The 130,988-nt window shown below is 41.6% G+C and overlaps 2 protein-coding genes and 1 non-coding gene across 9 annotated transcripts in view; 1 reads left to right on the forward strand and 2 right to left on the reverse strand.

The window, feature by feature from the left end:
- Positions 1-4,234: 4,234 nt before the first annotated feature.
- psmb7 (proteasome 20S subunit beta 7) lies at positions 4,235-64,771 on the forward strand. Its single transcript, XM_078226507.1, has 8 exons — positions 4,235-4,349; positions 6,556-6,649; positions 10,765-10,862; positions 12,982-13,122; positions 19,090-19,205; positions 38,560-38,618; positions 59,384-59,535; positions 64,517-64,771. The coding sequence occupies exons 1-8, from the start codon at positions 4,288-4,290 to the stop codon at positions 64,626-64,628; spliced, it is 834 nt and encodes a 277-aa protein (XP_078082633.1). The 5' UTR covers positions 4,235-4,287; the 3' UTR covers positions 64,629-64,771.
- Positions 64,772-75,174: 10,403 nt separating this feature from the next.
- Positions 75,175-130,988, reverse strand: part of LOC144502502 (serine/threonine-protein kinase Nek6-like) — a 288,580-nt gene continuing 232,766 nt past the window's right edge. For all 7 annotated transcript variants that reach the window (XM_078226514.1, XM_078226509.1, XM_078226508.1 and 4 more), the window contains exons 8-10: positions 126,113-126,207; positions 93,429-93,542; positions 75,175-78,165 (exon numbers count right to left, since the gene is read on the reverse strand). In XM_078226514.1, the coding sequence (XP_078082640.1) occupies positions 78,055-78,165; positions 93,429-93,542; positions 126,113-126,207 (320 nt within the window). In that variant the 3' untranslated portion in view covers positions 75,175-78,054. The remainder of the gene's footprint in view (positions 78,166-93,428; positions 93,543-126,112; positions 126,208-130,988) is intronic.
- Positions 95,249-95,319, reverse strand: trnag-gcc (transfer RNA glycine (anticodon GCC)). The gene has a single exon. It is a non-coding gene; the product is annotated as a tRNA-Gly (tRNA).

The following is a 130,988-nucleotide window of genomic DNA, read 5'->3' on the forward strand; positions in this document are numbered from 1 at the left end:
CTGCATGCTTCCACTACATACAAGATACATTTGTGATCTTTGAATCTGCAGTCAAGCATAAGGATTTCTTTACACATCTTACTTAATACTCTCCATTGTGTGCTCAAATTCACTTTTAAGATGGAGCAGTCTAACAAGCTCTCTTTCCTTGACATACTAAATGATAAATCCACTAATGGACTTTTCATTACTGTCTATCACAAGGTTAACTTCACGGTCAATATATATATTGGGATTTGTAATGGCTCAGGAAGCCCGATGGGAAAGGAACACAGTTTATTACAGATTGCTCATAGTAAAACCACTACTGTGGTGTACACATTAGTCCCCACCTGGAACTGCATTTCTGATAAAAGGTTCAGATAATGAGCTCCAGCTGCCTGCTACCAGGGGAACTCATACTCAGCGAGCCCCACAGTGGTTATTACACCACCCCCTTCCCAAGTCTGAGGATTCCCCCTTGCTCCCATTACAATGGGGCCTCCTCCGTCTCTTTGCCTTTGGTCTCATCTCCATCACTTGTATGGGGTCAGGGGGCTGTGTAAAGAACAGGTGACTGCCTATTCCGCGAAGAGCATCGAAGAGCCACTACAGGTGGCCCATCTTCGGTCAACCTCTGACTGGATGTCCGCTGCCCGTGTCTCCATGTCTGAGCGAGAATCATCATCCAGATGATTGGCTCTTGAGTTAAGAGGGTGGAGTTTTCCATCCACCAGCTGGTGTGAAGGACGCTGATGGTGGCACGTCCGTAGAAACAATTTTAATTGGTAATGGGTTGAACGGTTATGGGGAGAAGGCAGGAAACTGGGGATGAGGAGCATATCGGCCATGATCGAATGACGGAGAAGACTCAATGGGCCGAATGGCCTAATTTTGCTCCGATATCTTATGAACTTATTTGCCCCGACGGAGGATTCATTGTGACCAAGGTGATCTAAATGCTTCTTTGAGGCCTTCTCCCCGGTAAGACACCAGTCCTGTTTTCTTGAGAATAACTCCCAGAATCCAAGGAGAAGCATCGTCAGAGCTCCTCAGGTGCCCGGATAGCCTCCTGAAGCAAGTGCACATATCGTTTAGGTATTTGGATGGGGTTGTAAAATATCTATAGGGTTGCTATACAATTTTAGGATTCAGCTGCTAGAACATTTACAACTTGCCCGCCCCAAGCTCACTCTCCCAACTCTGTGCTCGCACACTTCCCGACCATTTCCACTCCACCCCTCCCTCTCCTCCTCTCCTGTCATCTCCCTGTCCCAAACTCTCCCTCTCATCTACATCTCCACTCCTCCTCCTCTCACCCACCCTCTTCCCTTCCTTCCTCTAAGTCCCTCCCATCCACCCCTCCCTACTCCCTGTCCCCACCCCTTCCAATATTCCCTCCTCCTCCCTTCACCAGTCTCCTCTCCCGCCACCCCATCCAGTACACCCCTCCACCTCACCCTCACTGGTCCATTTCACACCCCCTCCTAACCCCTCTCCACCCATCCCGTTCCCCCACCAAGCCCTATACCCACACTCTTCTTTTCCTCTCATTGCCCCCCCATCGATATCTCACCACTCTCTCCCCCCCTCTCCAACTTGCCCCCTCCCACTCTCTGTCCTTTCCAACTCCCACCCTTCCCTCCTCCTCATCCCCTATCTCCACTCTCCCCATATCTCCTCCCACTCCCGATCTCCCACATGTATCTCCATATGTACCCCACAAGAAGGTTAAGGCTCATGGGATACAAGGAGAAGTGGCTAGATGGGTGGAGAACTGGCTTGGCCATAGGAGACAGAGGGTAGTGGTCGAAGGGTCTTTTTCCGGCTGGAGGTCTGTGACCAGTGGTGTTCCGCAGGGCTCTGTACTGGGACCTCTGCTATTTGTGATATATATAAATGATTTGGAAGAAGGTGTAACTGGTGTAATCAGCAAGTTTGCGGATGACACGAAGATGGCTGGACTTGCGGATAGCGAAGAGCATTGTCGGGCAATACAGCAGGATATAGATAGGCTGGAAAATTGGACGGAGAGGTGGCAGATGGAGTTTAATCCGGATAAATGCGAAGTGATGCATTTTGGAAGAAATAATGTAGGGAGGAGTTATACAATAAATGGCAGAGTCATCAGGAGTATAGAAACACAGAGGGACCTAGGTGTGCAAGTCCACAAATCCTTGAAGGTGGCAACACAGGTGGAGAAGGTGGTGAAGAAGGCATATGGTATGCTTGCCTTTATAGGACGGGATATAGAGTATAAAAGCTGGAGTCTGATGATGCAGCTGTATAGAACGCTGGTTAGGCCACATTTGGAGTACTGCGTCCAGTTCTGGTCGCCGCACTACCAGAAGGATGTGGAGGTGTTAGAGAGAGTGCAGAGAAGGTTTACCAGGATGTTGCCTGGTATGGAGGGTCTTAGCTATGAGGAGAGATTGGGTAGACTGGGGTTGTTCTCCTTGGAAAGACGGAGAATGAGGGGAGATCTAATAGAGATGTACAAGATTATGAAGGGTATAGATAGGGTGAACAGTGGGAAGCTTTTTCCCAGGTCGGAGGTGACGATCACGAGAGGTCACGGGCTCAAGGTGAGAGGGGCGAAGTATAACTCAGATATCAGAGGGACGTTTTTTACACAGAGGGTGGTGGGGGCCTGGAATGCGCTGCCAAGTAGGGTAGTGGAGGCAGGCACGCTGACATCGTTTAAGACTTAACTGGATAGTCACATGAGCAGCCTGGGAATGGAGGGATACAAACGATTGGTCTAGTTGGACCAAGGAGCGGCACAGGCTTGGAGGGCCGAAGGGCCTGTTTCCTGTGCTGTACTGTTCTTTGTACCCCTCCCCATATTCCCCCCCCCCGCCTCCCTGTCCACGTCTCTCCTCTCTATCTTCCCCTCCTCCCCTTCCCCTCATCCTGACCCTCCATTTATCACCCCCTATCTCCCCCATTTCTCCCTCTCTACATCTCCCCTACCTACCCACCCCTCCCCCCTCTACCCCCATCCGATTTCCCCCATCACTGGATTCCCCATCATCTGACCCCCCTCCCACCATCTGATTCCCCCCTCCCCCATCTGATCCCCCCTCCCCCATCCTATCCCCCTCTCTCTCCTATCCCCCCCTCTCTCTCTCCTATCCCCCCCTCTCTCTCCTATCCCCCCCTCTCTCTCTCCTATCCCCCCCCCTCTCTCTCCTATCCCCCTCTCTCTCTCTCCTATCCCCCCCTCTCTCTCCTATCCCCCCTCTCTCTCTCCTATCCCCCCCCTCTCTCTCCTATCCCCCCCTCTCTCTCTCCTATCCCCGTCTCTCTCTACTATCCCCGTCTCTCTCTCCTATCCCCGTCTCTCTCTCCTATCCCCGTCTCTCTCTCTCCTATCCCCGTCTCTCTCTCTCCTATCCCCGTCTCTCTCTCCTATCCCCGTCTCTCTCTCTCTCCTATCCCCCCTCTCTCTCTCTCCTATCCCCCCCTCTCTCTCTCTCCTATCCCCCCCTTCTCTCTCTCCTATCCCCCCCTCTCTCTCTCTCCTATCCCCCCCTCTCTCTCTCTCCTATCCCCCTCTCTCTCTCTCCTGTCCCTCTCTCTCTCCTGTCCCCCTCTCTCTCCTGTCCCCCTCTCTCTCCTGTCCCCCTCTCTCTCCTGTCCCCCTCTCTCTCCTGTCCCCCTCTCTCTCTTTCCTGTCCCTCTCTCTCCTCGATCCCATTCTCTCTCTCTCCTCTATCCCTCTCTCTCTCCTCTATCCCTCTCTCTCTCCTCTATCCCTCTCTCTCTCCTCTATCCCTCTCTCCTCTATCCCTCTCTCCTCTATCCCTCTCCCTCTCTCCTCTATCCCTCTCCCTCTCTCCTCTATCCCTCTCCCTCTCTCCTCTATCCCTCTCCCTCTCTCCTCTATCCCTCTCCCTCTCTCCTCTATCCCTCTCCCTCTCTCCACTATCCCTCTCCCTCTCTCCACTATCCCTCTCCCTCTCTCCTCTATCCCTCTCCCTCTCTCCTCTATCCCTCTCTCCTCTATCCCTCTCCCTCTCTCCTCTATCCCTCTCTCCTCTATCCCTCTCCCTCTCTCCACTATCCCTCTCCCTCTCTCCTCTATCCCTCTCCCTCTCTCCTCTATCCCTCTCCCTCTCTCCTCTATCCCTTTCCCTCTCTCCTCTATCCCTCTCTCTCTCCCTCTCCTCTATCCCCCTCTCTCTCTCCTCTATCCCTCTCTCTCTCTCTCTCCTCTATCCCTATCCCCTCTCTCTCCCCCGGAAGCAGTGCCCCTCTGTCTGCCGGGTGGAGAGGATCCAGTTCCGGGCTCTCTCTCTCTCTAAGATGGCGTCTCTGAGACTCTGCCAGGAGCCAGTTGGTGGTTTCAGTTTCGACAATTGTCGGAGGTGAGTGCGGCTCTGAATAGCGGGCTTCCCGCTGCTGTCTGTTTGTAATATTGTCTCGGAAAATACCCTCCAGCCGCTTTTACTGAAAGATTTCGTTTTTTGAGGCCTTTAGACACCGTGTGAAGGCGAGGATGACTTGCACATTGCCCTGATGTGGATGACTCATGTTTCACATTCATATACATTTTTTCTTTTAAAAGTTAATATTTTTACACAAAAATCAAATATTTTACTGAATTCGTTTAGCTGCAGTACATTAATTGCATAGAAGCGTTCAAACTAAACGAAATAGCATTTAACTTTGTTTTCATCGGTTACGGAATAGAGATTAAACATATTATTAATTTCAATCTTTTACTTATTTCATTTGGAATATTCGTTAACAAACCGTTTTATTATGTATGTCCAATCTAATATCTTAAATAAATGAACTTAATTTAAAGTGTCAAACGTTTCCTGATAATGCTTCTCACGTATAGATCTATCAATGATCCCAGCTTTCTTCTTTTTAATTGTTTTTCCCAGCAACTTATTTGGTCTAATTGCCAATGGCTTATAATAACTTAAAATAGAAATTCATTCGTTAACTCTTTGGTAATTAAAATTTATTTTATGGTGATCCAAAGGTAAATATTACATGTTAAATCATCACAAACTGACATACTTGTCCATAATTGGACATAGTGGTTTAATATTTTAGCTATTCAAGTTATGTCCTCCCCACCCCCCCCCCCCCAAGAAATTTTCAAGTTTAACAGTAGTTTTCAAATAGCTTGACTGATGAATAAAAAATTAAAGCACAGATGCTGCATATCAGAAACAAAAACAAAACTACTTGGAAATCTCAGTAGGTCAGTCCGGCAAACAGACAGGTTAATCTGTCAACAGAGTTGACAGGCATGACACTTCTCGTTTTGGTTAGATGCCGAATTTTGTCTGGGATGTGCAGATGCCTGAGTAGTTGATTGAAGCTGAGATTAGCTCAACATTAAAGAGTAGGTGTGATTGATAGGAAGGAAATAAGAATAAAATGTTAAAGGAGCATACGCACATCGACTCCTGCTCACACAGGTTAAACACTAACCCGGCCTGATTGGATCAAAGGGCTGTTTCTATATTACAATTCTGTGTAGATTGATTATTTTCTTATAAAATAACTGAAAACAATGCCATGAGAGATCTTCTATTTAAAATCTTTCGGATTTCAAAGTAAAAATACTCAACTCATTAATTAAAACAAATTTCTTTGTTTGCCTTTTCTCTTCCTACTGTTGAGTGGCTGCCCAGCTACTGGATGCTCTCCAATCCGTCACACATTTGACCAATATTTACATGCGAGCTTGTCAAGTGCTGAATGCATCATAGTTGAGTTTAATCCAGTTCGCAGCCATTGCCCAGAATTGGATCACTGCATAATGATCAGCAAGAGGGACCATGGAATCTGTAATCCATTCGACCCATTGAGTCTGCACTGACTCTCTGAAAGAGCATCTTACCCAGATTCACCCCTCTGCCCCATCATCGTAACCCGGGCAGTTTAGCATAGCCAATTCACCTAACCTGCACATCTTTGGACTGAGAGGGGAAACTGGAACACCTGAAGGAAACCCATGCAGACATGGGGAGAATATGCACACTCCACACAGACGGTCACCCAAGGCAGGAATCGAACCCAGGTCCCTGGTTCTGTGAGGCAGCAGTGCTGCTAACCACTGTGCCACTCTGGCCCTAGTTAATTTTTCTCCCCTTTGATGCAGGTCACTAAGGACAACTGTAATCTTAATTTGTTACCAGCTAACTCGACACAGAACAGGGATTGAATATGGGATCTTATATTCCCAAGTGGATAATTAGGGCAGTGAGGGAAATACTCAATATTGTTAAGCAGATGGATGCCATCGACAGTTCTGCAGTAATATTCAAATTATTGGTTTCATGTACCTTAAATATTATTAGAAGCCCTATATATTTTTTCTTCCACCAACTTACTTTCTTTCAACTAATACATAATTGGTCGCAGTTAAAACGTCCAATAGATCCTTATCCAAACCTATAATGAAGAAGTTGTCTTGCATCACATAGTCTTGACTTTAGTTGCGCGTGGTATGTGTAGAAAGTCCAGTTTGTTGATTTTAAATATGGTTTCATATGATGGTATTTATAACCTTTTAAGAATCCTCAGTGATGTGTGTTTTGTTTGCTATAGGAATGCATTTCTTGAAGCTGAACTTACTAAGCAAGGTTTCAAAGTTCTTCAAGCAAGAAAAACTGGCACCACTATTGCTGGGATTGTATTCAAGGTATTATGTTTTAGCTAATTTCTTTGGTATATCACAGGAATCATGAAGCTAAGAAAAAAATGGCTCTTTGAGCACCACTTTATTTATCTAAGATTGTTTGAATGATGCACTTGATCTTGGCATTGCAGTATTGACTATAAACAAACTACTTGTATTAAACTACAACTTTTTTATCAGAAAAAAGAAACCCAAGTAACTTTATGACTTTAAAATTGCAGAGCTCAGCTGTCGCACACAAACTGCCGGTGTTTAAAACTACACAAGAAAAGTGGTGTGACTGGTCAGAAATAATTGGGCCATTCTACTCATTCTAATTTTTGCTGCCATTGATTTATTTTATCTGAGAGCTACCTGATTTTACATCTCTAACACAAAGATCATTTTCACATCAGTAATTAATATGAAATTTGTAAGAGTTTTGAACAGGGGAAAATCAATCGCTGATAGTCTAGAAATTAATTTATAGTGTAATGTTATCATAAATAATACATTTGTATGATTTTTAAAGATTTTAAGTGCTGTACTTGTGATTATTTTGTTGGGCCATGAATGCCATTGTGAGATACTGTGCACATCTGGCAACCTTAGCATGTTTGTCATGGAATTAAGGGCTTGCTATTTCTCCCCTGACAGTATATGATGTTTACTGATTGAGTTTAGTGTATGTTCTTCTTATGCAACCAGAAGCTGTTCTTAAACCAGGAAATGGCCATTTGCCTCTGAAATAAATGCACATCTCTTTAACGATCGTATTTTAATTATCACATGAATGCTGTGAAGGCAAAGAGCATGTTGATGCCAATCAAATTTAGTCTGACTGCATTGGTGCAAGACCAATATTGTACTTGGGTTTGTGTCATGTTCCCATTTCTTGTATCAAGAAAAAACTCTGCATGCTGTAGTACATTAACATCAAGATTAGCATACAATTCCTTAAAAACATTGAACTTACCTTTAAACTCTTTAGCGAAGTGTTGTACTTAAAAGCAAACTACTTGGCTCATTTAAAGCACAGTTTGATAGCTTTCTGACCGAATAGTACCACTGAGAAATTCATAAACTAAGATTCCTAAGCAGGCTAGTTTGTCATTTCTGCTGATTGAAATCACTCAACAAATTTAGACAGCCATATGAACGGAGTGGGAATGGAGGGATACAAAAGAATGGTCTAGTTTAGACAGCCATATGAACGAAGTGGGAATGGAGGGATACAAAAGAATGGTCTAGTTTGGACCAGGGAGCGGCGCGGGCTTGGAGGGCCGAAGGGCCTGTTCCTGTGCTGTATTGTTCTTTGTTCTTTTAGTCCTCTTATGAGATGTTTTTTGAGAAACACAATCAACTAAAAATCACATTTCTGTGGGTTTTTTTTTACCTGTATAGTCAGGTAGGATTAAATTAGGCTGGAGACCATCGGTTAATTGGATCATGTTGATTAACCTTCCAGATATTGCGCCATTAGTTATTTATAACTGCATAATTTTGTAGGGGGATTCAAAAGCCACATTTTGGACTTTCTTTGTGATGGCGATTTAGTGTAACAATGCAGTTCGTGGCATTAACCCCCTTGCCAGCACATCCTGATGGTCAGAGAATGCCGCAAGTGGACCTGAAAAAGGAGTAAGAAATTAACTGGCATTCTTTAATTTCAGTTTTAAACATAAATTTAAAAGTTGCTTCTGCACCTTTCTTTCTTTTGAAGTATTTCTTGGAATGATACATTTAAACGAAGCTGATTTTGAAGGAATGGGACACAAACTGACCATGGTAAATTTGCTTGAATCAGAGAGACAAATAAAGTAATTTGTCTGGTGGGAGGGGCCCACAACAAGAGGGCATAAATCTTAAAATTAGATCCATGCCACTCAGAAGTAAGATCGGGAGACATCTGTCCCCCAGAAGATCATGAATCTTTAATTAATTGATACTTGCAAGACTTGGCAGTGATAGCTTTTTATTAGGTATCTGGGATTTGGAACAAAGGTGGGTAAATGCGGTTGAGGTACAGATCAGCTGTGTTCTAATTGAATAGGAGAATCGGGTCAAGTGGCTGAATAGGTTATTGCTGGTGCTAGAATCACCTTAATTTGGTAAGAATGAGCTTTCATTCCCCCCCCCCCCCAAAAGAATATCTGCGTTTAAGTTATCATGGTGACTTAGCTATTCTTTATCTGCTTTTAGATGCACGGTACATAAATGTTTCAAACCCTGACTTTTCGTTAGAATGCATTTCAGCAATAAGGCAATGGCCCAACATTTCCATGAGACTTGCGCTATTGTAATGAGCTATCTACATTGTGGGGCACATTTTACAGCACAAAAGGATCAAGAAATTGTGGTTTAAATGATTAATTTCCTGGGAATTTTGCACTGCTCACCAAAACAGTGAACAATATATTATAATGGCACTGCTCCCCTTAAAATCAGTGGTGATCACAAATTTGCTATGAAGGTTGCTTTTTCACTGCTACCATTTTAAGGGCCCTTAAATAACATTGCTTTTGGATTCGTTATATTTGTTAAAACAACAGTTTTGATTTGATTTATTATTATTGTCACATGTATTAGTATACAGTGAAAAGTATTGTTTCTTGCGCGCTATACAGACAGTTCATAGAGAAGGAAAGGAGTGCAGAATGTAGTGTTACAGTCATGGCAAGGGTGTAGAGAAAGATCAACTTAGGCAAACGGTTGGTCCCACTGATTTCTTTCACTCGCTCAAAGTCCATTCAAATATACAACAGATGAGGTGGAGGAAAATCTTTAAACTTTTTACGTTGTTCAACTTCTTCTCAATGTTTCACTTTAATGCAAGAATGATCTCGTTATTAGAGCACTCCCACTAAATTTAGATCAGTTTGAACAAGTTTTTTTTCTGTCACTTTTTAAATAAGATTTTATTTCCAGGTGATGGGATTGAGTTAAGAGTTCAAAAGTTGCATTTTCTGACTCGGATGGTGACATTTACACTTACAGAATCCCTACAGTGCAGAAGGAGACCATTCAACCCACCGAGTCCACACCAACTCTCCAACAGAGTATCTCGCCCCTCGGCCCTACCCCATAACCCCACGCATTTACCTCATCAATCCCCCTAACCTACACATCTTGGGACACTAACGAGCAATTTAGCATAGCCAATCCACCTAACCTGCACATCTTTGGACTGTGGGAGGAAACTGGAGCACCCGGAGGAAATCCACACAGACATGGGGAAAATTTTGTTTGTCTTGTGCCAATTTGCACATAGCTTGGGTAATAATCCAAATATTATGACTGTTGAGACTCTGCCTAGTTTCTCCTACTGATTGTGCAGAACCTTCTTCCTCATCCTTCCTATGTTGTTGAGACCGACATGGACCATGGTCACTGGATCCCCTTCCCACTGTAAGTTCCTCTCCAAACCCGGTTGCCTGGACTCTCACTCTTTGCTGCGGAGAATCCCCCTTACTATACTGTCTCCTACTACCACTACATTCCCTTGTGCTCCACCCACTTGAATAGCTTCCTGCACCATAGTGCCATGGTCAGCTTATCCACCCTGCCACCGAGAAGTCAGGACTTAAAATTGGTTACTTTCCTACATAGCAATACAAATAAACCACATTAATGTTCTCAATGGTGAAGCGCCCAGGCGTCATAGTTTAAGGACACAAGGTAAACCTTTTAGGACTGAATTGGGGAGAAATTTCTTCACCCAGAGAGTGGTAAGCCTGTGGAATTTGCTACCACAGAAAGCAGTTGAGGTCAAAACATTGTATGTTTTCAAGAAGGAGGTAGATATGGCTCTCAGAGTGAAGGGGGTCAAAGGATATGGGGTGAAGGCGGGATCAGGCTATTGGGTTTGATGATCAGCCATGATCATAATGAATGGCACAGCAGGCTTGAAGGGCCAAATGTCCTCCTCCTGCTACTATTTTCTATGTTTTTAAGCTGAATATGATTCATACCTTTCAAAGTCTTAAAATACCTCAGAAATTTGCTTTGTAGAAAGTAGTTTCATTACGCTCTGGTTAAATAATTAATTTAAGTAAAATAACTTTGATGTATGCTTTTAGAATATCCTGTTATGTTCAAACAAACAATCTCAATTCTTTTTTTTTTACAATTTCTTTAAGGATGGAGTAATCCTGGGTGCTGATACAAGAGCAACTGAAGGCATGATTGTTGCTGATAAAAACTGCTCCAAGATTCACTACATTGCTCCTAATATTTAGTAAGTTATAAATAGAACCGTTGAAATATCATAGAAACCCTACAGTGCAGAAGGAGGCCATTCGGCCCATCGAGTCTGCACCGACCACAATCCCACCCAGGCCCTACCCCCACATATTTTACCCGCTAATCCCGCTAACCTACGCATCTCAGGACTCTAAGGGGCAATTTTTAACCTGGCCAATCAACCTAACCCGCACATCTTTGGACTGTGGGAGGAAACTGGAGCACCCGGAGGAAACCCACGCAGACACGAGGAGAATGTGCAAACTCCACACAGACAGTGACCCGAGCCAGGAATCGAACCCGGAACCCTGGAGCTGTGAAGCAGCAGTGCTAACCACTGTGCTACCGTGCCGCGAACTATTATGGTGCACAGAATGAGGCCATTCAGCCCATCATATCTGTACTGGCTGAAAAATAAATAACGAGCTGCATATTCTAATCCCACCTTCCAGTACCTTGTCTGTAGCCTTGCAGGTTGCAGGTGCATACCTATGTACCTTTTAAATTTTGTCTCCACCACCAAACCAGACGGTGAATTCCAGACACCCATCACCCACTGGATGAAGAAGTATATCCCTCGTGTTCCCTCTAATCCTTCCACCAGGCAGCAAATTCCAGATAGGCCCCTTGTGTTCCTTCTAATCCTTCTACCAATCACTTTGTGCCCCGTGGTAATTGACCTCCACCGGGGGAAACGGATCTTTCCTGTTTGCTCTGTCTACGCTCCTCATAATCTTGTACACCTCAATTAAGTCACCCCTCGGCCTCCTTTGTTTGAAGGAAAATAGACCTAGCTATCCAATCTCTCCTCATAGCTGTAAGTTCAAGCCTTGGCAACATTCTTGTAAATCTCCTCCGTAGTCTCTCCAGCGCAATTATGTCCTTCCTGTAATGTGGCGACCAGAACTGTAGTTCCAACTATTGCTAACCGGCGTTTTATACAGTTCCAGCATTACATCCCTACTTTTGGATGTCCAACAAAGAAAAGCATTCCATATGCTTTTTCTACCACCACCTGTCCTGTCACCTTCAGGGACCTGTCGACATGCTCTCCAAATCTGATAGCACATATAAAAAATTTTTGGTTTCTGTGATTGTTTCACTGTGTGTATTAAAAGTGATACATGTTAAAAGCCTAATTACTAGTAGGTCCTTACGGCTAGAATTTAAGTTGGTTATCACACAGACTGAATTCGTCAGAAAGCTGATGAGGAACCTTCCCAAATGATGTTACCTTTGCAAATGTTAAAATCTTACATATAACCAAGAGAGAAAGCATCAGATCTGATGTCAAAGCAGAAAATACTGTTTGAGCAAATACAGAGCAGGGAATTGACTCCTGTGGAAAGGAAATAGAGGTTGTGATTATGGAACCTTTCTAGGTTATGATGAAGCGTCATAAACCTGAAACATCAGTTTCTTTTTCCAGATGTTGACTCATCAGGGAAACAACAACTCAACATAAGACACTATTATTTAACTAAGATAAAGTCAGAATGTATGACTTAATGGAACTGAATTGTCCAATTATCCATCAGCCTTTAACCCTGCTTCACTTAGTTTTGACTCCTTACATGCGACTTTGAGGGGTCGGCTGGCAGTGTTCTTCTTTGAGTCAGAAGGCTAATGCTTCAAGTCCCAGTCCAGAGATTTGTGGACATAATCCAGTTTGATACTTCAGTGGAGTTGCATTCTTGGATGTGTTGCCTTTTTGATGTGACATTATACAGAGGCCTTATCTCAGATGAGAGCAAAAGACTCCATGGCACCATTTGAAGAAGACTAGAGGAGTTATCCTGTGTATCATGGTCCAGTTTTTGTCACTGAAGCAGGGTCTCTCATCTTTATTTTTCTGCAAATGTAATTTCTGTCCATTTTTCTTTACTGTCTTGCTGGGTTTTTTTCGTTCTTTCTCTTACCTGTCCATCTACTAGGTGGCTTAATGTGGTGAAATTTTGAAGTCCTCGCTCACTATTGATACTGTTCATTATGTATAAAATAAATAATTAACTGACTGGGCAGTGCCACAAGCAATTATTAGTAGTGCTTAAAATCATAGTGTTTTATTTCAATTGAGAATTCCAACTGGCTGCGATTTCTGTAATCCCGTTTAGTTGCTGTGGTGCTGGTACTGCTGCAGACACGGAGATGACCACTCAACTGATCTCATCCAATCTGGAGCTACATGCTTTATCCACTGGACGCCTTGCACGTGTAGCTACTGCAAATCGCATGCTGAAGCAAATGCTTTTCAGGTAAATAAAACTTGGTGCAATTGCAATTAATGTTTAAATTGCCCAATTTTCTCGTAACTTACAATTCGGCTTTCTAACAGGCTGAGGATTTCTGTAATTCCATTGGGATTTATGTGGCATTCACCTTAAACTGCTGTTGCTAATTGGCAGTCTCCACTTCAGCAGCAATGTGATAAGTATGTGAGCTGCTGCCTCTGGAGGCTCCGGCACCTCACTAATGGTGGTTTTCATGATACTTGCAGAAGCGATGGCTACCCTGCCGGCAATACAGATGTTGCTGCTGGAGGGACACTTAGCCCTGTTGTCTGCTGGCCAATAGACTGAGAGGCTTTGATTGCCCATGTAGACCAGAATGTGTTTTTGTGATCATTAGCCTTCGCGTGTTATAACCCATAAAACCTTGCTGTGGAATCCACTGTGCGTTAGAGACGGGATGGTTTACGCAATGAAATCCTGAGGTAATGTCGCAGACTTGTTTCTTCTTGTAGTTCTGTAATACAAAGATGCCACTAGACAAAAATTGGCTTTTGGAATCATGTCAAAAGTATAAACTTTACAGGTGTGTTTGTAACCTTGTTTTTCCGAATCTGCTCCAGATAAGCACCTATAACTTTTTAACTGTCAGTCTAGATCCTATGAACTTGATCAGTTATACATTCATTGTAGGTAGCAGTACAAAGCAAACAATAGGGAATTGGAAGCTCATTTTGCACATCTGACTTTTCTGGGAATTCCTACCCCAGTTAATACTGCAGCCAATATACATTCAATTTCTGGCAGCCAACGGAGGGTATTTCAACAGTTGCTGGGGGAGTCTGACCCAGTTGTCTGTCTTGTACATGGTGATTATTGGGTGTGAGGGTTATAAGGGAACCATTCGTCCTAAGAGCAGGCTATACGTACCATTCCCGTTGTACCATTGCCACTTCGATGGGGCTGCACCTCATCACTGATGTGCAGGAGAATGGACTGGAGAAGTTCAGCTATGTGATTGAAGTCCTGGTTAAAAAGCAAAATAGTGCAGATGCCGGAAGTCTGAAATAGAAATACAAGGGGCAGGAATTTCCGGTTGCACTCACCCCAAAACTGGAGAATTCCACCTGAGGTCAATAGAGCTTCTTTACATGGTCCACCCCCTGCTGGCTACGATTCCCGTGGCGGGTGGGATGGGAAAATTCTCCCCAAGATGTTAGAAGTACTCAGCGTGTCTGCTAGCATCTGTGGAGAGTAAACAAAGTTAATGTTCAGATCATGACCTTTCATCAGAACCAGGTCATAAGCTGAACTATTAACTCTTTTTCTCTCTCCACCGATGCTGCCATACCTGCTGAGTATTTCCAGCATTTTCTGTTTTTTTAAATCCCCTATTCATGTGGTTCACCAGTCTTTGCAAAGTAACACGGCTGTTTGAGCATAGAATGCTGTCAGTTTTTAGAGCTTTTATCAAAGTTGAAAGAACTGGTGGAATAGATTCTTGATGTGAAGGTCTGGCTACAGCAAGCAACTCTCTTTTGAAGACTCTGAAATCAGCATCCCTGTCCTTGGCCAAATACCTCCTGGGCTGTTATTGCCTTTAGCCCCTACTCCTGTTCATGTGTGCTGAAATGTTCAACTGATGCTATGCTATGAAAACCATCTATAGTTACAAATTCTATGCTGGTGCTTTGGAGGAAATAAACTGAATATTTGACACTGTACATAACAAGAGACTGATCTAAAAGTATCCATTTTCCAGCTCCAGTCGAGACAAATGTCCACCTCTTACTCTTTAGAATTTACTTTGTTTCGACATTATTTTGCTCCAAATTGTGCTGCTTTTCATTTCTCTGCCTCCAAAGAACCATAAGAATACAGAGCAGGAGTAGGCCACTTAGCCCCTTGAGTCTGCTCCGTTATTCAACAAGGTCATGGCTGATCTGATTGTAACCTCAACCCCACATTTCTGCCTACCCTTCTATGTCTGCCTTAAAAATATTCAAATATTCTGTTCCACAGCTTTTTGAGGAAGCGAGTTCCAGAGTCTAATGAACTTGTGAGGGGAAAAATTCTTCTCATCTCTGATTCTCCAACAAGAGGAAACATCCTCTCCACATCCATCCTGTCAATACCCCTCAGGATCGTAATGGTTTCCAGCCAGTTGCTTCTTATTCTTCTGAGCTCTAGTGGATACAACCTAACCTCTCCAACCTTTCCCCATAAGACAACCCACTCGTTCCTGGTATTATTCTAGTAAACCTTCTCTGAGCTGCTTCTAATGCATTTATATCTTTAAAGAAGGAGAATGATACTGTACACAATCCTCCAGCTGTGGTCTCCATCAGTGCCTAGAACTTATCTGCCCACCCTTTTTCAATTTCTGTATTGCAAACTTCACCACCAATGATTTATATGAACAAGAAAGGTCCCAGCATTGATCCCTGGGGTTAATACCCTCGCCGTATGATTTGAACAAACACATTTTGCTTTCTGTCCCTCATCTAACCCTGTACCCACATGGCTGCAATTGCTTAAATACCATATACCTTAATAGTCTCTTGGTATTTTATCAACCAACTTCTGAAAAATTATACATTCAGCATTATTGTATCTGAAGAGTCTTTGCCTTCCTCTAAAGATCCAATTAAATTAGCCAAGCGTGGCCTGCCCTTTACAAACTAATGCTAACTATACCTGAATAATCTGCTTTTGGAAGTGTTAATGAACTTTGTCCTATAACTGAGAACAGATTAATTGGCCTATAATTTATTTGTCTTCTATTTTTTTCTTGAGCAGTGCTGAAACAGTTGCTACCCTCCTAGTCCTTTGGCATAAAAACCATTTCTTAAAACTATCCAACCAAACTTCCTTTATTATTCTGGGATATGTGCCAGGTGGGCTTGGTAAATTTCCATTTCTTTCATTTATTCTTGCGAAGTAAGCAAAATGGAAGATCGCATTTATTTTCATTGCTGGTCTGTATTCGTTCAGAGAAGGTGATGATGAACCTTTTTCAGCATACAGAACCAATGTCTTTTGGGGAAGGGAGCCTCAACCCCGGTCTGCTTTGGCTGCTCATGCCTCCAGCTCCACGTTACAAAGTTGACCCCTGATGCCTCCTTTCGCCTAAAAAGCCATTCAGCTGAAAAAAATAAATTTATTTTGCCTCAACATCTCTTTGGTAGGAGCATCATTTTGAATATTTATCGACAGGTTTTGACCAATATTCCCCCTAAACTGCACAGCTGTGCAATAACTGGAAATTCTCATGCAGACTACGCGCAAGTAGACCCCTTTAAGGTATTGCACACGGACAGCCGTGCAAACAAATTTAAAAGGCTTGTGCACTTAAATGAACAGCCAAGTACAACAAAATAAGTTAGAGGGGATGTTGGTAGTGATCCATACTCTTACACTCCAGCTTTCATTTTTCTCTGTAAAAAGTAACACAAAACACATCTCGATTGTTCTCTCAGTCTGAAGTGGTAGATAGTCTACATGGCCTCTAAGTGATGACCTCCTTTTGTTTCTTATGCACTTTTTAAAAAACAGCTTGGTATTTCCCTTTTATATTAACCACCAATTTGTTTTCATATACTCATTTTAACATATCTAATCTTACTTTGATTATACTTTTAACATCAATATTCCCTTTAAGCTACCCAAAAGACAGGTCATGCACAAGTTGGCCCTTTAAATTACTGTATATAGCCGAAAATTTAAACAAATTACCAGTGCTCTCAAAACTATTGAAAGGAATGTTATTTAACATCTTCATATTCTCATCATTTTCTTCCTCTGTTATTCTCCCATATCAATTAATTTATTTTTTAAAATTATCTCATTTTGCTGTAAACCACTTACTCCTGTCTTTTTAATGCCCCTTTTGCTCTTTGTCAGATTACAGTGCATCTTGTATTGAAACCGTGGGACACTAAGGGGCAATTTAGCATGGCCAATCCACCTAACCTGCACATCCTTGGAATATGGGAGGAAACAGGAGCCCATGCAGACATAGGGAGAACGTGCAAACTCCACACAGTCACCTAAAGCTGGGATCGAACCTGGGTCCCTGGAGCTGTGAGGCAGCAATGCTAACCACTGTGCCATCGTCCTACTTCAATTTTCAGTGTAAATCTAACTTAAGTTACAGATACAAGCCCAGTTGCTCTGCCTTTGCATTACTTAATTGTCCTGCATGGCTTCCCCTTTTTAATTTTCACCCCGTTGGTGCTGCTAACAGGGCCAGTGATTAATGCCCATCACTAGTTGTCCAGATGAGGACCATTTTCTTGAATTGCTGCAGGAACCAATTGTTGTAGTGATTCGATACAACTGAGTGACTTGCTGGGCCACGTCAGAGGGCAGCTGTGAGTCAACATTGGTGTAGGATTAGAATCAGATACAAGTCCAAACATGTAAAGTTGACTGGTTTCCTTCCCTAATTAGGGACCAGTTGGGTTTTTACAACAATCCAACATCTTCATGGCCACTTTTTTCTCAAAACTGACATTTATTTTCAGATTGTTTAAAAACTGAATTAAAATTCTCAAGTGGTCCTGGTGAGATTTGAACTCACCAGTTTTTTGGATGATCGAATCTCTGGATTATTAGTCCAGTAGCATTGCCACTAAATTAGCATTATCCCTCTAAATCTGATTTGACTTTACTTCCGTTATCAGTTACACAGCATGCAAATTAGTAAACAGCTCTGGATGCATTCAAAGAGCCCTTTCCTATTTTGACCACAATTTTCTTTTAGCCCAGGGGCTATAATCACCAAGGGCTTTAACCATTATAACTATTACTGCTACATACCTATCTAAATTGTCTACAACTTCCACTGTTAAATAGTCTATAATGTGTTTGCTTAAAATTTCTTAGACCCTGAGAATCACCATCAATTAAAATGTTATATGACTGAAATTTTGTCTTTAATCAACAAGTGCATCCATTCAAAATTCTTGTTTTATCTTCGTCTTTTTCTTTCCTTTAACATCATGGAGCTGATCCACTATTTTCTGATCCAATTCAGTCTGCTCATCTATTCAAATTTATTTTTTGGCTCAAAGGCATTGATAAATTGAACAAACTAAGTAGCAAAATAGGAACTTAGTATTTAAAATCTCTAACATCGATTAATTCAAATGAAGCAGGTTTGAATTCAAAACTGGAAATACTCACTTGAAAGGCAACATCTGCAGATAGAAAAATTAGGTAACATTTCTGAAATGTTAACTCTATTTCTTTCTTCAGAGATGCTGTGTGACCTGCTGAGTGTTTTCAGCATCTTTAGTTTCAGATTTCCCGCAACCTATGGCATTTTGCTTTTTAATTAAGAGCAGACTGAACTTAACTAATGTGTCACTTTTAATTTGTGTTTAGATGAGGGGAAACATATATTGGGTTTGTAAGTTCAACTGCACCACATTAAACCAAAAATGTCTAATTTCGATAGTGTAGCAGGCTACGATCAATGTATGGAATATATTGCATGATAATATTTGATTTCAGTAGGGGAGCCAGGAAGGAATAAGTATTCTAACTCCCTGTGTTAATTCTGATAAATAACTAAACTGATGATAAATTGCACATATGAATCATCACTGTTGTGGGTGTGAGGTATAGGTTGAAGATTTTGATCTTTTCGAGTTCCTGATCTTGGATGAAACAGCAAATGTAGGGCGTTTCCCCTACAACTGGGGAAAGCTCAAAATCTGTGCATCTTCTAGAAGGACTTCAGCAGAGTGCCATTGAAAATTTGTGAATTATTTCCTTGTCTTTCTTTCTTAAGTATTATGTGTACAGAAAACAATTGAAAATCGTATCAGTGTTGCTTTTGTATTTTCATCCACGTTATTTAGAGCCTTTTTCTACATGTATATGATATATTATCAGCAGATATGTTAGGTCAAATTGAAATCATCAACTGTCCTCCATGCATGTATCTCTACTAACAAGCAAATAATATGTTCCTCTTTCCTGAACTAGATATCAAGGATACATTGGTGCAGCACTCGTACTTGGTGGAGTAGACTGTACTGGCCCCCATTTGTACAGTATTTATCCACATGGGTCAACTGACACATTACCCTATGTAACTATGGGTGAGTGATTTTTTTTATTTACAATCGCTCAACATTCTTTGCTTGAAGAAATGAAAAGGGAATAGAAAATTACACAGGGTTAAGGTCCATTAACATTTTAGAATGATCAATTGAATATTGTTTTACGAACGCACTATTTTTGAATCAGCACTGTCCATTGGATGCATTGATTTTGAAATGCAGGCATTGGTTTTAATTTTACAGAATTCTGTAGATTTTAGAAAGATCCCTGCAGATGGGAAGGTAACAAATGTAACCCCACATGTCAAGAGAGGATCAAGAGATAAAATAGGGACCTATACAGCAGTTGACCTGACACCAATGGAAGATCCCAGAATCTATTATTAGGAACGGAGTAACAGGGTGCTTGGAAAACACATTGCAATTGGGTGGAGTCAAATTTGATTTATAATATGGAAATCGCACTAGACAAATCTGATTATAGATTTTTTGGAGAGTTTAATTAGCAGCGTAGATAAGGGGAAGCCAGTCATTGTAGCGTATTTGGATATTGAAAAAACATCTGGTACTACATGAGTTTATGACACGAAATTAGGATTCATGGGAGAGAGATAATATCTTAGCTTGGAGTGAGAATTGGTCTGGGGATGAAACCGAAAGTAGGGATAAATGGGTAATTTTTGGCTTTGCAGGCTGTAACTAGTGGGGTATCATAAGGATCAGTGCTATATGGAAGTTGTATCGAACACTTGGGTGAGCAGCCAGAGTATAATGTATCCAAGTTTGCTAGATGGGGAAGTAAACTGTGAGGAGGGCACGGAAGAAGTCTCCAAGGTTAAGAGTTTGGGCTAGAACATGGCCATTTAACTACAACAGAGAAATGTGAAATTATCCATTTTGATAGGAAAATTTGAAGAACAATTTTTCTTTGAAGATTAGTGACTGGGAAATGTTTCCTCTGGATACCCTTTTACACAAATCAAGAAAGTTAACATGCGGGCACAGCAATCAATTGAGCAAGCAAGTGGCATGTTAAATTTATTACAGAGGGATTGGCGTGTATGCGTAAAGAAGTATTATGACAATTGTACAGAATCTTACTGAGACCACACCTGGAGGACTGGTCTCTTGACCTGAAGAAGGAAATATATTCGCCTTGGAGGGAGTCACCAGACTGCTTCCTGGAATGAGGGAATTTTCCTTTAAGGAGATTGAATAGACCAGGCATTTATTCCCAAGAATTTAGAAAATGAGAAGTGATTTTGTAAGGGGCTAGATAGGGTAAATCCTGGGAGGTTGATTCCCCCTTGCTGGAAAGAGTGGAACTGGGATCACAGTTTTGAAATATGATTGGCCACTTAGGAACTGAGATAAGGAAATATTCCTTTATTGAAAGGGTTGTGAATTTGCATGTACAGTTCAGTTTCTCCACAAAATTGCACCCCGCCAATGCAAGAATGTCAGATCATCAAACTCCCTTGAAGAATACATAAACTTGTAGTGTATCATAATTGGTGTTTTTAACACTGAAGCAAGTTGAGCCTTATGTAGCATTATTTATTTATTAGCTGTACCACTGTGAATTTTGCAGTCCTCTTACAGCTTACAACCATTGCTAATAAAATGTACAGAATCTAACTGCACATCCCAGGTTTACATAAATAAAATAGTACATGCAGCCGGGTAATACAAGCCCCAAACCTAAATTATTTTCTGCTTTGCTTTTAAGCCTGGTGTTGCATTTTTAAAATTTAATTCAAATAGTGGTAGAATGCTTTAGAAGCCAGTAGGTGGTGCCATTGCATTAAAATTGAGCTCCGGATTGTGCATTAAGAAGCTTCTTAAAAATCTGAAGGCTTTATATAAAATAATTGATTTGAAAGTTGTGTGTACAACTGTTATAATGTAATTTGCTGTGCAGAGGTTTTAGTTGCCTCTTAAGATGCATTGTATCTTCAAATTCTATTCAGACACAGCCACAGAATTTTATTATGTAAAATGTATTGCTCTCTCGTATTTTAAATAGGTCAGATATGATGGTAATTGAGAATGCTGTCAGCTGCTTTCTACAATCTATTGTTGACTGACCCTCTTTTTTAAAAAAAACTATTTTATTTGCTCTTGACGTAACATACTTAAGTGGGGAAGGCCTGTGCTGGATGGGGAGGGGGGCAGTATACAGATTCATCTTTGTATTTGCATATGCGCTTTTGAAAAGATTTTAAATCCTCAACCAGCATGATTCCTCGTTGTCCATGTACAATACTACTCCTGAGCTGCTGGCCTTTTGCTGCTCCCGTTGTCAATCTCATGAGAGTTTCTGTCAAACAGTGACATAGCTGTTTTTCAGGCTGTGAATTTGTTTTCTAAATTCTTACACTGTTTCATTAAAAATGTTCAACGTATAACCAAGTCTGGCATTAACAAAGGCAATTGCAGAATGGAACATTCTATTTAATGCTTTGTTTTCTATTCTTAATGGTTAAGAACATCCGCTGGTGAAAAATTACTTTTTTTTCCCCCAGAGAGATTTCCTTTTGGAAAGCAGATGTAGTATACTCACGCCAGTGACTGGTATTTTAACTAAGTGTGCCACTGTATATTGAGATTGGTTTAATTTTCAAACTGGATGAAATAAAATTCTGCTTTTATACAGTGAATAAATAGTACAGAGAAGCTATTGCATACCAGGCTCTTCTTAACCTTGTGCCTTCTCAGCCTGTCAACGTTTGCTAATCCTGCTATTTTTAAACAATTAAGTTGCATGTTATAATATCAGTTGTATCAAATTTACTATTACTCTATAGGACGGTTGTGCCAGAAGCTTTTAAAAAGTATATTTTGGATTACTTCTTAAAGTAATGGGCAGTGCAAACCTATCTTTGAAGTTGTACAAGCATTCATTTTTGAACAAATGCAATTCACTTCCCTTTCACATACTGAAAAGATTTATTTGCTTTTGCATCCCTCTTTCTTGAGTGCTGCTCGATCGTTTACATCCCCATCTTTTATTAAATCTAATTTTTTCGTGAGCTGAAAATCCTCTGCCATTAAGCCAGATTCTTGCCACTAGATAGCTGTGTAATTGTTATGTTTCCATCCAATTAGGCTGCATTACATGACATCAAATCAGTTGGTATAGTATTGATTTGGCAATATCTTTTTTTTACATATCACTGAGATGTGAAGTTGGAGAGAGCTCTGGCTTTTACATGCTCGTTCATAGCTCAACTTTCAGATGGAACAATTTAAATTTATTGGGCAAAATTTTCCATTTTTTTTCCTAAGTGCTGGCCCAGGTGAGAGACCTGGTGTGCAGCCCGTTAGCTGCATAGCCAGCTTTTCTCTCCATATTTTCCAATACTTAGTTAACAAAAAATACTGGGGGTGCAACTTAGGTCATCATGCTGGCAGGGCGGGACCTGAGAGAGCTAGCAACTTTTAAAGAAAAGGCCCTCCTATGGATATACCCCCCACCCTCCCAACCACCCCCACCCCTTGGGGAACCCCACATAGACCATGGATCTCCCCAACTGAAGCCCCACTCCCTGGCACTGTCTGCTGGGGGCTGTGCAAGATACTGCCTGGGCATATCCTTCCTACCCTGGAGGCCATACATAGCTGTGTATCCCTGGCGGTTCCCTTTGCCTGGTTTACATCGCTCCAGACCTGTTGTAAACCTCGCCAGCGTGACATCACATCGGCGAGGGGGACATGATACAGTGGGGAAGCCCACTAATTATATTTAAATGAGGTTCCCAACTTTCCTGGGCGGGAACCTCGTTGTGTCACGAGCTGGGAGGGGCTAATTACTTGCTAAACCAGGATCAACATTGTATTGCAGCTACAGGCCATGTTGTATCATACAAAAGCTATACGTACATTTGAGATGATTAATTTTAGGGATTTGTCACTGCTGCATGCTAAAGTTGGTTTGGAGTTGTCACAGTAGTGACTTTTCATGATAGCAGTAACCCGTAACTATGCAGTAATGCTCACTGTGCCATAGCTATAGTGTTTGTTGTGGTGCCATCCAAAGGGAAGGATGATGTTTTTTTTAATTCATTAGTCGCTGGCTGGCCAGCATTTATTGCCCATCCCTAGTTGCCCTTTAGAAGGTGGTGGTGAGCTGCCTTCTTGAGTCGCTGCAGTCCATGTTCTGTGGGTTGACCCACAACGATGTTAGAGAAGGAATTCCAGGATTTTGACTCGGTGATTGCGAAGGAACAGCGATATATTTCCAAATCAGGATGGTGAGTGGCTTGGACGGGAACTTGCAGGTGGTGATGTTCCCATTTATCTGCTGCCCTTGTCCTTCTAGATGGAAGTGGTTGTGGGTTTGGAAGGTGCTGTCTAAGGATCTTTGGTGAATTGCTGCAGTGCATCTTGTAGATAGTACACACTGCTGCTACTGAGTGTCGGTGGTGGGGGGATTGAATGTTAGCAGATGTGGTGCCAATCAAGTGGGCTGCTTTGTCCTGGATGGTTTCAAGCTTCTTGAGTCTTGTTGGAGCTGCACCCATCCAGGCAAGTGGGGAGTATTCCATCACACTCCTGACGTGTGCCTTGTAGATGGTGGATAAGCTCTGGGGAGTCAGGCGGTGAGTTACTCGCCACAGTATTCCTAGCCTCTGACCTGCTCTTGTAGCCACTGTGTTTATGTGGTGAGTCCAGTTGAGTTTCTGGTCAATAGTAATCCCAAGGATGTTGACAGTGGGGGATTCAGTGATGGTTACACCATTGAATGTCAAGGGGCGGTGGTTAGAGTGTCTTTTATTGGTGATGGTCATTGCCTGGCATTTGTGTGGCACAAATGTTACTTGTACAACAATAACAGATTATAGTTCGACCTGTAGGAAATATTTACCTCACAACTTCCATCATGAAGAAATTGTTCACTTTTTTCACTATTTTCTGGATGAAAAATGATAGCAATGTTGACTAAGTTTCCAAGACACCTCAGGATACCTGAGAAACTTGAGATGCCGCATTAGTCACGGATAATTTCTGGGTACCCTAAGCAACTGCCTAAGACAGCACGTGTGGCCCCTTGCTATGCTTTAGAATGCCTCTGAGAAGTTAGACTGCCTCCAGCAGCGCAGGTCTCAGGCATGGTTGGCTCAAGTTTTCCTGGCAGAGGTGCAACCTCGGAACTCTCAGCCACCAAATAGTAAGTTTTCATTCATATGGAGCCAGAAGGAGAGAAGAACCCCTCCTGGCTCCACAGCATTCCTCATAGCTGCTGCTGGCCATATTGGATCTCTTAGAAAAATATTCTCTTCAGATGTCGATAACTTTGTTTCATTATGTGCTCGTCATTATCTCTCCCTTCTTTCCATCCCTTTAAAACATTTGTTTCTTTCAAAATTTTTCATTATTTTATTAAATTCAGAAATGACTGCCTTTCTCTTAAATGTCTTTGTTAGTGTTTGTGCAAAATCTATGGTTTAAATGTAATTTTAAAAATAGCTTTCACAAATGTGCTTAATTTTTCTAAACTATTGTCTTTTGTAGTTTGCAGTTGTTCTGAAATATGCAAAGAACACTCTGCTTTTATATACAAAACAGTCTCCCACAATTACAAACCCAGGAACTCGCAATCCTTCCCTAAACCAATTTCAAAGATTTGTTGAATTGATGCTGATGCAGTAAGGTTGCTGGAGGGAAGGATCTGCTGAAAAAAAACTTGGGAGGGGTGGTGATGTGGTGAATGGGCAAAAAGAACAGGCAAGAAACTTCAGAATCAAAACCATATAAAATAAATATAAAACACAGTGATGATCATTTCTCAATTTAGTTTAGTTTATTTATTTAATGTCACAAGTAGGCTTACATTAACACTGCAATGAAGTTAATGTGAAAATCCCCTAGTCGCCACACTCCGGTGTCTGTTCAGGTACACCGAGGGAGAATTTAGCATGGCCAGTGCACCTAACCAACACGTCTTTCAGACTGTGGGAGGAAACCCACGCAGACACGGGGAGAACGTGCAGTCTCCGCACAGACAGTGACCCAAGCCGGGAATCGAACCCGGGTTCCGGGTGTTGTGAGGCAGCAGTGCTAACCACTGTGCCATCATGTCAGCAGATTCTAATGATTACACAAGAATTAGGACAGCAAAAAGTAACCATCAGTTTGTAATAGAGTGGAAGTATGTCTATTTGAAATCATTTCAAATTGTGCTTACTCTCTTCAGCTCACCAATATTAAGAAGAAAATTCCAACCAAGTGCCTTCATTTTTTTTGTTGAGAATAGAGGACAGCAGAAAAATCTACTCCGTTATTAAAAACCTGTTCCTCTTCAGTTTTATAAATAAAATGTATATTTATCAAAATAGTCACTCTTGTGAAAATATCAATGAAATCAAGTTTTTGTTTTGAGATGCTAATATTCCTAAATTGAACTTGAGGAGGAAGTAAAAGATGTAACTTTGGTGTAGAAAATGCCCTTTGCCATTGAGGGTTAAATAGGAGAAGGTATAGGTTATTCGGCCCATCAAGCCTGCTCTGCCATTCAGTTAGACTGTGGCTGATCTACCTCAACATCACTTTTGTGTGCAATTGTTATATTAGTCTCCAGAAATCTTATTAATTTCTCTCTTGGACATGCTCAATGACCGAGCTTCCACAGTCCTCTAGGGTAGAGAATTCCAAAAATTCACCACTTTGAGTGAAGAATCACTGCTCGTCTCAATTCTAAATGGCCTGCACCCTATTCTGAGACTGTGTCGACTGGTTCTAGACGCACCAGTTATCTACATCCACCCTGTTGTGCCCTGCAAGAATTTTGAAAGTTTCAATGAGATCACCTCTCACTCTTCGAAACTCTAGAGAATACTGGCCCAGTTTCCTCAGTCTCTCCTCATGAGACAATCCTGGAATCCCAGGGATTAGTCTGATGAACCTTCATGGCAAGTATATTCTTTCTTTGGTAAGGAGACCAAAACCGCATGGAACATTCCAGGTGCAGTCTCACCAAGACTGTGTACAATTGCAACCAGACATCTTTATTCATGTCCCCAAATCCCCTTGCAATGAAGACGAACATACCATTTGCCTTCCTAATTGCTTGCTGCGCCTGCATGCTAGCTTTTAAGTGACTCATGAACAAGGACACCCAAGTCCCTTTGGACATCAACCCTTCACCATTTAAGAAATTTTCTGCAGTTCTGTTTATTCTACCAAAGTGGATAACTTAACACCATCAGATTATATGGCATCTGCCATGTCCTTGCCCATTCACAAGTCTTCTTGAAGCCTCCTTGCATCTTCCTCACAACTTGCATTCCCAATTTTGTGTCCTCAGCAAATTTGGAAACATTACATTTGGTCCCCAAGTCCAAATCGTTCATATCAGTTGTGAACAGCTGTGGCCCCAGCACTGATCCTTGCGGTACCTCACTAGTCATAGCTTGCCATCTTGAGAATGACCGATTTTATTCTTTCTGTTTGTTAACCAATTCACAATCCATACCAGTATATCACTCCCAGTCCCATGTGTGCTAACTTTGTTTATTAACCTCCTGTAAGGGACCTTATTGAAGGCCTTGTGAAAATCCAAATAAACCACATCCAGTGGTTCCCCTTTATCTCTGCTAAAGTAACATCCTCAAACAAAGGTTGCCTTTCATGAATCCATGTTGACTCTGCCCAATTATACCATTGTTTTCCAAGTGTCTAGTTATCACATCCTTTATAATAGATTCTCATATTTTCCCGACCACTGACACCAAACCAGGACATCTGTAGTTCTCAGTTTTCTCTCTTCCTCACTTCGTAAATATTGCGGTTACATTTGCTGTTTTCAAGACTGCAGGAACCGTTCCCGAATCTATAGAATTTTGAAAGATAACCACCAATGTATCCAATATCTTTATAGCCACCTGTGTCAAGAGTCTTGAGATGTAGCTCATGAGGTCCAGGGGATTTATCTACCTTCAATCCAATTAATTTTTCGAGTACAACCACTCCCAGTTTCATTCAGTTCACAAGCCTCTTGGCTCCCTAGTCTTTCTGGGAGACTTTCTGTATCTTTGAAGACAAATACAAAGCAATTGAGAGGCATGGACAGAGTGGATAGTCAGAAGCTTTTTCCCAGGGTGGAAAAAGTCAATTACTAGGGGGCACAGGTTTAAGGTGCGAGGGGCAAGGTTTAAAGGAGATGTACGAGGCAGATTTTTTACACAGAGGGTGGTGGGTGCCTGGAACCCGTTGCCGGGGGAGGTAATGGAAGCGGATACGGTACTGACTCTTAAGGGGCGTCTTGATAAATACATAAATAGGATGGGAATAGAGGATATGGTCCCCGGAAGGGTAGGGGGTTTTGGATAAGTCGGGCAGCATGGTTGGTGCAGGCTTAGAGGGCCGAAGTGCCTGTTCTGTGCTGTAATTTTCTTTGTTCTTTGTTCAATTGTTTGCTTTCTGTGCTATTTTCTAATATCCATTATAAATTCTCTTTCCCCAGCCTGTAATGGACTCACATTTGCCCCTGCTATTTTTATTTTCCTTTCCATATGCCTGAAGAAGCTTTTATGGCCTGCCTTTGTTTCTCGCTAGCTTGCATTTATATTCTCTTTCCTCTTTATCAGGTTCTTGGTCCTCCTTTGCTGGATTCTAAGTTGTTCCCAATCTTTGGGCTTACCATTTTTTCAAGCAACCTTATAATCCGTTTCTTTTGATCTAATGCCATCTTTAATTTGTTTTGATAGCCACTGTTGAATCACATTTCCTGTTGGGTTTTTGTGCCTTAGAGAAATGTATATTTATTGTATACCATGTAATTTTTAAAAAATGTTAGCCATCGCCTGTCTACCATCTAATTTTTTTAGTGTATTTTTCCAATCCACCATAACCAGCTATCAAGACATAAACTTTCAGAACACTCTGAATACAAGTTGCCCAGAATTTAACTCCCTTCATAAACCTCCGCTCATTCAAACCTCTGCTATACATATCCCAGCCCATAAAGACCATTTCACTCAGCACTCCCATCCTTGCTGATTTATACTGGATCCTTTTCATTCCCTAATAAAAACACCTTATTGAATGAACTTTTGTCATCTCCCCCAACCTTTCCATTTTTGGCTCCATGTTCATTCTCCTCAACTGGGAATGTTTTACCAAGTTAAAGACATGATGTAAGTGCATTACTTTTCTGCCATCTGATCAGAGTACATTTGCCACAAAGTGCATAAAAGCAAAAAGGTTTATTTTAACCCTCCTACTGTAATTGCTGTTAGCCTGGTATTCATTAATACCAGGCTACATTAATGGCCCATTTACTTAAGGGTAACATCTATTAATTGAAAGCAATCAGTAACGTAAATTAGAGGGAGTTGGAATGTTCAAATGAATTTTTGATTCTCTAACTCATTCTCTAACCCAATTAGATACTTATTCATAAGACTTAATTTTAATTTTTTTGTGCAGTTTTCACACATGGATGTAGTCAGGACTTGCAAAAGTACCAGAATGAATAGCAACCTTAAATACAATTCTGGGTGTTTAAAAGATTAGGGAAATGCAACAAATTCACTAGTAAGTTTGTTCAGTTAGTTTAGTTGGTTTACTCCAAAGCAATGGTTTACTGTATTAAGTATTTAATATCTGGTGCAGTTTCAATGCAATTTGTAAACCCATATTGACAAGTTTTGTTTTGATATTTTGTGAGTTTGATATCTGCTTTTTGTGGGTGGGGGGGGGGAGGTTTTGTGCATTATGTTTCTCTAAAATGCAATATATATAACTCAATTCTACTAAATAGGTATTGTGAAACATTCTGGAATTTTCTATTTAGTGTAAGGCTTGCTTGAAAAATAACTGAAATTGGTTATGTTTTCATTCTAGTTTTCCATTCTGAATCTGTGAAAATGCATCTCACAATTATTTGGGGACTTTCTCCTACTGGATTGAATATAGTACCTCGCTTAAAGTTGTTTGTCTATTGCAAAAAAAAACTACATTAGAAATTGAGACCCAAGCCACTCGAAAGATTAAAAATGCTCTGCTTACTCAGGAGTGAAATCATCAAATTAAACTGTTTGTGCTGACAAAAGACAAATTTGGTTTTCAGCAAACGGTGCAAGATAGTTTGATTGCTCGGCTTGTCCAGGGATGCTCTTGGCAGACACTTGTAATGAAATGTGGAGCGTTTGCATAAAATTAAAGTGTTGCAGGCGATCAGCAGTTCAGCTATAGGAAGGCAAGAAGAGATCTTCCTCAATCTCTTGCGAATAAACTTACTCCCCTGACACTGAAGTTGTTTCATATTCATAAATCAGCTTTTTGTGCATTGGCAATGTCGGCCTACGGAGCAAGCATTACCACCTAGAGACTAGGCCTCTCAGCCAGGAACCAGGGTGAAAAATGATCACAATTGATGGGGCTGCGGAGTGCACCAAATTTTTACACAGAACAAGCAGCAAATTGAATAACAATGAGTAAGTGTGAATAAGCACTCTGTCACACCATTCTGACACTGATGGATGAGAAGGTCCTAAATGTTGTACTTTCGCCGCTGCACAGATCCTGTACTGTGGCAGGCTTCAGAATAAGGAACAGGCTGAAGTGGCAAATGGGGCCTTGGGTACTTAAAATGGACTGCTGTGTAGCATTACAGCAGGGTTAGGAGAATGCCACAAAAGGCATTTAGGAAAAATGAGAAATCCTGTTTAAAGGAACTAATTATAATGTTCTTGAAAAGGTGACAGCGTTTCAAACAGCGAGACTCGTATAACCTCAAGACCTTCTGTTACGGTTTAAATTTAATACATGAACTTGCAGGTGTATAGAAAAATAGAATTCTTCAAGTCATCTTGAAGGTCTACTTATGAGGCTAGCTTGTACATTTTAAAAAGCTAAATGTCTTAAATATTCAAAAAGCAATGGGTCTTTAAAGGTCAAACTTCAGAATGTTGGCTTGCACCAGAACTTGTGTCACTGATCAGGCATGTCAGTTCTGTCATACTCATTCAAACACTACACCACTTTTAACAACTAATGTATCTTTGGTGCTTGGTTCGTCCATCACACACAAAATCCCTTGTGCTGCCATGTTTTACAAAACTAACTTTATGCCCATCAGTGTTTAGCTTGGGATGAAAGAATAAAGGAGTACTTGCCCATATTATATTATATATTACTAATTGTTACAGTAAATTGTAAGGCATTCAGTATATTTTTATACAAAAAAAACAAATGTAAAATTTTAAGCTTTCCAAACTTGTTTGAATGCTGTCATTTTTATTTTTACATTTGGGGCAGGGGCAGTGCACTTTATCATGGAATAAAGTATTAGGTTGTGAGTTTGTGACCCCCAGCTTCTGTACTGAAATCCTGGTCTCCATTGTGCTGCTTTGGAGAGGAACCAAGTGGAAACCTGTTGGCCCTTCATAGGGGAGGGGTATTTGAGAAAGTGTTATCCCAAGTCCCTGTTGTGCAATTCCTGATGTCTAGTTTGAAAGTAGCAATAACCCAGGGTTGAAAGTAGGTTGCTTTCTTGGCCAGCGATGCTGCCTGATGTGGAAAGAGGTATAAAACAGAAAATGGATTCAGGATTACCAGTTGACCCTTGGAAAGGAAATATTGACACAAAATGCATTAAAACTAAGGAAAATGGAGTTCTGAGAGAGTATGGCATACTAAGGCTGAAGAAAATTTAAATGCATAATCAGACTATAATAAGAGGATGTTTGTGATTCACAATATCACTAATTGTTTTAACATGAAGCTGGTAGGGAGAGCCCATTTTGAAAAGAGGAAGTGCCATTTAAAATGGACAGTAGTCTTCTATGCATTGAGTATAGCCATATTACCTGCACGCAAAAGTCATATGCGGTAATCTTTACTACCACCAGACTTTTCTTCCTGAACATAACTGCAATAGTAGAATTTTCCTACATTGTGCAATGGGTCCAGAACCTGTCCTCCTTTCTATCCAAAAATTGTCACGTTTCAGTATATTGTGAACTTTCAGTCAATACGTTAAATTTTTGAACACAGAATATGAAATTGGTCACTGCAAATCGGGTGCACTTTGGCATTTTGAGCTCCAGACAGTCCTTAGTCGCAAGCAAATTCCTAATTAAATATGGACGTTAACAGTCATCTGGGAAATTCACACATCCCTTTGTTTAAAATAAAATTGTAGTATTCCAGAAGGCTTGACTTCACTATGAAAAAAAGAAACATCAAAACTCAGTGGCCATGATTATTAGCTTCTTAGAGTGCTTATTAGAGAATCCCGTGGCAGCCGATTCACGGGGTTTGCGCAAGTGTTCGCGCCCAGCTTGCGTTTCACAGCGCCGGGTTTCCGGTGGCGTCTGCTCCATGCCGGATCGGCAGGGAGACACACAGACCATTTAAATGGTCAGTTCAATATTATTTGTATGTGATAAGCGGGCCTGGGACTGAAGTCTCCGGGCCCACTAGCGTCTCCCACCCTGCCAGAGTAGTTCACTCCAATGGGGATTACAGTAGCCCCCCACTTTGGGGAGCTAGCGGCCCGGCCCTGCTGGAGTGAAGGGGGGGCAATTGGGGCACCCCGGGCAGGCGGATGGGGTTGGTGCCACCTGGTCATTGGCATCCTGGCAATGCCAGCCTGTGCCCTGACACTGCCCAGGGGGCAAAGTGCCAATGCCCAGGGGGCATCTTGGACATGGGAATGGTCGGGGGCTGGACATGGGAATGATCGATGGGCCAGCAATCGGAGCGGAGAGCCTGCATTGCAGGGGTCATGTGACTGGCCAGCAATCGAGCTGGCCAGCAATTGCGAGGTCATCAATGTGGGGCCACTGCGCATGTGCCGATCTCAGCACTAATAGATCAGTGTATGCACACTAGCCCGCTCAGCGCATTGATTTCAGCCTCTCCAGCGGGAATAGGCCCTGCTCCCTGAAATCTAATGATATTCATGTTGGTGGCCTCTGCAGTGCACAGAGTGTGGGAGATTCTTCTCTGAACTCCCACTGAAAAAAACCAACGTGAATTACTCGACACTTAGAATTTTTTGGGGAGAATTCTGCCCAATGTGTATTAACCAAAAGTGAGTTTTAATGTGTCAAATGACAACATCCGCAGGATGTGTAACCAACCCACTGCCCCTTTTTGGGGAAAAAAGGACTTTGAGCTTCTACAATTCACCTGGTGGGAATGCCTGATTTTAAAACAAGGGTAAGAAGCTATTCTGCAGAAACGGAACCATCAAGGCAGTATTCAAGATAATATTTGAATAGATACTTGTATACCGAATCTTACTGCTGGGAAAGACAGTGTACATACTTGGACACTCAGTTTATGGAAAAATGAGATTCCAGCAGCTTGTGTCGTATGATTGTGGGGGTGGGGGGAGAGAGAATAGAATTAGTGAAATTTTTGGGGGCGATAGAGGAAATCTGAATGCTGAACTAAAATTATTTAAGAAGGGATTTGTATTATTGCACAGAACTGAAAAGGTTAACATTTAGAACAAATAATTCTCTTATTTAGTTCTAGTAATGTTATCTAGACACGTGTTCTTTGCTTCTTATGTTTCAGGAGAATCCAAGAGTTGATAATGTAGTAAATTCTTTTTAAACTGACTCAATTTTATACATTATTATTTATCACCTTACTTTCGATATCAGTTAGCCAAATTCCGATTTTTGCTTTGCGTTCTGCAACATAATTCTTTCATACTTTTCACACAGAAACTTACTGCTCAAACAGTGGCTGCAACTGATCTGATTGCTTTTCTTGCCTTTTTCATAGTTGCCTGTTAGTCTTATGGCTTGCAAAGTGAGCAACTTTCCCAAATTGGCCAGATATTATTGGTGGCCAAGCTGATGTCATTTAGGAGCAGGGAAGGACAATACGAAAATGAGAATTTTCCCAAAATTTAAGGGTTTGGTTCTGGTCAGCCCTTATCTTAAAATGTTCCTTTAGGAGCGAAAATTTAAATTGCTGACTGTTTCTACAAACAACTATGCATCACTTTAAATACCTATCTTCATAAATTGCAGTCAGGTTGAAGATTTATAGTTATTTTCAGGAAAATGTGTCAGTTCATTCTAAGAGTTCAACCAAGCTTTTCAGAAATTAAAATTATCTTTAATTTTTAGAAAGCATACATCTTATAAACTGAATTTTAAAAATGTAAACTGTTCTCTGGAGGTTGCAGTTTTTTCCAAGTAACCTATCCTATGTAAGGCCCTATTATGTGTGTGTGCAGCCATCACAATATTTCCTCATAAATGTGGAAGAATAACTGGGTGGAGGAATAGTGTAATGCTTTTTAAATAATGCAAGTGTTTTATTTCTTCAGTGTGATTGAGGAGCTTACTTATCAATACATGAATGTGGCAAATTATAATTAATATGAATATGAAATGCAATATATGTTGCTGATGCAGAATTTGCATTTGTGTAACACCTTATTGCCATTCTAGGATGTCAAAGCACACTGCTATCGATGGATTACTTTTTGAAGTGCCATTCATGTTATGCAGGTAAACATGGCGACCAATTTATACACAGCAAAGCGCCACAAACAGCAGATGAGCGAATGAGTAAATAAGCTGTTTTTGGTGATGTTGGTTGACACTGGAAAAAACTTCCTTTTTGAATAATCCCCTGGTATAGTCACTACTGATGTGGTGGTGATTCTTATGGAGTCAAAGTAGCCTAGATCATGGTCGATGAAAGGTCACAGATCTGAAACTTAACTCTGTTTCTCTCTCCATAGATCCAGTTAGACCTGCTAAGTATTTCTAGCATTTATTTCGGACTTCCAGTACTTTGCAATAGATTGTTTTTATTGTAATCTAGGTCCTGCTTTTTTTGTAAAACAAAGTCTAGTCTGAGCTAAGTCGAGGTAGAAATCAACCTGTTACCACATTAATCACTAAAAGGACTTCAGAGAGTTATTGGATCTGTGCTTGCTCGCTGGCCCGGTGCGTGACTTTACCTGAGTACAACTGTCAATTATGAATGGCTGCCCAAGGATGTCAGTGTCCTGGAGGTTTTGGAATTGAATAAGATGGGTAGTTTCATTGTTCAAATTCTTTAGAAGAGATCAAGCTGCCAGGTAGACCCACCAGCATACAAGGGCAGCAGTCCAACTATGTATATCCAAGACTTCAGAACTACACATGTCTCTGCCTTGTCCTGAGGTGTAAGTATAGCTAAACTGTGGTGGAAATTCCCCTAACCTTGCCCTAACTAATCTTAACCCAATTTGTGGACTCGAGGCAACAACAAAGAATTGAAAAATAATCAAATGCTGACAAAAGTTTATTTGCAAAATCTTTATTATTCATGTAGGGTGCTAGCTTTTAGAAAAGAAAAGTCTTTTGTGGCTGTAATGTAGACCTACTGCCTAGAAGCAACAATAAAGGTTGTTTCACCAGCTATAGATTATTTGTTTTAGGTAGAGATTCACAACAATAGATTTTTGCTTCAGGTAAATGTAACCTGAACAAGATGCTGCTGCAGTAACATTATAGTACCCATTTTTAAAAGTCAGTTTTTAAATATGATCAGTTAAATCATAACTAATTATGTAGTTATTAGTTGTTAATAACCAATTATTAGTTAAACTAATGTATAATTAGTTAAACTATAACTGAGTGATCACAGCAGGCCACAATTTGCTGTTTTGGTTAAATTTTCTTTAATGTCAGTTATCAGAAACAAATTTTCTAAAATTGTACAAGATTTTCTCACAAATAGATGAGTGCATGGAACCTAATTAACCTGACAAGCCTTTTCATCCACTGTACATATGAGTATATAATTTATGGAAAGATATCGGTGACTTAAATATTTTATAATCAGATTATTTGACATTTCATTATTAGGATTACTTGTATTTTAGTTACCAAATTGTTCCTAAAAACTTCTTAAATTTCAATGATTTTTCCAAAAGTGGTTTGCAGAACTTGCAAAATTAGTTTTTAAGACTGTCTCCATGATATTGATCTAGTAGCTTTCTGTGCCATGTTACTGTTTCTATTGTTAAAATGTTGTCTCAGAAACTGTTAGCACTGTTTTAATTCTAGTTATTAATATTCACTCTATACATAATCGCATACATTATCGGGGAAGAGGCATTGGTTGTGGTAGTGCCAAATCAAGTGAGACTGGATGTACCACACAGAAGAAGAAGAACCTTGCATTTATATAGTGCATTATCACATCTTCTGGATATCTTGAAGTTCCTTACAACTAGTAACTGTTTTAAGAAATGCAGTCACTGTTTTATGTAGGCCAATGTGGCAACCAGTGTGCACAAAGCAAGATCCCAAAAAGAAAATGGATAAATGACCATCTAATCTTTCCCTGCTGATGTTGGTTGTGGGAGGAGTGTTGGCAATAACAATGAGAAATTGTCCTGTTGTTCTTCAGATAATGCTGTGACACCTTTTTAAGTCTATCTGGACAGGAAGGCGTTTAACATCTCATCTGGAAGATGGCAGTGCAGCACTTCACTCAACACGTTACTGAGTTTTAAACCTAGAATATTTGCTCAAGTTCATAACGGGTTTGAATCCGTGACTCTTTGAATCGGGCAAGTGTTTTGCAACTGAGCTAAGCTGATACCTGCTTTCCTTTATTTCATTCCAGTGGATATGCACGCAGAAAATTAAGCTGTTTTGATACATGCTTTAAATCTCCAGTAGACAGTCATTGCTTTATTATATAACCCTTTTGGTTACCTACAGCTTTAAGCAATAGATTTTGTTACAGAAAATTGCTACATTCTAATCGTACGAACCTAGTGATATTTTATCCCAGGGATATCTGTCAGGTTGAATATGACTATTCAGCACACTGATCAATTTATTTCTTGTAAATCTGGTGCTTCTAGGCATTGTATTTGATCTATAATCAGACTGCTTAAATGTTGCTGATGAGAAAGTCAGTATTTTTTCTCAACACCATAACTGTCAAGTTGTATTATGCCATTACATATTCACCAGAATTGATAAAGTCAGCAGGACATCTCATTCAAAAGCCTTTAATCGCTACCTCTTTTCAATTCAAATCCATTGCGGAGGTCGACCAGTGTTCACAAATCACTTTAAATGGGAAGTGCTGTTCCTTGTGCAGGCCTGCTAAATGAGAAGTAGTATGCAGAGTTACTTAAAACAGTAATAAATGCCAAAAAGTTATTTTAATTGGATTGAAAAATAGGCACCAAATGCATTTTTCAGCAGAAATAGAAGTTTCTAAACCATTTAGTAACTATATAGCAGATGGGATGATGTGTTTTGAAGCCCCATGCTTTGCTCTGTGTGGCACAAATTGTTAACATTTCTCATTTTCAAAATGATGCTGAATCGCTTTTAATGCCTAATATAGGAGCTGTTATATATTTGCTGTATGGGAGGAATAGGAGTTGGTAAGTTTACACCACATGCAGTTGCAGTCCCATCTCATTGGATATTCATTGACCATTTGAAATTGACAGATAATCTATTTTTACACAATTTTAACATTTTCTAATCAATATTTTTAAAGAGTTTAGTAATTTCTTCTGTATGGCTGCCCAGATGGAGGTGACAGTGGTTTAGCTTATGAAAATTACCGGATGTTGATGGACAGATGTCAGTGAAAGAGATCTTTAGTTTATGGGAAAGTAGAACATTTTAGAATCTGTTCTGTTTAGCAAAGCACAACATACAGCACGTCATTTGTCCAGCGAACTGTCTTAACTTCAAATCTCTGTAACATCACTCAATTTCATCCCACCTTGGCTCGTCTTCTGTTGAAACCTTCGTTCATGCCGTTGTCACCTTGAGACTTGACTATTCCAATGCACTCACTCCTGGCTAGTCTCCCACAGACTACCCTCTGTAAACTTGGAGGTCTTTCATAACTCTGCTGCCCACACCTTAACTCAGTAAATCCCATTTCCCGATCACCCATGTGTTTATGTTAAAGGTGCTATATAAATATAAGTTGTTTTGAAAACAAAGTTGCTATATCCAGAGGTTGTTTTCTCTATATATTAAGAGACAGTTTGGTACTCTGAAGACAATATGTTTATAGTCTGGTTTAGACATGCACGTACTGTACATTTCTGCACAATTTGATCTCCAGCTGATCAGATATGTTGCTTCGCTGCTGTTTCAGCCTCAGTGATTGCATACACTGACTTTCTTGGGGCGTTTTAGTGGGAAGCCACTCCATGCTCAAAAGGGCGAATCCAGGCTGCCCCTTAATAAATGGTCAATAACTGCATGATGGGTTTCCTGGTAATGAAAGGAATAAGACATTGTTTTATGATACGATCATATGAATTTCAACACACAAAGAATGCGCATTTAAACAGTGTCTTTTCATGTCCTCAGATGTTCCAAAGCATTTCATAGACTTTTAATTGCTTTAAGTGTAAATCATTGTTACATAGGCAAATGTGACCACCACTTTCAACACAACATGTTCCTGCAAACGTGATGAATGATGAGATATATCTGTATTTGATGATGTTGGCCTAGGGAGAAATGTTGTCCAACATCATGGATGGACATGGAATTTTTAAAACATATATCTGGATTGGTGGTGCAACACAGTTTAACATCTCACCCAAAAGACAACAACACCATTGTAGAATTTCTCCGGTACTTCAACTGTACATCAGCCCTGACTATTTGACCTATTTCTGGAAAGGCTCCAAGCCAGTAGTGTTTTGATTCCGTGATGAGAGTAATTCCAAATAAAGCAAGCTGACCCTTGGATATTTCAGCAGTCATTCTTTTGCCACCTCTGGTTGAACATCAGAGTTATTTTATTCCTGACCTGCATTTTCTTTCGCAAATGTTTAATTTGCTCCTGAATTCTGGAATTGATCTAAGCTTTAATAGCTGTTGATAGTAATATATTCCATATTTTAATCTTTTGTCTAAAAAAAAATCCTTCCAACACTCTTTTGCACTCTTTTGCACCCTGTACTATTGCGAGATTTTATGCCTGAAAGGGCTAGTTTGTCATCATTGAAGCGTGTTCCCACCTACCTGCAGTCTGATTTTATTTTCAAGATTGCATGTGGTATGCTAACCAACACAACAGCCTTGCTGCTGCATCTGCTTCTGCAACTGGCTGGACAGCAAATAGAAGGACTGGACCTAATTTGATTTGGAAGTCAATTTCCAAATCAAATTGAAAAAATGTAGATAGTTACAAAAATTTGAGATTGCATTATTATTAGATCAGCAGGGGAGCAGGAAAGGAAAACAAGTTGTTGTCCATCTGTCTTCAATCCATCCAACCTGTGTACCAATGGTCTTTAAAACTGTGAAGTTAACTACAGTACGTGTAGCTGTAACTAATAATGTGCTTAAATATTTTCACACTTTTATATTTGTAAAGCTTAACATAATATTTGCGATTTTTAATACTTTTAATTCTTAAACAGGTTCTGGATCTTTGGCCGCAATGGCAGTATTTGAAGATCGATACAAGGCTGACATGGAGGTGAGTGTGTGACCACTGTAAATAATAGCTGATGAGTTCGCATTTTTATTGATCCTTAATTCAGGAAGAAAGAAGAATCTAAATGCAATTTTCATTTTCTAAAATTTCTGTTCCCAAAAAGGTGAATGTATATGGTTTGAAAATCAGACTTTAAACACAACTTGTAAAGGAGACCAGTCTGGTTTCAATGCCATTAAGTCTGAGTGTGAATACAGTATCAGATTTTTTTTTCATCTTTCCTAGCTCACATCTGATGAAATTATTACCTTGGATGTGAATAAATGTTTCTTGTCTACTGTGCATTATGTGATTTTAGGTTTGATATTGATTAAAGAGCTTACTAAAATGCACATTTTGAACATAGAAGCCTTAAAAACGTAAAGTTTATATTGTAGAGAAAAGTGAAAGTTAATTTTTTAAAAAGATACATTTTGTGGGATGATAAAATTACTTATTCTACAATAAAGGAAGGTAGGCAAAGAACACCACAATTACTTCAGATGCTATACAAGGATTTATATAATAACCAAGCAAGTTCTGAAAGCAACAAGGAATGTTCTGGTTCTTGAAAAGCATGTTCTAAATTATGAAGGGATCATATTTTTGAATGAAAATAAGATCGGAATGGAACATGATCTGCGTCATTGACTGATGCAGGACTTATAAGTGTAACTTCAGGTTTCAGAACTGCAGGGCATGAGTATTGGAAAATCTCAAGTGAAACTTGAGAAAGTGCTCTTTTTCGTACAAAGTGTTTGCTACCTTCTGAAACAGTTGCATAAATGGTTTACCCCTGTACTGTTCCCTAATAAAGTAGGAAGAAAGAGATTTTTCCTCAGTGTCGACTTTATTTTATATTGGACAGAATATGCTTCCAAAAATATTGAAGAGGCATCAATTTGTCTTAGATTTGTCAAGACCTGAAAGTGACTGCACTTTTTGAAGCAGCAAATTAGGTAACTCCAGTTGGGGAAATGACCCTAGCTCGGAGACAGCAAAGTTCAGTGTACTGATATACTAAAGGAAAATAGCACTTTCGTAAGGAACTTCATGGAGGGAGTTTCAACCCCAAAAAATGGGTGGTTTGGGTTGGGTGGGCGGCTAAGGCATTAAAAATAAGAAGTCTAACCTCAGTCCACCATTTCCAGGTGTAAGGGGTGGGGGAAGATGGGGGCAGGTTGATGGATTGTGACCAATCCAGTCCCAGGCGGCAGATAATCAACTTAAATAAAAAGAGGCTGCATGTCACCAGCCCCTTCTCACTTCACTCCTCCATGCCCCAGGCCCCATCTTCTGTCCATCCCTGGATCCCTCTTCTAATCCAGAATGCCCCCAAGCCCACTTCACAACCCTGCTCACCACTGACTTACTTTTGCCGGTCTTCAGCCTCCATGCAAGAGTCCGTTCTCCTGCTCCCCCTCCCTTGTGCCATATAGTTAAACAAGGAAAATGGCTGACCAGCATAAAGCCAGCAAGTGCACACCACCTTTAAACAATGTTGAACTGGGTATCACAAGATTCTCATATTCCACTCACTTTTTGTATTGGAGATAGGACTTTATTAATATTGATGTGTATTCATGGCATGTAGCTATATTGCAGGAATGAACTTGTAACAAAATGGCATAATGCTCGACATGCTGCAAACACGATGGGGGGGATTCTCCCACCCCCACGGCCCATAACTGGCCTCCTGAACATGATGTGGCGATGCCGGCGTTGGACTGGGGTAAACATCCTGAACATGCCCAGGCCCAGCCACAGCCCTCCCCTTCCTGGCCCGCCTTGATCTCCGGCCCCATCCCCCACACCCCACCACAAGTAGTCCTACCCCACCCCACCCCCCCAACCCCGATGGCCAGCCCCGATCGCTGGCCTCCCTCCCCCACTGTTCCCAACTGCAGAGTGACAGCAGCAGGACCCCCTGTCCCCTTGGCACTGCCCTATGCCCGGTGCGCAATGCCAGGATGTGCCCTGGGCTTTGGCACTTTGCCTCTTGGGCAGTGCTAGGGGCCCAGGCTGGCACTGCCATGGGGGCAATGCCCGGGGGGGCACTCCCCCGGTGCCCAACCCTCTGGGGGACCTTGACTGCACCCCCCCCTCCCCTCTGCCTTCACTCCAGCAGGGTCAGGGCGCCAGCTCTCCACTTGTGGGAAGCTGTAGTAAACCCCGCTGGAGTGAATCAATCCTGGTCGGGGGCAGGGAAGACGCTAGCAGGCCTGGAGATTTCAGTCACGGGCCCACTAATGAGGATCTGATGGCGCCGTAAATCCAGCACTGGGAGACGTGTGGAGGTCGTGGCCCCAGCCGGGAGCCCGCAAAATGGCCTCTGCTCGAGTCTCTGGCCCGCAGTGCTGAAAAAGCAGCGCAGCGGGATGGGAGAATCGCACCCCACATCTCAACCTGTCCCGTTGGGAGACTAAACTTTTGAATCGCACCTAATTAAGTCATTCTGCCCACCACGTTAAAGTTTATTTATTAGTGTCACAAGTAGGCTTACATTAACACTGCAATGAAGTTACTGTGAAAATCCCCTAGTCGCCAGACCTCGGTGCCTGTTTGGGTACACTGAGGGAGAATTTAGCATGGCCAATGCACCTAACCAGCATGTCTCTCGGACTGTGGGAGGAAACTGGAGCATCTGGAGGAAACCCACACAGACATGGATAGAAAGTGCAGACTCCGCACAGACAGGGACCCAAGCCGGGAATTGAACCTGGATCCCTGGCGCTGTGGGACAGTAGTGTGAATCATTGTGCGATCGTGCCGCCTATAGGCTTCTTGCCTTTGTAGACTTCGCAAAATACCCCCTTCCATTCTCTGCTTACTGGAGAAGTTTTGGATCGACAGTACATATTCAAACTGGAAAATGTTGCAGAAGATTTTGTGAATTATGCAATACTGCAGTGCTATAGACATCAATATTGAGATAGTGTAGTGGCTCCATTGAACCTGCCAGGTGTAATGAACTTCTATTATAGCTGTTATGCAGAAAAGGGATTTACAAAGCGGCAAGTTGAAGAGGATCAAGAGTTTTTGAAGGGGTGGGGGGGGGGAGGAGGTGGATCAAAAGGATTGGGGAGTTTCTGATTGTAGACAATTGAACAATGCAGGTAAACTAGATCCTGCAGATAAATGAAAAGGTACTCTTTTCCTCAAGTCCCTTCCTCCCCTTAGCTGCTGGCTTTCCTGAAGCTTGAGAAACCCTGTCTGCCAGGGTTAGATTAATTCTGAGTTATACAGCCTCATTATGGTTAAATTACCACCCTATCTCCTGCAAGCAGGTTGGTTGCCTGGCCCCATCCTGCCTACTTTAAAATTGGAAGTAGGTAGATTGGGATCCAGTTTCAGATTTTTAACAATTTTGTATCGCACCTCTTTTTGAGAATTAAAATTCACTTATAGTTTCTCTTTATCCTTTCGAATCCTTCCATCATCTGAAGCCTGTGATTTAGATGAGCATGTACTCAAAGCTGGCATTGTCTCTTAACTCCTAATCAATTCCCTGTCCCAAGCCAATGGATGCTCCCAATTCCATGCACACTCATTTTTGTTAGTAGTTTTGTTGCAGCCTTGTCAAATGGGGAGAGCCCTGTGGAATCAGAGTTTGGGAACAGTATAGCTGAGTGGTGGCACACAGTAAGGCTTCCTTGGTTTGCAGATGGAACAGGTAGTGACATGTTGCAGTACCCAACGTTTAATTAAATGTAAGGGCACCGAAGTATATATGTGTTGTCCTTTGCGGAGAACAAACATCAGCCAAAACATTTTTTACAGCTGCTAATGTCAGATAACAGTTGCTAATGTTTATTTAGTTAAAGGAAGGACCAAAGATGATAAGGATAAATATAGATCACCAAATGTGCTGCAGGATATTCTTCCCAGTCCTCCAGGAAACATGAAAGTGTTGTATGTGAAATGCAAGGGCATAGGGTTTAGTGATAGGGATTTGAATGCTAGAGGAATATCCTGGAGATTTTGCTTGATTTGCTTTCAGGTCAGGGAAAAAAAGTGTAATTGGTTGGAAATTGGACTTTTGTTCCCATGGGAGATTAAAATGAGTACTGTGCGAAATTTGTATATGGTTTGTTAGAAGGAGTGAACTAGATGGCCTTTTCTAGTTGCATGTTTCCTTAGTTTATAAATCTTAACCTTTCGATTACTGGTGATTTCCGTTTAGGTGCCACTCCCTGCTGAACCATTTTAATATGCACCATAATGTTACTAAATCATATATAATTTAATAGGTTATATTGTAATGAGACATCAAAATAAAGGTCCTGAACTGAATTCTTTGTATAATGCATGTTATTAGCTTTGGCTTTCGAACGATGGTCACAATTTAGTTGTAGGTTTTGCATCAGCTGTATTCTTTTTCAGTTTGAAATGGCAACGTATCTGGTTTGACCAGTCAGTCATTAAGGAAAGAGAATTCTTTTTAAAATGTTTTTCTGTAGGCACTGCAATACATGGCTGGCACATTACCTAAACATTGTTTGTTATTCACTAACAAAAAATATATATTTTAACCTGCATTTTTGTTTTGTTCTTGGAATGTGGGCAAGACCATGTATTGCCCATTCCTAATTGCAGTTGAGAAGGTGATGGTAAGCCACCTTCTTGAACATCTGCAGTCTATTTGACTTTTCTGTAGCAGTTTGAGACAGCAGATTGGCTTGCCTGTCCATATCAAAGGGAAGTTAAGAGTCAACCATGTTGTCAAGGGTCTGCATTCGCATATAAGCCAGAACTAGGTAAGAGCAGCAGATTTACTTCACTAAACGACTTCAGTGAACCAGATGGGGTTTTTTTTTTACCACAATCGATGATAATTATCTGGTCACCATTACTGATACCAGTTTTATATTCTAGATTTGTCATTAATTGAACTTAAATTCCACCAGCTGTTGTGGAATTTGAAGTGGAGATGCCGGCGTTGGACTGGGGTAAACACAGTGAGAAGTCTCACAACACCAGGTTAAAGTCCAGCAGGTTTATTTGGTAGCAAAAGCCATTAGCTTTCGGAGCACTGCTCCTTCGTCAGGTAAGTGGGAGTTCTGTTCACAAACAGGGCATATAAAGACACAAACTCAATTTACAAAATAATGATTGGAATGCGAGTCTTTACAGGTAATCAAGTCTTAAAGGTACAGACAATGTGTACCTTCTCTCTCCACTCTCTCCACTCACATTGTGTGTGCCTTTAAGACTTGATTACCTGTAAAGACTCGCATTCCAACCATTATTTTGTAAATTGAGTTTGTGTCTTTATATGCCCTGTTTGTGAACAGAACTCCCACTTAGCTGATGAAGGAGCAGCGCTCTGAAAGCTAATGGCTTCTTACCGTGGAATTTGAACCCATGTCCCCAGAGCATTAGCCTGGGCCTCTGGATTACTTGACAAGTGAAATTGTCACTGCACCGCTATCTCCCAGCTATACTCTGTATAATCCTGAATACGAATAGAGAGGTTTTGTTTTAGTGTAGTTGGAACAAATAAATCCATAGAATCCTGACAGTGCAGAAGGAGGCCATTCAGTCCATCGTGTTGGCACTGACTCTCTCAAAGAGCATCTGACAGCAAACTATTATCTTAGGTTTTTCATGCATCCCCTTGGAACATGTTCCTCCTATTGATGGCCAAGGACACCTTCTTCTTCTGAATCCTCACTAAGGACAAGTCCACAGCCATTTACACTCACACTCACTCACACCAGGAGGTTGAGCACGGGTCTACCATCTTGATCACCACCATCCAACTCAGATCCCCCGGGGCATTCTGAACCCTCCAAGATCCATGAGTGCTACCCCAAACCAGAGCCCTGCTAGTATACTGATCACCCACCCCACCACCACCCAGAGAGCGGTCACTGGCCCTGTGAAAGGAAAAGGACTGAGACCGAGAAGCTGCCCAGTAATCCACATCCAAGAGGAAATTTAGCACAGGGAATTTGGTCATTTTAAGGCGTGAAGCAAATTAATGTAAGTGAGTATAGAGGAAATCAATCTTTTAAAAAAATGCTATTATCATGGGGATATGTTCTGTAGCTGTATTTGAGAGCAAATGGGAAAAACAAAACTTAAGTCTCTTTGGTTCTTTGCCACATCACAGAGAATGGAGAAGATTTATTTACATTGTCTTTTGTTTGTTTCATATTTATATTATGCATAGGAGTCAAATATCTTGGGTTGGGAACCCATGTCCTTGTACATTTAAATGGGATAACTTGCTCAATATAAATTGTTTCGATTTAAGTAGTGGTGTCCAAGAACGTATCTTTTAAAAATGGGATATCCTTGTATTAATTTAATAATTGGACGCACTGTGATGAATTATAAGAATATAGAGCAACATGTATCAGTCAATCAATCTCAAAAGTGGGAAGTCTAAGTTGCAACCTTAGTGGCTATTCATTTTTTTATATTACCCATCTTTACATTATGCTGAAAATATTCTGGAATTATATATCTGGGTGAGTTGATTCCAGGCAATTCTGGTGAAGGATGAACGTATTTGACTGTACACAGTTCAAGAGGACATTTCAAGTGTGAAAAACTTTGGGAAGGAGGAGAAGGAAAGAAACAAATCTTAAGAACATTCAAAAGTAACAGGAGTAGCCCAAATGTCCACTTAAACCTGTTATACCATTGAAAAAGATCATAGCTGAACTTTCACATCAATTTCACTTTCCTGTCCTCTCCCCATATCCCTTGATTCCAAAGTTAGTAATGTGAAGCCTGAATATGTTTTTGGCTAAGCATCTACAGTCCACAGGGATGGAGTACTCCCAAGATTCACAAGCCGAGAAGAAATTTCTCTTTGGTTCAAGCCTAAATGGCTGATCCCTTATCCTGAGACCACACTTACAGCCAGGAGAAACAGTTTTTCAGCATCTACCTCATCTAGACAAGAATTTTATACTTTTCAATGAGATCACCTCTCATTCTTCTAAACTGCAGATAATATAGGCCCTGCTACTTGATCTCTGTTCCTGGGATAGACCTTCTCCCATCCTAGAAGTCAATCTAATGCACCCCTTCCAGGGCGAAGTATTCCCTTTTTTAGGTAAGGAGACAAAAACTGTACATGGTCCTCCAAGTGTAGTTTCACCAAACCCTATATAATTGCAGTAAGATTTCCTTACTCTTATACTCCAGTCCCAATGTAATAAAGGCTAACATGCCACTTGCTTTCATAATTGGTGTAATTGTATGTTAACCTGCATGTATATAAGGACACCCAAATCCCTCTGAATAAAACATTTAAATGTTCTGTATTTTCAAGGGAAGAATGTACAAGACAAACAAATTATTTTCCATTTACTTGGAAGAACTCAGTATCTGGATGTAAGCTTAGTAAATGTGAAGGTACAAGATAGGTATCGCCAAGACTTTCTAGCCCTACTGCGGTGGGTCTCCCCGTGGCGGATGCAGTGATCCATTTAAATCCCTTTTCCATTGACTTCACTGGGACCGGAAGATCCCATCAGCGGGACTGGAAGATCCCACCATTGGGAAGGGCTGGAAAATCCTGCCCTCCGCATTTGTGTAAAATCAGTGTATCTTGGGTGGCAACACATAACACATTGAAAAGATAAACTATTCTAATTAACATGTTGAGTTCCAACACATGAAGAGCTAAATCCTGACTAATATTCCATATTTTAAAACCATCAAAGTCCATGTAAAAGTTTACATTTCTAAAACTGTTTTTGTCATTTGAGTAACTTGTTTCTTGGCCATCAACTAGTCCCTTTCTGTATGGACTGGTAAGTTGACCTTCCTAACAGCACAAAAGAGTTTGAACGTTCCTCGTTCGTGAAATGGCTGATGTTCCAAGTTCTAGCTTGCTGCTTTCTGATTCAAATTGAATTTCATTTAAAAATGGCATGTGTCTGGGAGAGATAAAAGAAGTTTTGTTGTCCATCCATTTTATTTAACTTGCACTTTTTCTTTCCATTTTTCGCCCATACTGAGTACTGAGACAGGGAGTGCCAGCTTACAATTCTTACATTGGGTATCACAGCTGAATTAGATGTCTACCAACACATCATGTCATTTGAAATGTTTTTCCCCTGCTTCCATCTTGAACATTGCAGTCAATTGCAATGCCCCTAACTGAACGGAGAGGAGACATTTTTGATCTCTTAGATTCAGTTCCACCTTGAAGCAATGTACAAATTCTCTGAGCCTTTGGGGAGTTCTATTCTTTTCCTAACCAGCTACAAATAATTCACTGGCTTTGGCTTTCTCCCCTTGTTCTATTGAACAGAGAGAAACCTGTTTTCTGAGCATCCAGCATTAGGGTGGGAAATTTACAAAATTGATTACTTCATATGCATTATTCCAGTTAGAGATTGGGCTTCTTAAATTTAAGAAATGAGAAAACATGTTGTGTTTAAACATACCTTTGTTTCTCATTGTTGCAAGATTTTAATGGAAGTAACTAATGAATTCTAAAGAAACATGGCCTGTGTACCTCTTTTACTTTAGTTTTAAATGTGCCATGTGCTGTTATTTTAACAATACTCTCCTTTGTACTACTTGTCAAATGCCTTATGAGGACGAGAGTGAATAAAGGGTATGTATACAACAGCATAAAATTTAAAAGCAAATGTCCTGCCACCCTTGGTTTCAACTTGTAAATTAGTGTTTGTGAAGTAATTAGGACAGTTTAATTAAGGCAGCAGTTGAAATCCATTGGAAATGAAGATACCGGCTGCACTAAATCATTGTTAAAAGTAATCAATGAATGAATAAAATGTAAGCAAAATTAAAGTCAGACTTTTCAAAAGAGCTGGCCTGCTTTTTCATTCTCCTGTGTTGTCATGTAGTGGAGTCCCATGAGAAGCTCACCACGGCAGACACTGAGCAGTATTTATAAATCCATGACAGGCAATAATGGCAACTTGAAATATTCTTTTGCATGAATCTTGAGCACTACTCAAAACTGCAGCCATATCAGATTTGCGATGGCAGCTGTTGAGCCCTACAGTCACATTTCTAGGCTTTGAAGGCACTCCAACTTAAAGAACAGAGGCTGGAGGCTTACCCGGTTTCTGTGGGTTGCTAGCACTTGGACTCGCTGCTTTTGAAGATGTGCCACCACCAGTTCTGCCAGTGCCCGAGGCAAGGTAGTACCAGCAGGACCTGTTTTGTGCACAGCCTCTGAGTTGTAGTCTTCAGATGTAAGCAGCAAATGCTTTGTCAATGCCAGTTGCTTGATTGTCTGGTCCCTTGTTGCACAGCTGAGAGATAAGCTCTACCCAAGACCCTTCAGAGATGAGTGGTGAGATGGATGGTGATGTGCACAAGTGCCACTTCTGCAGCCTGATTTATGGTATCATATTTTATACTGATGCAAGTACTGGCCTCTAGAGGGACACTTATAGATTGCTGAAGATCTGAGCAGTTTCAGCCCTGATGGGCCCATAGGCTTCAGAATTGTGATGCCAAGCACCAAACAACTACTATAGAACGATATTAATTTGTCATTTGGGCAGCTATGGATCTACCTTCAACAACTAAATCAGCTAAGCTCATGCAGTACTTACAATGCAGTGCTTTTGCAAACTAGAATATGCATATTATTGTGCTTGGATGGCATTTCAGAATTTTCTACTTTGATTTTAAAACTAACTATGAGAAAGCAGGCATAAATAGGAATGAAACGCCTACAATATTGTCCCTTGTCAAAATGACCACTGTTCTTGTTTCTTTTTATCTTTTGCTTTGTTTTTAGTGTGTATACACAACAATGCTTAATGCACCAAGAAAATAACATAGAACCAGTAACATTTCAGCGCTTCATTTTACATTTTCAATTGTTTATACAAGGTTTTCTTTACATAATATTCTATTATACCTTTCTGGATATTTCTCAATTTGCTTCTTTTTGGTAGCCTTCTGACTTTTTTAAACCTCTTGTTTTTGCAATTCTTCATTGCTTTATTTTCTCTCTGTCAGGCCTGATGCCCTGATGTTGAAATCATTCTAGTATCCTTCTCTGCCACCTTCCATACCTCTCTGGTTCTTGCCGTTATGGCATGAACTGAACCATCTTTTTTCGTGCTCTGAAATCAGAGAATTCTAACTTCAGGAGGCTAGGATGGTCACATCACTCGTTAGGAGAACAGGAGTGATTAGATCCAGGCTGGCGCATCTCTCACAAATGAAATGTAATTTTTTCATAAGCCCACCCCAATAGAGTTTGAGAGCTCTGAATCTGACCTGTATGTAAGTGACTCCCTAGTTTTTATATTTTTAGCAACTGCATGTGTGGGTGAAAGAGCAAAGTTAAAGTCAGCCAGGATTCCTGCTATAGATTGCAATCTATGTGACCCCACCAGAAAGTGCAAGTTTGTGGCTGCAAGGTGAACAGGATCAGGCTTGGATGTAAAGGTTAGGTAGCTGATCACTGTTTAGTAACTGTGAGCACTGCTTTAGGTACAGTAATATGAGTTTCCTTCTTGGCTGAATCTGATGCTTGCACAGATCTGATCTTCTCCTGCACCATGTCATTTACCTTTATGGCCTCAGTGAGATTGTCAAGGACTTAAATGATGTATGTCTGTTTTTTCCTTGTGTATTTGTGCTTCCTGGAAACTATTTGAGATTTCCCATCTAGTGTATAGACCCCTCAATAATCACCTGAATTGAAGTTTAGGGTTGACTTCCAGTCCCAAAAGCTAAGTATCGACAATGGCTAAGCAGCCAGCTATCAGTAACTCCAGCATGATAAGTTGTGTAGTAGCAAACTAACCAGGTGCTGGAATTTACTTAATACAAGATAGAACTGCAAATAGATCTTTAAATGTCTCTTCACATTGATAAAACTGAAGTCAATCAAGGGACTAATTCCAGAGTCAGATATTTAATTAACAATAAAATGCAGGTTTGCTACCAAGCTAGAAGTTTAATTTAAGTAACGCTGATGAAAGTGGCCGCATAATTTTAAGAATCAACGTATTGCTCTCCTATCGGTGTTGATGCTCAGAAATATTAGAATATAGTAATTATTATTTCTGGTATCCTAAGCAAGTAGCAAAGCTTGGACAAAAAGATGCGTTTTTATGGATGACGGTGAAAGAGACACCTATGGGCAAAGGGAATAAATATTTTCCATTGTCCTTGAAATTTCCAACATATAGATTCCATAGGAAGAATAAATATGATTTGTACACTTGGTCAGTTTTAACATGATTTGCGAGTCGAACACTAATTTTGAACAAAAGTTAGAAGTGGAGGCAATGCAAATACCTATTTTTAAGAGCTAAATGGCTTTCTTTAAAGGGTGTATCGAAGTGTTCCCTTTCACTCTGGCACTTTCCAGTAGTTACAGTCGCTAATTTGTTTTTTTGCCCTAAAAATAACACATTTGATTTGAAAGACAGGATGCTTGGAGGCAGCAGAAATTCCTCAAGACCATAGCAAAATATAGCGAGCACTGACTGTCATGGGCCAATTATATTGAATTGTATTGCATTTTATATAGCAAACGAGAGCTGGTTGAATGCATCACATCATTCGGCTCCCATTTACCACAATAATAGCACATACTCCAGAGCTCAGTGCCACCAGAGGTTGTTTCAATTCTTGCTTTCCTATCACTAAACAGTGGCAGAAAATGCAACATTAGCAACAGCGATGATACATAGTCACCAGGAATGAGACTGTCCTCAGCCACACACACACACACACACACACACACCCTCCTCTTTCCACACTTTTATTAACTTGTTATGGTTGCAAAGTGCCAGTTCCATTACAATGGAAAGTTGGCTGAAGTGGCATGCGTTTTTTCAAATTCTTGAGAGAAGGCATTGAAAAACAATTTTGCTGTTAACATGGTGGAAATTAACTGAAAACTTTTTATCCTCTGAATTACACACACTTTAATCAATCTCATTTAGATCACATCTGTCAGATGGAAAATGGGAGAGTAATGACAGGCTGCATATGAATTCAGTGTTTGTAACTGACAGTGATCCAAACAGCCTGTGTGTGCCTGCCATAGGGCTCAGGTGTGGAAGTCCACAGGCTACTACCACCAGCTGACATTTTGAGTTTTAATGACTCCATAGAAAGGTGACCGCTTGCTGTGAGGTTTGCTTACCAGATCAAGACAGCAGGCAATGGAGATAAAGCAAGACTATTAGTGTCGTGGTGAATACTCTGACAAAGCAGTTTAAAAAAAAGTCTTGAGGCTCTTGGACTATCGTGTCATTATTTCAGTAGCTCTACACTCTGTCCTGACTGTTCGGACAATTACACTGCATAACCTGGAGGAAACAAAATTGCCATTTTGTAAAAAGAATTCTGAATATATTAATTGTCCTTTCCCATAGGAGTACTTACAAAACCCATATTTTATTGAATTATGCAACGTGCAGCCAGATTACAGAATGCATTATGTATATTTTAGTTTATTTTCAACTAGCTTTGTTTTGTGTTGTAAAGAATTTATGTCAAAATATTGACATTGTATTTTTTAGTATCCTGGCATAAGCTATCTTCTTTATTTCTATTCTAGATGGACGTTAATGGTGGCTTTGCGAATTAATCATGTTAAATTCCTATTGATAATGTTTGTGACCAAATCAGTGTTTTTTGAAACATATACTGCTGATGAATTCATTTAAACTTGAATTACTGATCAAACCTATCTTGAAAGTAACCTAAGGCTCTAGGGGTGGCAGATGTTAAATTTGCATTGAAAGTAACATACTTAATGTAAGAACAATGAAATCAATGGGGAAAAAGCACTTTGTTTGAATTCACAATCATAGTATTTGATTTTTTTTCCCTAATAACTAAAACTAACAATGAAAACCATTTGCTTAAAACTTTCAGGGATAAGACTTTATAAAGAAACCCAGAAATAATTGTATTTAAATTTTAATCACTGCTTATAAATTTTGCTTTTTATTATAAGGGTAAATGATTTGAAAAATAGATATCCAAATTTCTGTAACACGAATAACATCGTTTAGGTGCTACAAAATGGTCAGAAGAGGAAGTATTAGAAATTGCTTGAACAGTTTATACATACATCGTGACTAAAGAACTCCTTAGTCTTGCTACTTAAATACATAATAAAAATTTTAAATTCACAAGCATATAAATATTAAAATCATCTTTTCCAATAAACTAAATTTCAAAGTACTTAGTTAAACATAAAATTGCTGAAGGATTGCCAATCGTAAAACATAATATTGAGTTTCTGAGCATAATATTGAGCTTTTGAGTCATTTTCATTAAATGCATTGGATAGCTATCAAAAATTAGCAGTAACATTATACCCTCCCATGGTTAGGATAATTTAAACTGTGTATACATTACGTTTCAGCTTGCATAAAAACTTGTTACTCCATTGTAAAAATATAACTTGGCATTAACTATAGTTTGTATTAACAATTGAGGATTGCCTGCTTCTCATCCTGCAGTTTAAACTGCTTAACAGCTGAATGCAAATAATACCCAATTATCTTGTAGATTAAATAATATTGAATAGAAAATCATGTTATAGATTATATTGAGCGCACAAAACATATTAAAGATGTACTCTCGTTTCTTGAGCACAAAAATCAAAGCTGACGTTTGTATGCAGTATTGAGGGAGTGCTGCATTGTTTGAGTTGCCTCTGTTGGACGAGACATCAAATTGAGGCCCGAATGGCCCCTCTTGTGTAAAACATCCCATGGCACTATTTCAAAGAACAGAGGTGTTATCTCCAGTTGGTCCCTCAATCAGCATCATCATTACATTGCTGTTTGCGGGCATGTACTGTGCACAAATTAGCTGGCGAGTTTCCTGCATTGCGACAGTGACCACAGTTCAAAGTACTTTATTGGCTATAAAGTCCTTTGAGACAAATGCAGTCATGGATGCTGCTACAGAAATGTAAGTGTTTTTTGTTATAGTTTAAATTTAAAAATTAGCTCAAATTACTGTTAAACCTTTATTTGTCTTAAATGAAAACATTTTTAATAGCCAGCTTGGAGCTTATCAAGAATCTTTACCTTAAAGACAAAAATACTTTCTTTAAAGTTTATTTATTAGTGTCACAAGTAGGCTTACATTAACACTGCAATGAAGTTACTGTGAAAATCCCCTAAATGAAAATATGTTGATAAGTACAGAGTAGCAGTAGCAATAGAAATGTTATTCTACACTTATTTTCTTCCAACGAAGATGTTTCTAAGTTTCAAACATTTGTGTTTTCGTACGGAAGATGTGGTGGTAAAATTCACTGCTCGTTGATGGTTGCTTAAAGTTCCAGATGCTTCAAATTGGTTGTTATATGTGTACACAAATTTATTGCTTCCAAGTTCAGAATTCCTGACAACAGTAGGCTATTTTAAGGTCTAGACTCTTCCCTCGATAAGCTCCAATTCCTGTTGGTGTGCAATTCTTCAGATAATGAGCACAGATGCAATATACAGCTGTCAGAAATTAATTTGTATAATCTCAGATTGTATACCAGTAACCGAACCTACATGAAGTTCAGTACTGCAGCAATATATAAATCACTTTCTAAAATGACAATGCTTAGAGTGCCTCCTTGTATTAAATGCAGCAGATTGGCAATGTTATAAATATTTTATCAAACACAGTTGTTGATTAGCAGTACATGCTGAGATTTTTATTTATTTCACACAGTGTTAAATCCTTTGGTACCTTCTGAAAGTGGCCATTAGTGGTCAATTTAATGACTTTTGGTGTTGCTTAAGCTTGCTGTGCACTGTGATACAGCTGAGGTGACCGTTACATGTCTGGTGTAGACCTTTTCACACTTTGTGCAAGTGCTGCTCATTTGTCATCTGGCAGTAAATCGAGCTGCACATAAGAGCCCAGGGACACATTCTGTGATGGTCTGATGGAGGTGAACAGATAGTGCTGTAAAGGCTGCTTGTCACAGATGACTTGTGTTGTAGAGCATCATTTTGTGCAGGCTCCTTTAAGGTAAAACACTTAAACTCCAGGGGATGAGATGCCTAAAGTAAGTTATTGTAAGCAATTGTGTTTTTTCGCTGTGTATTAAGTTAGTGATGTTAATAATAGCATTTGCCAGCATTTGCAGTTGATCTTGAAAATTGTGTGTCTGATCTCTGTGCTAAAAGATGAAGGAATTTGCTTCGTTTTGAAAATTGGGTCTTCACTGGTTGTTGAAACGTTTTAGAAAAAATCTGAAGACATTGCAGCTAAAGAGTTCCACTTAGAATTGACTTGAGTTAGCCGGGAAAGAAAACGGCTGTCTAAAATAGTTTATGTAGTTGGATCATGGCTGCCCATACAAAAAGTTTTAAAAATGTTATGCCATTATTTTTCCCACGCCAATCATCTCCAAAGACACATCTGTCTCGATTGAAAGTCTTGTTTCTGTGCAACCGTGTGTATGATTAGAAGATTCTGTGATTTTGGTAAGCCTGTAACTTTGCTAATTGATCCAGTTAATCATATGATGGCACAAAGCCAATTAAGATTATTGGGGGGGAAAATCAACCTCCTTTCAGCTTTGGTGATATTTCCTCTCCCCACCCCATCACAAATGTATATTTCCTTAAAATAGGCTTCAAAGCATGTAATAATTCTGGGGGGAGATTTTGCCAGAATTATTCTCACTCTGTCTTCCAGAGGGTGAGTAGTAACGGTACTGAATGAAGAGAGCAGATAGAAAAGAAAGGTGTAATACTGTCTGAGGGATCCCAGGGTAGCTTGTCCAGGGAGCTGGAAACCTTTTAATTTGGCCCTGTATGCTGAGTGCCAGTGACATGGACACACAATCCATAGTTCTGGCAAAATCTCCTTGATTCTCAAATGTTTGTGTCAGAAGACACACAGTGCTACACAAGCAGCACCAACAGAACCAGCCCAGCCTCAACCTTCCAACCCTCAAGCCCACAACCTTAGTGTCTTTTGTTGTCCTGATGGATAAATGAAGCCCTTAAGAGACAGCTGCGAGTATGCGATGAAAAACAAACTGGCGGCATCAGCTCAGTAGAGACAACTTCTATGGAATAACATGCTTCAAGCCTCAAAGTACCCATGAGCAATGTCATAGGAAATCTACTTTACATTTTCTTGCTTTGCTAGCAAAACCGCACTGCAGATACAAGACTTTTAAAATTCCTATTGAACCAGATCCTATTTCTTTCCAGGTTCATAAGAATAAATTGGCGTGTGAAAATCCATATTTTTGAATAACTGATGGATACGAGGGACCATCAACACTAACTACGTATATGAGCAGTTAACATAGTATTTAAAATAGTGCACAGTCATGGTATTTTTTTATTTGGTCTCAAAATGTCTAAACCTTGCACTTAATGAGAATTTATTTTGCACGGTCTTTTTGGAAACTTGAATTGTTTCTACTTATTCTTGGACTGAGTATTGAAACAAGTTTAATAATTTTGATGCTGTGTTAACATTACCGTTATGGCCCCTCCAGTATGTCGGGGTGGTTTAAGATTATAATCAATTGTGGAGCAGTTGAAGGATAAACATAGGCAGTAGACCAAAATTTAAAGACCAGAAGATGCTATCTGAGATGTCGGGCTGGGGAAGATTATGAAGATGGGTGGTGAAGCCACGGATGAATTTGAAGATGAGAGTTTTGAGATCAATATGTTGGGAAATAAAGCCTGTGGAGTTTGGCATGTTCCTTCAGGTGAATTGAAAGTGACTGCCCTTGAAACAACATTTGAGTAGTAGCACCTAGCAAAATTGAAGTCAATGGAAATAACAGGACAAACTCTCCACTGGTTGGAATCATACCCAGTACAAAGCAAGAGGGTTGGAGGTTGATCATTTCAGCCCCAGGACATCACTGCAGGTGTTCCTCAGGGTGGTACCCTAGGCCCGACCATCTTCAGCTGCTTCATCAATGACCTTTCCTCCAACATAAAGCCAAAAGTGGGAAGGTTTGCTAATGATTGCAGAGTAATCAGTACCATTTGTAACTCCTCAGATACTGAAGCAGTTTATGCCTGCGTGCAGCAAGACCAGGCTGATAAGTGGCAAATAACATTCATGCAATACAAATGCCAGGCAATGACTGTCTCCAACAAGAGAGAGTATAACCAAGCCCACTAGACATTCAATAACATTGCTATCACTGAAGCCCCATCATCAACATCCTGAAAGCTACCATTGACCAGAAACTTGACTAGGCCAGCTATATAAATACTGGGGCTACAAGAGTAGGTCAGAAGCTGAGAATTTTGTGATGACTAACCACTTAACTCCCCACAGCCTGTCCACTATCTACAAAAGACCGATCAAGAGTGTGATGGAATACTCTCCTCTTGCTTAGATGAATGCAGCTCCAACAACACTCAAGAAAGTCAACACCATTCAAGACAAAACAGCCCACCTAAAGCATTAAACACACTTTCCCACAATCACTTGTGCACAGTGGCAGCAGTGTGTACCACTTATGAGATTACAGAATACTACAGTGCAGAAGAGGCCCTTCGGCCCATTGAGTCTGCATCAACACATGAAAGGCCCTGACCTTCCCACCTAAGTAAGAAGTCTCAAAACACCAGGTCAAAGTCCAACAGGTTTATTTGGTAGCAAAAGCCACTAGCTTTCGGAGCGCTGCCCCTTCGTCAGGTGAGTCAGGTGTGTTTACCCCAGTCCAACGCCGGCATCTCCACATCATGACTTCCCACCTAATCCCACTTGGCCACAGCCTTAAATGTTATGGCATGCCAAGTACTCATCAAGGCACTTTTTAAAGGATGTGAGGCATTGCACCTCCACCACCCACCCAGGCAGTGCATTCCAGACCATCACCATCCTCTGGGTAAAAATGTTTTTACTCAAATCCCCTCTAAACCTCCACCCCTCACTTTTAACTTGTGTCCCCTTGTAACTGATCTTTCAGCTAAGGGGAACAGCTGTTCCCTATCCACCCTGTCCATGCCCCTCATAATCTTAAACACCTCAATCAGGTCACCCCTCAGTCTTCTCTGCTCCAGAGAAAACAACTAAGCCTATTCAACCTCTCTTTATAACTTAAATGTTCCATTCCAGGCAACATCCTGATGAATCTCCTTTGCGCCCCTTCCAGTGCGTTTACGTCTTTCCTATAATGTGGCGACCAGAACTGCACAGTATTCCAGCTGTGGCCTCACCAAAGTTCTATATAACTCCGTCATGACCTCTCTGCCTTTGTAATCTATACCCCGATTGATAAAGGTGAGTGTGCCATATGCCTTTTTCACCACCCTATTAACCTGCCTTTCCACCTTCAGAGATCTATGGACCAAAACACCAAGGTCCCTTTGTTCTTCGGAACTTCTTAGTGTCAGATCTTTCCTAGTATACTTCCTTGTCAAATGACTCCTTCCAAAGTGTATCACCTCACACTTTTCAGGGTTAAATTCCATCTGCCACTTATCCGCCCATTTGACCATCTCATCTATATCTTCCTGTAACCCAAGACACTCAACCTCACTGTTAACCACCCAGCCAATCTTTGTGTCATTGGCAAACTTACTGATCCTACCCCCCACATAGTCATCCACGCCATTTATATAAATGATGAACAATAGGGGGGCAAGTACGGATCCCTGTGGTACGCCACTGGTCACTGGCCCCCAGTCACTAAAGCAGCCATCTGTCATCACCCTCTCTCTCCTACCACTAAGCCCATTATGAATCCACCGTATCAGATCACCCCGTCTCCTATGTGCATTTGACCCACGCCTCCAGAGGAGATTGCGACCTGAACGCAGTGCTTTAGACCGCTCGGCCATCATGAGATGCATTACAACAGCTCACCAGGTTTCTTTTGATAGCGCCTTCTAAACCTTAACTCTAGCACCTAGGAGTGCAAGGGTAGCAGTACATAGGAACATCTTCCAACTACAAGTTCCCCTCCAAGCCACACACTGTCCTGACTTAGAACTATATCACTGTTCCTTCACTGTCGCTGGGTCAAAGTCCTCCCTTCCTAACAGTATTGTGGGTGTACTGTGCCACATGGCCTGCTGCAGTTCAAGAAGGTGGCTCCCACCACCATGTCAAAGACAATAGGCAGCAATTGGTGGGCTAGCTAACGATGCTTACACCCCATGAAAAGAAACAAAATGCAAGCTGTAATGTGCTCCATGTGTTAGAATTTTGTCAGAATGGAAATGGGAGGCTGACAATGGGAGTGTTGAAGAGATAAAGCTTTGCAGTGACAAAGCCGTAAGTGAGGATTTCAACAGTGTTAGCAAGTTAGGAGTGTGTGTCAGTGCGATAATTTTGAGGTGGAAGTAAGCAGCCTTCATTGTTGAGCTGGTGTGTGGTTTAATGCTCACATGATGAATAAATTCCTTTTCCTGCTTTTATTTCCTACTTTTAGTATTATCGATTTTCTTCATAGTCGCCGTGAAGTTGTCTCTTTCTAAAGAAAGCAATCGAAAATTCAAACCTTTCCTGAGAACTTGGGTTTTATGGGTGCCTGACATGGTTTTGATTTCTATTATAAAGATTCTGCTAATTGCCAGTTGCTTATGTTTGCCACAAATATCAATACTGATGGTTTAAAGCTGTAACATCTCCTAACAGACTCACTTAAAATGTACACAAATTCAATCTAAAGTCAATTATGTGCTAGTTTCCTTATTGGTTAGCTGAATGCATTTTTAATTCGGTTTGGAAAAAGATCTGTGATACAAGAAAAAAGCAAACAAATCTGCAAAATCATGAGGTTTAATAATTTAAAAGTACTGTGTGCCCCTGAACAAATCTCTCAAAGATAAAGGCATTAGGATATGAATGTTTTTAATAACTACCACATGTATTGTGCAGGTCACAAGAGAATGCATATGATGCAGAGGGAATAGGCTTGATTGTTGTTGAGATAGTTTTAGGATTCTCCTCGGATTCACTTGCGCATTGTGTGCACATAGTAACTGCATTACCTTTTAAGTGATCTTCCTGCAGAATACAAAATCATGCACCATTAGTTCATGTGTGCTATCCAGTGTTTTCAATAGGGTAAGACTGTTAAAGCTGATTTGTATGTAACTTTTGTTCTTGGTCAATACAAAGGCAGAATCACATGGAGTATAACTTGCGACTTCTTGTATGTGACTGTATTAAAAAGCATCATCCAGTAACTTGTGAAAACAAGAAGTTAAACTCAATTTAAATTTCTATATCTTTTCTCTTTTAACTTCCTATTTGACTTCCAGGCAAGATGTCGCAAAACATGTGGTAGGTTGCACTGATGGTAAACTGTTAAATCTACAGTGAGCAGATTCACTTCATATACAAAAAAGTAATTAAGACTGTACAGTTTCCTTAACATACACATGCATTCCCACGTATGTTACGTTTGGTGAAAAATAACAGGCAAAATATCAGTAATTTACTTAAATTGGAAAATGATTGCAATAAGAAAGCCAGATGTACAAGTAAACTCATTTCTGTAGTTCTCCCAATAGAGGGAGCTATTGCTGTTTAATTGTGAATGTAATGCAGTGTTGCGTTAAGGATATGAAATGGAGTTCTTGGAATAATAGCTAGCAGGAAAACTCCTGTTCGATTTTCCAAAGTGCCTCAAATTATCCTTCAGTGCAAAGTATCAATAACTACTGTCTGCACGTAGGTCTTTGTAACTAAAGACAAATCAGATTATCCTTCAGTTATAATCAAATGTATATGTATGCATAGATATTTTCATATTTAACAATTTATAAATTATTTTAACTTTCTGCCTTCACTCCAATTGACGAGACATATTTATAAAACTTTCCTTATAGGAGGAAGAGGCTAAGCAGCTTGTACGAGATGCCATTGCTGCTGGTATTTTCAGTGATCTTGGGTCAGGAAGTAACATTGATTTGTGTGTGATAATGAAGAATAAATTGGATTACCTAAGACCTTTCGACATTGCCAATAAAAAAGGTGTACGGTAAGCAACTTTTAATTTTCTTTTGCACTATATTTCTTTGTTCACTCCATGGAAATTCTGCAATTTAAAATTGTATAACAGTGATGCAGTGCTAGGTGATAGATATAGATTGCATCAGTAATTTCCTAGTATGGTGGGTTCCAGGTTTTTCCCAAGACCACTGGAAGTTTTTCCTGTGGGGACATGGTGTCAGAGTGGGGGCAGGTGTAGAGTGTGGTAGGAGGGATAGAGAGCCTTTGACAGAAGACTGTCTATGCAGTCTCTTAAACATAAATTGTGCCGGTGTGCCTTTGTCAGAGGCTTAACAAGAAGCAACCTTACAAAAGAGGATGAAATCGCACTGTATTGCCTGCATTGGATGTTGTTAATTTTGTAAAGTGGGAAAATTGTAGAAGTAAAAATACCATTTGTAAAACATCTAATAGCCAGATCTCTTGAGGTAAATATAAATATTACATTCTTATAAAACCATTTTTGTGTCTCATTTAAGTGGGGAAAGTAATGTAAAAATTCAGGCTGAATGATGGCAAGTTTGATACTTAATGCACAAATGGAAAATTTAGAACTCTCCAGTCAGTGCATGATTGTGGTCATTCTGTACAGATCATGGAACGTATAACGACTCTGCTCAATTCACAAATGTGAAGGAAGAATCTCAATGATGCACTTCACTACTTATGGTTCAATTTTCTGGGTGACCATAAATATAAAATTATAGCTATTGCTCTACATCAGCCGTAAGAAGAGTTAGAGAGTCTGAAAAGCAACCGAGAGAGCTGAGACCATACAGGTTTCAGATTTTCTACTGATGTAAAATACTGCACACGCTGATCAGGCAGCATTTATGGAAAGAGAAATGGTTAACATTTCAGGTCGGTGACCTTGTGTCAGAAGACATTTTCAGATTTAGTCCCTAGCCTATGCTGAGTTAGCTGCTCTTGGTTAGAGTGGCTGTAATAATACTACAGTTAGACTGGGTTACAGAAGAGAAAATTGACTAGAATTTCTCTGCCTAATTCCAGCATGTGTGGACATAGGATAAGGAATAATCAGGCTCAGCTGTTCTGCTCTCTGGACCACCTCCACTCCCAAAACTCCACCCCATCCATTCAAATTTTTTCATAACATTTTGGCATTCAGTCATGAAACCTGAATAATGGTCTCTTGTGTGAGATGTTGCCAGATACCCGATTCCCACAGATCCATACCGTACACTGATGCTTTTGGTGCATGAGGAGGGGGAACAGATTTCAACACTTGGCTTGGAAAAATTCAAAGTTTCCAAATAAACACACTGATTTTAGAATGTCTTACGTTTGGCAATAGTTACTGAGTACAGTACTCGCAACAACAGATCAACCAACCTGATCAGTCTTGATCTTCAAGTGAATGATATTGTAGTATTTCATTGGTTCAGAGATGTATCTGAATTAAGTATTTGGATATTTATTCAGCTGGTCTTTTGAGCAAGGTATTTCCGATTTCCAGCAACCATAGTACTTTGGCTTTTACTTTTTTTTAATGTTGTTAACCAGAGATTTTATTGTATTTAGACTAAAACAAAAAGTGTAATTAAAGATAACAAAGGTACATAAAGATCTTGATGTCACTAATTATGCTGCTGTAGGACATAAATATATATATATATATATATATATAGTTTTTATTTCTGATTCCCTGCGATTTCTTCCCTCCACACCTCTCCTTTGGATATTGATTCATGCTGTGATGTAATTCCACAATCAGCAATGGTCCTTGGTACCTTGTCACAGTAGTTATTTTAAGTGAAAGGTTTTTGTGAAGGCAATGATTTGTTTTGACTGCAGCAAACATAGTCAATCTTATTTACATGTAATTGTCAGCTGATGCACTGAAAAGGAGAGGAAGCTGTATGACTTTTCCCCACCTTTAGCATTGTTGTTACCACTTGTAATAACCACACCGTTACACTAGCCGAACTCAGTTACCGCAGTACAGATAACAGATTTGTTCTGGGATCTTTCTATTCTCACAGGAGCCTCTGATTTATCAATGTAGCACATTTGATTCTTTTGGTTGAGAGTTTATATCTGTGATTAATCTAGGAAGAAGTGTTCCATTCTGTGTCAGTGTAATGTTTTTATCTACAAAGTACTTCCAATCCTCTGTGCATCATAGCAGCATTTATTCACTCGGCTCAATTTTCAACAAAATTTCTTTAAATTATGAGATTTACAGAACTCATTTCTGAAATGTCAAAGAGCTGCTACTATCTATCTCCCCATTTATTGCCAGGTTTGGAAAGCCTTGTATAAGATAACAGTTTATTATATAGTCCTCTATTCCAGCCATCTCTCATTAAATCAACTTCACAGACCAAGAAACATTATATCTGTACTGTTGGGTCTCTGGCTGTACATGGAATACCATACCACAGAGAAGGAGGCCATTCAGTCTCTGATTCCTTTGCCAGATCTTTGAAAGAGTTATCCAATTAGTCTCATTCCACTGGTCATTTTACTTTACAAGTATATATCCATTTTCCTTTTGGATATTGCCATTGAATCTGCTTCCACCACCCTTTCAGGCAGTGCCTTCCAAATCATAAGAACTCATTGTGTATATAAAAATGCTTCCTCCTCACAACCCACTGTCAGTTCTTTTTCCAGATCTTAAATCTGTCCCCTCTCGTTACCAACCCTGCCATTGGAAATAACCTCTTGGAGGTTTTCACACTATTGTCAAATCTCCCTGTAACCTCTAAGGAATCGTTCCCAGCTTCTGCAGTCCCTCCACATAACCAAAACCCCTCATCCCTGGTTCTGTTGAGAGTAAATCTTCTCTGGACCTTTTCCAAAGCCATTGCATCCTCCCTAGAATATGGTTCCCAGAATTGGCCACAATACTCCAGTTAAAACCGAACCACTGGTTAGATGTCATTGATAAAGATTTACCATAATTTCCTTAGAATCATAGAAACCCTACAGTACAGAAGGAGGGCGTTTGGCGCATCAAGCCTGCACTGAGAACAAACACACCCAATTCCTGTAACCTCGTGTATTTACCCTGCTGATCCCCTGACACTGAGGGACAATTTAGCATGGCAAATCAACCTAACCCGCACATTTTTGGACTGTGGGAGGAAACCGGAGCGCCCGAAGGAAACCCACGCAGTCACAGGGCGAACATGCAAACTCCACATAGACAGTCACCCAATTGAACCCAGTTCCCTGGCGCTGTGAGGCAGCAGTGCTAAGTACTGTGCCACCTTGCCGCCCAATGCTGTCCTTGCTGTAACTTCTATTTAGAAATGCCAATTATTCTGCGTGCTTTTTTTTACAGCCTTATCAACTTGTCTTGACACCTTCAAAGATTGATAGATAGATATGAAACCCTAGGTCTCTTTGTTCCTGCATGCCCTTAAATTTATACCATTCCGTTTATATTGTCTCTCCTCTTTCATTCCAAAGGCATGAAATGTCCTTCATAGGTTTTGTTCATTAGTGCACGGTATCACTTCTGCATTTTCTTGTTATGGAGATAACAACAGCCATTTTGTCCCTGGAGATTCGCAGAAACACTAATGAGATCAATGACAGAGAGTCATCCAGACCTGAAACGTTGGCTCTATTCTCTCTCCACAGATACTGTCAGACCTGCTGAGATTTTCCAGCATTTTCTGTTTTTGTTTCAGATTTCAGCATTCGCAGTAATTTGCTTTTATCATAAGATCAGTGACCAATCTGTTACCAAAGATGGTGCTGTTTGTAGGAGGAATGTTGACAAGACCCCAGAAACACCTTAGTTTTTGAGGCTGGGATATCTAAGATCTGAAATGCTGCAATAGACACACAGGCTTTTTGTTTAATACCTCATCTGAAGGAGGATAATTAATCTGTTTTCCACATGGCTGTGTTGTACCTTATCCTTGTACTTCATTCATAGCTCAAAAATATTTGATTCAGATTTTGCAAGGATCATGAAAAAACAGTGTACTTCATACCTGTAACTTGCACCCCTCTCGAAGAAGTTACGTTCTACTAGTCCTACATTCCTTGACTCACTGAATAATTTTATAGAAGACGCACTAGTCTATATAACTCTGCTTCTCGCCCAGTTACTGGGAGTAAGGATACCTTTCTCACTAATTTTGAATTTACTAAAAATTCCTGGTCTGAATGTATTTCATCCTAATTTCAACAGTTAATAATATTCCCAGAAATACAATGGATTGTTTGGTTTGGCATTCTTTGAAGCTTACTAAATTATAAATGTTTAATACACTCCAGCTTGTTGACTGAATTGGATATTTTATAAAGGAATTTTAATATAAATGTATAACATCTGTTTAACAGTGCAGATGTTTTGTTGCCGCTCTTATTTCTTCTGACAACATTTACCAGCATAGGACTTTGGAGCAGGAGTAGATTGTTCACCCCTTCAAGCCTGTACCACCATTCAATAAGATCATGGCTGAATTGGTTGCGGCCTCAGCTGTGCACTCCTGTCTGTCCCCATAACACATGATTCTCTTGTCTAACAAAAATCTACCTAACTTGGTCTTGAATAAACTTAAAGACCCTGCCTCCACTACCTTCTGGGGAAGAGAATTCCACACTTTAATGATCCTCTCATAGAAAAGTTTTCTCACCTCTGTCTTAAAAGGGAGACCTCTTGAATCTTAAATTTTGTCGCAAGTTCTAGTTTCTACCAATAGGATGGTGGGGCTTTTTTAAGAATGTGCAAAACCATGGCATTGTTTTCAGCAAAGAATTTTGTACATGGGAGAAAATAGTGTGAAGCAACTGAAACCAATTATGTGCATCTATTTAAAATAGTTTGCTGATAGTAGCCATATACTTCAACTTTGCTTTTCTTTAAAAAACAAATCACAAAAGTAAGTACTGTCATATTGACAAGAGGATGACTTGTAGAGGAAATGTCCTATTACCGGGAAAGTATGTGTTTTGCCGTATATTATATCTTTTTTTTTCCTCACCAGGCAAGGCAACTACAAGTACAGGAGGGGGATAACGGGGTTCCTGACGGAAAAAGTTGCTCCGCTGGAACTCGAAGTTGTGGAGGAAGTGGTACACACAATGGACACATCCTGAAGAATCTGACCCTTTTTTCTACCTCCTTGATGTGGATGTACATTAAAGCTCTAACAGGTGTCTGTACATTGAAATAAGTGGAACGTGTAAATCGGAGACCTGTTCAATTTTTACAATAAAGTTAGTCTCCAAGATTTCTTTAACATCCACAATAAGTTGTGTGTTATTTAAATTTACCGGGAAATATTCCTTTTTTTGTACATATAATAGTAGCTGTGTCTCATTTCTACAAAGTCCGTCCAGTTAGGTTAAAAGATCAGTCAATATCGGGCCTAAATTAGAAAGTCAAAGGTCAGGTTTGCATTAAATTAGACGTTGTTGTTGTCTTAACAATTGAGTGGGTGTTTGGGCAGCGCAGCGACTTGAATTGATTATACAATGAAAATGTTCCTTTTCTGTATAGTCACCATTTATTCGACATTACCCGGCGCACATAAGGTCTCTCTGCCAATTAAATATGAGCAAATTGGTAGTCCATTGATAACTGACAATTACAATACAAACCAAATATCAATGTGCTGATTAGTTCAAAGCAAATCCTATCAGATTAATATGAAATCCATACATGCGCATGAACATTGCACCAATGAAATATAAATAACACCCTGTTTTGTACCATTTTTTGTTTCCTCTGCCAACTGCAGTGCTTAGTAACAATTCATATAAAATTAATATTGGGCGACACAAGCCTTTTTATTATGGCACACATCAAATTTCATCATTTTGTTATTGATAAGCCAACATATTAGGGTTAAGATTAAGATTAGGGTTAAGCACTCAGCCTTACTTAGAGACTATATTATTTGGGTGTTTATATTGATATGCATATCACATTTGCAAGTTAATCATTAATTGTGCTAAATTGTTGGAGTAGTATAAATGTATATGTCATGGTGGGAGAATATACTTATCCATTAGTCATGTCATATAATTCATTTAAGTTGCCAGTCATTTTTACCCGCAAATATTCTGATAGGCTCTGAATCTATATTTGATGAGATTGGACAAAAGGAAGAAAAGATTACATTTATTACAACTCTGAATATCCCAAAGTGCTCCACACCCACACACACTTACATACACACACACGCATGCCCAATTACTTTAGAGTCTGAGTTTAACATCTTACCTGAAGAATAGCATCTCTGCAATGTAGTTTTCTGTTATCCTGGAGTTGGTCTTTTGCGCTGTACCAACTGAGCCATGCTGGTACCAGTAATTACGCCACATTTGCTAATCCCTGTAGGTATTGTGAAATACTATGTGACTCCCACATGCAGTCAGTGTTTGCTATAGTCCCTCATCAGCAATGAGAGCAATTTCCCAAAAGGAAATCAAACCACCCGTGAACTCTGCTTTTCAGGGGGAAGAGATGTGACTTTAAAGTTAACGTTCTCATAACAAGTTTGTCCGGCATAATGGGCAGAATCTTGAGCTCGTGTTCACCGTCCACGGTATTGGCAGCGGGAGCTCAATATCCGGCGAAACCTGGAAGTCACGAATCTCGCTGGTGAGATCATGACTTCCGATTTTCACCGCCCCTCGCCTTCGATGTAATCAGATTCACACCTACAATGGGCATGAAACTGATTTACCTACATTGCAATACATTTCCATATGATTAAAGACCCCCACCACCACCAGATATTGAACCCGTGACATATTTTCAAACATGGTTTACAACAGGTTCACCCTGTTGAGTGGATCCCCCTGGGGGCGTAACGGTGAGTATAGTCCCTGGGGGAGAGGAACATGGACAGGCAGTCCTGTTGTGTGGAACCCAAATAGCTATTACCCAAATTAGCAAAGTGTATTGAAAATTCGCTTGGGACTACAATAATAAATTGACAAACACATCTGTCAATGCCAACAGTGACCAATTGGAAAGAAAAACAATGTATGCTTTTAAAACACTGAACGATAATGGTCAATCTAGGTTTCAAGTTCATTAAATTAAACTGCTGTGAAGAAAATAGGACAAACCCAAGTGTGTGAGCCTCGAGCAAGGTGAAAACATTTTCTCCTTGCAGCCCACCACCATAGTGGATATATGATATTGATTCCTATTAAAGGTAATGGTAACTAATACGGTAGAAGCGGTGGCATAATGGTATTGTCACTGGACTAGTAATCCAGAGGCCTGGGAGTTCGAATCCCACCACGGCAGATGGTGAAATTTGAATTTGATTTTTAAAAAATCTGGAATTGGAAAGTCTAATGATGTTGTAAAAACCCATGTGCTTGACCAATGTCCTTTAGGGAAGAAAATCTGCTGTCCTTATCTGGTCTGGTCTACGTGTCCAGATGTGGTTGATTCTTAAATGGCCCAGCAAGCCACTCAGTTCAAGGGCAATCAGGGTGAGCAATAAATGTGGCCCACCCAGTGACAGCCACACCCCCCAGAAAGAATAAATAAAAAGAATGGGAATTGGAAACATCGGAATGAAAGAGATTGAGATTATGGAACACCGCAATTCCAGTCCTGTTGGAGGCCCAAGAGCACTTCCATGGAATGCAGTCTGATTAAAATGGCAGATTTACACCTTTAGAGTTTGAATTTTCTCTTTGAAGTTGTACATATTTTCGATTCCTCAGGAGATTAAATAAGCTTGGGAGAGTTCATGATAGTACAAAGCTTATGTTTTTGTTACAGGGGGATGTAAATAATTGTTTCTTGTACACTAAAATATTCTTGAAGCAGAACAAAGCAGAATCATCAACCTTATTAGTCTGTGTTCCTTATGGGGTGTGCAGAGGGCAATAGTGTTAAGCCATAAAGTCTCCATCGAATTCTCAGTAGCTGCTAAACGATAATATGTCTGTTACCACTTGCACAGCTGCATTGGTTATTTTCTCAATGAGTTAAAGAGCCATATCTGTATCTCACAGATTGTACCCCTAGAGTGGTCCTTTCGGGCCTCTGGAGAGAGCTGTTACATTATTGCAGTGTTGCACGTTTGGCAATGTGGAACTCCTTTGAAGACAATCTTCATTGATGTATTATTTTGACTCTACTAGGTAAAGTTTACTGCTTGAGGAATTAGCATTCATATCCAGCTATTGAGATTCTTATCAAGTGACATTATAGAAACTAGAAGCAGGAGGAGGCCATACAGCCCTTTGAGCCTGCTCCATTATTCATTTTGATCTTGGCTGATCATCAAATTCAATATCCTGATCTCTTCCCCCCCCCCCCCCCCCCCCCCCCCCCTCCTTCTCCCATATCCCTTTAGCCCCAAGAGCTATATTTAATTTTTTCTTGAAATCAGACAATGTTTTGGTCTCCACTACACTTTGTGGTAGTGAATTCCACACATTCGCCACCCTCTGGGTGAAGACATTTCTCCTCGCAGTTCTAAAAGGTTTATCCCTTATCCTCAAACTATGACCCCTAGTTCTGCACTCCACCACCATTGGGAACGTTCTTTCTGAATCTACCCTTCTAACCCTGTTAGAATTTTATAAGTTTCTATGAGATCCCCTCTCACTCTTCTAAACTCCAGTGAATATCACCCTAACCGACTTAGTCTCTCCTCATATGACAGACCTGCCATCCCAGGAATCAACCTGGTAAACATTCACTGGACTCTAGAGCAAGGACATCCTTCCTCAGATAAGGACACCAAAACTGCACACAATACTCCAGGTGTGGCCTCACCAATGCCCTATACAATTGCAGCAAAATATCCCTATCCTTATATTCAAATCCTCTCGCTCTGAAGGCCAACATACCATTTGCCGCCTTTATTGCCTGCTGTACCTGCACGCTTTCAGCGACTGATGCAGGAGGGCTCCAAGGTCTCCCTGAGTATCCACCTCTCAATTTACACCCATTCAAGTAATAATCTGTCTTCCTATTATTGCGACTAAAGTGGATAATCTCACATTTATCCACATTATACCGCATCTGCCATGCAGATGCCCCCACACATGGCTTGCCCAAATCATGCTGAAGCATCTCTGCATCCTCACAGCTCACCCTCCCATCCAACTTTGTATCATCTTCAAATTTGGAGATAATGCATTTAGTTCCCTCTTCCAAATCATTAACATATAATGTGAACAGTTGGGGTCCGAGCACAGATCCCTGCTGAACCCCACTAGTCACTGAATGCCAATCAAAAAAAGACCCATCTATGCCAACTCTTTGCTTCCTATCTGCTAACCAGCTTTCTATCCATCTCAAAACATTACCTGCAATCCCATGCGCTTTAACTTTACAAAGTAGTTTGTTACGTGAGACCTTGTCGAAAGCCTACTGAAAACCTAAATAAACCACATCCACTAGTTCTCCTTGGTCAATTCTACTAATTACATCCTCAAAGAATTCCAATAGATTTGTCAAGCATGATTTCCCTTTTACAAATCCATGCTGACTTTGCTGATTATACCACTGCCTTCCAAATGTCGAGTTATGAACTTCTTCAGTACTGCGATAGGCTCTCACTGGTCTATAGTTCCCTGTTTTCTGTCTATCTCCCTTTTTGAATAGTGGGCTTACATTAGCTATCCTCCAATCTGTAGGAACTATCCAGAGTCCAAAGAATTTTGGAAAATAACCACCAATGGATCTACTATTTCTAGTGCCACTTCCTTAAGTACTCTGGGATGAAGATTATCAGGACCTGGAGATTTATCCACCTTCAATCCCATCAATTTCCCCAAAACTATTTCTCTACTAATGCTGATTTCCTTCAACTCCTCACTAAAACATGTTTCTCTCAGCACATCTGGTATATTATTCAGTTTTCCTTTGTGAAGACTGAAGCAAAGTACAAATTTAATTCCTCAGCCATTTCTTTATTCCCCATTATGAATTCTCCCATTCCTGACTTTAAGGGGCCCACATTCATTTTTGTCAACCTTTTTCTCTTTACACATCTATAGAAACTTTTATAGCCAGTTTTTAATGTTCCCTGCTAGCTTGCTTTCATACTCTATTTTTCCCTTCTTACTCAATCCCTTGGTCCTCCTTTGCTGAATTTTAAACTGCTCCCAATCCTCAGGCCTATTGTTTTTTCTTGACAATTTGCATGCTTCTTCCTTGAATCAGATGCTATCTTTAATTTCCCTTGTAAGCCATGGTTTGGCCACAATTCCCTTACCACTCTTGCGCCAAATAGGAATAAACAACTTCTGGAGTTCACCCATTCGTTCTCTAAATGCCTACCATTGCCTGTCCACTATCTTCCCTTTCAGTAACGTTTCCCAGTCCATCATGGCCAATTCATGCCTCATACCATCATAGTTACCTTCATTGAGATTCAGGACCCTGGTCTCGGAATCAACTACATCATTATCCACCTTGACAAAGAATTCTACCAAATTATGGTCACTCGTCCCCAAGGATATTCTCTCAACTAATTATTGTCAACTAATTATTATGACTGTGAGCTTTGAAACTAAGAGTTGGAAGTGAATGCAAAATATGAGTTCTTTGAAATGCAACCTAACGCCAAGGTAATCCCCCTTGCCCCATTGAAAACATAAATCAAGGTATGGCACATTCCAATGCTTTACTTTTAACTATAAATGCAAAATGTCTTATCCCTTCATAAGAAAATAGCATCACTGTAGCTGATTTCAATCTAAGGTGCTGTACAATACAGAGTTCTATGCTTACTGATTTAGAAAAGATGTTAGATTGGTAGTCCAGCACATAGGAGGCACAGAACAGAGCACCAAAGCTCAGTTGGAGCTTGATTTAAATTGACTAATGGATTCTTCAAGGAAGTAGGCTCCATGATAGTTGGAAGATGGAACTCCCTAAATTAACATTTGCTTTGAGTGAGAATATAATAATATACGAGTTCTGTTCAGCTCTTACAAGATTAAGCTGCCCCCTCCTGACATTTTCAATATCAAACGCAGATGTTACCGTCTCCCAGTCTTAAGGCTTCATTGCAGATTATGGGGAGAATGATGAAGGGTCTACTGGGAAAAATGCAGCAATCTCAAAATAAAATGCTTGAAAAAAGGCAGCCAAAAGAGAAAAGTCAAAACTAGCAACGAGTGAAGTTGTGAAACGCAGATGCAGCAGGAAATAAATTTATTATCCCAACGAATCAGTTGTCAAAAGAAAATGATGCACCTTGGAGGATGCTGCTGGAGATAAACTGGCGTCAGATTCCTTGAAAAGAGGTTTGCATTTATATAGCACCTTCTATGACCACTGAACATCTCAAAGCACTTTACAGTCGATGATGTACTTGTGAAGTGTAGTCACTGTTGTACTGTAGGAATTGTGGCAGCGAATCTGTCCCCAGCAAACTCCCACAAATAGCAATGTGATAATGAGCCAATAATCTGTTTTGGTGAAGTTGATTAAGGGATGATTACGTCTACCTGAGAAGGCAGCTGGGGCCTCAGTTCAAATGTCTTTATTCGAAAGACAGCACTTCCAACAGTGCAGCACACCTTCAGTCCAATATTGAATGACCAACGTTGATTTTTGTGCTCAATTCCTGCAGTGGGACTCTGATGCACAACCCTCTGATATAGAGACCAGAGTGTTACCAAGTGAGCCACAGCACCTGGTTTGGAATAGCTGGGTAGGGAGACACCAGTAGCATACTATCCACTGGAAGAGGTTTCAGGATATGAAAAGTACATATATAAATGCAAGTTCTTTCTTTCAACACGCTTTGCGGACGAGACAGTTACACGGTGGTTAGCACTGCTACCTCACAGCGCCAGGGACCTGGTTCGATTCCCGGCTTGGGTAACGGTCTGTGCAGAGTCCTTATGACTGCGTGGGATTCCTCTCACTGTTCAAAAGAAGTGCTGGTTACATAGTAAATTCTCCCCCAGTGTACCCGAACTGGCACCGGAGTGAGGCGACTAGTGGATTTTTGCAGTAACTTCATTGCAGTGTTAGTGTAAGCCCACTTGTGACACTAATAAATAAACTTAAACTTAAAATTTTATCTGCCCCCAACTTTGAATAGAATCTTAAAGTATAGAGAGGCCAATTGGCTTATCATGCCTGTGCCAAAATAGAATTTTTAGGATACAACATTGTGGATTTCTTTTCAAATTCTGATTTTTGCCAGTTTACCGCAGATTGACTTCATTTACTTGTGTCACAAATTTTGATTTGGAAAAATAGAAATATGGCATTGTTACATAAAAATAATCTCAGGTTTTGCGGTTGCCTTGTGTCTTGGATGGTCAGATTTGTTCAGCGTGGATACAAATACATCACAGTCTTAGGTAATTCCCAATTCATTCCCAATATTAGGAAGGGTTATTGTAATGATGCACACTTAACAGACTTTGTCAGGAACACAAAGTGTATTTATTAAGAAAAACTACAGAGACTGGCAGCCCACTGGCTACCCTAATCCTAGTAAGAAGTCTCACAACACCAGGTTAAAGTCCAACAGGTTTATTTGGTAGCAAATACCATAAGCTTTCGGAGCAGAGCTCCGCTCCGAAGGAGCTCTGCTCCGAAAGCTTATGGTATTTGCTACCAAATAAACCTGTTGGACTTTAACCTGGTGTTGTGAGACTTCTTACTGTGCTTACCCAGTCCAACGCCGGCATCTCCACATCATGACTACCTAATCCCTACATGTCTTGTAGATGCCTTCTGCCTAAAAAAGAGTTCCACCCTTTGAGGTGATTGCCCACTCTCATCCCATTTGGTCCCTCAAGCCAGGTGATCTTCTTCTACTTGTTGCCCTTAAAGGGACAATCACCACAATCAAGCAGCAAGATTTCTTGTCTCGCCTTTAGCTCCTTTTCAGCAGGTGGTGGGTGGAACACCTTGAAATGCTGCAGTCCATGTGATGAAGGAACACCCAGGATGCAGTTAGATAGAGAGTTTGAGGATTTTGATGCGAGGAGGCTAAAGGAAAGACAATGTATTTCCAAGCAGAGATTATGTGTGACTTTTGAAGGGAACATGGATAGGATGGTATTTCCAATTTGCCCTGCTCTGTCCCTGCTGTGTCCTTTGAGGTGATCGCAGTCACTGGTTTGGAACGTTCTGCCTTGGTGAGTTGCTGCTGCATCCTACAGATCAGGGGGTCTCAACTTGGAATCTGTAAGTAAATTTCCCATTGCTAGCCCCCAGGAATTGGCCTTTCCTATCTGTAGTTTCTCCTATTCTGTTGTGTCCTGAAACAAGTGGAATAGTCTCAAATGCAAAGATAGTCTGTCAACATGCTGGTTCTCACTGTTGAAAATTGTTTGCTATGTGGCTGGGTGAGTTACTCTCTATGTAACTGGCATCTAGGAATTTACCTTGGGAAATTTTTTTGATTGCTTCTACCTTCGCACACGTAGCCCAGTCACTGCTTTTAACAATTAAATAAAGTAGAGGGAGTTAGAACTTCCTTACACCTGAATTAAGGATGGGAAAATCAGTGACTTAGTCCAGTGTGGTGTAGACTGAACTAGGAAACCTTCCTTTTGAGCCTTTCCTTCCTCGTTTGGAGCTGCCTGGAGTTGGCTGAAAGCTGGTTGTGAGGTTGAACAAGTATTTTTTTTCCCTTGAACTGGTGGTTAAGATGTGAGTTGGGGGTGGCGGAGTGGAGGAGACCCCGTCAATGGAGGCCACGTGATCTTGAAGTGAGAGGGGTGGAATGAAAAAGACTTGCCAGTCTCTGGGCCTGTTACAAGTCCTGGGTTTTGGTATTGAGATCAGAAGAAATGGGCTTCAAGGCCAGTTGTATTTTCACTGCTGCTGTCCAAGCTCAGCATGACGGAGTAACTGAGCAGACCAGAAATCTCCCAGCTCGGTGTGATTCAGAACAACACTGAAAGGTATGGCAGGGAAGGGGTGATGAAGAGAAAGAGGTTTGCTAGCCTCGATCTCTGAAACAACGCCATAGTAACTGGGATCCGGTTTGATTCTCCCCCTAATGTGTTCAGCCTGGGCTAATAATATAGAGTTCTCCTTGTACTTCGAGACTTGAAGCTTTAAATGTACTTTTCTAACGTAAATAAAGTAAAGTTTATTCATTAGCTTACATTAACACTGCAATTAAGTTACTGTGAAATTCCCCTAGTTGCCACAGTCCAGCACCTGTTCGGGTCAATGCACTTAACCAGCACGTCTTTCAGAATGTGGGAGGAAACCGGAGCAAACCCACACAGACACACGGAGAACGTGCAAACTCCACACAGACAGTGACCCAAGATGGAAATCGAACCCAGGTCCCTGGCACTGTGAAGCAGCAGTGCTAACTACCGTGCTACCATGCCACCCCAGACAGATAGGCCTCGCATGGGCACTCACAGCCTTTTGAGTTGATGTTGTTGGCTATTTGTGAAGGGGGTGGGGGGGGGGGGGGGGGGGGGGGTTGGAGGGAAGAAAGAGGTTACCTTTTCCAATAAAGAATGATGATGATGAGTTTGGTAGGATAAAATCAGTCTGAACCCTGTTTATTTCGCTGTGCTATCCATCATTACTGATGTGGTTACTTCAAGTCTGACATGGACCATGACACACAGGGATAGAGTGGGGGAGTTGGACTGACCAGATTGTCCTACAGAGAACCAGCATGAACTTCAGCCGAATGGCCTCCTTCTGTACGTAATGACTCCATGATGTCTTGTGTTTGTTGAGGACAATTGTTGCTCAAAAGCAGCAACAAGTTTTGCATTAAGTAAAACAACAATAAATATATAAATGTTTAATTGTATAACTGACTTTTGCATAGAAGAAAAGCACTCATTGTGTACCGGGGTCGCTGGATTATTTTGCAAAGCAGGAGTGAGGTCTGTGTTGTTAGTATCCTGCAGTTGTGCTGCAACAGTGGTGGAAGGAGTTAAATTTTTAGGCAGTTGGATGGGGTGCCGAATAAGCAGTCTGCTTTGTTCTAGACAGTATCAAGCTGCTTGCATGTTTTTGCTGCTGAACTCATCCAAGCAAGTGCAGGCTGCCCCGTCACACTTCTGTCATGTGCCTTGTAGGTGGCAGGGAGGTTTTAGGAAGTCCGGATATGAGTCATTCGCTGCAGAATTCCCAGCCCCTGGCTTGTTCCAGGAGAATTCTTTTGATGTCTTTCTCACTTCCTGTGTGACCATGCCAAAGTAGAGTGCAAAACTTGAGTGTGAGTTTGGGTTACTTTTGTTCTAAAAATGGATTACTCATTGCTGTTACTTAGTTCTTTTAACTGTGCCGGTAAGCACTGAGCTGAGATAATAATTTGCTACATGAATGAAATACGTTGAGAGCTTTTTTGAGGCATTCGGCTCTGTTTCATACTAATAACTTCAATGAATGTCACCACAGTCCCAGAAGACCATAGGCTGCCCTCCCCTTTGAGAGACAGCTGACTGGTGGTGATTTAACCTAAGGGTCACTACATCTCAGGGCGAAGGGCAAGATTGGGCAGGCCAGTATGGGTATTGAACACTATTGAACGTATGCTGCTGGCGCCATTCCGCATCACGCACCAGCCGTCCAAACAACTGAGCTAGCCAACCCCCGATACCTTCAATAGAACTGCCAGCAATAACGCAAATAATATTGAAACCAACTTACAACATGAAAATAATAGAACAGTAAATTTCAATCAGAAAAATCTAAGCCCCTAAGTTGTCAAAGGTATTTTTATTCTGTTAGTTTGCTGCAAATCATTATGATTTAATGGCAGGCAATTATTTTACAGAATTTTGCAAGCACATAATTAAAAAAAAACATTATGCAGTTTTGAACTAATGATAAAATCAATAGATATTAGTTCAATTTTGTCCCTTGCTTTAAGCAACCATGTTCTTGAACATGTCTAATAGCATCGCTTTGCAGTGTACACAGTGTTTCTATATTAGTCTGCATAACTTTAATTAATGCAATGTTCAGTCCAAAGCATAATCCAGTACACACACAAATAATGAACTGCTTAAACACAGGCATTGTATAAAGGTGCTGATTCTGGCTACACGGGCTGGAAGATACAACTTCTATTGGAAACAGCAAGAATGCTAACCTAGAAGTCCTTCTGCTTTACCTGTGTATTGTCGAGCATTAATCATTAACAATGGTTTGCAATTCCCTGCTGTGTAGGACTAGTACTGGTAAGTACTGAATGAAGCATAGGGAGACAGAACAGACATTCAAATATCTGTAACGTTCAAGCACTACTTTTTCTGTGAGTCATATGAGTTACGCTTAAAAATATTCTTTAACTTCAAAAATGATCTTGATTACATAGGAAATGTTCACATTTTATAAGATTTTCACAGTGAATAAATTGTCCAAATTGTTGCAAACAATTGCTTCAAACTAATCAATGTTGAATCATCCGTTTTTGGCCTGGATTTTGGGGTCACTTGTCACTGACCTCAATGAGTGCTGCCCACCTTCTAGTGTCCTCTGGCACGGATTTCACCTTTGCTGATTTTAATTTGAATCTGGAACCAAGTCAAAGAGATCTCCAGGCTTCCAACAATAAAGTGTCATCAAGCAGGGTAAGCAGCCAATTACAGTAAAGAATTCTCACAGACAGCAAACCGAGAAGTAAAATGGACCGATTATCTTTCACTTTATGTGAATTTTACAGAGAGCAAAATAAAGATCAAGACATGTCATCAGAAGCTGAAATAATATAAACAATTACTAAAGAAAATGGAACTTTTATCATAATGGAAAAAATTGACATGACACAAATATAAAATTGGTTTTCCAGCATCAAATGTTCTTCAGAAGTTATAACTTAGAACACCATTAAAAAAACACAGTGATAACTCATTAACAAGGAACAACTTTTTCAGGAGCTTTTAACAGTAATATTAAAATTTAATAGAGGAATTTTTCATCAGTTCAGTGATTTCTAAAGATTGCTGTCTATGGGGTCTTCAACAGCTCACCTGAAGGAGGAGCATGGAATCATTGAAAGAACCACCTGGGTTTCTGCGTTTAATTGCACCTGGGCAGATGCCAGAAGTTGCTGTCAGTTTCACAGTTGCAACAACGGCAAACACTGACAATTTCACTGTCATTACAACCGCAAAATCCAGACCATTTTATACACGTGTTCTGCCCAGTCTGATGCAGCTTTCCCTGGGTCTTTGGACACAATGTGAATGTTATTTTATCCTTTCAACTATGCCCAAGAAATAGCTCTGCATCATTTCCTCACTGAGGATTGTCCATCCTAAAGCTACACTTTTAAAAAATGATGCTTTTTTAAAAAAAAAATTCATTGTATGTAAAAGTATGACAAAAATAATTGCAGAATATTCTACAACAGCTGGTGACAGAAGTGAACTAGCTTAGACATGGCAAAGAGGGAAAAACAGACGGGCACTTTGCTAAGCCGAAAAAAGCAGAGAAGCCTGAATGGCAAATCCTGTTCCAACATTCATACTTGGGAGAAAGAAACAACATCATTATAGTATAAACAAGGAAAAATACTCTGGATTTTGTCTACAAAAATTAAGCTGGAATTGTCCTGTAATCTTAACTAAGGTGGGTAACAGGTGATGACTTTAAAAAAAATCTGGTTACAGCTCAGTGGAGCGAAGTGGATTAATAAAAAAAGTTACCGCGGCATGTTTTCCAGATGCTGCTTTCTTTGGCCGCAATGAAAGCACACAGGTTTCCAATCCTTTACAGTAACTAAATACTAATTATCTTCCTGGGCAAAAAGTTTAGGGTGTCCAACTAAAGAGTTGAAAGCTGAGCACATAGAAAATTTAAGAAGCCAACAGGTCGATCACTGTTAAAATATTATTTGTCGCTCTCGGTAAAGTCTAGGTAAATAGTGTCAAATCCCAACAAGACAAAATAGGAGTTGGGTTTCGATTACAATGCTACTACTTGAGTACTTGCCTACAAAGACAGTATACCTTGTGGGTCAGCATGGTTGAAGTATGCTAAATATATGCAAAAAGAGAAGTCCATTTGTTTCTTTCTAAGTTAACATGGTAGCACAACTATCAATTTTTATTCAGATTTTTTTATAGATCACTTATTTTTCTAATAAAACTAAGATTGTCTTACCGTTTCTGTCCATTTAAGCAAATTGTATCTGTAATTTTTATCGTGCCATGTCCAGACAGCAATATATCAAAAACTGTAGTGTGTGCACTGATTTTTGTTTAGCCTAAGCGCTTACTCTTTTGTATCTTGGCTTCTTTATCTTACTTTATAGACAGAAATAAGTGTATGAAATTAGAAAGTACATACATAAATATATTTTTCTAAAGTAACACGGAACCATGGAGAATATATCATTCCTTCTTCACTTGACCAAATGACGGAGCTTAACCATTCTACAGTTGCTAATATCTACTCTAACGGTATCAGTCCTTACAGTGCTGTTTAATTCCAAATGGCTCAACCATATTCCACTAATGATGCTACTTTCTTGAGATCTTCACTGTTCTGCTTCTTTTGCTTTTGCTTAAACAATATTCAAGCAGGAGTGTGACATAATTGTTCATTTGTAGATTTCCGTACAGTTTAAGGTGTTCAGGTGCTTGGTGTCCATCCGTGCATCTGCTTAGCTATTTGATGCATATAACTAACATCGGGTCGAAGATCTGGCTCAGGATTGATGCACATGATCACCAACTCTCGTAACTAAAAAGAAAAAAGTAAAATACAGTTAAACCTATAACAAGTTATTCTGTCACATTACATTTGACATCAAAGAAATGGGAACATTTGTCTCCATCATCTACTCGTGGGAGCACAGCTTTCTAAGTTAGTATTGTGAACAATATGAGCTACTTGGGAACCAGGGTGGCATGGTGGCACAGTGGTTAGTACTTTGCCTCACAGCACCAGGGACCTGGGTTCAATTCCATCCTCGGGTGACTGCGTGGAGTTTTCACATTCTACCCATGTCTGTATGGGTTTCCTGCAGGTGCTCCGGTTTCCTCCCACACTCCAAAGACGTGTGGGTAAGTTGATTGGCCATGCGAAATTGCCCCCCCCAGTGTCAGAGGGACTAGCAGGGTAAATACAGAGGGTTATGGGATCGGGCCTGGGTGAGTTTGTTGAAGGTGCAGGCTCGATGGGCCAAATTGCCACCTCCTGCATGGCAGGGATTCTAGGATTCATGATTTTATTGGGAATAGAGCTAAGTGAGTTCCTTAGTAAGCAATGCAACAAGAGAGACCAATGCCCACCCTCTTGGGGACAAAGGACAGAGATACCAGCTCATCGTATCTGCATGAAGATGCATGAGGTGAGAAGAGAATGACAACCAATTGTAGCGTAAGCAGTTTTTTGAAACTTTTAACTTATGGCATCTACATGCAGCCACAATGAAAAACGACTATATAAAGCATCATTAACAATGCAAAGTGCTGACTCCCCTATGCTGTTTAGAGCTTGCAAAGTGAAAGATAATTATTTTTGAATACAAACTACAATTTGTAAAAGACTCCCCAAAAATGTAAATCGGCAAGGAATCTACAAATTCTCTGTTTGAGACTCCAAATGACGTCATGTTGATTTAAACCAGTGATTATCAGTATTGTCCATCAGTATAAACCGCTTGCAAAACAGTTTTTTTGTCAACACTTTGTAATTAATGTTAAATCAAGAAAAGTGCTTAAAAGTGCATTTTGTCTGGTGATTGATTATTTCACATAAATGAATAATGGGGAAAACTTTACATTTTTAACCTGACTAATTAGGCACATAGATAAGAACTCGCAGTCTTAATGAATGAAATGAAATTCTTCATCCTCAAGCAAACCTGCAGTTCGAATCAGTAATCCCAGTGTGAAAAATAGTAGCCCAGTAAAGGCAAAAGTTTTTCAGGTTATTTAGACCCAAACTGTGCACATTTCATCAGGGGATGTTCTACAGTGTCACAAGGGAATAGTATTATATCATTCTCTGCGGTAATTGTGTATTTTATTCTACAGTAACGCACAATCTGCAGCTCCGTGGTCTCATTATTGCCATACAAGGACATAGAAGATAACTGGAATCATATCTGTACTTGTCCATATCCTTAACCCTATTGTGAAATGATCAGTTACTTGGGAATATTTCAATTTGTGGAAACACTGTTTTTCTAAAAATCAGCTTGATTCAATTATCCTGTACAGGCAATTCGTTTTCATAATACGTTTCGAATGATCTTTAACCCAAAGAGGGAAATAGCAAATGGCTCACTTAATATCCGTGGCAGCTCAATTTTGTTGGAGATTCTGATGTGCGGGAAATGAGATGGCACATTGCCTCCTTGAGCTTTGAAATCTATTCTAAGTGATGCTTTTTACTGTAGTTAATGAAATTGCTGCATTCCAATGGTAATACAAAGTTGCTGCTGAAGTCACATGTAGGCATGTTGACTACCTGACTGTTAGTCGGTTCAATTGCCCCACCTATCTGTCAGTGAGGTTTCCCAATGATTTGGAAAAGTATCATTGTTTGAAACAAAGGGGGGGATTTTACTCCCTCTCCGCGGTGTGTTTGATGGTGGTGGGATGTGGCGCGCCACTCGCTGGCAGTGTGATCTTACGGTCATGCCGTTGTCAACGCATTTCCTGTTGAACGCACCCCTCACTGCTGGGAAACCCATGGCGGGGGTGCGCCATCGGTGGGACTGTAAGATCGCGCCAGCGTGAACTGCAGCAAGATTTCGGCCAAAGTCATTGTATGAGTGCAAACATGCACATGTATAGTTGTTGCTCATTGTCCCAGGTATTGTGAGGTCTGTTTCCGTCTTGATCCAGCCAGGGACAGCTGTTACATGAAGGGGCCCTTGTAATCCACCATTCCTACAGGACTCCACAGGGAGAGGTGCCCATAAGTCAACAATGATGTGGAGATGCCGGTGTTGGACTGGGGTGGACAAGATGAGAGGTCACACGACACCAGGTTATAGTCCAACAGGTTTATTTGAAATCACAAGCTTTTGGAGCGCTGCTCCTTCATTATGTGGAGTTCTCCATCCATTAGATCTTTTCCAGATTGAGGCTTCAAATACAATTCCATTATCCTGTATCTGTGACAAATATAAATCAGTGTTGCATCTGCCCAGGAATGCAACTATTATTGTTCCTTATAAAACAAACCGTATGCGAGGTCTGTTGTTAAATCCTAGCTCAGTCTGTGCATTCCATCAACAAAAGGCCCCTCTTTAGGAACACAATGCTACTCATCTTAACCTTTGCTAGATAAGCAACAATCATAAGATGTACATTTACCAAAAATAGTTTCCGCATTTATTATAACTTACAAAATTGATAACTAGACTAGCAAAGAGCAATGACAAATTGAGTTTGTTCTTGAATCAGATTTCATTGACTCGGATGTCTCATGGCTGTAGCTACACTCCACAATCCAATGTGAAGCCTCACAGTCCTTTCCACTTCATCACACTGACCAGTCAAATGAATTTAATTATCTTTTTTTTGGCTCTGTATTTTAAATATCTCGCAGATCAAAAAGGAAGTGGAGATGTATTAAAATGGCATTTTTTCCCTTGAATGGATTGATTGGGGTAGATTATCATCTCCACAGTCAGGGTGTTAGTGTCACCTACATGGAGCACAGAAAGGAACGTCTTGTGGAAAGAACTGTACATTCTTTCAGAATCTGTGCATTTCTCTTCTCTTCATTTCAATGGGAGGAAATCCCGTCGGATTCTGTTACCAGCAGTGATTTCCACTGCTGGATTTTCTTCTCTGTGTTCTGCCCAGGAGATGCTAAGTGTCCAGGTCGTATATTCCCGCTGCCTCGGAAAAGCAGCCAGCATAATCAAGGACCCCATGCACCCCGAACATTCTCTCTTCCACCTTCTTCCGTCGGGGAAAAGATACAAAAGTCTGAGGCCACGTGCTAACCGACTCAAGAACAGCTTCTTCCCTGCTGCTCTCAGACTTTTGAATAGACCTACCTTGCATTAAGTTGATCTTTCTCTTTAGCTATGACTGTAACACTACATTCTGCACCCTCTCCTTCCCTTCTCTATGAACGATATGCTTTGTCTGTATAGCGCGCAAGAAACAATCATTGTATACTAATACATGTGACAATAATAAATCAAATAAAAAGAAAATAAAAAATACTCAATACCTGCGCTACTTAGTCTATTGTACTGAAATGTTGAAGATTATTGCAACTGCAAAATAGATATTTTCTCTTTTACACTTCAAGAGTTAAGACTTTAAACCAAATGTCACTGGGTTGTCCATAGATTCCATTTTAAAGCATGAGATGAATGTTCCTGGCACGTTGGTGATGGGCAGGAAGGCGGGAGGGCTGGCAAAATGGCGGGAGAAAAGCCTGACAAATTCTCGCTGTCATACCACGATCCAATCGTAGGGAAATTGGTGGCATTTTACCCAAAAGAACATAAGAACTAGGAGCAGGTGTCGGCCATCTGGCCCCTCGAGCCTGCTCCGCCATTCAATAAGATCATGGCTGACCTTTTCGTGGACTCAGCTCCACTTACCCGTCCGCTCACCATAACCCTTAATTCCTTTACTGTTCAAAAAAGCCATGTTGGGAGATCTGCTGCCATCTAGGGAGACCACCGGGTAAAACCTGGCAGTTTCCCAGTGGGATCCAGGGGGTGGGGGCACCTTTATGGATATTCCAACAGAGAAGGAAATGGCACCACCAGAGCTCTACGAGTCTCCCAAGCACCGGATCCTGGCTTCTGTGCCCTGGTGTCCCCAACCCAATTCACATATCATTGTGCACACCCCCTTATTGAGGTGCCCTTTCCATGGAGCCGTGGTCTCAGCAAGGCGCACTGCCAGTGGTGGCCCGGTTGAGCTGCCAGCCCATTGCTTCGGCTGCATGTTAACTGGACAGGGGCCCTGGTAGCAGCCTCTTAATTGTCTGCCACTGGAAATATGCTTCCCTTGGTCCCGCTTCTAACTGAGGGAACCTGTCTCGGGGGCAGGGAATTCATATGGTGTTCGTGGAAGTGAATAGGGTTGGGAAGCATTTTCCGATCAGGGCCAGTGTGATCTCCTGGACTCGTTTCGATCGCCTCAGGGGGTCGGAGAGGAATTTCCTAGATTTTTTTTCCCCATATTGGCCCTGGGGTTTTCACTCTGGGTTTTCGCCTCTCCCTGGAGATCACATGGTCTGGAATGGGGGGGTGGGGGTGAATTAATAGGTTGTGATGAACAAAGCATCGTAGCTGTGAGGGACAGCTCGGTGGATAGGATATTGGTATGTAGATAGGCTGGAAAATTGGGCGGGGATCCTGGATTCAGGATTCAATCCTGGACCGGGGAGCGGCGCGGGCTTGGAGGGCCGAAGGGCCTGTTCCTGTGCTGTATTGTTCTTTGTTCTTTGTTCTGTTCTTGAGGTGGGGTCAGCTTCCACATATGGGCAGAGGGAGGGAGGTGAGAAAATTCAGCCCCTTGTATATCAATGGGTGCACAGTTGACTTTGAAAATGATACAATCCACAGAAAGGTTGCTGCACAACTGAAGATTCAGGGGAATTACATGATTTATGATCAGCTTATCCCACTTTTTAAACAACTTTATTTCATTTAAATTCTTTACCAATGCATTATGATATATTAGTGAAATGGAGCAGCTGGTTATAAACATATTTATGTACATTTTTGCATTTTATGAACTGTACTGTTTACACTGAGCAGTGGAAGTAATTACATCTGTATTTCCAATTTTGCGCTACCAACTCTCCTCACAATACAGATTCATCAAGTTATTCATTAATATTCATTCGGTTATTGAGGAACAGGCCTGCAAGAAAATCACAAGCCGCATTGCCACAATGCATGAGAATAAGAATTTGCCAGCACACAGTCTAGCTTCAAGCCCTGTCGTCTTGCCGTTCGATTTAATTGCCGTCTGTGGTTCAGTTATCCAAAGCCTGGTGTTTTGGAATCAGATTTTTTTTCTCACACCCAGATCCATTTCATGTCTTGTGGCAGTGCCAGAGGGAGTCCGGCAGAAATAGGCATCAGACAGAGAAGCCACATCTGTCCACTGTGCTGGAATCTCCCTCAGTTACTGGCAGACAGTGAAATAAAGTGTCCTGACAGCTGGAGAGCTGAACTCCAGTGCCTCGCCTCATCAAAAACACAAATAACAATTTTATGCATCCAACTAAAGTATAAAATTGCAAGTAATTTATTCGACAGCAGCACGGATTTAGTTGTCCCCAACTGGGAGTCTTCAAAATAATTAAAGGGCCAAATATCATAGAATCATAGAATCCCTACAGTGCAGAAGGAGGCCATTTGACCCATCGAGTCTGCACCGACCACAATCCCACCCAGCTCTATTCCCATAACCCCACATATTTACCCTGCTAATCCCCCTGACACTAGGGTTAATTTAGCACAGCCAATCCACCTAACCCGCACATCTTTGGAAGGAAGCCGGAGCACATGGAGGAAACCCACTGTGACACGGGGAGAATGTACAAACTCCACACAGACGGTGACCCGAGGCTGGAATTGAGCGCGAGTCCCTGGTACTGTGAGGCAGCAACGCTAACCACTGTGACACTGTGCTGCCCCCATTGTCAGAGAGCATGCCGACTGACTATGGTGGCCTCCCAGCTAGTCATGCCTAAAGGTAGATGATTTCAGTTCAAGAGATTGAGAAGGACCAGAAGACACAGGTTAAACCACTTAACTGTAGGGATAAACTGGTTGTAAGAGAGGGAGGGTCTATTTAGGACCTTATGTGTTATCATACTCTGGGGCAAATTTGATAGACCAGCTGGACTTCAATCTTTGATTTAAACATTTAAATGGAAGCCATTTACTTTAGTAACTATACGTTTTATTTTCCAATGATGTGTTGTTCCTCTGTTGTTTCCCCTCCCACCTCCTTACACAACGGTAGGAGAGTTGATAACACCGCATTCCAGAAATAGCATTCAGTGAAATTACAAAAAACATTAAGCTGTTTATTTCCTATGAGGTGAAGATGCAGATGATTTTATTGACATATTTCAATCAATATAACTGGTCTCTTTATTGTACTATAAAATAGTGAACACTTTCTGCTTCCCTACAACGGTGGGTCATCTTATTGAAGTTAAATGGAATGTGTCCTCGATTCTAGACCAAGCAGAATTTCTGCTCCCTGAACCTCCTGTCTTTTTCTTGCCTTATCTTTCCGCGGCTTCACTGAATTAATGGATTCCCTCCTGCAAAAGCTTCACCCTCTCTTTACCTTCCTCCTCACGGACATCAAGCAAAGTCTCTGATGATACAATGATTGTGAGGTGGCTTTTCAATTACCCAGATAAGTTTACAAATGGTTTATTGTTTAATCTCTACATAGAACAATTTCCATCTCGTTTAGCCAACTCCCAATTCCTGGAGCCTTTTTCATCTTGTGCGCAATCACTTTTGCTTCATGGCTCTTGTATTCAAATCCTCCAAGATGGCGCCAGAGCGAGGTGACTTCTTGCAAGCTGTGCCCAGCATACCTTCTAATTCTATCTTTTACTCTCGTTCTATGCTTCTAAAACTTCACTCTAACTCGTTTAAACTCTCTAGCAATGCTTTAATTTAATCTCTTACAGCCTCTTCCCTGCTGCATCAGACTTTTGAATGGACCTACCCTCCATTAAGTTGATCTTTCTCTACACCCTAGCTATGACTGTAACACTACATTCTGCACTCTCTCCTTTCCTTCTCTATGAACGGTATGCTTTGTCTGTATAGTACACAAGAAACAATACTTTTCACTGTATACTAATACATGTGGCAATAATAAATCAAATCAAATCAAATTCTTTCTGTAAAAGAAAATTGTCAAAATATCCTGAAATGTGACAGTAAAACATTTAGAGAATGCAGTTATTGAGCCCAACTTTGCTCACATAGGCTGGGATTTTCCTGCTGCCCACGTCAGCGAGACCTTCTGGTCCTGCTCAAGGCGCACCCCTGCCGTGGGTTTCCCAGTGGTGAGGGGGCGCATTAAACAGGAAATCCGGTTGACAACTGTGGGAGAAAAAGATCCTGCCACCGTCCAATGACGGGCTAATTCCACTGCAGTTAAACACGTGGTAGATTGCATGGAAAATCCCACTTGTAATGTTCTTCACATAATCCCTTTAAATTAGGAAGTTCCTCCTCTATGGAAGAGGTAGGCTGCATATCTTTTGTATTATGATCCTCATAGGGACCGATAACTAGAAAAAAACTTCCAGTTAATAGCTAAAAGGACAATACAACTAGATTTCACATTATAAGACTTTTACTGTGACAAAGAGTCTAAAGTCACTATTGACTAAACACTTGTTGTAGGCAACTAGTAATTTTGAACAGCAGAACAGAACTTTCCCCCCTTTACTTTTGACACACTAAAAAAATCACTTGACAGGTTAACTTCATACTGTCCCTTAAATATACCTTGAAGTTTCCCGGATCCCATCCAAAGAGGTTCTTGGCTTCTGAGGGTCTGTTTCTTTTCCTTTCCTTTCCCAACCTGGTAACTTTTACCCCAGATTTGCCTTTCACAGCGAATATTTTTCCTGCTGATATTCCTTTTAGCAAAATCGAGGCAAATATTTCAGCTTCATTTCAAATCCTCACAAGTTTGGCCTTCTCAGTCTGAGCACACGCTTCCACCTGTATTCCTGCATGATGAACCATAGAAACTATTGTCCTCTAGGTGCTCAATCTTTCCGAGATCCTGGCACACTGTTAGTGTTTTAGAGTTGCAGGGATACCTTAGAAACATCTCCCCTCTCAAAGTCCATCTCCATGGCAATGTGATTTCATGGCACTGTGAATCACATGGGCTTAGTATCCAGGTAGAAATGTTGATACATTATTGAGACAAAAAGTTTCATTTACCTTCGAAGTAAATGACCAGTTTAAAGTATAACTCCTTACAACCCAACTTTCTCAACACCTTTCTGGGACTTTGGAGATGAGCAGTCTAGCCACTGTAAACACAAATGCTGCTGTCATTGTCTCCTAGTGTGAACATCTTGCACCTTCTTTCCAGAAAAACAACCTGGGCCTCCCTTTAACCTATAGCTCCATTACTCAGGCCTGTTATGAGGCACACTTCAGAACTGCCACTTGATCCCCTTCATTTTACCCTAAATGAAAGACCAAGTCACAAAACATAACAATCTTATAAAAGCTCATCTTTGTTATATTTGAGTATCATCAAATGATTTGAAGATGGGAATGAAGTCCAGGGCACTGTTGATGACTGACTCACCATGGTGGCTATTGAACAAGGCATGGAAAAGTAGATTTTCATATGCTGAATTTTACCTGGCATAAGACAAACAGAGCAAGCTCACTCTGTGTTGTAAGAATACAATAGCGTACTGGGAAAAACAGAGAAGTCTTCTGCGGTTATCTCAGTTACTGGCCCTGTCTTGCTCTGCCAAGTCACCAAAGAAAGACGCCAAAATAACATCTAACACTAAACCTCATTTTACACTTTAAATTGCAAAAAATGGCAAAAGAATAAGTGAATAGTCGTGGATATGCAAATGATACTATTCTTGCCTCTTATATAGCACATAATCATAAACAGTTCACAGCTGTAGTTATAAAATTATTTCCTCACTAACTGCAAAAACTGGGGTTGGCATTCATCCCACTTGATTCTAAATAACCCTGCAAGTTAATTTTTTTTATTCATGAGATGTGGATGTCGCTGGCTAGGCCAGCATTTATTGCCCATCCTAATTGCCCTTGAGAAGGTGGCGGTGAGTTGCCTTCTTGAAGCCACCGCAGTCCATGCGATGTAGGTACACCCACAGTGCTGTTAGGGAGGGATGCCAGGATTTTGATCCAGCGACAGTGAAGGAATGGTGATATAGCTCCGAGTCAGGATGGTGAGTGGCTTGGAGGGGAACCTCCAGGTGGTGGCATTCCCATGTATCTGCTGCCCCTGTCCTTCTGGATGGAAGTGGTCATGAGTTTGGAATGACCAAACAAGTAGCTGGACAATAAGTTGGAGAGCACTGTGCTGGTAAACTGTACAAATTCAACAGGTTAAATTCCAGCAAATACCCATGCAGATATTTGGAACTCACATTCGATTAACATTATTGAAGAGCTAGGAAGAGTGAAAGTTTTTCAATGTAATGCTTTCAGGTGGAATTTTAGAATCACTTGGAATTCTGAATCAGGTTCTCCCATTTCTCCAGGGTTTCCGCCAAGCTTCCACCACCAAACCTATGGTGGGTGATTGGAAATTCTATCATGCATTTAAGAGTGTCTGTGTTTAACAGATCACAGAAACGAGCTTTAAATAGCAATTTAAAATTCCAAAATATAATTTAAAAAATAATTAAAGCCAGTAAGACAGTTCTCAAAATTTCTATGAGATGGGGGCAAGCAGGCTGGACTAGCTTTTATTGCCCATCCCTAATTGCCCTTGAGAGGGCATTTAAGAGCTGTGGATCTGGAATCACTGGACCAGGTAAGGGCAGCAGATTTTCTTCCCTAAAGGACATTAGTGAACCAATGGTTTGATAGTCATCATTAGACTTTTAATTCCAGAATTTTATTGGATTCAGATTGCAAGGAACTACAAAAGGTCGTGAATGTAGCCCAATCCATCACGCAAACCAGCCTCCCATCCATTGACTCTGTCTACACTTCCTGCTGCCTCGGCAAAGCAGCCAGCATAATTAAGGACCCCACACACCCCGGACATTCTCTCTTCCACCTTCTTCCGTCGGGAAAAAGATACAAAGGTCTGAGCTCACGTACCAACCGAACAGCTTCTTCCCTGCTGCTGTCAGACTTTTCAATGGACTTACCTTGCATTAAGTTGATCATTCTCTACACCCTAGCTATGACTGTAACACTACATTCTGCACTCTCTCGTTTCCTTCTCTATGAATGGTATATTTTGGCTGTATAGTGCGCAAGAAACAATACTTTTCACTGTATACTAATACATGTGACAATAATAAATCAAATCATCATCTGCTCTGGTGGGATTAGAACCCAATTCCCCAAAGCTGCTCCCTGATTTACTAGTCTAGTGACGATACCACTACACCACCATCTCCCCCTACAAAGCATTGTGATTAAATGATTGGAACTAAGTGCTATAAGCTGTGAACAAAAGTCAAATAACTGGCAGGAAACAGATAATGTAAACTAAGAATTAAGGTAATGTAAAGTGAAATGTGAATGGGAAGGAACAGGTCTGTCAAAAGTCATCGAGAGAATATTTCAAATGAAGCCGATAAGGAAGAATCTGAGATTACATAAAGCACACAGATTGCTCATGGTAATCCCCAGTGAGAGTTACGCTGCAAATATTATACCTGTTTTCTAAATCCAAACCCTGGGAAAATTGCAAGAAAGATTTATTAATGAGACAATGGGATCAAGAGTTCTGGAGCTGAAGAAATTGCAAATATATTTCCCACAAAACAAGGGGGAAATAAGAAACAGCAAGAAAACAATTTGCAAGGGGGTGGGGGGAACACTAAATCAGTGCATCATTTGGTTTAAAAGTAGAGAAAGAATGTGTAGTCATTTAATAAGGCCATCTTAATACCGCAAAACCCTATCTGAAATGGTTAAATGATGCTTCTGTTTACTTACCTCATAATCCCCGATAATTTATAAGGTTCAAAGCCCTTCATGTTTTGAGGCCTTAAGCTGTGGGTTTACATGGTTCCTATGGTATGTATATGCTTCTGAAATGGTTTAGAGATGAAAATATGGGATAGATTTACATGGTTTGAATTTCATTGGGAAACTACAAACTTACTGTGCAACCTATGTACGGTAAGAATATCAGAACCTACTGGGGATAATAAAGGAGCAATTTTAAATTGCTTCTGCTACTGGCTCTACCTTTTACTTCCAAGGAATCCTTCTTGCCGTTGAAAGACACTAAATTAACACTAGACCTTATTACATTTATTGAACAGTAGATGAACAAGTGACTAATAATAGATGTGAGGCAGGCACTATTCTAGCCCCTTTTCCGGTACAAAATAATAAATAGCTCATGACTGCAGTGTTAAAACTCAATAGTCGTTTGGAATGTCTTTTTCTTTCCACAAATTCCAGTTAAACATTCTAGACTAAGGATGTCTCGGTGGTTAGCACTGTTACCTCACAGCACCAGGGACCTGGGTTCAATTCCCGGCTTGGGTCATTGTCTGTGTGGAGTTTGCACATTCTCCCCGTGTTTGTATGGGTTTCCTCCGGGTGCTCTGGTTTCCTCCCACAGTCCAAAGATGTGTGGGTTAGGTGGATTGGCCATGTTAAATTGTCCCTTAGTGTCAAGGCTATGAGTAGGCTGAATATGTGGGGTTACGAGGATAGGGCCTGGGTGAGATTGTGGTCAGTGCAGGCTCAATGGGCTGCATTGCCTTCTTCTGCACTGTAGAGATTCTACGATTCTGTCAAACTGACAGATTTGAAAAGCAGAGTAAGTTTTGTTTTATTTATTCATTGGAGGCAGGCATCGCTGGCAAGGCCAGCATTTGTTGCCCATCACAAATAGCCCTTGAAATGAGTGGCTGGCTAGGCTATTTCAAGGGACAGTTAAGAGTGAACTATCTTACAGTGGGTCTGGAATCACACGTAGACCAGACTGGTTAAGGGCAGTGGATTTCCTCTGTGATCCAAATAGGCTTTTACGACAATTGATGATAGTTTCATGGTCATCATTACCTGGGATTAGCTTTCAATTCCAGATCTGTTTTTTTTTATTGAATTTGAATTCTGCCAGCTGCTGTGGTGAGATTTGAACCCACGTGCCCAGAGCCTGAGGCTCCAGGTTACTAGCCCAGTGATATCGCCACTACGACTTGAGGCAACAGCAACAATAACTTGTATTTATACAGCATCTTTAACATAGTAAAGCACTCCAAGGCACTTCACAGGAGTCTTTATCAAATAAAATTTGATACCAAGCCCCATAAGGACATATTAGAACAAATGCCAAATTCTTGGTCAAAGAGTTTTAGGGAGTGTCTTAAAAGAGGAAAGGAAAGAAGCGATGCAGAGACGTTTCATGAGAGAATTATAGAGCAATTTACAGAATAGCCTTGAGGGAAGGAAATCTGCCATCCTTACCTGGTCTGGCCTATGTGTGACATGGAAGGATGTGTTTGACTATGAAATGGCCATTAAGGCAATTAGGGATACCACATCCCATGAATTTTTTAAAAATCTGTTTTTCCCATCACGGTTCTGAGTGGTCAGGTGTCATGTATGTATCGTGATGCATAAGGCACCAAAACTCCATCAGACAGATTGTTGGGCCCGTCTTGTCATTATTTTTGTATGACTGGAAGTTATACTCGTAAAAGTTAAACAGGATGTATTAAAAAATTATTTGTGTCCTGGGAATGGAGTAAGATTAATGCTAAGCACTCTGTCTTCAGTCCTAAACACTAAACTGCGGAGAGTTGTATTATTAGTCGATACAGACCTTTATCAAATAAAAACCTATATCTTGCCATAGGGAAACATTATCTTTTCCTAAAGTCTTTATTTTTATTCTTACGTTGACAATGATAGAAATCATCAAATATTATTATCGCCCATGGTGCATCTATTTGTGTGGGTGTGCAGAACATGAGATTAGACCCTGCACGGAATTGAACAATTCTCCCTTCACAGTTTGGTTCCCTGAGTTCTATTTTGGTGATTATTTTGTAATAAGCCCCCTACAAATCAATCTGCAATCATAATTCTGTTACCTCTACATGTGTGATCTTAAATTGAACGTGAAATAGATCGGTTAGAATTTTAAACTGAAAAGCACGCAATCTAGTTTTTAGATACTGCTGAAGTCTTGACTCGAGACGGAGAAACTCACACATCCCCAGTCTTCCTTCAACACCTGGAGCAGGACTTTCCTTTCAGGGGGTGGGAAATAGACGTCGGGGCTGTTTTTGGGTCCTCATCCCTCCCCTGGGAGAAGCAGTCATGGTTTTCATGAGAGACGGCTACTAATTAGATGTAGGGGAGCAGTAGGTAGAGATGGCCAAGTGCAGAGGAGCCACTTTGTGGGGTTATCAACTGAGTGAGTCACAAATGTGTCTGTCACCATAGCTGTGCACTTTTTGTCTTTTGGGGCAGTGTGTGTAAACATTGACACACAAAGCTAGATTTGTGAATGTTGGTTTATTATTGGCGGACAGGAAAAGAGTGTTGAAATGAATCATAGAATCCTACAGTACAGAAGGAGGCCATTCGGCCCATCAAGTCTGCACCGACCACAATCCCATCCAGGCCCTATCTCCATAACCCCAGGCATTTACCCTAGCTAGTCCCCCTGACACTAAGGGGCAATTCAGCATGGCCAATCCACCTAACCCGCACATCTTTGGACTGTGGGAGGAAACCAGAGCAGCCGGAGGAAACCCACTCAGACACGGGGAGAATGTGCAGACTCCACACAGACAGTCACCTGAGGCCAGAATTGAACCCGAGTTCCTGGCGCTGTGAGGCAGCAGTGCTAACCACTGTGCCACCGTGCCGCCCATAAGAAAGGATGCAAGGGTTTGTGAATGATGGGAATGAAGCCTTCGGGCAGCTGACACAACGTTGCAGTTGTATTTTCAATGGAAGTGGTTTCACCAGCAGCTCATGGTGACTTCCCAACTCTGCTCTTTGTCCTGGCTTAGAGGGACTCAGCCAAAACAAGCCTGTATCAGCTGATCTCTGACACTGAGGGCATGCTGATGAGACCTTGGTATGGGCGTGGCCACCTCTCTATACAGCTGGAACATCTCTGTGCTCTGCGTCTTCCTCCATCTCCTCAAGGGTTATCCCTGGTTCCCAAGAATTTTCCCATGTAGTTTGGGGGCTGGAATGAAGGCCTGTGGCAGCCAGGACTGAGAAGGCTGAAGAAGAGATGGCGGGTGCCAGGAAAACGGGTGCACATCTGCAGGAGGCTCTTGTTGTGGCCGCAGACCAGTGCACCGTAAGGGAGTGGAAACCATTCTGGTGATGGATCTCACTGGCTGGTCAGCTGGTGCCCTGATGGCCACATGGGTGCAGCCAATGATGCCGTGCACTTGTGGTGTGCTGCCCCTTGCAAGATACCGCCAAAATTTACTGCTGATCCTTAGAAGGAGCCAGAGGTGAAGAAGTTCAGCACCACAGTGACTTTGACAGCTCCTGGCAGGCAGGGCGAGCAATGCCCATGGAGTGTGAAGTCTTCCACCATGAGGGCACAAATCTCTGGGACCACCCCCCTGACTCTCTCCTCCACCTGTAGATAGTCAGAGTTCTGCCCTTCCTGTGGAGGATATTGCTCTTCATCGCCACGGGACTCAAAACGAGCGAATTTTGTTCTTACTGCCTCCCTTGCACTCAGATGGCTTTCCAATCGTGTTTCAAAGTCCATTCCCCTCTCCTTTATGCCCTCTGATGCCAGTCGGGTGATGAACCCCCGCACTGCCCAAATGCGTAGTGACTACTCCCCTCGCAATTTGCACTGACCCAAGGTGACTGAGTCACTCCCTGAGCCTTTCTCCTTTCTATGAAGCCACCTCATTTCTCAGGACAGTCATGGCTGACTCTTTGCTGTGTAGAGGTCTCCATCTCCATGTACCTAGTCTGCCCCTAACCCGACATGCAGCCTGTGCACCCCAGCAAAATCTCAGCATGTCCCTCAATGGGATCTTATGGACCTCTTTAACCACCTCAATAGTAGTTATCAATGGATTTAGTAGGCTGTGAAAATCCCCCCACCCCCCATTCCAGTGAAACTGGCTGGTGGTGGGAATAGCAATGGGGAATGGGCGTGCTGTGCCTGCCTCCAATCCTGCCCCCTGGAGGATCCTAAAAATTCAGCCCCAAAGTCTGACAATGTGTAAGCACTGTTCAAACATCACTTCATTCAAATACAGTAATTGTCTCAATTGTTAAACAGTTCCTTGGTCACCGGCTCAGTTGAGCAACTTACCTTTTCAGAATAGTGCTCAGCTGGGAGAGGCGGGTAGTCACATTGTTCTATCTTCTTACAGAGAGAAAAAAGGTTCATTTTATCCCCATAAAATGGACTCTGAAGAGCGGCCATCTGAGAAAGGAAGGAAGCAAAATGATGAATGATTTCAGACAATTACTTTTAGACAGATCTTACATTGTATTTTCATATGTGAAAACTGCTTATGGATTAACATTTACAACTAGATCACCCTGTCACAAACATTATAGCTGTAAATGTTTATACCCATCAGACAGATTCACAGTTGAATACAGTTTCCCCGAGGCATAAAATATTGTGAAAGCTCAAACAAAGTTGCTGCATTGGCTTTTGTATGCACCCAAACATTTGATTCATTAATTTTTTTCTTATTCGTTTGCAGGATGTGGGCATCGGTAGCTGGTCCAGCATTTGTTGCCCATCCCTAACTGCCCTCGATTTCAGAGGGCATTTTGAGAGTTAGCTACATTGCTACGAAAGATAGGATCCCTGCAGAAGGAGGCCATTCGGCCCATCGAGTCTGCACCAACCACAATCCCACCCAGGCCCTATTCCCGTAACCCCACATATTTACCCAGCTAATCCCCCTGACACTAGGGTCAAGTTAGCACAGCCAATCAACCTAACCCGCACATCTTTGAACTGTGGGAGGAAACCGGAGCACCCGGAGGAAACCCATGCAGACACGGGGAGAATGTGCAATCTCCACACAGACAGTGACCCAAGGCTGGAATTGAACCCGGGTCCCTGGTGCTGTGAGGCAGCAGTGCTAACCACTGTGCCACCATGCCACCCATGGATCTGGAGTCACATGTAGGTCAGATTTCCTTCCCTAAAGGACATTAGTGAACCAGATGGATTTGTACATCAATTGACAATGTTTTCATCGTCATCATCAAAGTTTTTAATTTCAGATTTCTTTTTTGTATTGAATCCAAATTTCACCATCTGCCATGGTGGGATTTGAAGCCAGGTCTCCAGATCTTGCCCTGTGGTAACAAAAGCATAAAATGCTGGAAAGTCTCTTCAGGTCTGACAGTATCTGTGGAGAGAAATAGAACCAATGTTTTGAGTCAGGATGACTCTTCAGACTTGAAACATTGGCTCTATTCTCCCTCCACAGATGCTGTCAGACCTGCTGAGATTTTCCAGCATTTTCTGTTTCTGTTTCAGATTCCAGCATCTGCAGTATTTTGCCTAATTTACCTTGCCATGGTCTCTGGACTACTACTCTTCCGCACCAAAGACCCGTACAAGCAAATTTCCTGAAACTAATCGGGTTCACAGTGGGTGCAAAATGAGGAATTTTAAACACAGCAGGAAAAAATAATTCATCTGAGGTTTTATTATGAATTTAGCAACGTAAATAGAAAATATCTTGGCCGAGACCAGCAATTTATTTCCTGTTTCTTTTCGATTCATTTTTATGGCATTGGTATGAGTCACATTAAAATGGAAAAGCTCCCATGACTTTCCAGTTCTTAAACATGCTGAGCTTAATAACACTTTCACACTTAAAACAGAAAGGAAGGTATATTGCGGTTCTTCTCTTTCCTTGAGTCTCGAATTATTTATGCTGATTTCTGTTCCTTTGTGTAATAACTCCACGGAGGCGAAAGCCCTGTTCACCAAGTTACTTTATTTACACCATACATCTGTACACAGCCAGCTTTCCAGTTGCTCCCTGCTGAACGCAGGCTGGCAGTCTGACACACCTGCTTTAAATAGGGAGCATGAGGCTCCCTGATTTAACCATCAATCAGGACTCATCAGGTAGTTCTTTTTGGAAAAATTGAGTATGCATTGGCTGGGAATCGAACCCGGGCCTCCCGCGTGGCAGGCGAGAAATTTACCATTGAGCCACCAATGCAACTGACATAGGACTCATCAGGTAGCTCATACACTAGCAAGCCAACCTTATTAGCCTGGCTGAAGTCATCACATTTTGTAACAACTTTCACATTCTCAAGTATGCTGATGAGATTGACAGGACGTTTAGGCATCAATTGCCACAAAATGGGAATACATATTTTCAGATGTAACTTCTCAATGATTCCGCAACAGGAAACTCTACTGCATTGTGTCTGTGCACAGGATTGTAACAAAATACCACAGCCAGAATTCTCCAGCCGTTCACGCCGGCGGGATTCTCCAGTCCCACCGGCAGCTCATTCACGCCCGTGGGTTTCCCGCTGGCGTGGGGTGACATCAATAGGAATTCCCATTGACAGCCGTGGGACCAGGGAATCCCGCAGCTAGCAGACAATGCTGGCCAGTGTCTCAGCACTGGCCAGCACTGAATCCTGGCCAGTGTCTCAGCACTAAGGAAGGGTTCTCATTTACCATCCACTAAATATTTCTGAAAAGGATACAACATGAATTGGGTTAGAGCAGGATTAGGAGTAGTGAGGTTGGGGATGGCATCAAGCAGGAAATTAGAGATGCGTGCAGTAAGGGTACAGCAATTATTATGGGTGACTTCAATCTGCATATTGATTGGGCTCACCACACTGGTAGCAATGCGATGGAGGAGGATTTCCTGGAATGTATAAAGGATGGTTTTCTTAACCAATATGTTGAGGAACCAACTAGAGAGCAGGCCATCCTTGATTGGGTGTTGTGTAATGAGAGAGGATTAATAGCAACCTTGTGGTGCAAGATCCTTTGGGGAAGAGTGATAATATGGTCGAACTCTTCATTAAGATGGAGAGTGACACAGTTAAGTCTGAAACTAGGGTCCTGGACCTGAGGAAAGCTACCTCTGATGGTGTAGGCAATCATAGGCAATGGCAGATATTTAAAGAAAACATGGGATTAAAACGCAATTAGTCCCCAGGGCTTGATGCTCTGCATCCCAGAGTACATAAGAAATAGTGGATGCATTGGTGATCATTTTCCAGCATTCTATATAGTCTTTGTAAGAGTTCCAATGGATTGGATGGTAGTCAATGTAACCCCACTTTTTAAAAAAAGAGGGAGAGAGAAAATGGGGAATTATAGACCAGCTAGCCTGACATCGGTGGTGGGGGAAATGCTGGAGTCAATTATTAAGCATACAATAACTGAACATTTGGAAAGCGGTGACAGGATCAGTCAGCTTGGATTCACTAAAGGGAAATCATGATTGACAAATCTTCTGGAATATTTTGAGGATGTGACCAGTAGAGTGGACAAGGGTGAACCAGTGGATGTTCTGTATCTGGACTTTCAAAAGACTTTTGACAAGGTCCCACAATAGAAATTAATGAACAAAATTAAAGCTCGTGGTATTGAGAGTAACGTACTGACGTGGATAGAGAACTGGTTGGCACACAGGAAGCAGAGAGTGGGAATACATGGGTCCTTTTCAGAGTGGCAGGAAGTGACAACTGGGATACCGCAGGGTTCAGTGCTGGGACCCCAGCTGTTCACAATATACATTAATGATTTGGACGAAGGAATTGAATGCAATATCTCCAAATTTGCAGATGACACTAAGCTCGGAGGCAGTGTGTACTGTGAGGAAGTTGCTAAGGGGCTGCAGGGTGACTTGGACAGGCTGGCTGAGTGGGCAAATACTTGGCAAATGCACTATAATGTGGATAAATGTGAGGTTATCCACTTAGGTGGGAAAAACAGGAAGGAAGATTATTATCTGAATGGTGCAGTTTAGGAAAAGGGGAAGTACAACGTGACCTGGGTGTCATGATGGAACAGTTACTGAAGGTTGGCATGTAGGTACAGCAGGCGGTGAGGAAAGCTAATGGAGTGCTGACCTTCATAGGAAGAGGATTTGAGTATAGTAGTAGGCATGTCTTGCTGCAGTTATACAGGGCCTTGGTGAGGCCACACCTTGAGGATTGTGTGCAGTTTTGGTCTCCTAGTCTGAGGAAGGACATTCTTGCTATTGAGGGAGTCCAGCGAAGGATCATCAGACTGATTCCTGGAATGGCAGGACTGACATTGGATCCACTGGGCTTATATTCACTGGAATTTAGAGAATGAGAAGGGATCTCATAGAAAAATATAAAATCCTGATGGGACTGGACAGGCTAGATGCGGAAAGAATGTTCCTGATGTTGGGGAAGTCCAGAACTAAGGCTTACAGTCTAAGAATAAGGGTAAGGCATTCAGGACTGAGATGGAAAATAACTTCTTCACTCAGAGATGTGAACCTGTGGAATCCTTTACCACTGTTGGGGCCAGTTCATTGGATATGTTCAAGAGGGAGTTGGACGTGGCTCTTGCGGCTAAAGGGATCAAGGAGTATGGTGAGAAAGTAGGAGTGAGATACTGAGAGTGCATGATCAACCATGATCATATTGAATGTTAGTGCAGGTTCAAAGGGTCGAATGGCCTACTCCTGCACCTATTTTCGATGCTTCTATGATTTAGTCTTCAGTTTGATGCCTCCTATGCATGGTTAATAGTTTTGCATGGATAGAGTGCCTCGACCAATCAGAGTTGACTTGTTAACCAATCAACATCCTTCCTCAGACGGTATAAATTATTACCCTTTTGAAATTTGGTATTCTTGCATATGTCCTGATGAATGCAAGATGAAAAGCTTCAACAGCATATCTCATTTGCAGCAATACTCAAGTTCTGTACTTCCAAATTACGACTTCACAGTGTGTTCGACAGCAATTAGATTGTGCGACTCAGGTAATGTCAGTTAGTTGCTTTTATTGCAAGGATTTATGAGTCAGATTAACCACAATCTTCAGTTAAATAAAGGGCAACAAACTTCACAATAGAGAATGAATCAAGGGATCTCATGGGCTTAAAGTAAAATGTAGACATTATTCAGTGGTATTAGTGAAATTTTATTTGGAAATCTAGCTCTAAATTGCCAGGTAGTGGAAAGAGCATCATCATTACTTACCAAGGTAATAGTGAGAGGCAGTTATGGTGCTGAGAATGGAATGGGAATGTCGGGGTTTAGTGATTTGGAGATAGCCCAACTTCCACTTTTTGCATGTAGGGGGGGGGTGCTGCCTTCCCCCAGTACCCACCTCCTCAAACTCCTTGTGCACAATGTCTTTCACAAAATGTTGCTCTCGGCCATTAACTCAACACTTGTGCTGATTTGCCCCTTGGAATAACCTTATGTTAAGAACCCCACTGATGTTAGGATATCCCAAAACCCAGAAGAGTAACTAGGGACACCAGTTCTTAGTGGTGTATATTTTCAATGTGTTATAATGTGAGGAAAGATATGCAAACCAGTGAGAAAGAGTCATGTCTTGTTGTAATCAATTACTAAGAAATATTTGTTAAGATAAAAGAAACACACAGCAATAAACACTATCATATAAAACAGTACACTTAACTACAAATAATGGTTACACGCACACATACATTATATCATATGAAGTTCACCCCCATTCCCGGCTATTTATGTTCCTGAATTCTGAGAGATGTCCCTTTCCCAAACAACAATCTTTTCACACAGAGGGTGGTGAGTGTCTGGAACAAGCTGCCAGAGGTAGTAGTAGAGGCGGGTACAATTTTGTCTTTTAAAAAGCATTTAGACAGTTACATGGGTAGGATGGGTATAGAGGGATATGGGCCAAATAGGGGCAATTGGGACTCGCTTAGGGGTTTAAAAAAAAGACGGCATGGACAGGTTGGGCCGAAGGGCCTGTTTCCATGCTGTAAACCTCTATGACTCTAACATCCAATATTATATAACTCTATGAGCTAAATTCAGCATATAGCTACCACCCGCAAGTTATCTTCCAGCTTAGAAGAACCTTTCTTCAGTTCAGTGTAGTGTTTCTTCTCTGAGTTTTTTTTAAAAACAGTAACTTTTGGGCGACACACTGTCTTTCCAGCTCAGTGTGGTTGTGCTTGCAGCTGTTTACCAGCTGTACCTCTTTTCCTCCTCTGCTGCTGTACTCAGATAGCCTGCAATGCTTAGGATCCCTCCTTCGATGTTACCCTACCCAGGTGACCCCTTGCACCAGGCTTTTAGCATATAGATATAAATTGTATTCTTCTCTCTCCACTTTGAACTCAGCTCTTCCACAGTTCTAACACCTATTTCTATACATAGAACAGTACAGCACAGAACAGGCCCTTCGGCCCACGATGTTGTGCTGAGCTTTATCTGAAACCAAGATCAAGCTATCCCACTCCCTATCATCCTGGTGTGCTCCATGTGCCTATCCAATAACCGCTTAAATGTTCCTAAAGTGTCTGACTCCACTATCACTGCAGGCAGTCCATTCCACACCCCAACCACTCTCTGAGTAAAGAACCTACCTCGGACATCCCTCCTATATCTCCCACCATGAACCCTATGTACATCATTGTTCATCCCATAGTCACTTAGCTAAGCACTTGTTTTCCTGCTGCTACACTAATTTGCATATCAAATAACCCTTTCAAACTGAAGCACACTTATCAATCCCATTCTTCACTTCATTTTATCCAAATTTTATCTTTAATCTTTATTTTGCTCAATTCTAGAATCTTCCTTTTACTCCAATATCTTGACTCTTGTGCCAGGGTATAAGGGTGAAAATAATATTGCAGCTACAGGATTTGGATGTCATGCCTACACTGTGGGTCTGGCTACCAGTCTTGGAGCCTTCTAACTGGTATACCTGGTTATCACACTCCAATGTTTATACCTGGCAGAGGAGAATCAATGATCAGGCAGGTTGATCTCCCAGGCTAGGGTAGAGTAAAGGATCAGGATAGCCGGTGAGGTTAAACCAAGGTGGCGCCTCTGGCAATTTTGCAAAGCCATCTTGGCCTTCTGGCTAAGGTGAAGCATCAGATCAAGCACAAGATCTTAATGTCCTCGTGCATCAGTCCCTGAAAGTAAGCGCGCAGGTACAGCAGGCAGTAAAGAAGGCAAATGGTATGTTGGCCTTCATAGCGAGAGGATTTGAGTATAGGAATAGGGATGTTTTACTGCAATTGTATAGGGCATTGGTGAGGCCACACCTGGAGCATTGTGTACAGTTTTGGTGTCCTCATCTGACAAAGGGTCGTCTGGACTTGAAACGTCAGCTCTTTTCTCTCCTTACAGATGCTGCCAGACCTGCTGAGATTTTCCAGCATTTTCTCTAAAGGTTAACCAGGCTGATTCCTGGGATGGCAGGCCTGTCACACTAAGTCAGTTAAGATTATATTCACTGGAGTTTAGAAGAGTGAGAGGGGATCGCATAGAAATCTATAAAATTCTAACAGGATTAGAAGGGTAGATTCAGAAAGAACGTTCCCAATGGCGATGGAGTCCTGAACTAGGGGGGTCATAGTTTGAGGATAAGGGGTAAACTTTTTAGGACTGAGGTGAGGAGAAATTTCTTCACCCAGAGGGTGGTGATTGTGTGGAATTCACTACCATAGAAAGTAGTTGAGGCCAAAATGTTGTGTGATTTCAAGAAGAAATTAGATATAGCTCTAGGGGCTAAAGAGATGAAGGGATATGGGGGGGAAGGTGGAATCAGGATATTGAATTTGATGATTAGCCATGATCAAGATGAATGGTGGCGCAGACTCGAAGGGCCGAATTGCCTCCTTCTGCTTCTATTTTCTATGTTTCTATGTTTTTAAGATGGGGTGCAATGCCTCATCTTGTCAGCTTGGATCTTGTTTGTCCCTCTCATGGGGACCATGAATTGGATTCAATTTGAATTTGTTTTTTTGGATGGAATAAAAACGTAAAAAACAATCTTTTATACAACTTCCAATGTTGAGTTCTCATATATAACATATAGCATCCTCCAAATAGAGTCTGCTAAATTTTCCATGAAGTATTTATAACCCTAGCATTGACAGAGTTTCTAAATTTACATTTACTAAAGATTCAATAAATCATTCTCTATACAGATCCTCAAAATCCCTCCATATACAAAGGTTTTCAGGTCTCTCTCATAGAGTGGTACAGTGGTATTATCGCTGAACTATTAATCCAGAAACTCAGCTAATGTTCTGGGGACTCTGGTTCGAATCCCACCATGGCAGATGCTGAAATTTGAATTCAATTAGGAATCTACTGATGACCATGAAACCATTGACGATTGTCAGAAAAACCCATCTGCTTCACTAATGTCCTTTGGGGAAGAAAATCTACCGTCCTTACCTGGTCCGGCCTACATGTGCCTCCAAAGCCACAGAAATGTGGTTGACTCACAACTGCCCTCCAAGGGCAACTAGGGATGGGCAATAAATGCTGGCCAGCCAGTAATGCTCATGTTCCACAAATGAATAAAAAAAGATGGCTGAAGTGCTGACAGTGGGATTGCTGTTATGTCATCACTGGAGGGCCTCCTATTGGCCTTCCAGCCTCAGCAGCCTGCCTGCCAACTTTAATTGGATGGCTCCCTGGCCACTAATTGATCAAATCTAAACAAAAGTTCACCAGATGTCGGGGTCCCAATCCCACAACAGAAATTCTACCCAAAGAATCACGACTGCTAAAAATCATGTTTAATGTAAACAGAGAGAACATACATTTATGTCGTCATTTCATGGCCTGAGGACATCCAATGTGTTTATTAGAGCCAGTAGATTAATTCTGAAATGCAGTCACTGTTGGAATGCAGAAGCATGGCAGCCAATGTGCGCACAGCAAGGTCCAACAGAGTAATGAAATAAATAATCAGGACGTCTGGTTTAAGTATTGGTTAGAGGATAAATGTTGGCCAGGATACCAGGAAACTCCCCCGTTCTGAGGGTGCCTGGGATCTGTGAAGACAATCAGGGCCTTGGTTTAAAGTCTCATCTGAAAGACATCACCTCTGACAATGGGTGGGACTTCCCGGCCGTTCCCACCAGCGGGATCTTCCTGACACTGCCGACAGCAAGACCCCGTTTCGGATCCCTCAGTGTGCAGGGGCTGCAAACAACAGGAAACCCTGCTGACAGCGGCAGGGGTAGACATCTCCACTGCTGCAAAACACGCTGTGGTGGTGGTGGTGGTTGGGGGGGTGTGGTGGTGGGGGTTGATTTTTGTTAATATATAGAATCCCTGCAGTGCAGAAGGTGGACACTCGGCCCATCGAGTGTGCACCGACTCTCCGATGGAACATCTCACTGAGGCCCTATCCCTGTGATCCCCCTAACCTACACGCCTTGGGACACTAAGGGTCGACCTAGCATGGCCAATCCATCTAACCTGCACATCTTTGGAGGAAACCCGAGCACCCGGACGAAACCTATGGGGAGAACATGCAAACTCCATTCAATCACCCAAGGTTGGAATCGAACCCAAGTCCCTGGCACTGTGAGGCAGCAGTGCTAACCACTGTGCCACCGAGCTGCCCAAATTCCTTTGGAATGTAGCAGCATCTGCCACTGTGACTCGTTCAGACTTTAAACCTTTTTTTTTTGACTGATTCTAAAAATAATTGCAAAAGCACCGCTGCATTTACATACCGGGGAGCCAATACTACTAATGGGGGTCTATCTTCAGGAGCCAAGATGCAGCCGAATGCAGGCTCAGTAAGCAAGAGGTATGTCATCGCAGCAGGCAGCCCACACAGTGCCCCAGCTGCTTATTAATCCATAATGTGATTCAAGTGCTTCTTGTCACTCTCACTCACTGTCACATACAGAGCCATATAATGGAATAATACCTCACTCTAATGAATCACCACTGGATAATTGTTGATATTATCTACTCTGTTTAAAGTGTTGATGCAAACTGCTTGCTCAGACCTGTGACACCTCTCATCTTATGAATTTTTTTGCATGGCAGCTGAAGTTGATGTAACTTACTGTTTTTAATAAGGTATTATTTGATAATTGCTTTGACCTTTCACCCTGGTATGTGTCTTTTGCTCATTAGCATGCACTGCAAGTGCCAGCCAAAGGGTGCTGCTGTCTTGCTGCTGACAGTCGCTGCCACCTCATGTCAGCGCTCAAAGACGGCCACAGTCTCTGCTATCGCTTTGCAAATGATAAGTAGCACTGACAGAAAATTAGCTGTATGGTAATGAGCATGTTCTTTAACCCTTCAAGCATGCTGTGCTTAAAGAGCCCGACTGCCCTTAGGCATTTAATGCACACAGCTGGCTGACTCTGAAGCTTAAAATTAGCACGGGTTCGGTTTAAAGAGACAGAGTACCATTTTCTATCTGTGCTGGACTCGAGTTTAACCCTTTCCAAGCTTATTCCCTGAAGAACGAGAGGTTACTTCTATTTAACATTTAAGAATCAGGGGAGCAATTGTTTTTCATAGCTCAATGGAACATGGCAACATTTTTGAGGAACAACTTGTGATTCATACAGAATTGTTTTCCCAAATGTTGCACGTGTCCCTTGAAAGCCGTAAAGGGAATTCAGTGCTCCAGTTACAAAGCACCTTGTCGTGATGTTTAAGGTGTTTGAAATTGTTGTACACCTTTTGTTATTGCGGTCATGTGCGTGTTGATGGTTTCAATTCAAAATCAGCTGACTAAGCAGGAAATTGCTGACACAGCCAGATGGAAAATCTCCAGTTTCAAGTCTGGAGAGTCTGAAATCCAAAATTGGGATGATAATACCGGACAAAATGGGGGGGGGGGGGGGGGGGGCTGGCGGGGGTGGAGAGGGAGAGAGAGAGAACTCAACCGCTTTCCCAAAAAGGTCACCTGTGGACCCCAGTCCTGTGACTTCCATCCTCCCAGAACTGGAGTGACTACTTCAGCATAAAGTATCACACATGGATCAGCTTCAATACCAGGCTGTTTCCACAGAGGATTGGACATTAGTTCAACATAAGGGTTAACATGTATGCCAGTAACCCCAGATCACCACCATTTAGGCACAGATCCAACACCAGCCTGACTGTTGGACTATATCGACTTCCTCCTCTGCTTTACAACAGTGGCTGCATTTCAAAAGCACCCCACTGGCTGTGAAAGACACTATATCAAAACAAGTCTTTCATTTTTTCCCCTTTTTCTTTTATATCATGTGTTACCAAACTGTTTTAATGTGAAATTGTACTTCCAACAGCAGAGTAACATTTTCTGTTAAAGGGCAATGTATAATGGAAAATGTTTTTTTTTTATTATGAGGATGAAAAGTTACAAGGGCTACCCATTATTTTCATTGCAATGACATTATGTGTAAGTGTTGTGATGTTGGGGCAAAATCTGCTTAGGTTTCTGACACGCTCCTACCACCACTTCAGCTGGAAGTCCCTGCCAACCACTTAAGCAGGGGAAACTTTTACTTGCTCCCCGCCCCCCCTCCCCTTACAAGGCCAGTGAAGCAGAAAGGGTAGAGCCAAGACAGGGACTGGGGGATTAGGGTGACTCCAATCTCACTGTAACCCAGTGAGGTTGGGCAGACGGGCCTCCAGGTTTTCACAACAATTTTAATATTGAAGTAGACCGATGAATCATTTCTCCAGTGGAGATATGCGGGCAACGTGGGTGGCTAAGGTTGTCGGGGTGCAGGTGCCCAGCAGCTTTGGGCAGACTCTCGTCCGCCATACCCTGGCGGGGCCAACACTTCGGGGCACTGATGGGCACAATTCCAAAGTAATTGCCTGGATCGTGACCCCAACAAATCCAAGGCTAACTTGTTTAAGCGTGATTTGCGTCAATTGATTCAATGTTCGTAAATGAGTGGAGGGAAAAATTCAACAAACATTTTTCACAAAGACAAGGTTCTTCTTAATAAAACAGTGGAAATTTAGAATAAATGTGAGATTGATCGGATGCAGATACCATACCGCTCGAATCAAAATACTCCAACTTGAAATGCAACTGTGATACATTCTCAGATTAAACATTACACGACAGCATTAAAACCGTATCTTTATCAAAATTGATTCATCATTCACAAGCAGCCTCTTACTATTAGCACGCACGGAATTTGCCAGGTTTTATAATTTTTGTCTACACGAGGGCAAAGGGGAAAAAGAGATCATGTTCCTTGGAAGTCCTTTGTGTCTTATATTGCTTGGACCAAATAACATGCTAAAGAGTGACAATGTTCAGGAGATACATCTGTGGCGTGTGTTATTGTATTTCACTGAGGACATCCTCACGGCGATTGCTGTGACATGACATCGAATACATTCAGGAAATAAATCCATTTAGCGCAGTAATACCTGTAACTAAGACGCGAGTCACAAAGCTGGTCTATGAGAATGTCAAAGCCTGTGACAAGAAATGGCTTCTATTAACACTGATTTTTGGTCCATGTGCATGCTACGTATTGTGCCAATCTGTGTAAAAGGTTACATTGTTTTTAAGGGAGATTTTTTTCTCAGGCTCAGATTGATTCGTTTTGTCCTCCGATTGAATAGCCGCTGCTACACAATTGGTTTCGACTGAAGCTGCTGGGTCTTGGGTATCTGCAGAAGCTGCTAATAATGGTCAAGGTTATGGTGACAAAGTGGTCAGCACCTCTCAGGTGGATGCGCGGCACACATGGGGTGAACATTTGAGCAGAACTAAGCTCCCGGCTGTGCCGCCCGCTTCCCCTTGATGCTGCAGAGTGCTTCTGTGCCCTTCTTATACAGCTACACTGAAACCAAAATGGTTTTATTGCCTTGCAGGACACCGCCAAGATTCTTTTGGTCAGCTGAATGCTTGACATGTACAAGTTTTTAGATCAAACCAAACTATTGAGAAATCCAATTAAATTCCTAATATGAAGTCCCCAGAGGAACACTTGCTAATTACGTAAACTGAGAACAATCGGGCATTGATTCGCAAGACGCACAGAATTGTTGCGGCACAGAACGATCCAAACTCGGGAATTCCTAAGCGTCTGTTCCACATAATAATGGGGAGGCAGTGGGGTAGTGGTATTGTCACAGGACGGGTAATCCAGAGACCCAGGGCAAGATCTAGAGACAGTAAGAGTTTTAACAACACCCAGGTTAAAGTCCAACAGGTTTATTTGGTAGCAAATGCCATTAGCTTTCGGAGCGCTGCTCCTTCATCAGATGGAGTGATTTCCATCTGATGGAGCAGATTTCCACTCCATCTGATGAAGGAGCAGCGCTCTGAAAGCTAATGGCATTTGCTACCAAATAAACCTGTTGGACTTTAACCTGGTGTTGTTAAAACTCTTACTGTGTTCACCCCAGTCCAACGCCGGCATCTCCCCATCAAGATCTAGAGACCCAGGTTCGAATCCCATCGTGGCAAGATCGTGAAATTTGAATTCAATTAAAGAAAATCCGGAATTAAAAGTCCAATAATGACCATGAAACGATTGTCGAAAAAACCCATCTGGTTCACTCATGTCCTTTTACGGAAGGAAAAGTGCCGTCCTTACCCAGTCTGGCCTACATGTGACTCCAGAGCCACAGCAACGTGGGTGACTCTCAAATGCCCTCTGAAATAGAGAGCAGTTAGGGATGGGCAATAAATTCTGGCCCAGCCAGGGATGCCCACATCCCCTAAATGAATAAGAAAAAATATGGATAAGATTGGAGTTCAATTATCTCTAACCACTCAGTTTATTGTTACTCCAGACTTGCTAAAACATAATACTTTGACCAAACTTTAGTCATCCCTTTCTTTGTTTGGTGTGGATTTCTGTCTAATTAATCCTCGGTGAAGCACATAGGGATGTTTTTCTATGTTATAGGCGTTATATAAATGCAAATTGGTGTTGTCATTAACAGAGCCCCATAACTGTACTCTCTGTTTCTATGTGAGATGATGGCTATTGATTATATTCCATTTAGTTTATTGGAACGGTTGGAGAAAGGAAACAACTGGCTGTGACTGAAGCATTCCTATTAAATTCACCTTCACAGGATTAACATTTTTAGAAAGCATATCAGAAGTCTATTAGTCTATTGCTTTATCTAATTTATCACTTTATCATTAATTTATCACTTACTGGTTTTTATTTGACATCTTATCGAAAACAATAGTCCAGAATTATGGGATGCCTTGGGAGCAATGTTACCACGTTAATCTCTGGGGAAATGGAAAGCTTTGGGATCTGAACCCAATCTCTGGGGTAAGAGCTAGGAGCCGGAGTAGGCCATCTGGCCCCTCGAGCCTGTTCTGCCATTCAATAAGATCATGGCTGATCTTCTCGTGGGCTCAGCTCCGCTTAACCATCTGCTCACCTTAATTCCTTTACTGTTGTGTTTGCTCTTTGCCAGCGTCAACCCTACACAGGAATAAATCAGAAACTATCAATATTGATAGTTTAAAGATTGGAAGCTCCCAGTGCGGCAGTGAGTGATACAGGAAGGGCCCAGTGCGGCAGTGAGTGATACGGGAAGGGCCCAGTGCGGCAGTAAGTGAAACAGGAAGAGCCCAGTGCGGCAGTGAGTGATACAGGAAGCTCCCAGTGTGGCAGTGAGTGATACAGGAAGCTGCCAGTGCGGCAGTGAGTGATACGGGAAGGGCCCAGTGCGGCAGTAAGTGATACAGGAAGAGCCCAGTGCGGCAGTGAGTGATACAGGAAGGGCCCAGTGCGGCAGTGAGTGATACGGGAAGCTCCCAGTGCGGCAGTGAGTGATACGGGAAGGGCCCAGTGCGGCAGTAAGTGATACAGGAAGAGCCCAGTGCGGCAGTGAGTGATACAGGAAGCTGCCAGTGCGGCAGTGAGTGATACGGGAAGCTCCCAGTGTGGCAGTGAGTGATACGGGAAGCTCCCAGTGCGGCAGTGAGTGATACGGGAAGCTCCCAGTGCGGCAGTGAGTGATACGGGAAGGGCCCAGTGCGGTGGTGAGTGATACGGGAAGCTCCCAGTGCGGCAGTGAGTGATACGGGAAGGGCCCAGTGCGGCAGTGAGTGATACAGGAAGCTCCCAGTGCGGCAGTGAGTGATACGGGAAGCTCCCAGTGCGGTGGTGAGTGATACGGGAAGGGCCCAGTGCGGCAGTGAGTGATACAGGAAGCTCCCAGTGCGGCAGTGAGTGATACGGGAAGGGCCCAGTGTGGCAGTGAGTGATACGGGAAGGGCCCAGTGCGGCAGTGAGTGATACGGGCAGGGCCCAGTGCGGCAGTGAGTGATACGGGCAGGGCCCAGTGCGGCAGTGAGTGATACGGGAAGGGCCCAGTGCGGCAGTGAGTGATACGGGCAGGGCCCAGTGCGGCAGTGAGTGATACGGGAAGGGCCCAGTGCGGCAGTGCGTGATACGGGAAGCTCCCAGTGCGGCAGTGAGTGATACGGGAAGCTCCCAGTGCGACAGTGAGTGATACGGGAAGGGCCCAGTGCGGTAGTGAGTGATACGGGAAGCTCCCAGTGCGGCAGTGAGTGATACGGGAAGCTCCCAGTGCGGCAGCGAGTGATACGGGAAGCTCCCAGTGTGGCAGTGAGTGATACGGGAAGCTCCCAGTGCGGCAGTGAGTGATACGGGAAGCTCCCAGTGTGGCAGTGAGTGATACGGGAAGCTCCCAGTGTGGCAGTGAGCGATACGGGAAGGGCCCAGTGTGCCAGTGAGTGATACGGGAAGGGCCCAGTGTGGCAGTGAGTGATACGGGAAGCTTCCAGTGTGGCAGTGAGTGATACGGGAAGGGCCCAGTGTGGCAGTGAGTGATACGGGAAGCTTCCAGTGCGGCAGTGAGTGATACAGGAAGCTGCCAGTGTGGCAGTGAGTGATACAGGAAGCTCCCAGTGCGGCCCTCCTTCGTCACATTGTTATACCTTGACAGTGTGCAGATGTAAGGAACTTGGTCAACTCGGGCACAGATGTTCTGAAAAGCCAATTTAGAAGGTAGGTTGTCAATAGTGAAACCCTTGCGCCTCGGAGAAAATGTCATTCCCTTGTCAGGAATGACACTTCTAGGCTATCAAAATCAGACTAGAATGGAGAGAGCTGATGATTTAAACACCAGCGGCCTCTGGACAGGCACTTCACCCCATTCACAGCCCTGCCAAAAAATTGAGGAGGCAATGCCTAGTGGTATTATCGCTAGACTATTAATCCAGAAACTCAGATAGTGTTCTGGGAACCTGGTTTCAAATCCCACCACGGCAGGTGTTAGAATTTGAATTCAATTTAAAAATCTGGAATTAAGAATCTACTGATGATTATGAAATCGTTGTCAATTGTCAGAAAAATTGATCTGGTTCACTAATGTCCTTTAGGGAAGGAAATCTGCCGTCCCTTCCCGGTCTGTAGCTCCAGAGCCACAACGATATGGTTGACTCTTAACTGCCCTCTAAGGGCAACTAGGGATGGATAATAAATATTGTAAGAGTTTTAACAACACCAGGTTAAAGTCCAACAGGTTTATTTGGTAGCAAACACCATTAGCTTTTGGAGCGCTGCTCCTTTGTCAGATGGAATGGAAATTTGCTCTCCATTCCACTCCATTTCCACTCCATCTGACGAAGGAGCAGCGCTCCGAAAGCTAATGGTGTTTGCTACCAAATAAACCTGTTGGACTTTAACCTGGTGTTGTTAAAACTGTTACTGTGTTCACCCCAGTCCAACGCCGGCATCTCCACATCAATAAATATTGGCCAGCCAGCGACACCCATGTCCCATCAATAAATAAACAAATCAATGGGAAATGCCATCTTGGGAGACAGGATTTATGATTTTTGGGCTGTTCCACTATTTTTGCTGTGATGGCTTTCCATTGTGGCGAAAATCTGAGCCTTGTTTCTCTCACCACACATGCTGCCTGACCTGCTGAGTATTTCCAGCATTGCCTATTTTGATTTCAGATTTCCAGCATCTGCAGTATTTTGCTCTCGTATTAGAGCTGTCCTTTTTTTAGTTCTTCATATTATGAATTAACAACACAATTGTTGTTGAAATAATAAATTGGGAATTGGAGCATTTTTGCAAAATTCATTTCCAAAGTGCCGTTTTAACTTGCAACCAGACTTCCAGGCGTTAGGCAGCATCATATGTATTTTAGTAGCTGTGTGAGACTTGCACATAAATTTGCATCAATTAATGTTTGTGGTTTAATAATCCACAAATGACTAATGCAAGGGGCCTTTGTAATGACTCTTATAATGATTGAGAATAAACTGTGGGAATAACATATCTGTCAGTTGGTATGTTTGTTGGTGATGATATATCAGAAAAATCTTTATCAAAATGAACGTAAACATAAATCTTGGTCCCCGTATTGGTAGGCCAATTCAGTAATTTTTGATCGAAATGCTCTTCAGATGTTTTCCTTAACCTTTCATGGTACTGGGTCTCAAATCTGGTTTTCACTTTCAAAAACACTTCTGCAAACAACGATCAATTTAAGCTCAGCCCCAGTTACATCATCAATGTAGGGTCAAATTAATTTGCGTGACTTGTCCCAATGTCATAGTGATGAAAAATCAAAATATTAACATTAATATAGTGTTACTTAGTAAATCTATAATGTGGAGATGCCAACGTTGGACTGGGGTGGGCACAGTCAGAAGTCTCACAACAACAGGTAAAAGTCCAACAGGTTTATTTAGTATCAGGATTTTTTGGAGTGCTGCTCCTTCCTTAGGTGAGTGATGACCTCACCTGATGAAGGAGCAGCGCTCCGAAAGCTCGTCTTACCAAATAAACCTGTTGGACATTAACCTGGTGTTGTGAGACTTCTTACTTAGCAAATCTATGCAGAAAGCATGAGGAATGAAATTGGGGGAGAAAGGTCTTCAAACAAATAGAACACATTTTTAATTTCATGGGATGTACAAATTGAATTTTAATCCTCGTTGTAACATGCTGAATTTTTGGAAGTTTGTAGAGAGGGTAGGGGAGCAGCAGTTGATATCATTCGCAATTCCAAGAGTGAATTACATGCTCTGAAAATAAGAATAACAAATGCAAATTAGCCCTGAATGATTTCTTCTCAAAGTGAAGGGACAGGGAGATCTGGAGTGCAAAGAAACAAAAGAAATGTTACAAACAGAAAGGAATAAAAAAGGCATCAATGTATTTCTAAATGTGTCTAATACAAAGTGAGGGTAATGACTCTGTACATAATATCAGTAAAGTCACGGTTATGTGCCATTTTGTTGCAGTGAATATATTGGAGCTTCTGAATGTGTACAACGTAAACCTCCAAGGATGACCTGGTATGAGAGCAATGTAATTATCATTCAAGATTTTTTGAAAACGAGGACTGTATGCGCTCGATCTTATCAAAGTGATTTTTAAAAAGTTAAATGGTTTGAGATGACAAATAACGAAAGATTATTTCCTCTGCCTAATAAATCAGTGATGTGGAGAAGCCGGCGTTGGACTGGGGTAAATACAGTAAGAGTTTTACATAGAAATACATAGAAACCCTACAGTGCAGAAACAGGGCATTCGGCCCATCAAGTCTGCACCGACCACAATCCCACCCAGGCCCGACTCCCATATCCCTACACATTTACCCGCTAACCCCTCTAACCTACGCATCTCAGGACACTAAGGGGCAATTTTAGCTTGGCCACCGGGTTTTAACAACACCAGGTTAAAGTCCAACAGGTTTATTTGGTAGCAAATGCCATTAGCTTTTGGAGCGCTGCTCCTTCGTCAGATGGAGTGGATATCTGCTCCACAGCTATCCACTCCTTCTGACGAAGGAGCAGCGCTCCGAAAACTAATGGCATTTGCTACCAAATAAACCTGTTGGACTTTAACCTGGTGTTGTTAAAACTCTTACTGTAATAAATAAGTAACAGTGGAACATGGACTTCGGATTAGTATTAGAAGCACACAAAAGCTTATTGGAATATAGGATGCACTAACACAGCTCTTAATTGAATCAAGCATGACAATTAAAATGGAATTCGATAAACATTTGAAGAAAAACATTAACAAAGACGGGGGAAAAGAGCAGAGAAATGAGACTAGAGTTGACAGTTCCAGTGATGAATCCAGCAGTGGCACAGACACAAGAAGCCAAACTGACTCCTTGCGATTTCTACAACTCTGTGATTTCTGTCTGTGTTTATGGGAAGTGTCTAACCCTTATTCAATGTTGTTTTATATCTGTCCAGTGTGCAGTGTTTGAAAACTAGTTAGATTCATGTCTCTGCTTCTGTTTACCCGGCAGTTACTATGAAAATTGGACCTTGGGGTAATTACTGAATGTAAGTTGTTTAACTTGGTTATTGTACAACCGGATGCCTGACAATGGGACTTTTAAAGCCAGTAAATTAAAATATTGACTCACTCTTTTCATATTAGGGTCATATTTCAAACGTCCAGGAGGGCTATCTAAACAGTCAAGGTCAGGCTGAATATCTCTACACAACACAATATCCTGAATCTTAGTACCTTTCTTAATGTGCAAATAAACCAAAATTGACTCTTTAGACACACAATGGACAATAAAAACGATCATACAATTCTTCATACATTTATTTTTGGCTAATTAGTTCTGCTTGGGCCTTGGAAGATACTTTATTTTCTCATATCTACATTTTAATATCTTTAATAATCAGAGATAATTTTGTACAAGACTAGCTGAAGCTGCATTTATCTGCACAACTCAATTTCTCTAAAAATGCAATTGGGGCGGCACGGTGGTACAGTGGTTAGCACTGCTCCCTCACGACGCCAGGGACCCGGGTTCAATTCCTGGCTTGGGTCACTGTCTGTGCGGAGTCTGTACATTCTCCCCATGTCTGCATGGGTTTCTTTGGGTGCTCTGGTTTCCTCCCACAGCCTGAAAGACGTGCTGGTTAGGTGCATTGGCCATGCCAGATTCTTCCTCAGTGTACCCGAACAGGTGCCAGAGTGTGACAACTAGGGGATTTTCACAGTAACTTCATTGCAGTGTTAATTAGTGCCTACTTGTGACACTAATAAAGAAACTTTAAAAATATATCCACTCTGGTTCTGGTTTCCCTTTTAGAACTGTACCCTTTATGTTATATTATTTCTCTGCATTCTTCCACTAAAATAAATCACTTTGCCCTTCTCTGCATTAAATTTCATCTGCCACTTATCTGCTTATACCAACCAATCTATTTTCTTTTGAAGATCTACACAATCCTCCTCATGGCTCACAATTCATCCAAATTTTGTGCCATCTGTAAATTTTGAAATTGTGCCCTTGTACACCAAGGTCTAGGTAATTAACTTTTATTAGAAAGAGCAATGTCCATAACACCAATTCCTGGGGAACTCCACTATAAACCTTCCTCCAGTCTTAAAAACAAATTCATCACTACTTGTTTTCTGTCACTCAGCCAATTTTGTGTCTGTGTTGAGCTTTTTCTTTTATTCCATGAGATAATCGCACCATTTCACCAATGCACATCTCCATGTTGACTGCAGGTAACAGGCACAGGTGCCACCAAATCTGCCAGGAATGCAACCTGTGCCAGTTGAAGAGAGTGCCATCTCCCTCATCCCTAGGGCTGCAGGACAGTTCTGCAAAAGGTTCAGTGACTGCACCAGGTCTGAGAAGATAACACATGAGGTATTCGCTCCCTTCCTTTCTTGTCCATTTCGTCACCATCTTAAATAAGCACCCTTATGCTTAACCATTCACTGTGCACACTGGCTCCATGTCCTGCACTATAACTGCACAATTCCTGCTAACACCAATTACTTGCATGCACAGCGCAAAAAAAACACGTCCCTGGCACCTTAAGCGTAACCATCTCAGCTCAGAATTCTCCAGGTTCTGACAATTCCTTGACAATTGAGTTTTGTATCTCAAACTCTCTATCGATCTCTCGCCTCATCTTGGCTCTACCTTAAATCCAACTCATTGATACTACAGTCCTTCTGTTAACAAGAGTTTTAACTCTTTTAACCAACACTCAGAAGTTCAACCAAATTCTACTGAAAGAGATTTTTCTTTCGCTTCAATTTTTAAAAAAACACAAAGCTCTAACTAATCTGCTTCAGCAGAGAACCACCAGTAGGAACCAATAGGAAAAAAGATACAAAGGTCTGAGGTCACGTACCAACTGACTCGAAGACAGCTTCTTCCCTGCTGCTGTCAGACTTTGAATGGACCTACCTCGCATTAAGTTGATTTTTCTCTACACCCTAGCTGTGACTGTAACACTACATTCTGCATCCTCTCCTTTCCTCCTCTATGTACAGTATGCTTTGTCTGTCTAGTGCGCAAGAAACAATACTTTTCACTGTATACTAATACATGTGACAATAATAAATCACAGCAAATCAAATCAACTCATCCCCATAATTAACTTGTTGGCTTTTTGCTATTCTTCATCCCCCAGCCAACCTGGTCACATGATCATTTACTGGAACCCAACTGTTTATTTACCAGAAATCAGCTCCTAGTTCATAAAAGGACCACCACTCCATGAAAATACAGTTTTCTTACAAAAGCACATGGGTCATCACATTAAAGGCATGGCAGGAATTAATTTGTAAATTGTCACATTTGTAAATATCTCCATGTATTAGATGATAATAAATCTCAAAGCTACAGTTGGTCATCATGGCCGGAATTTTCCGACCTCGCTCGGGCGAGGTTCGTAAAATCCCGCCCGAGACCAACAGAGAATTCTGTTCTGCAAGCCTTGCCCTGATTCTGGGGCGGGCGAGGTAGTAAAACCCTGGCCATGGTTGCCAAATGCCTCATGGCCATTGAGAAGGGCAGTGTGCATTTCACACCCAGAGTACAGCAATCACCTTTCCACAAATGTGTAAAACAAATGATGACATTAATTACGTGGCAAAGCAAAGGCAGGTTGTCTCAAATGAGGCAAAATATTGAGAAAGTGAAGGGTCAAGTTTGGAGGAGGGGAGGAGGGAGAAGCAATTGTGGAGAACAGTTATTCAAGATATGAGGAACTTCAATGTATCACTGGAGGCTCTAGTTCTCTGTATTTTCTTAGAATTTACAATGCATATTACTACATAGACCAAAGAATTTGGAAACATTCACACTTCTGAATTTGAAGTAGACTTGCTCTATACAAGCAGCTTGTATGGCAAGAGGTGGATAAGTTCATACGTTCCTAAGATATAGGAGCAGAGTTAGGCCATTCGGCCCATCGAGTCTGCTCCACCATTCAATCATGGCTGATATGCTCCTCATCCCCATTTTCCTGCCTTCTCCCCATAACCCTTCAACCCATAACCGATTAAAAATCTGTCCAGCTCCTCCTTAAATTTACTTCACTAAATTTGCATCAGACAGAATACCCTCATTTGGTTTCTCTCTGAATGTGTTGACAACTAAAACAATGAATGCATCTTCACATACATCTACGAAGATAGATTTTTAAAGAACAACAGTAATTATTGAGCTAAATCCTGCCAACAGGGCTTATATTTTTTAATCCTAAGGGATCCACAGGGACATCAGCTGTTTCAAATGAAACCCATCTGATGATCGGATGACCTCTTTGTCACTGGCTGAAGGGAGATCTTGGCTATATTGACTGCAGTATGTTGCAGAATTCATCACTGGTAACATACCTTCTCTTCCCTGGTGTGGAGAAGGAAGGGGTCAATGTTGATGTGGTTTTGAGTGTGTTTCAGTTCAGTCGATAAAGTGCATTCGAGAAGGTGCAATTTTTCAGTAGTTTAAATGCCATTATGTTTGATCACAAAACCAACAACAGACGGGTATGATCTAAGGCTACAGCACCAGTCGACATGCTGTGCACAATTTGTGTGCTGACACAGCTGAGGCACTTTATAGTGATAGTCTTTGAGGAAATATTTAATCAAACACATTAAGAAATTAATACCAGAAAATGTGTTTGATTCGTATTTTGGCATCATGCTTTTTCAATATTGCAATAAAATCTTTATTAGAGCAAACATAATAAAATCTAATCATGTGAGATTGCAGTTAATTTTGAACTGATAAGGATTAATTTTTGATTTGATTTATTATTATCACATGTATTAGTATACAGCAAAAAGTATTGTTTCTTGCGAGCGATACAGACAAAGCATATCGTACATGGAGAAGGAAAGGGGAGAGTGCAGAATGTAGTGTTACAGTCATAGCTAGGCTGTAGAGAAAGATCAACTTAATATGCGGTAGGTCCATTCAAAAGACTAATGGGAAGAAGTTGTTCTTGAGTCGTTTGGTACATGACCTCAGACTTTTGAATCGTTTTCCCAAAGGAAGAAGGTAGAAGTGAGTATGTCTGGAGTTTGTGGGGTCCTTGATTATTCTGGCTGCTTTTCCGAGGCAGCGGGAAGTGTAGACAGAGTCAATGGATGGGAGGCTGGTTTGCGTGATGGACTGGACTTTCGTTCACGACTCTCAGTGGTTTCTTGTGGACTTGGACAGAACAGGAGTGTGACCAAACTGTGATATAACCTGAAAGAGGGCTTTCTATGGTGCATCTGCAAACGTTGGTGAGAGTCGTAGCGGACATGCCAAATTTCCTTAGCTTCCTGAGAAAGTAGAGGCTTTGGTGGGCTTTTTTAACTATAGCGTCAGCTTGGAGGGACCAGAACAGTTTGTAGGTGCTCAGGACACCTAGAAACTTGAAGCTCTCGACCATTTCCACTTCATCCCTGTTGATGTAGACAGGGGCATGTCCTCCACTGCGCTTCCTGAAGTTGATGACTACCTCCTTCATTTTGCTGACATTGAGGGAGCACCAGTTCACTAGATTCTCTAGCTCTTCCTGTACTCTGTCTCATCATTGTTTGAGATCTGACCCACTTCATGGTGTCATCAGCAAACTTAAAAATTGAGTTGAAGGGGAATTTGGCCACACAGTCATAGGTTCAGATTTAATATGTGACTCCTTTCTGATCACAGAGAAGAAGCACCCAAGTTTCAGCAGATTTTAAGTCACCTTCTATGTTCATCCACCTGTCAAAATTCACCTTAGCTAGTAGATTTTATTACCAAGCAGTGCTTTAGCCAATGAACTAAGCCAGAAGGTCTGTGTGTGAAGCTCCATTCAGTGTATATACTCAGCAAATTACTGAGTGAGGGCATCTTCATTTGTAGGGCGTTTGGAAGAAATTAGAAGATTACAACTTGCCCTTTGATTTGCTTCAGTATGTTTATTTTCATAGAATCATAGAATCCCTACAATACAGAAGAAGGCCATTTGGCCCATTGAGCCTGCCTCAACAACAATCCCACCCAGGCCCTATCCCTGGAGCCCCATGTATTTACCCTGCTGTCCCCCTGACACTAAAGGGTAATTTAGCATGGCCAATCAACCTAACCCGCACATCTTTGGAGTGTGGGAGGAAACCGGAACACCCGGAAGAAACCCACGCAGACACCGGGAGAACATGTAAACTCCACACAGACGGTTTCCCAAGGCCAGAATTCAACCTGGGTTCCTGGCACCGTGAGGCAGCAGTGCTAACCACTGTGCCACAGTGTGCCATTTTGTGCACACTCTTTAATGGTGCCAGTTCACCAACTCGGGAAAGGGGAAGATGGCAGCTCTCCTTTCAAATGTCCACGAAAAGCGATTTCAACCCAACTGCGGAGGAAGGGTCCATCCGATCTGCTGAGCGCAACATTGTGAGGGAGCATCCAATATGCCACTGGAGAGACCTCCAGCCATCAGCTCTTAAACATTAAACATGGGGAGTCCCAGAATCCATGGGTGGGATTTTCTGGCCGCGCTCACCCCAATACTGGAAAATTCCGCCCATGGTCAACGGACCTTTGCATGGTCCGCCCCGCCGGCTATGATTCCCGTGGCGCGCGGGACAGGAAAATTCCGCCCTGTGACTTGGCGAAGATACAAAAATAGATGATACTGGATCAGATCAGCTCTCCGTTATACTCCGGCACCCCATGTTCAGTTCCAGTTACTGTGCTGGATCTGAATAACGGTCATCATTTAGGACCGGAGTCAAATCTGGCACCACTCATGAATGTCTGCACCAATAAAAGTCGGACTTTTTCAACCACGTTCTGCTTCCTAAATTTTAAATATTGCAAACCTTTGGAGAAATATGTCCACATGGACAGTAAGGTATTAATCCAACACAATTATCTGTTTGCTCTGTGGCAGTGAACTCCAAATGATTAACATTTTAATGCTATTTAGAAGCCAAAATGACATTGCCACTGTGGATGAAGACCAATTTAGACCTGTAGATTTATAGTATTGATATGATCCATGAGTTGTGAATGAGTTGTGTACATAATACTTTCAATTTAATTTGAATGCACCTAATAATCTTACTGAAAATAATTTACGATATAGAAATGTAAATAATTTACATTGGAAACTGACTACAGCATAGATTTCAGATCTTCCCAACCCGCCTGCCACAGGAATTGTAGTGGGCGGGGGGGGCCAGACCCTGCAAAGGTCCATTGACCACAGGTGGGATTTTCTGGTCTTGGGGCGAGCGCGGCATGGTGACTCACACCAGTGGACGGAATCTTACCACCGTTCACGCCAGCGGTGCTAACCACCGACTTTGATGCAGCGGGAGCGTTGCAGGAACGGCCGGTAAGATTGCGTCCAGCATGTCTAGAATGGGATGTTCGCGATACAGACAAAGCATATCGTACATAGAGAAGGAAAGGGGAGAGTTCTGGTTAAAGTTGACGCTCGGCCTGGAGAAAAATATCAGATTGATTAGATTATTGTCTTTTAATAAAACTCAAAACCGATCTTTAAACAAACTTGGAACTGTGAAGTCTTGGTCATGAAAAAGAAGTGAATCTGTAAGTTCCGTCAAAGATTAAAGTTCTCCACATCTGATTATGAATTCAAAGATGTGGAGTTGTATGCGTGATGTTTTGAATAATTGACTACCAAATAAGTTGCTGGAACTAATTTATCTTTGTTGCTGGTGTCCAGTTCATTAATGAACACTGCTTCCTAATGTGACTGTTGCTCCGGTGGAAATAATCCACAGTGGCATTTAATGTGCATGTAATGTCAAACATGGGATGTAAGATACGGTTGTTTGTAACGGTTGACAAGCTGAACTGCAGTGCAGTGAGCTACTACACTGTCTTGTTCAGGTTGTAGATTCCTCACAGGGTGAGCTCCTGATGTCAGTCAGCTGGAATCATCTGGGAGTCAACCATATGAGCGACACGGTGGCACAGTGGTTAGCATTGCTGCCTCACAGCGCCAGGGACCCGGGTTCGATTCCTGGGTTGGGTCACTGTCTGTGCGGAGTCTGCACATTTTTCCCGTGTCTGCGTGAGTTTCCTCCGGATGCTCCGGTTTCCTCCCACAGTCTGAAAGACGTGCTGGTTAGGTGCATTGGCCATGCTAAATTCTCCCTCGGTGTACCCGAAAAGGCACCGGAGTGTGGCGACTAGGGGATTTTCATTGCAGTGTTAATGTAAGCCTACTTGTGACACTAATAAATAAACTTAAACTTAAAAACCATATGAAGGCAAATCCCATAACCAACGGGGAAGGAAGAAATCAAAGAGGGTGCACTCACAGTATTCACACATATGCATTATACCTGATTAGGCAGTAGGTAACGGATACTATCTACTGGCTTGGAGCTGGCTTTGTGATATGACGTTTTAAGCCAAATAAAACATGAGAAGAAACATACACTAAACAAAAGTGCCAACAATTCCTAATTAATATGATTTGATATGGGTTGATGTTACCAGGACATTTGGTTTTGATGTGCCTTTTTGAGATGCAATTACTTCAGGCTAGAAAACATAACTAGAAATTGTAATAGGCTTCAAATCTGGGAGTGTTAAAAGAACATATTGTGCAGTAAGAGTGTACAATGCTGCAAGACAACATAGTTCCAATAAATATACCCTGCTCCCAAGCACAGAATTCCAATATATAATTCATGTTGTATAGAAATCCTGACCCAAGCTTAGTGTTTCTCAGTGATGAGTTATGCAATGGCCATTTCTTCATTAAGGATAGTGCGGGGTGAGGAGAGATTTCCTCTCCTCTTTCTGTCGGGCGGGATTGACAAGAGGAGCAGAAAATCATGCGCAATGTCCAAATCGTGTTTCATGCTGATGCAAAAGGGTGACGCGATAGTCTCCACCCCGCCACCAGTGATATAAAAGGATTCCTGACATTAAACATTGGGAAAATAATTTCCGTACATATACGTTCATTATCAGGCCTCTACATCTTTCGGACTGTGGGAGGAAACCCACGCAGACACGGGGAGAATGTGCAGACTCCACACAGACAGTGGCCCAAGCTGAGAATTGAACCCAGGTCCCTGGCGCTGTGAGGCAGCAGTGCCAACCACTGTGCCAATTTGATCAAGGTTTCAAACTATGAAGGGGGACTGATAGGCCAGATGAAGATAAACTATTTCTACTGATTGGGGCATCTAGGACTAGGGGATATTACCGAAGAATTAGAGGCAGGCCTTTCAGGAAGAAAGTCCGAAAACAATCCTGTGGGAAACGTGCGGCAGAAGTTTGGAACTCTCTTCTGCCAATGTCAACTCTTAATTTTAAACGCGAGATTGATCATTTTTTATTATGGGATATTGGGCAAAAGCAGGTGGATGAGTTTGGTCATAGGTCAGCCATGATCCCACTGAATGGTTGAACTGGTTTGAGGGACTGACTGGATTATTCCTGACCCTATCTGAAGTAATACATGACCCAAGGATTGGGACAACTTGCGGTTTCCATAAAAATCCATGGATTAGCGAATCAGTTCAAAAATTGTAACAGTTTGTTCTCCATTTCTACATACAGTAGTATATAAAATCAATTGAGAACTTTGATCGAGAATCACTAAATGATCTGAATTGCAAAACACTAATCCTAGCATGAAGCCAAACTATCTACCTCCACTGTTAGTGCTGTCAGTCCCGCACCTATCTCTGAACTAAACCTAAGTATCTGTTTATCTTCACCTATCTTTATAACTGCTCTTGTCTATCTAAGTGCATTCTGGTATTAATCTGTATCTGTGGGTATCTCCATATATCTTGCTTTGTCTGTGCGGGTGAAAGTGGTAATCCATTTTCGTAGAGCTCTGTATTGCTTATTGAATTATAAAAAATGCACAGCAGCACAGAGGAATCAATTTCCAGATTTTTCTTCTCTCTAATTCAAGTTGAGGTGGGGCTGTTATTTTCAGACTGTGATGGACTATTCCCACATCAGCTCAGCTCCCACAGGCAGGATTTACATTGATTTTCATTCAGCTCCCAGCACCAATATTTCTTTCTCTAAGTATAAAGCAGACAACCTTTACTCACCACCAGCACATAAATCAGCTCCACTTGAGTGGGGCGCTCTGTCCCACTAAGTCACTAACTGCAGTCCATTACATATGTTAAACAAGCATTTGGTCTTACTACATGAGGAGTGAATTTGAGGAAAGGCTTGATTGAAGATCAACGTTCTGTTAGCAGTAAGCTTGTGTATAACCTTCTTGAAGTCTGTGTTGTACAGCCTTGCAGCAACATTAAGCAAGAATACTTAGTACACAAATGGGAAGTCTCAGTAGTGTCTTTCCAACACAGACGGATACAATCAACTCAATCAATGGTTCTCTCAGTTTCTACACAATTTACACGTTAGGTTTTTCTATAGCACATTGCAGATCTTGTCTGAGATGAATTGATGGAATACAATAATAGGGGACGCTAAAATTGAACTGTTGTCCAGCTTTATTTCAATGTTGTATTACTTTTGTGCAAAATCTTTAACCAGCCGCCTTCTTTCACTGAGAAATAGATTGCATGTTTAAACCATCACTGGAAGAGATTGTGTTGGAGCAAACTGGGACAATGGCTGAAATTTTCTGACTGTGGGATTTTCCCATCCCGCTGCAGTGAACGGAGATTTGGCCGGCCGACGAATTCTCCGACCTCACTGCAGTGGGAGCGTGGCATGAACGGCCGGTAAGATTGCGCCCAATAAGTTCCAATAAGGACACAGGGGAATGTGGAGAAAGCCAAGAGATTTGACTTTGTTTAGCCGAGAGGGTCTCTTGGTTCAGTCAGGAATTAATGTGGCAATTCTAAAATTGTGCGCAGTTAACATTGTGTTCCATGTTAGCCTCTCAGTTGCGGTCCAGTGATAAAAGATGATGCAAGTCCAGCTTCTTCACAAACTCACTTTGTTCTTTTTTACAACTTCACATATACACACCCAAACCCCCAGTGCCACCTGTAACTCCTTTATATGTCCCGGTGAGTAATATTAAATAATCAACATACAAATTTGGTCTAAAGTGGAAGGATGCAGTTAACCCATTCCGAACATCCCACAGTCTAATCTTTCCAAATAAAAATCTGGAGAATACAAGTGATGCACAATTCTTTGTTCTTTACATTTTGTCCAATTAGATTCCTTGGGTTGGATTTTCTCCTTGAGTTAGGCCAGTGCCTCTTTCATCCCAGCGATTCTGGCATTTTATGTCAGAACACACATTAAACACAAGGACACAAGTATGAGCCCACATATCATAATGAGGTGTTTTAGCAATGCTGGGTACGAGAGCCATCAACCTATTCTCAGCATCCAGCATTTCTATGGAGAATGAAAGAGATTTAAGTTTGGAATTAATTCCCCATTCCTGAGATTGTTGTGAAAATTTGACCAGAAGTTCGTTCACCTCTTTACCTGGACCACCAACCATCCACACCCTAACCCGCACATCTTTGGACTATGGGAGGAAACCGGAGCACCCGGAGGAAGCCCACGCAGACACAGGGAGAACATGCAAACTCCACACAGACAGTGACCCAAGGCCGGAATTGAACCTGGGTCCCTGGTGCGGTGAGGCAGCAGTGCCACCCTGTTGCTGACAGGCTCATTTTATTACGATGGAAGCAGACTGAGCAGAAAACTGCAGCCGTGCCTGGTGATAGGAAAAGCAAGTGTCCGAGTGCAAAAAAGGTTCGTGTACAGCTAGTCCACGCACTGTTCTTTCCCTTTAAAACCTATGACCCAAATAAACCTGGTTTCTCTCGACCCCTGTTTTTGTTCAGGACAGGAGTTTGATTTCTAGCTTTTTCTGAGAAGTTGCAAATGAAGAATCAGCTGTCAGAACACGGAAAGGAATAGGTCATCCTTCTCCTCACCTCCTTCGCAAAGCAATTATTCTTGATCTTGGGAATCAGCCGTCACTGTAGGTGGGGGGGGTAGGGGGGGGGGGGGGGGGGTCTGCGAAAGGAAACCCTTAGCCCAAGTGTCAGGAATCTTTGATTAAAAAAATGTTTCTATCGTGATATAAATCCAACTTATCACTGTGACCGGGACGAAATACTGGAACTCAACGAAGTACCACTTGATCGTAGCAGTCCAGCAACGTTGGCTCCATATGAGTGAGTGGTGGTGCCATAGAGGACTGCACTGGAATCAGCTGGGGAAGCGGGGGTAAATGAAGCAATATTATTCAGCATTTGGGAAATTGAATGAGCCCCGCACTCTACCACACCCCAGCAGAACGGAAATGAAACGAAGGAAGCCTTTGAGGCTCCAAACCCCCAAGGTATGAATCACAAAAAGTTAGCATGCTTGTACAGCAGTAATTAGGAAGGCAAATGGAATGCTGGCCCTTGTTGAAGGAGGATGGAATAGAAAGGTCGGCTAGTCTTGCTACAGCTACACAGGGTGTTGATGAGATCACACCTAGAGTGCTGTGTTTTAGTTTCTCTACTTAAGACAGAATAAACTTGCATCGGAGGCAATTCAGAGAAGGTTCACTGGGTTGAATCCTGGCATGAAGGGACTGTCATATGAAGAAATGTTGAATGGGTTGGATCTATATTTATTGGAGTTTGGAAGAATGGCAGGTGATATTATTGAGATATAAGATTTGGAGGGGGCTTGACATGGTAGATTCTGAGAGGTCGTTTACCCTTGTGGAGGAATCTTGAACTCGGGGGCACAGTTTCAGAATAAGGGGTCTCCCACTTCAGCTGGAGTTGAGGAAGAATCTTTTCTCTCAGAGGGTCCTGAATCTTTGGAATTCTCTACCTTAGGTGGGTAAGGCCGAGTTATTCAGAGCTTTGATCTCCAAGGAAGTAAAGGGTTATGAGGGACAGGCACTAAAGTGGATCCGAGGCCACAATCAGATCAGCCATGATCTTTATTGGGTCAGAATGGCCTACTCCTGTTCTCATTGTCTTATAAAGAGAATATGACGACCGCTTTCCAATATTACGACTAACAGGGAGGGATTCTCTGCCCTTCCGATCCCGCCAATGGCAACCCCTGCAATGGGTTCCCACGCGGCGGAGGGGGAGGACCATACAAAACCTCATAGACATCGGCAGGACCGGAAAATCCTGCTGCTGGCCAATGGTGGGCCGCCTCCACCGCTGGAAAACACTCTGCGAGGAGGCTGGAAAATCCCACCCATGGTCTCTTTAAGCATTCCACTGATGCCTCCTGACCTACATCACCGATGCTTTGTGGGCAGGTAGCATGATTAACTCAGAAATTATGGTGAATATTCTGCCGCTGGTTGACTCCTATTCTAATATTTTAATGAGGCCCCTACCTATTTTTGGAAGAGCGCTGACCATCTAATCCAGGGCTACCCAAAATTTGGAATTGCTGTCCTCCAATGATAAACCTTTACTTCCCGATTCGCTTCCATTCCATCTACTAACACAAATGAGGCGGCAGCAAGACAAAATGTGTCTAGAAACCAGACTAGGCCATTCAGCCTCTCAAGCTTATTAGTTAGATTGTGGCTGATCCGTAATTTAGTTTGGCCTACCTGCATTGGTTCTGTAACCCCTAAATACACCTTGCCTAAGAAAACTCTACCAATTTTCAAATTTCAATTTACCGACCTCAACAGAGTTTTTGGGGGTCGGGTGTGTTTCTAATTTCTACGGTCCTTTGTGTGAAGGAATATTTTCTAAAATATCCCCTGGAACAGTTGAGATCTGATTTTGAGATGATGGGCGAGATTTTATGGCCTTGCTCGTCCCGAAACCCTAAAATCCCACCCGAGGTCAACGGATCTCTCCGTGGTCCGCCCCTCTCCCGCTCTGATTCCCGTGGCGGGCGGGCTGGTAAAATTCAGGCCAATGTCTCCCAGTTTGGGCTGCTCCATTAGAGCAAGAGGAAAATCATTCCTCTCTTTCTCTTTCCGATCAAATCCTTTAATCATCTGAAATACCGCAATTAGATTATCCCTTAATCTTCTACATTCAAAGGAATACCAGCCAACTCTATGCACTCTTGTCCTCGTGATTTAACTTCTTTAGCCCAAACTGACATTTCCCCAAAATTAACAAAACAACTGAACCTCAACTAAAAGCCTAATCTCAGAATTGCTCATTTCCATTTTTAAAAAATTGGCAGCCTCCTGTCATGAGTTAGACTCTCTTCCACCTTCTTCCATCAGGAAAAAGATACAAAAATCTGATATTGCGTACCACCCGACTCAAGAACAGCTTCTTCCCTGCTGCCATCAGACCTTTGAATGGACCTACCTCGCATTAAGTTGATCTTTCTCTACACCCTAGCTTTGACTGTAACACTACATTCTGCACTCTCTCCTTTCCTTCTCCCTTGTATACTTAATGAACGGTATGACTTGTCTGTATAGTGCGCAAGAAACAATACTTTTCACTGTATACCAATATATGTGACAATAATAAATCAAACCAAAATCAAATTAACATCACATCTGAGGACAGTTTTGCCTCTTGGATTTCCTTCTGCTGGTGCTGTGTTGGTACAAGTTTCCAACCTTAGCTTCCATGCCTCATTTACTGCAGGCAATCATTTATTCAGACCTTTCAATAATTATCACAGAGAAGATGGAGCATTAGTGCTTTTGTCTGGTCTGGATTAGAATCAAAAACTGAAGACTGAAGGGATTCAACAACACTCTGCGCCAAGCAATCTTCCCAGTTAAACCACACAATTACTGCTTTGAATTATCTAACGTTTCAGTGAAAAGATGAAGAAACACCAGCCATCTTACCTCATACAATAAACAGCCCAGTGACCAGATATCTGATTTGAAGTTGTAACCGTTTTCATGTATTCTCTCTGGGGACATATAGTATGGTGTTCCAACTGTAATGTTAAAAAAAATCACAGAACATTATGGCTCTCATTTTATTAGCAATAAATTCAACACTGTACAGAACAAAATGTATCAAACAGTGATGAGAAATGTTCTATGGGGATTAATTTAACCCATTGCAAACTGTCATGTTTCGGATGTACATGTTGAAAGGTTTGCATTATAGGATATCAGCCATCCTGGGACAACGAGAGAAGCTCATCTCGCTATCAGTTATTTCCAGTTTTTGAAGATGGTTACCAGTTACGTGGAAGATGTACTCCGATCTTCACATTCTTGGAAATATGCCACATAGTTTTCACAAAAAGAGATCCCATGCTGAATTTAATGATGACAAAATCCTATATGCATTAAATCAACGCTGTTCGTTTGTAATACCCTATCAGGCTTGCCTGATGAGACGCTTACAGTAAATAACTGTGGCTTTACTGAGAATTAGAGTAAATATTAGCACATAAAGAAATCCTCCCCATCGCTCTCCTACCACCCTCCCTACCCTCTCTCGCTGCAGACAAAATCTTGCTGCCCCGTAGATGGAGCAAACAAAAATTCCTTGGCATTAAATACATTTGCAGAAAATCTTGATGTGGATTTTGGCAGAAGATTGAAAATTAATCAAGGAATATCTAGTTAATAAGCATCAGGAAGCAATATCGGACAGTGTTACAATAAGAATTTTCTTTGATGGTTCCTTGCACCTTTAACCAATACCAGAAGATTAAAACAAATGACCAAAGTGTAAACGCGAAATCAAAGCCGCCATAGCCCCAGAGGACCATAGGCTGCTCTCCCCTTTGAGAGCTGGCTGGTGGTGATTTAAACTGAGGATCACCACGCCTCGGGTGAGGGGCAAGGTTGAGAAGGGGGGGCCTTCATGAATAACCTCTGCCGGTAAAGTACAAGTCTGCTCAAAAACAGAAAATGCTGGAAAATCTCAGCGGGTCTGACAGCATCCGTGGAGAGAGAAAATAGACTTTAACTGGGGGTGATTTTTTGGCTGTTCACGCTTCGCCGATGCGACAAGCGAGGACAGAGAATTTGGTGCTCAGCCAAATCTCCGTTCACTGCAGCGGGAGCAGAAAATGCCACCGGCGTGAACGGCTGCAAGATTCCGGCCAACATTTTGAGTCCATATAACTCTTCTTCAGAGCGCTACTATTGGCTGCTATCTCTGCGCATTCCATCCTTGTTTTACTGGTAGTATTATTCACTGAGAAGTATATGCTTTGCTCATAACCGCAATCAATTTTCTTTTGTAGTAAAAATGTTAATCTTAGCCTTGGAAGTTCAGCACAATTGAGCCAGCATGAGACAGCTCCTGAATTGATCCCGTGCAGTCACTGCGTACGGCTGCTTAATACGTTCATTTGAAATATTTCTATTTTTCATGGAGGAGTTAACTGTCATAGTTTAAAGGGATTATTACTTTCACTAAAATAACAGAATGAGGAATTTCAGGCATTTGCATCCTATTACCCCACAAAGCAGTTTCAAGGCTGAAGTCTGTGACTTGGGCTGCAAACATCTTTGCTGGGCTACCTAATTTGATGTTTAGATAGCCCACTTGGCCAACAATAGAGAAACAGAACTTCTCCTTTTACAGAACAACACCCAGTGGGTTAGCCCAGTAAAACTGACCACTGCCTTCTTTCCATTTCCCTTGATATGATCCAAAAAGCTTAATAATGGCACCTCATACAGTGAAACATGTCACTCTAGGAACAGAAGAATCAATCACCATTTGAATTTAGCCACTTCTATCCATACCGGTGAACCAAAAAGCTCATGGGAGAAGTATTGCGTGTGGACTAAACCAGTACATCAGAGCGGATCAGTGAAGATTGTGCGGTCATCAAAGAAAGTAGCTGAGAAAAGATTGGAACAGTACAGTCGTCTGTTGCACTGCGAGAGGGAAAATGTGGTGAGGTGAGCGATGGAGATGGGACTGCCAGAAGGAAAAGAGGAAGGCTTTAGACCAGATGGAAGGTGTTGGTAGCGAGAGACTTCAACGCAGCGCGATTGGCAGAAGAATGGATGATTGACAGGGGGGACAGGGAGAAGGGTGATCAACTGGCATTGCGGCAAATCCAAATAAACTGGGAGAAGCTGAACAAGAAAGAATGTATATTTGACTGAACTGCATATCTGATAAACTGCAAATCTGTTTGAGTTTCTAAATCTGAATTCTGAGATTGTATTTCTTTTAATTCTGTGAATTAATGGCTGGTAGAAGGCAATTTAAAAAAAAACAAATCTACCAGCAGAGGGAAAGTGGCAGTTCGTTTGAGCTTTTTCAATTTGTGAAAATAATCTTCTTAGCCTGGTGGCCCAGCAGGATAACAAGTTTCCAGGGGTTTAGGTCATATATGCTGGAGGTATCTCCTAGGACGCGCACAGCAGCAGTTTGAGATACTGTATCTGCATTTAAACAGCGCTGGATGCTACTGCACTAGAAAATAGTCATCCTTTCCGACAGGCGCAATGACCAAGGTGCAATAGGAATGCATAAAGGGAGCTGTGCTTTGAATGTTCCTTTAGTATGAAAAGCAAATTGCAATGGGTACGAAGTAAGCACCTAGTAGATTACTGTAGCGATTGCAAACTGCACAAAACAACTTGGCAAAGCACATTTTATAATAACAAAGGTGACACATGCAATTAGCAAGAATGATAATTACTTACGCAAAATATCAACAAATTTGCAAGATAAAAATGGGCAATTGTGAAATATGCAATTAAATGGGTTGGTTTGAATGTACAGGAATAATAAAGAGGCAATACTTATTATTCTTGAATGAGAACGAGTTTCAGACCAGTCATTACATTATAATAATCACTTATCTGTCCATTGTCTACTTCACTGTGTGCCCTCTCGGTCTTTCTCTTTGTACAAGCCTCCCGTGCTTCCACACCATAGGATACCAGTTGCGATTTTGAACAAATGTACCAAACGGTATCAGAGATTGTTCATAGAACATAAAGCAGTACAGCACGGGAACAGGCCCTTCGGCCCACGATGTTGTGCTGAACATGATGCCAAATTAAACTAATCCCTTCTGCCTACCCTTGGTCAATATCCCTCTATCCTTGCATATTCATGTGCTTATCTAAAAGCACCTTAAACGCTCCTATTGTATCTGCCTGCAGCCCTGGCAGCGCGTTCCACTCACCTACCACTCTCTGTGTAAAAACCTGCCCCTCACATCTCCTTTGAACTTTTCCCCTCTCACCTTAAGTGCATGCCCCCTAGTATTAGACATTTCAACTCTGGGAAAATGATTGACTGTCTACCCTATCTCTGCCTCTCATAATTTTATAGACTTCTATCAGGTCTCCCCTCAGCCTCTGCCGCTCCAGAGAAAACAGCCCTAGTTTGTCCAGCCTCTCCTTATAACTCATAACCTCTAATCCAGGCAGCATCCTGGTAAACCTCACCTGCACCCCCTCCAAAGCCTCCACATCCTTCCTGTAATATGGCGACCAGAATTGAATGCAATATTCTAAGTGCGGCCTAACCAAAGTTTTATAAAGCTGTAACATGACATCCTGGCTCTTGTACTCAATGCCCCGATCAATAAAGGCAAGTATGCCATATGTCTTTTTTACCATCCTATCCACTTGTGTGGCCACTTTTGGGGAGCTATGGACCTGAACCCCAAGATCCCTCTTACTGTTACAAAGAGAGGGGAAGCGTTAATGCTGAGTGACCTCATTATATCCAGGATTCTTAATTGGAAAGAGATGTTAACCTCCCTCAGCCTAAACCAGGGATAGCAGCGAGATCACAGACGTAAGAGATAGTGGAGTTCCTCACAGCAATAGGGTTAATAACCATCAGTATTTTGTGCGTTAAGCTTAGAAGTAAAATGTTTTCCTATTCATAGTGAAAGGAATCTTCTGAGTTAAAACTTCCTGAGAAAAGCATCACCAGATATGAATATTCGGCTGCCAGCATTTGGAGAGAACGAAACAATAGCCAAACAAAGCAATTGTATCGGATGTATTGCTAAGGTAGCTTGTACCTTCCAATCAATATCATTTGATCGCCTGTAATCAATAATCTTCGGGCTGGTAACATTTAGGTTATGTGACATTATCAGAAAATGGACTATTATGGATGACCTCATGCTCTTGTCTAACAAATAGACAAAACCAAACCGATGGTCAGCTCTTCTGAGCGAACATTTATAAATTGGATATGGTCTCTTTTTTTTCAGATTCTTGGTTCATTGAATGAGAAACTCATAAAAATCTGTCTTTGAGATTGAAATGCCTGTTTCTCTCCTTCGTGTTACTACAGGCATGTTTGGTTGGCCAGAGGAAGCTTTGTTCAATTTGAAATTGTCGCCTCGAATAATCCCTGAAAATGGCCTCAGATCAAAGCGGTTTGACAGGGTTTATGATGTGGATGAGTGCGCCCCATGCCTTATTTGAGATTTGTGCATTAGGCCGTTCAAGTTTATAAAGTAGGTTTGCAGAGCAGCCGACGTCCACTTTTGAGTTCGTTGAAGGTACGGTTTTGTCGTACCCGGCGTTGTGCAGAGTCGCCGCTGTACGGCACAGGGTGCCTTCACTGTATGGACAGTTGTGCCTATATTTCGTGGAGAATTGTTAATTTTGAAATAAGTGTCCTAATAAAAGAATGACAAGCCACATTTCTTTCATGACCCGTCCAACATAATGTGGGGATCTCTGATAATGAGCTTGTTCTTGCAAAATGCACAAGACTTCCAACTTAATCATCTTGGGCTTACAAATGCACCACATTAGT

This window comes from Mustelus asterias, chromosome 13 (assembly GCF_964213995.1).
Source record: "Mustelus asterias chromosome 13, sMusAst1.hap1.1, whole genome shotgun sequence".
Classification (NCBI taxonomy): domain Eukaryota; kingdom Metazoa; phylum Chordata; class Chondrichthyes; order Carcharhiniformes; family Triakidae; genus Mustelus; species Mustelus asterias.

Bases quoted from the DNA above. Each gene is read 5' to 3' on its own strand.
- psmb7 (XM_078226507.1), top strand. From the start codon at position 4,288: ATGGCGTCTCTGAGACTCTGCCAGGAGCCAGTTGGTGGTTTCAGTTTC. The intron at 13,123-19,089 runs GTAAATAAAACT...TTCCTGAACTAG, and splicing joins CTGAAGCAAATGCTTTTCAG to ATATCAAGGATACATTGGTG. The intron at 59,536-64,516 runs GTAAGCAACTTT...TTTCCTCACCAG, and splicing joins GCCAATAAAAAAGGTGTACG to GCAAGGCAACTACAAGTACA.